This window comes from Anomaloglossus baeobatrachus, chromosome 10, assembly GCF_048569485.1.
Source record: "Anomaloglossus baeobatrachus isolate aAnoBae1 chromosome 10, aAnoBae1.hap1, whole genome shotgun sequence".
In the NCBI taxonomy this organism is placed as follows: domain Eukaryota; kingdom Metazoa; phylum Chordata; class Amphibia; order Anura; family Aromobatidae; genus Anomaloglossus; species Anomaloglossus baeobatrachus.
In genome coordinates this window covers 11059890-11175644 of record NC_134362.1, presented here as the reverse complement: position 1 = coordinate 11175644, position 115755 = coordinate 11059890, and the positions used below count along the sequence as shown (strand labels likewise).

At 54.2% G+C, this 115755-nt stretch overlaps 3 protein-coding genes across 4 annotated transcripts; 2 read left to right on the top strand and 1 right to left on the bottom strand.

Annotated features, from left to right (window-relative positions):
• Positions 1–3883: 3883 nt before the first annotated feature.
• AGBL2 (AGBL carboxypeptidase 2) lies at positions 3884–24691 on the top strand. Its single transcript, XM_075327002.1, has 21 exons — positions 3884–3904; positions 4006–4069; positions 4733–4852; positions 5829–6017; positions 8145–8252; positions 8758–8905; positions 10360–11142; positions 11843–12005; positions 13178–13304; positions 14690–14790; positions 14908–15038; positions 15167–15233; positions 17166–17264; positions 18185–18271; positions 21326–21392; positions 21464–21550; positions 21650–21859; positions 22496–22550; positions 22658–22788; positions 23455–23579; positions 24047–24691. Exons 2-21 carry the CDS (start codon positions 4033–4035, stop codon positions 24068–24070), a joined length of 2859 nt encoding a protein of 952 aa, XP_075183117.1. The 5' UTR covers positions 3884–3904; positions 4006–4032; the 3' UTR covers positions 24071–24691.
• A 34979-nt stretch (positions 24692–59670) lies between these two features.
• LOC142255073 (uncharacterized) lies at positions 59671–89240 on the top strand. The gene is made up of 3 exons (XM_075326516.1): positions 59671–59732; positions 63309–65783; positions 89154–89240. The coding sequence occupies exons 1-3, from the start codon at positions 59703–59705 to the stop codon at positions 89238–89240; spliced, it is 2592 nt and encodes an 863-aa protein (XP_075182631.1). The 5' UTR covers positions 59671–59702.
• A 913-nt stretch (positions 89241–90153) lies between these two features.
• Positions 90154–110097, bottom strand: FNBP4 (formin binding protein 4). 2 transcript variants are annotated; one of them, XM_075326418.1, is made up of 17 exons: positions 109932–110097; positions 108951–109037; positions 108732–108868; positions 105085–105271; positions 104605–104752; positions 104395–104527; positions 102522–102848; positions 102004–102193; positions 101814–101923; positions 100592–100696; positions 100365–100498; positions 99378–99559; positions 94829–95103; positions 94596–94716; positions 94248–94507; positions 93307–93464; positions 90154–91975 (listed from the first exon to the last, which is right to left on the bottom strand). In XM_075326418.1, the coding sequence occupies exons 1-17, from the start codon at positions 110038–110040 to the stop codon at positions 91879–91881; spliced, it is 2760 nt and encodes a 919-aa protein (XP_075182533.1). In that variant the 5' UTR covers positions 110041–110097; the 3' UTR covers positions 90154–91878. The 2 variants fall into 2 exon arrangements, with proteins under 2 accessions (XP_075182533.1, XP_075182534.1); XM_075326419.1 differs by having other exon boundaries at positions 108951–109034.
• Between the last annotated feature and the right edge of the window lie 5658 nt (positions 110098–115755).

The window sequence follows — 115755 nt, the reverse complement described above, 5'->3', positions numbered from 1 at the left end:
CTGCCGTCGCCCCGGGTCACTCTCTTACCTTCGGTGCTGCCGTCGCCCCGGGTCACTCTCTTACATTCGGTGCTGCCGTCGCCCCGGGTCACTCTCTTACATTCGGTGCTGCCGTCGCCCCGGGTCACTCTCTTACATTCGGTGCTGCCGTCGCCCCGGGTCACTCTCTTACATTTGGTGCTGCCGTCACCCCGGGTCACTCTCTTACATTCGGTCCTGCCGTCGCCCCGGGTCACTCTCTTACATTCGGTCCTGCCGTCGCCCCGGGTCACTCTCTTACATTCGGTGCTGCCGTCGCCCCGGGTCACTCTCTTACCTTCGGTGCTGCCGTCGCCCCGGGTCACTCTCTTACATTCGGTGCTGCCGTCGCCCCGGGTCACTCTCTTACATTCGGTGCTGCCGTCGCCCCGGGTCACTCTCTTACCTTCGGTGCTGCCGTCGCCCCGGATCACTCTCTTACATTCGGTGCTGCCGTCGCCCCGGGTCACTCTCTTACATTCGGTGCTGCCGTCGCCCCGGGTCACTCTCTTACATTCGGTGCTGCCGTCGCCCCGGGTCACTCTCTTACATTCGGTGCTGCCGTCGCCCCGGGTCACTCTCTTACCTTCGGTGCCGCGGTCGCGGTGATGTCCCTGTCTATAGATGATGTGACCTGAATGTGGCGGCTCTTTTTTACATAGGACCGCGCAATAATAATGAGCCCAGTGCACCAACCCAGTGCCACTTCCTGGCCACCGTTTTCTCTCCGTGGCCGCGTTTTGCACCTGTCCCACGAGTCGTGTGGAGATTTTGTGTTTTGTGTCGTCTATCATTGATGGATCACTGACCCCCCCCCCCCCCCCATATTACATCCCTCCAGCTCCTCGCCCCCCTCTGGTGACCAAATCCACCCACCAGAGAGGGCCGGCCGGGTGTCGCTGTCGCCAGTGGTCTGACTGACCTCCATAACTGATTTGGACAAAGCTATAGCGGGGTCTACCCTGCAGCTTGTACCCCCAACCGGCAGCCAGACCACCACCACTTCCCACTGTGTCCCCTGCACTCACAGGCCTCTTCTCGTGCTCGGCCTTTACGCTCGTCTACAATGTATCACCATCTATTAATTTTCCCACCAAAGATTTAAAGAAGAAATCATTTCCCTGCCCCCTCCTGACTTCAGTGGACGGGGGTCCACAAACCTTTTTTTTTCCAGAAAAGGACCCCCTTGCTCCGGTTTCGCCCTCCAGACACGACCCCCCCCCCCCCTCAGTCAGTCCAGGCTGAATGATTCATCCGTGAGATGACGGACCCCAAGTCCTGAGCGGATCCTCGATCCCGGTGATCACTGCTTTGTATAATTTCTATGAGTGACCTATGAGATCCGCTCCTGTTTGAAGCCCCCAGTGATTATTTATTTTTCACTTGGGTAATCGGCCGATCACTTGATTACAATGAATGAGGGACCATCCTCCCTCCGGAGCAGGAGTCGCCGTCACTGGGGGTCCTGCACCCAGTACGACCCATGTACCCAGCTTTCTGCGAGTCTATGCCATTGTCCTGCACCTCGTACACACAGGCTCCAGACAACACTCCTCACCACAGAGCTCCACGGTCTCCGCCACCGAGGCCAAACATTGTCCTGGCAGAAGACTCAGGGGCCGAGCCCAAAGCTGTGGAGGAGACTGTGAGTCACTGTATCCAAGGGGAAAGGTGCAGAAAGCCTTCACTGCAGGTTACTGTGGGAACAAGAGCTTACAATCTAATGTAGAATCGTCCTCTCAGACATAGGAGATGGATCGGGCATATTGAAGACACTACAAGGAATGCTGGGAGATTCCAGCTGTGCAGCACAGACTGTACCTTAAGGAAGCCATATGCATGAGAGCTGTCACATGAACACTTGGCTCCAGGCTCCTCTGCCTCCCCTTATCCTAGCTCAGGGATCCGCCACTCCTCCCCCCTTACTCGCTCTGGGCTCCTTCGTCCCCCTACCCCCCCCCCACAATACGCGCTCTGGGCTCCCCCGTCCCTCATCCTTGCTCTGGGTCCTTCAGTCTCTCCCATCCTCATTCCGGGTTCCTCCGGCCCACCCCCCCCCAGCCTCACACCGAGCTTCTCCGCGCCCCCCGCATCTTCGCTCTGGGCTCCTTTGCCCACCCCTCATCTTTGTCCTGGGCTCCTCCATTCCCCTTATGTCTACCCTTGCTCTAGGCTCCTCCACCCACCTCTTTATCCTCGCTCCAGGCTGCACCTACCTCATTCTCTCTCCAGACTCTGTTGCTCCCCCCCTCCCCCCATCCTCGCTTCGGGCTACTCCCCAACCCATTCTTGCTCCAGACTTCTCTCTCCCTCCCTCCTCACTCCGGGCTCCTCTGTTCTCTCCCCCCCCCCCATCCTTGCTCCAAACTCCTCCTGTTTCCTCCCCTTCATTCTCGTTTGGGACTCCTCCGTCTCCCCCATTCTCACTCCAGACTCCTTTGTACCACCCCCATTCATCCTCACTCCAGACTTCTCTCTCCCCCCTCCATCCTCACTCTGTACTTCTCTGTCCCCTCCTCCATCCTCACTCTGTACTTCTCTGTCCCCTCCTCCATCCTCACTCTGTACTTCTCTGTCCCCTCCTCCATCCTCACTCTGTACTTCTGTGTCCCCCCTCCATCCTCACTCTGTACTTCTCTGTCCCCCCCTTCATCCTCACTCCGTACTTCTGTGTCCCCTCCTCCATCCTCACTCTGTACTTCTCTGTCCCCTCCTTCATCCTCACTCCGTACTTCTGTGTCCCCCCTCCATCCTCACTCTGTACTTCTGTCCCCCTCTCCATCCTCACTCTGTACTTCTGTCCCCCCTCCATCCTCACTCTGTACTTCTGTCCCCCCTCCATCCTCACTCTGTACTTCTCTGTCCCCTCCTCCATCCTCACTCTGTACTTCTCTGTCCCCTCCTCCATCCTCACTCCGTACTTCTCTGTCCCCCTCTCCATCCTCACTCCGTACTTCTCTGTCCCCCTCTCCATCCTCACTCTGTACTTCTCTGTCCCCTCCTTCATCCTCACTCTGTACTTCTCTGTCCCCTCCTCCATCCTCACTTTGTACTTCTCTGTCCCCCTCCTCCATCCTCACTTTGTACTTCTCTGTCCCCCCTCCATCCTCACTTTGTACTCCTCTGTTGTCGTCCCTCTCCATCCTCACTCCGTACTTCTCTGTTGTCGTCCCTCTCCATCCTCACTCTGTACTTCTCTGTCCCCTCCTCCATCCTCACTCCGTACTTCTCTGTCCCCCTCCTCCATCCTCACTTTGTACTTCTCCGTCCCCCCTCCATCCTCACTTTGTACTCCTCTGTTGTCGTCCCTTTCCATCCTCACTCCGTACTTCTCTGTCCCCCTCCTCCATCCTCACTTTGTACTTCTCTGTCCCCCCTCCATCCTCACTTTGTACTTCTCTGTCCCCCTCCTCCATCCTCACTTTGTACTTCTCTGTCCCCTCCTCCATCCTCACTCTGTACTTCTCTGTCCCCCCCCTCCATCCTCACTCCGTACTTCTCTGTCCCCCTCTCCATCCTCACTTTGTACTTCTCTGTCCCCCTCTCCATCCTCACTTTGTACTTCTCTGTCCCCCTCCTCCATCCTCACTTTGTACTTCTCTGTCCCCCCTCCATCCTCACTTTGTACTCCTCTGTTGTCGTCCCTTTCCATCCTCACTCCGTACTTCTCTGTTGTCGTCCCTCTCCATCCTCACTCCGTACTTCTGTGTCCCCCTCCTCGCCCCGGGTTCTTCTCATCCTCCAGACACTTCTGGCTGTGGGTTATCACCTGGGAGATGTTTATCCTCCAGGAATCATTAGAGACCAGGTTCCCTGGACCCCTTATTGCCTGGTGGGGAGGGTGGGGTGGTGAAGAGTTGGCGGTCGATCACGTGTGCCTTGTGTTGTAAGTACAGAGCATCGCAGCCCATTGTAGTGATTGAGGCTCATGTGGAGGAGTCGTCAGTGATGTGTGCGGGGTATAATCTGATGTCGCGTCTTTTCCAGCTCCCGTCAGACCCGTACGACCGCTTCATGCGACGTCACCTGAGATATTACGGCTATTTTAAAGGTAAGGAGACAATCAGGAGCGAATCTGCCCAAACAGCCGAGAGGCGGGGGGATCCTGGGAAAAGAACTGGCATTCTGGGCATTGTGGGGGGCCAGGACCTGCAGCCTGAGGAGACCCTAAATGTTCCATATAAAGAGATAGATGAATAATATAAATGACATTATAGTGGGGAAATTTATTTCCAATTTTTGCCATGGGAGTCACGTCATGAGGTTCAGGCCGCCCCTCAGCCTTCAGCAGCCCCTCAGCCATCAGGTCGCCCCTCAGCCATCAGGTCGCCCCTCAGCCATCAGGTCGCCCCTCAGCCATCAGGTCGCCCCTCAGCCATCAGGTCGCCCCTCAGCCATCAGGTCGCCCCTCAGCCATCAGGTCGCCCCTCAGCCATCAGGTCGCCCCTCAGCCATCAGGTCGCCCCTCAGCCATCAGGTCGCCCCTCAGCCTTCAGGTCGCCCCTCAGCCTTCAGGTCGCCCCTCAGCCTTCAGGTCGCCCCTCAGCCTTCAGGTCGCCCCTCAGCCTTCAGGTCGCCCCTCAGCCTTCAGGTCGCCCCTCAGCCATCAGCAGCCCCTCAGCCATCAGCAGCCCCTCAGCCTTCAGCAGCCCCTCAGCCTTCAGCAGCCCCTCAGCCATCAGCAGCCATGTGTTATATACATTTCTTTTCTCAGAAAATAACGCAAAAGAAAAAGAGATTTTACTGCGGCCAGCGCCGAGGAACCGAAGAAAAGAGGAGACAGACAGCGAATCCGACAGGCGGTCCTCCCCGGATGAGCAGAAGAAGCTGATCTGTATGTGTGCGGCATAGTGCTGCTGAGGAACGATGGCGGGTCGGTGCATAGCGCGGGGACGGGTCGGTGTATAGCGCGGGGACGGGTCGGTGCATAGCGCGGGTCACTGCCTTGCGTGGGTCAGTGCATGGTAGCGGGTCAGTGCCTTGCGTGGGTGGGTATGTGGGGCAGGACATTGCTTAGCGTGGTGACGGGTCAGTGCCTTGCGTGGGGGGGTATGTGAGGCAGGTCAGTGTGTATTGTGGTGGTGGATCAGTGCCTTGCGTGGGGGGGTATGTGGGGCAGGACATTGCTTAGCATCGTGGAGGGTTGGTGCATAATGTGGGGCAGGACAGTGTGTAATGCTCCCTGTCCCCTGTGGAGGCACTGCAGAGGAATAAATCGCCCCACAAATTAGAGCCAGTTGCTGGGGGTCTCGGGTCGGGGTGTAAGTTCTGTTCGGCTAATTTGTTTCATTTCCATAGCGTGGGTCAGTGGGTAATGGCAGGTCAGTGCATAGCGTGGGTCAGTGCATAGCGTGGGTCAGTGCATAGCGTGGGTCAGTGCATAGTGTGGGTCAGTGGGTGATGGCGGGTGAGTGCGTGGTGACGGGTCAGAGCCTTGCGTGGCTGGGTATGTGGGGCAGGTCAGTGTGTATTGTGGTGGTGGGTTGGTGCATAGCGTGGGTCAGTGGGTGATGGCGGGTCAGTGCATGGTAGCGGGTCAGTGCCTTGCGTGGGTGGGTATGTGGGGCAGGACATTGCTTAGCTTGGTGACGGGTCAGTGCCTTGCGTGGGTGGGTATGTGGGGCAGGACATTGCTTAGCGTGGTGGAGGGTCGGTGCATAATGTGGGGCAGGACAGTGTGTAATTCTCCATGTCACCTGTGGAGGCGCTGCAGAGGAATGAATCGCCCCACATATTAGAGCCAGTTGCTGGGGGTCTCGGGTCGGGGCGTACGTTCTGTTCGGCTTATTTGTTTCATTTCCCCCCTTGAGACTCGTTGTTGCTGGAGAGCGCCGTGTTCAAGAGTCGTCAGATTGTGTTTGATGGTCAGGAAGGACAGGTCGTCCCGCGCCTCAGCGAACCCAGAGATTTGTTTTCTACCTCCAAGAAGAATGGGCTCCTAAAATCTCCGCGCTGGCCCTCCGAGTGTGAGGTGATCCCCGAGGCCATCACTCATATTGGTGAGTGTGGAGGGAGTTATGGACGAGCTATCGACACTTCCCCTCGTTTGCAGATATTGGGGGTGGAATCGTCTTCTGTCCGCTCCTGTATAAGATGGTGAAGTATCTGGTGCTGTTATATGCAGAGACGTCAGCGCCAGGTATGGGGTGTCACTTGGGGGCCACGGGTGACTTATCCCCTGTCTACACATTGGTGGGAATACATTACCCCCAACATTCGCTGCAGAGGGCAGAAAACTGCTCCAACGAGACCCCTCTGTACACCGAGGAGCCTCGGGACTAGCTCTGTGCACCGAGGAGCCTCGGGACTAGCTCTGTGCACCGAGGAGCCTCGGGACTAGCTCTGTACACCGAGGAGCCTCGGGACTAGCTCTGTGCACCGAGGAGCCTCGGGACAAGCTGTGTACACCGAGGAGCCTCGGGACTAGCTCTGTGCACCGAGGAGCCTCGGGACTAGCTCTGTGCACCGCGGAGCCTCGGGACTAGCTCTGTGCACCGAGGAGTCTCGGGACTAGCTCTGTACACCAAGGAGCCTCGGGACTAGCTCTGTACACCGAGGAGCCTCGGGACTAGCTCTGTACACCGAGGAGCCTCGGGACTAGCTCTGTACACCGAGGAGCCTCGGGACTAGCTCTGTACACAGAGGAGCCTCGGGACTAGCTCTGTACACCGAGGAGCCTCGGGACAAGCTCTGTACACCGAGGAGCCTCGGGACAAGCTCTGTGCACCGAGGAGCCTCGGGACAAGCTCTGTGCACCGAGGAGCCTCGGGACAAGCTCTGTGCACCGAGGAGCCTCGGGACAAGCTCTGTGCACCGAGGAGCCTCGGGACAAGCTCTGTGCACCGAGGAGCCTCGGGACTAGCTCTGTGCACCGAGGAGCCTCGGGACTAGCTCTGTGCACCGAGGAGCCTCGGGACTAGCTCTGTGCACCGAGGAGCCTCGGGACTAGCTCTGTGCACCGAGGAGCCTCGGGACTAGCTCTGTGCACCGAGGAGCCTCGGGACTAGCTCTGTGCACCGAGGAGCCTCGGGACTAGCTCTGTGCACCGAGGAGCCTCGGGACTAGCTCTGTGCACCGAGGAGCCTCGGGACTAGCTCTGTGCACCGAGGAGCCTCGGGACTAGCTCTGTGCACCGAGGAGCCTCGGGACTAGCTCTGTGCACCGAGGAGCCTCGGGACTAGCTCTGTGCACCGAGGAGCCTCGGGACTAGCTCTGTGCACCGAGGAGCCTCGGGACTAGCTCTGTGCACCGAGGAGCCTCGGGACTAGCTCTGTGCACCGAGGAGCCTCGGGACTAGCTCTGTGCACCGAGGAGCCTCGGGACTAGCTCTGTGCACCGAGGAGCCTCGGGACTAGCTCTGTGCACCGAGGAGCCTCGGGACTAGCTCTGTGCACCGAGGAGCCTCGGGACTAGCTCTGTGCACCGAGGAGCCTCGGGACAAGCTCTGTGCACCGAGGAGCCTCGGGACTAGCTCTGTGCACCGAGGAGCCTCGGGACTAGCTCTGTGCACCGAGGAGCCTCGGGACAAGCTCTGTGCACCGAGGAGCCTCGGGACAAGCTCTGTGCACCGAGGAGCCTCGGGACAAGCTCTGTGCACCGAGGAGCCTCGGGACAAGCTCTGTGCACCGAGGAGCCTCGGGACAAGCTCTGTGCACCGAGGAGCCTCGGGACAAGCTCTGTGCACCGAGGAGCCTCGGGACAAGCTCTGTGCACCGAGGAGCCTCGGGACTAGCTCTGTGCACCGAGGAGCCTCGGGACTAGCTCTGTGCACCGAGGAGCCTCGGGACTAGCTCTGTGCACCGAGGAGCCTCGGGACTAGCTCTGTGCACCGAGGAGCCTCGGGACTAGCTCTGTGCACCGAGGAGCCTCGGGACTAGCTCTGTGCACCGAGGAGCCTCGGGACTAGCTCTGTGCACCGAGGAGCCTCGGGACTAGCTCTGTGCACCGAGGAGCCTCGGGACTAGCTCTGTGCACCGAGGAGCCTCGGGACCAGTGAAGAGCGCGGCCTGGGGGCTATTCCTCTTCCGCTGTCAATTTATGCCATGGATAAGAGATTTCTAACCATTCACCCGGGGCAATGAATGTCTGATCACCCAGAAAACCAACATTGTGCTTTATACCTGCAGAATGGGAGCCCCCAAATCCAGAGCCGATCTACAGACATACGGGAAAGGAAGCGACGCCGAGCATATCCCCCGAAGGGGAAGGCAAATTGGTGTATGAAATCAGCCAAGGTACTGCTCACCCAGTGATAGGTAACACGGTGTAAGACGCCGGCCTGCGAGGGACACTGTCATGTGCGCTTTATAGGGTGACACCTAATGATGAGCAGCGCCAAACCCCAACCCACCCCCGGGGGAAACTGTCCATGTAATGCTTCATTCTCCCTGCGGGGGGCGCTGCAGGGAAAGTGAACATTTCTACTTTCATTCCCCGATGGATCACAGTTATTTGGGTCCCAGCAGCAGGACCCCTGTGACCTGTATGGAACAATCGCACAACGTCAGTGTCCTCAACATTATGTGTCTTGGCAGTGAGTGTGTGTGTGTGTATGTGTAGATATACATTTTTTATATATATTATGTATGTGTGTGTGTGTGTGTGTGTGTGTGTGTGTGTGTGTATATATACAGATATATAGATTTAGATATAATATATATATATATATATATAAAATGTATATATGATCTCATATAGGAGAATTGGGAACACCTCTGACTGGTAATGCTCTGCTTGCAGCTTACAAGGGCTCCTTCTTCACCGGCTCTCGTTCCGGTGGACGCCGTTGTGCCACTAATGTGCCGGCAAATATAGATGGGAAGAACAACAACGATTTGCAGTTTGAATCCCGATTTGAGAGTGGAAATCTCCAGAAAGCTGTGAAAGTGTGAGTGACCGACGGCCGGAAACAGCCGCGAGTGATAATAATACAGTTCCAGGTTCGCCAGCTCATAGGCGGCCTCCCATCTGCGACACTTGTGGCCTTTAAATGTCTGACAAGATGCAAGAACACCTGTGACTGGCGTCTGTGTTGTGGACGGGGCCCCGTCTGCAGCATCGGACCAATCACCTTTATAATATCCCCCATATTTCTGAGTAAATCAGCATTTTAATTGCTCAGAGTCTTTGCTCATTCGATTATTCAAATCATTTTTGCAGAATTTTTGGTAGCGCATTAATGTTACGTCATTTTTATGTTAATGCTTTTATACTATCTGGAGAGCTCACAAAACACTCAATCATGCGACTGGTTCTCACATCTTACTTTTTAAAAGGTGTTTTGGATCCTCGAGGTGGGGCTATAGCTGTAGCTCTTTTTGGATCCTCAGGGCAGGGCTATAGCTACAGCTCTTTTTGGATCCTCTGACAGCGCTATAGCTCTTTTTGAATCCTCGGGGGCAGGGCTATAGCGGCAGCTCTTTTTGAATCCTCGGGGCAGCGCTATAGGTGTAGCTCTTTTTGGATCCTTGGGGCAGGGCTATAGCTGCAGCTCTTTTTGAATCCTCGGGGGCAGGGCTATAGCTGCAGCTCTTTTTGAATCCTCGGGGCAGGGCTATAGGTGTAGCTCTTTTTGGATCCTCGGGGGCAGGGCTATAGCGGCAGCTCTTTTTGAATCCTCGGGGGCAGGGCTATAGCGGCAGCTCTTTTTGAATCCTCGGGGGCAGGGCTATAGGTGTAGCTCTTTTTGGATCCTTGGGGCAGGGCTATAGCTGCAGCTCTTTTTGGATCCTTGGGGACGGGGCTATAGCTGCAGCTCTTTTTGGATCCTTGGGGCAGGGCTATAGCTCTTCTTGGATCCTTGGGGGCAGGGCTATAGCTGTAGCTCTCTTTGGATCCTCGGGGGCAGGGCTATAGCTGTAGCTCTCTTTGGATCCTCGGGGGCAGGGCTATAGCGGCAGCTCTTTTTGAATCCTCGGGGCAGGGCTATAGCTGTAGCTCTTTTTGGATCCTCGGGGGCAGGGCTATAGCTGTAGCTTTTGGATCCTCGGGGGCAGGGCTATAGCTGAAGGGTTTTTTTGTCATGTTTTTACATGAATGCAGTTTGTAAGGCCTTTTACTGAGCACAATGACATCTTCTAAATGGGGGTCAGTAACCTGCAGCCCCTCAGTTTTGGAACTACAACTCCCAGCCGGCGAGCTGTCAGCATGCTGGGAGTAGTCTCACCACGGCCGGAGTGCCGCAGGTTCCTGCCCTTTGCTGCCATTTTTACGACCTATTTAAAGGTTTCCTTTGTGGGATTTACCTTCCACTTTAATACAGCACATTTCTGTATACCGTTGTGAGTTAGGGGATGGCGTAGCCCCCGTACGTCACCGGCATCTCCTTTCTTTTCCCCGCAGGGGGCCATACGAGTATGAACTGACGCTCCGCACCGACCTATACACCAGCAAGCACACGCAGTGGTTCTACTTCCGGGTGCAGAACACCAGGCGCGGCGTCTGGTATCGATTCACCATCACTAACCTGATGAAGAGGAATAGTCTTTATAACGCCGGGATGAAGCCCCTGATGTACTCGGAGCTTGATGCTGCGCTGCGGGGGGACGGCTGGAGACGGGACGGCGCAGATATAACATACTATAGAAGTTCTCGGTGTCAGGAGGGGGCGGCTTTCTACTGCTTGACCTGGACCTTCCAGTTCCCCCACGATGGCGACACGTGCTACTTTGCTCATTGCTATCCGTACACATACTCTGATCTGAACAGGGATCTTCAGAGGTGGACGAGTGATCCCGATCGATCCCAGTATTGCAAGCTCCGGGCCTTGTGTAGGAGTCTGGCCGGTAACACCGTCTACATACTGACCGTCACATCCCCCTCTATAAACCCTGCACTGGCGGTCAGTAAGAAAGCCGTGGTGGTGACGGCGAGGGTGCACCCCGGAGAGACCAACGGCTCCTGGATGATGAGGGGCTTCCTGGACTTCATCCTCAGCGACTCCCCCGACGCTCAGCTGCTCAGGGACACATTCATCTTCAAGGTGATTCCCATGCTGAACCCCGATGGAGTAATTGTTGGGAATTACCGCTGCTCTCTGTCCGGGAGGGACCTGAACAGGAACTACAGGAGTGTGCTGAAAGATTCCTTCCCCTGCATATGGTACGCTCGGGCGATGGTGAAACGGTGAGTAGATGGCGGGCACATGTGGCACGTAAACCCAGTGTTACCCCATGATGAGGGTGAGCCTGCGGAGAAGGGCCGGTCACTTACACACCTGGCTTATTCTTAGAGGGATTGTCCAGACTCGGACATTTATATCAGACCCACAGGATTTGGAATAAATGTCTGCAGAATGCAGGTCCCTCTGCGGGATACAAATCACATGAGTGACGTATCTCATTAGTGGGAATGTGTCAGCACAGAAGTGCTCGGTGCCCCCTTGGCCCGGCCGCGCAGGTCACTGCAGCTTCCCACCTCTTTGTTTTCCCCTCATCTTCACCCTCCTCTACATTGATTGACAGCTCTGGTTTTCCAGGAGCCAGTGGAGGGCTGATATAGATGGAAAATGTGCGACCATGCACTGACCTGCTCAGCCAGGTGACATCTGTACCGAGCGCCTGCACCGAGCGCCTGCATTTTCATGGGGTAGTAGAAATCTGGGACGTTCTGCTGCCTGTATGTGCACATGTCGGATGTGTTCACCGTCTGTGCAGAAAGGGGACAGTTCTAGGGATATAATCGTGTGGAGATCATCACATCCATGGTACATACAGCGGTGCAGCCGGGGCCGTTCCTGGCACAGCGCGGGCGCGATATAGAGGCCGTTCTCCTATACCCAGGACTCGGTGACGGATGCATTCACCCTTTGTTTCCTTCCCTCCAGGCTTCTTGCGGAGAGGGAGGTTCTTCTTTACTGCGACTTTCATGGACACAGTCGTAAGAGCAACGTCTTCATGTACGGCTGCAACAACAACAAGGGTCTCTCGGAGTCAAAGCTGCACGAGAGAGTCTTCCCTCTGATGCTGAGCAAGAATGCCCCCGACAAGGTGCGGCCGAAGTCTGGGAAGTAACGTACAGCTCCTGTCACCGGGGGCGCACCCGTCCTGTCACCGGGGGCGCACCCGTCCTGTCACCGGGGGCGCACCCGTCCTGTCACCGGGGGCGCACCCGTCCTGTCACCGGGGGCGCACCCGTCCTGTCACCGGGGGCGCACCCGTCCTGTCACCGGGGGCGCACCCGTCCTGTCACCGGGGGCGCACCCGTCCTGTCACCGGGGGCGCACCCGTCCTGTCTCCATTGCTATCAGCCAGGCTTCTGCTTGTTTTCCCATTATTCCCATTACACACTCTGAAGCCCAGCGCAGCGGGGCACAGCCGGTCTTTCCCCCGGGGTATGGGAGCAGATAAGTCTCCTGCACTCCTCAGTGGAGAGGTGACCAGAGACCCAGCTGACGGCCATCGCAGGGAATGACTCCAATGCTTTATATATAAGGAGATTTGAATGAACACTGATCATTAATTATATCCCCCTCTCCTCTCTCTGGTCATTATTTGCCCCTCTCCCCTCTCTGATCATTATTTGCCCCTCTCTCTGATCATTATTTGCCCCTCTCCTCTCTCTGATCATTATTTGCCCCTCTCTCTGATCATTATTTGCCCCTCTCCTCTCTCTGATCATTATTTGCTCCTCTCCTCTCTCTGATTATTTGCCCCTCTCCTCTCTCTGATCATTATTTGCTCCTCTCCTCTCTCTGATCATTATTTGCTCCTCTCCTCTCTCTGATCATTATTTGCCCCTCTCCTCTCTCTGGTCATTATTTGCCCCTCTCCTCTCTCTGATTATTATTTGCCCCTCTCCTCTCTCTGGTCATTATTTGCCCCTCTCCTCTCCTCTCTCTGGTCATTATTTGCCCCTCTCCTCCTCTCTCTGGTCATTATTTGCCCCTCTCCTCTCTCTGATCATTATTTGCTCCTCTCCTCTCTCTGATCATTATTTGCTCCTCTCCTCTCTCTGATCATTATTTGCCCCTCTCCTCTCTCTGGTCATTATTTGCCCCTCTCCTCTCTCTGATTATTATTTGCCCCTCTCCTCTCTCTGGTCATTATTTGCCCCTCTCCTCTCTCTGGTCATTATTTGCCCCTCTCCTCCTCTCTCTGGTCATTATTTGCCCCTCTCCTCCTCTCTCTGGTCATTATTTGCCCCTCTCCTCTCTCTGCAGTTCTTTTTTAAGGGCTGTAAGTTCAAAGTGCAGAAAAGCAAAGAAGGAACGGGCCGGATAGTGATGTGGAGACTCGGCATCCGAAACAGCTACACCATGGAGTCCACGTTCTGCGGCTCCACGCTCGGTCAGTATCCGTTACCTGCAGCCGTGCCTCGGGCCGGGGCTCCACGCTCGGTCAGTATCCGTTACCTGCAGCCGTGCCTCGGGCCGGGGCTCCACGCTCGGTCAGTATCCGTTACCTGCAGCCGTGCCTCGGGCCGGGGCTCCACGCTCGGTCAGTATCCGTTACCTGCAGCAGTGCCTCGGGCCGGGGCTCCACGCTCGGTCAGTATCCGTTACCTGCAGCCGTGCCTCGGGCCGGGGCTCCATGCTCGGTCAGTATCCGTTACCTGCAGCCGTGCCTCGGGCCGGGGCTCCACGCTCGGTCAGTATTTTTTTACCTGCAGCCGTGCCTCGGGCCGTGGCTCCACGCTCGGTGAGTAACCGTTACCTGCAGCCGTGCCTCGGGCCGGGGCTCCACGCTCGGTCAGTATCCGTTACCTGCAGCCGTGCCTCGGGCCTGGGCTCCACGCTCGGTCAGTAACCGTTACCTGCAGCCGTGCCTCGGGCCGGGGCTCCACGCTCGGTCAGTATCCGTTACCTGCAGCCGTGCCTCGGGCCGGGGCTCCACGCTCGGTCAGTATCCGTTACCTGCAGCCGTGCCTCGGGCCGGGGCTCCACGCTCGGTCAGTATCCGTTACCTGCAGCCGTGCCTCGGGCCGGGGCTCCACGCTCGGTCAGTATCCGTTACCTGCAGCCGTGCCTCGGTCAGTATCCGTTACCTGCAGCCGTGCCTCGGGCCGGGGCTCCACGCTCGGTCAGTATCCGTTACCTGCAGCCGTGCCTCGGGCCGGGGCTCCACGGTCGGTCAGTATCAGTTACCTGCAGCCGTGCCTCGGGCCGGGGCTCCACGCTCGGTCAGTATCCGTTACCTGCAGCCGTGCCTCGGGCTGGGGCTCCACGCTCGGTCAGTATCCGTTACCTGCAGCCGTGCCTCGGGCCGGGGCTCCACGCTCGATCAGTATCCGTTACCTGCAGCCGTGCCTCGGGCCGGGGCTCCACGCTCGGTCAGTATCCGTTACCTGCAGCCGTGTTGTGCCATGATCCGCACTGACCACAGAACAATCAGCACAAAAATCATTTCCTTTTGCAAGCGACGTGCGACTGTGTTTTGTAGACGTCTGTGCAAGTCTCATGCGACTGCAACTCAGATGTGATTTGGCTAAAATGGTCTCATCAGGTGACCTGCCCATATTTAGTCTGAGAATCACCGTCCCCCTCGGGTATCGCCGTGCCCCCCCCGCCTCATGGGCTGCAGCACCGCGAGGGTCCGCTCTCAGGAGACAGTAAGTGCTGCACAGTAGACTTCTGCTATCACTATGGCGGAGGGTAACGCAGGCGCCTCACGCGCAGCGACCACGGACGCTTCATTGTTTTGGATTAATTTATGTCTGACTATTAACCCTACAGGGGACAGGAAGGGCACTCAGTTTACACCGGGGGACCTCAAATCTATGGGTTACCACTTCTGTGACACTGTGCTGGACTACTGCGATCCGGACAACATGAAGGTAAGAGCGCAGGAAAGCGGGGCAGAGCTGCCGGACAGCCACCATAAGCCACGCCGATGTCTGTGGTGACTGTAATGCTGCGCCACGTCCCCACGTTTAGTATTTTCTCTCCTCCAGTTCCAGGTTTGCCTGTCTGAGCTCCATGCGTCTGTCCAGGAGGAGATCAAAGAGAAGCTGAAACGTCTCGGGCGAGACCTCGATTCAGACGTGAATCTGAGCGACATCTCGTTATCAGACATCGAGTCCAGGTGAGAGCGCGACTCTCCAGACTGGTGCGTTATATATATGTATATATATGTATATGTGACGTGTGAGCCCGGCATCACTGCATCGTACACGAGTCTCTGGTGACATTAATCTGTCCTTATTACATCAGCACCAGCGGATCCAACAGCTCCGAGTCTGACGGGCTCCCCGCACATCTGCTGCACATGGCCAGTAAGGTGAGCACCAGATTTTAGGGGGGGGTACATGGTCGTTCACATGATTCTGTAAGACACGTCGCAGCAGGTAACTGTCATGGGATGGGAATCGCTGCTCCGCCCACAGCGGTATTCTCTGCTCCGCCCACAGCGGTATTCTCTGCTCTGGCTGCAGTGGTATTCTCTGCTTTGGCTGCAGTGGTATTCTCTGCTCTGGCTGCAGTGGTATTCTCTGCTCCGGCCGCAGCGGTATTCTCTGTTCCGGCTGCAGTGGTATTCTCTGCTCTGGCTGCAGTGGTATTCTCTGCTCCGGCTGCAGTGGTATTCTCTGTTCCGGCTGCAGTGGTATTCTCTGCTCTGGCTGCAGTGGTATTCTCTGCTCCGGCTGCAGTGGTATTCTCTGCTCCGGCTGCAGTGGTATTCTCTGCTCCGGCTGCAGTGGTATTCTCTGCTCCGGCTGCAGTGGTATTCTCTGCTCCGGCTGCAGTGGTATTCTCTGCTCTGGCTGCAGTGCTATTCTCTGCTCCGGCTGCAGCGGTATTCTCTGCTCCGGCTGCAGCGGTATTCTCTGCTCCGGCTGCAGCGGTATTCTCTGCTCCGGCTGCAGTGGTATTCTCTGCTCCGGCTGCAGTGGTATTCTCTGCTCCGGCTGCAGTGGTATTCTCTGCTCCGGCTGCAGTGGTATTCTCTGCTCCGGCTGCAGTGGTATTCTCTGCTCCGGCTGCAGTGGTATTCTCTGCTCCGGCTGCAGTGGTATTCTCTGCTCCGGCTGCAGTGGTATTCTCTGCTCCGGCTGCAGCGGTATTCTCTGCTCCGGCCGCAGCGGTATTCTCTGCTCCGGCCGCAGCGGTATTCTCTGCTCCGGCCGCAGCGGTATTCTCTGCTCCGGCCGCAGCGGTATTCTCTGCTCCGCCCGCAGCGGTATTCTCTGCTCTGGCTGCAGCGGTATTCTCTGCTCCGGCTGCAGCGGTATTCTCTGCTCTGGCTGCAGCGGTATTCTCTGCTCCGGCTGCAGCGGTATTCTCTGCTCCGGCTGCAGCGGTATTCTCTGCTCCGGCTGCAGCGGTATTCTCTGCTCCGGCTGCAGCGGTATTCTTCTCCGGCTGCAGTGGTATTCTCTGCTCCGGCTGCAGTGGTATTCTCTGCTCCGGCTGCAGCGGTATTCTCTGCTCCGGCTGCAGCGGTATTCTCTGCTCCGGCTGCAGCGGTATTCTCTGCTCCGGCTGCAGCGGTATTCTCTGCTCCGGCCGCAGCGGTATTCTCTGCTCCGGCTGCAGTGGTATTCTCTGCTCCGGCCGGTATTCTCTGCTCCGGCTGCAGCGGTATTCTCTGCTCCGGCTGCAGTGGTATTCTCTGCTCCGGCTGCAGTGGTATTCTCTGCTCCGGCTGCAGCGGTATTCTCTGCTCCGGCTGCAGCGGTATTCTCTGCTCCGGCCACAGTAATATTTGCTGCTCCGGCCGCAGCGGTATTCTCTGATATCTTATTAGGATGTATAATCGGTCTCCTTTCACCTACCCCTTACATTTTGGCCATCCTCCCTGACGCCCGGAGCACAGAGGTGTCAGCCATGTCTGTGATCTTCTGTGGTGCAGTGGCTTTCCATGCAGAGACTTTGTGGTGATGGACCTGTAATTTATATACATCAGCCAATCAGAAGAAGCAAAACTGCAGGAGAGGGACTAGAGGCAGCAGTCTCAGCCAATGGAGAGACAGGAGGCGTGTCTCAGACTATCGCAGACTCTGGAGGTGCTGTAATGAGAAATCACAGCTCTGTCCATGGAGCTCTGCAGCGGCCACGTTCCTCCTGTCCTCAGAAGATGGCTATTTCGTGCCTCCTGTATGAGGACCGCTGAATTATTATCCTGGGGCTTGCTGATATCTGTAGTGCATAGCCATTGACCTACGCACTTTATATCCATTGAGAGTGACCGTCTGAATTTTCCTCTTTTCAGTTTTACCAGAAGAGAAAACGCCTGCGCTCGCGGAAGGAGAGGAACCACATGTACCAGAAGCGCAGCTCCAAACACAAGCCAAAGTCACGTGACAACACGGTGCGAGGCCCAAAACTCCTGCGTGCCGGGTGCAGGAGCCTCCGGGGGATTCATGTCAGGGGTCCAGTGTCCTCGCCTCTACTCATTACGACAGGGGGCGGCGAGGCTCCTGCGCTGGGTCTGCGGGGGGGGGGGGGAGATGATTTGTCTTGATTTGCAGAATTTACTGCAGTTTTTAATTTTTGCCCCGAAACGCTGTAATATCCTGATTGGGGGGTGTGGGACTTTGTATGGATCGCCTCTTTGTTCTGATCACCCGGGGGCTGGGTATTATATCCCGATTATTGACGGCCTTTCCTACAAAGGATTGTCTTAAGTGGTTAAATATGCAAAGTGCTTGTTACAAACAAGAAACATCGAAATCTCCCCCTCATCAGAAGCCTCTTCCTCCTTAAAGGGAACCCGTCACCAGTGTTTTCCGTATTGGACCTATAGTCTCGCCTTCTGCAGCTCCCGGGCCGCTTTCTATGAAGGTGCCCCTTGTGCCTGGACTCCCCCTGCAGACCCCACAAATGCCTTTTATAAAATCTGCCGCCACATATGTAAATGAGCCGTTGTGGTCGGATGGGCGTGCTTTTCTTCGGCTCCTGTCCCTCTTTCTGCCGTTGTTCGCCGTCCCCTTTCGTGATTGATGTGTGTGACGCCTCCGTCATCATCCAAGTTGCTCCGCAAAATCTCGCGCCTGCGCAGAGCCACTCCCGGCTCGCGCATGCAATCTGTGCTCTGAGGTTTCATCTTGAAACTACCCCTTTAAAGGTAGGAGATTAAACGTCCCAGACATTCCCTTTACTTACCCGATGGCTGATCCTATATTGCATCTGCCCAAATAGAGCCTTCAGCCCCTAAAATGAGCTCCCGGAAGCCGCAGATTGCCAGACGCCATATTACCAGGTGTTCATCGTCTCGTTCTATTCCCACAGGACGTTCCGGAGCCGTGTAACCAAGCGGCCAAATCCTCCCCCTCCAAGAGGTCTGGTAAAGCGGATGTAGAGAAAGGGGCACGGAAGGTGAGTGCTGGGGCGGCTCTGTACCCCGGGCCCGCCGGTGCACGCTCCACATTGTCACGGTCTCTGTGAGGTGTAGAAGACGGGGTCTAGTACCTTCCGCAGAAACCACATCCCCCCGTGCACAGGCTGCGTCTGCTGTTACAGCGTCTCACTGTCATGGTGTGGAGGGGTGATACAGTTTTGGGGTGGATGCAGTGATGACGGCCGTGGTTTGGACATTTTATTTATAGTATAAAAAAGTCACATTGTGGTGCACGTTATTTATATCCAAAATGTTCCTCTCTCCGGGGCGAGCGCGGCCCACGGTGCAAGAGACGCACGTAATTCATGGAAACAAGTGGCATCAGTTACACAAATCAACATCCGCAGCTGAAGGAAGCGGCTGCGGTGTCGGTGCTCTGTGGCTGCAGGACTAGCGCACTGTGAACCTCCTCCCTGCCGGCGGCCTCGCCGGACGGGTGTGCTCCCCGATATCATGCTGCTGTATAAGGATGTCGGGGGTCCTACTACTAATACAGGAGAGACGCCAGCAGAGAGGAGGGGGACGCAGGACGGGTCATACAGGAGAGACGCCGGCAGAGAGGAGGGGGACGCAGGACAGGTCATACAGGAGAGACGCCGGCAGAGAGGAGGGGGACGCAGGACAGGTCATACAGGAGAGACCCCGGCAGAGAGGAGGGGGACACAGGACAGGTCATACAGGAGAGACCCCGGCAGAGAGGAGGGGGGACGCAGGACAGGTCATACAGGAGAGACCCCGGCAGAGAGGAGGGGGACGCAGGACGGGTCATACAGGAGAGACCCCGGCAGAGAGGAGGGGGACGCAGGACGGGTCATACAGGAGAGACCCCGGCAGAGAGGAGGGGGACGCAGGACGGGTCATACAGGAGAGACGCCAGCAGAGAGGACGGGGACGCAGGACGGGTCATACAGGAGAGACGCCGGCAGAGAGGATCGGGGGGACGCAGGACAGGTCATACAGGAGAGACCCCGGCAGAGAGGAGGGGGACGCAGGACGGGTCATACAGGAGAGACCCCGGCAGAGAGGAGGGGGACGCAGGACGGGTCATACAGGAGAGACCCCGGCAGAGAGGAGGGGGACGCAGGACGGGTCATACAGGAGAGACCCCGGCAGAGAGGAGGGGGACGCAGGACGGGTCATACAGGAGAGACCCCGGCAGAGAGGAGGGGGACGCAGGACGGGTCATACAGGAGAGACGCCAGCAGAGAGGACGGGGACGCAGGACGGGTCATACAGGAGAGACGCCGGCAGAGAGGAGGGGGACGCAGGACGGGTCATACAGGAGAGACGCCGGCAGAGAGGAGGGGGACGCAGGACGGGTCATACAGGAGAGACGCCGGCAGAGAGGAGGGGGACGCAGGACGGGTCATACAGGAGAGACCCCGGCAGAGAGGAGGGGGACGCAGGACGGGTCATACAGGAGAGACGCCAGCAGAGAGGACGGGGACGCAGGACGGGTCATACAGGAGAGACGCCGGCAGAGAGGAGGGGGACGCAGGACGGGTCATACAGGAGAGACGCCGGCAGAGAGGAGGGGGACGCAGGACGGGTCATACAGGAGAGACGCCGGCAGAGAGGAGGGGGACGCAGGACGGGTCATACAGGAGAGACGCCGGCAGAGAGGAGGGGGACGCAGGACGGGTCATACAGGAGAGACCCCGGCAGAGAGGAGGGGGACGCAGGACGGGTCATACAGGAGAGACCCCGGCAGAGAGGAGGGGGACGCAGGACGGGTCATACAGGAGAGACGCCGGCAGAGAGGATCGGGGGGACGCAGGACAGGTCATACAGGAGAGACCCCGGCAGAGAGGAGGGGGACGCAGGACGGCCGCCATGTCTGATGGACAATTCAATCTTGCAACAGCCGGAGACGCAGGATATTTATTAAGGGGTGTAAATGACTCCACACCCCGGGGTGAACGTGAAGCATTACTATCCGTTGTTGTAGACCCTGGCGTTGTGTGCACGGGGAGTTTTGCCCCGGGGCTCGCACTAATCCGCTCTCTCTCAGAGGAACAGTCTCCAGTGTCGCCCGATAACTGCCCTGTATGCCAGCGTCCAACTAATAATAATAATAATAATATTATATTTATTAATTTATATAGCGCTATTAATTCCACAGCACTTTATACACATTGGCAACTCTGTCCCCATTGGGGCTCACAATCTAGAGTCCCTGTCTGTATGTTTTTGAAGTGTGGGAGTAAACCCAGGCAAACACGGGGAGAACATACAAACTCCCTGCAGATGGTGTCCTTGGTGGGAATTGAACCCAGGACCCAGTGCTGCAAGACTGCAGTGCTAACCACTGAGCCACCGCAAGACTGCAGTGCTAACCACTGAGCCACCGCAAGACTGCAGTGCTAACCACTGAGCCACCGCAAGACTGCAGTGCTAACCACTGAGCCACCGCAAGACTGCAGTGCTAACCACTGAGCCACCGCAAGACTGCAGTGCTAACCACTGAGCCACCGCAAGACTGCAGTGCTAACCACTGAGCCACCGCAAGACTGCAGTGCTAACCACTGAGCCACCGCAAGACTGCAGTGCTAACCACTGAGCCACCGCAAGACTGCAGTGCTAACCACTGAGCCACCGCAAGACTGCAGTGCTAACCACTGAGCCACCGCAAGACTGCAGTGCTAACCACTGAGCCACCGCAAGACTGCAGTGCTAACCACTGAGCCACCGCAAGACTGCAGTGCTAACTACTGAGCCACCGCAAGACTGCAGTGCTAACCACTGACCCACCGTGCTGCCCGACTGTTTATTGAATTGTGTAACGTGACCCAGAGCAGCGGCCATCACAGAGACCCATCTACAGACAGACGTATCAGGGTGTGTGCCCCTCATCAGAGCACTGCAGGGGCTGAGTGAGACCCCCCCGATGCAGTTTTGGGGGGACGAGATGGTTTATTGTGTACAGTCTGGCTATGCTCCATGGGAAGGAGACATGACCGGATGAGTGCGACTCACTGGCCGCCCGGTGTCTGCATTTTCTTGTGTAATACTTTATCATTTCCACTTCTCAGATAAAGTCCCATGAAAGTCCCTCCTCTCAGCCGGACGTGGTGCCGACCTCTGCAGCGCAGGCGGCAGGTAACAGAGAACAGCAGCGGCTCCTCCTGAATTCCTCCTCAGACATCAGAGCTGTCTATTTCTATCTCCAGAGAGGCCCGTCTTGTCCTACGCCCGTAAACCAGAGTCCGTCTCTGTGAAGACCCAGCTCATCCACCGGCTCCCGGCCTCCTTTGTGGGTGAGTCCGATGCCCATGTGTGCGCCAGGTCTCGTGCCGCCACCTAAATCTGGGGTACAGGAGAGAATGGACAGAAATGCCCAAATTCTTGTCCTTCAGGCGACTTCTCCTCCATTGACCATGTCTGTCCCCATCATGCGGCTAAGTCCCGGGAACCCACTGGTGGAAACCGTCTTCCTCTCATTATCACCGTCATCCAGAGGGCCAGCGCCAAGAACCCCTCCGCTATCAGACAGCACCCGCCACCTTTCCACGCCATGCTGAATTATAACATGCGGAGCCACGTCTCCGATCACGTTCTGAAACGAGGTAGGAACGACCGCTCATCAAGAGCATCTGACAAGATGGGAGGTGACGGAGCCGGAGCCACGCGACCAGGACACGAGCCTCACTCCATACTGCCCCTAATTGCTGGGCCAGCCCCCTCCATATCTGCGAATAGCTGTAATTCTGAAGGGCACCGGCCCAGCCATTAGCATTGTCGTCCGCTTCCTTTATACGTGTCCCCTGGAAAATAAAGGGGAGGAAGTGTCCTCCACTGTAAAAGCATTGGATTGTTCACAGATTCACTGTCCAAAGCTTGAGCGTGTGATTGCCGGGACCGGAGCCTGCACCCGGCCTGTCCCTATCCTCCACCGGCGCTTGCTCCGTCACGGTCGTAGAGCTTAGGCACTTGATGCTGCGGCCGCATCCGGTCACCTGTAGGTCCTAGTAAAATCCTGGACTTACCGTGATCCAGTCCCCAAACGTCCGTCCATTGCAGACAGTAGCTGGCCGGGTCTCGCTCTCCGCAGTGTCCGTGCGCGGCCGTCGTGGCCATCTGGGTGCACTGAGGTTGTGCATAATAATAAGTGACCACGAGTCGCCCGAAGCCTCAGACTACAACAAAGAACGTGGTGTAAAGCCGGCACCGCTCTAATGTCTCCTCCATCTTCTCTTGTTTAGAAAAGTCCTTCACGTCCCGGCCTCTGGCACCGGCTGCGGGAACGAAGCCCTACAGGTGAGACGCCGCCGACATCAATAAGGAGGAGACCACGCGCCCGTAGCAGAGCACCGGGGCCCGTGACCTCCGCCCACTGAACGCTTCACCTCTTCCCACATTTATAGCTTTGCCTCTCATCTGGGGAGACAGAAGCCCGTGGAAGCGTCACCCGTGGATCTGCAGCTGAGCCTGAGCCCCACGGTGCGGAGGAACGGCCACGTCCGGCAGGAATCACTCATCGCGCTGGTGACCTCGGGTAAATGTCCGCTCTCCACACTCGGGGCCGGCGTCTCGCAGAGTCCGGACGCTTCAGCCCCTTCTCACAGAAGGATGGGATTGTTGTCTACAAATCCATCCCCCTGTGGCTTCCGCGCTGCGGCTCCATCGGTCCCATCCATAGTCAGTGACTACTGAAGCCACAGGCGACTGATGGATGAGGCATCATCCCGCCAAATCCCAATACAACCCGTCCATCAGGCTGCAAGTGTGAACAGAGCCGGAGGGGTTTCCCACAGCCATGCTGTATGGGCCTATGTGCGGCCATGGCTGTAGGAAGGCCACCATCCATGTGTCCTACAGGGGTCTGTGCGCGATCCCCCCTTCCCCATGCGGGACCCGACGCTCCCCCCATGCGGGACCCGACGCTCCCCCCATGCGGGACCCGACGCTCCCCCCATGCGGGACCCGACGCCCCCCCCCCCCATGCGGGACCTGACCCCCCACCCTCTGGGACCTGACCCCCTCCTCCTCTGGGACCTGACCCCCTCCTCCTCTGGGACCTGACTCCCTCCTCCTCCGGGACCTGACCCCCTCCTCCTCCGGGACCTGACCCCCTCCTCCTCCGGGACCTGACCCCCTCCTCCTCCGGGACCTGACCTCCTCCTCCTCCGGGACCTGACCTTTCCTTTCTCCATCGTTGCAGACTATCTGAATAACTTTCTGGCAAAACCAAAGAAGGAAACGTCAGACCCCGTCCAATCATTGCCAAATGTACGGAAATCGGAGTCCTTCCTCACAACGGTCCCCGCAGACGCCGCACTTTCCAAGGTAATAGGAGCCATGCAGGATTCTCTGTGTCCCCGTATATGCAGCACATCTCACTAGACTTACAGACCGGAGCGCTGCAGTCAGTCAGTGACTGGTCCCAGCGGTGGCCCTGTGCACAGGTCAGCCATCAAATGGAAAAGGGATTGTCCAGGATTAAGAAAACATTGCTGCTCTTTCAGATACAGCGCCACCCCTGGCTTGTGTCTGGTATTACAGTCCCATTGAAGTGAATAGAGCCGAGCTGCTGAACATATACTCAGGAGCGGCCGTGGTTCTGAAAGAGCGGCCATGTGTGTCTGATCCTGGACCTCCCCTTTAAGGGAAAAGAACTAAGAGGGTGAATTTCCGGAACAAATTGCTGCATGTACAATCTTTACAGTAACAGTGACTTCAGAGGATATCCTGGCGTGGATGAGCCGGATATTACCGCGGCCTTCATCCATTTACCGGGACTATTTGTGTTTCAGCTTCCTCCGGCTTCACACCGGTGACCTCTATATAAACTCCTGATCCAGAAAACGTCAGGACAGACAGATCGTGGCAAGAAGCAACCACCGAGCTGCAACCACCGAGCTGCGGCCTTCAGCACAATCGGCTCCGTATCCTGCGGTATCCAGTATAAATCATGGCCCCGACCAGTGCTGCGCTGCACAGAATATCCTGTAATAACCGGTATCCAGTATAAATCATGGCCCCGACCAGTGCTGCGCTGCACAGAATATCCTGTAATAACCGGTATCCAGTATAAATCATGGCCCCGACCAGTGCTGCGCTGCACAGAATATCCTGTAATAACCGGTATCCAGTATAAATCATGGCCCTGACCAGTGCTGCGCTGCACAGAATATCCTGCAGTAACCAGTACCCAGTATAAATCATGGCCCCGACCAGTGCTGCGCTGCACAGATTATCCTGCAATAACCGGTATCCAGTATAAATTATGGCCCTAACCAGTGCTGCGCTGCACAGAATATCCTGCAATAACCAGTATAAATCATGGCCCCGACCAGTGCTGCGATGCACAGAATATCCTGCAATAACCGGTATCCAGTATAAATCATGGCCCTGATCAGTGCTGCGCTGCACAGAATATCCTGCAAATAAACGCCATCCTGACATAAGATGCAGCTCATTGTGTTGTGTAACATCTAATAATCTAATATATAAAGCTGAATGTGTGTGTGTGTGTGTGTGTGTAGGTCTGGGATTAGCATCCGCACCGTCGCAGCTACAGCCACAATTTCTTTATCGTTCCGTATTGGGAGACCCAGACCATGGGTATATAGCTTCTGCCTCCGGAGGACACACAAAGTACTACACTAAAAGTGTAGCTCCTCCCTTTGAGCTTATACACCCCCTGGATAACGAGATCTAGCCAGTTTATTGCTTTGTGTCAGGAGGCACACATCCACACATGCATTCTCATCTGATTGTTTGACTTTTGGAAAGAGTTTGAAGAAAAGCGGGTCCATATCTGGACCCCCGGCATGTCCCTTCTCACCCCACTGTGTCGGCGGTGTTGTTAAGGTTGATTTACAAGGCTGCAGCCTTACAGGCCGCGCTCCTTCACCATCCCTTCTGGGCTCTGGCTTGAAGTGGGAGCCAGCACGGTCTCCATGCCTGGCAGGAGTCCGGTCTCCATCCACAGCCCCTTGAGGATTCTGTTGGACCGGAGCACTCATCCCCAGGGACATGGCCCTGCGTCTCAGCAGCTAAGTACCTGAGACGTTTATGTTGGGGGTCCCGGTTCTTTATTGTAAGGGGAGAGTATGCTGTATGTGATTGTTTTAACTTTTCCGGCGGGTTCTCTAGCTTTTGCCTGAGAACCGCGCCGATGGTGCCTGCTTGTCGGCCTCGCCGCTTAAATTTAGGCCCCGGCTTCGCCAGAGGCCTAGTTTCATTTTCCTGCCCTCACATGTCACTCATGCAGAGGGACAGGTTCGGCTCCTCCCGGCGGCCGTTCTACACAGGGGAGGGACACTCCCCACTGCTGGGGCGTCCCTCCTTCCCGGCAGGTCTCTATAGCCATCCAGTTCCCGCTCTCCTATAGGAACACCCTCTTCTCAGGCAGAGTTCACTCTGCTCTGGGACATCCTGCATTCTGCATCTCTGCTGAGGTGCTGCGACTGGGGGACCGGGCTTCGGGATCTGGAGGGCACACAACACCGCGCTCAGCGGTCTGGTAAGCCACAGCCGGTCTCCGGTTGTGGACCTCTGTATATTCTCCCTGGGGTTCATTCTCTGCGTGGTCTCTCAGGCTGCTGCTGCACCTGTGACTGAACCCCCGGCCTGGGTAGAGTCCTTTTCTAGGTCCATATCCCAGTCATTTGCTGAGTCCATGGGGCTTTTGTCCAGGACTTTGATGAATATGCATCAGCCTCCCTCACAGGGTGCCTCTAATACTCTTGACAGAGGACTCCTATCCTCTGACCTCCGTCCATCGGAGCTCACGGAGGATTCATCATCTGATCCCAGACCCCGTCCTTCTAAGAGAAGGCGCAGGGTTTCCTCCCCCTCCCCATCCCACGGCTCTGTCTCAAGAGCTGACTCGCAAGATGAGGAGGATGCCCTCACTGGAGGCTCGGAGGCTATGTATCCCTTCGATTTCTCTGAGGGTGACTCGGACCTTAGTGATTTGATTGCGACCATTAATTCTGTGCTGGATCTCAATCCGCCAGTGTCAGAGGAGCAACCCTCTCTGGCAGAAAAGCATCAGTTTACCTCGCCTAAGAGAACAAGGAGTGTGTTCTTTAACCACTCCAGTTTTCAGACCGCTGTGACCAAGCCCAGGGCCTGTCCTGACAAACGCTTCCCAAAGCGTGGTTCTGATGACCGTTTTCCCTTTCCACCTGAGGTGGTCAAGGAGTGGTCTCACTCCCCAAAGGTAGACCCCCCGGTGTCTAGGCTCTCAGCCCGGACCGTTGTGTCGGTGGCTGACGGCACCTCACTTAAGGATTCCACTGACCGTCAGATTGACCTTCTGGCCAATCTGTGTATGAAGCTGCGGGAGCCGCGTTTTCCCCAACTTTTGCAGCAGTGTGGGCTCTCAAAGCCATCTCTGCTTCTCTAGAGGGGATGCATTCCCTCACCAAGGAATCTATGCCTGAGATGGTTACCTTAACTGCTCAGGCTTCAGCTTTTTCATCCTATGCCATGTCTGCCATGCTAGAGGCTGCTCACCGCACTGCGGTGGCTTCGGCTAATTCCCTCGCTATCCGCAGGATACTGTGGCTTCGAGAGTGGAAGGCAGATGCTTCGTCCAAGAAGTTTCTTGCTGGGCTCCCTTTTGCTGGTTCACGGCTGTTTGGTGAACAGCTGGATGAAATCATTAAAGAAGCTACTGGCGGGAAGAGTACTTCCATGCCACAAACCAAGACCAGGAAACCCGCCCAGGGTAGGAATCAATCGAGGTTTCGTTCCTTTTGTTCCTCCAACTGGTCGTCCTCTAAGCCTTCCGCCTCGTCCGCTAACTCAGCCAAGGATCAGAAATCCAACTGGCGCCCAAAAGCGCGTCCGCAGAGACCGCAGGAGGTTCTGCCACTAAGGCAGCTTCCTCATGACTCTCGGCCCACTCCAGCCACGTCCTTAGTCGGTGGCAGGCTCTCCCACTTTGGCGACGCTTGGTTAAAGCAAGTCTCCGATCAGTGGGTGAGAGACATCATATCTCACGGCTACAGGACAGAATTCTCTTCCAGCCCGCCAAACAGATTTTCTTTGTCGCTCCATTGGGAGACCCAGACAATTGGGTGTATAGCTTCTGCCTCCGGAGGCCACACAAAGTATTACACTTAAAAGTGTAAAGCCCCTCCCCTTCTGCCTATACACCCTCCCGTGCATCACGGGCTCCTCAGTTTTTATGCTTTGTGCGAAGGAGGCACACATACACGCATAGCTCCACAATTTAGTCAGCAGCAGCTGCTGACTATATCGGATGGAAGAAAAGAAGGCCCATACAGGGCCCCCAGCATGCTCCCTTCTCACCCCACTCTGGTCGGCGGTGTTGTTAAGGTTGAGGTACCCATTGCGGGTACATAGGCAGGAGCCACATGCTGTTTCTTCGGCGCTCCATTGGGAGACCCAGACGATTGGGTGTATAGCACTGCCTCCGGAGGCCACACAAAGCAATTACACTAAAAAGTGTAAGGCCCCTCCCCTTCTGGCTATACACCCCCAGTGGGATCACTGGCTCACCAGTTTTCTGCTTTGTGCGAAGGAGGTCAGACATCCATGCATAAGCTCCACTGTTCAGTCAGCAGTAGCTGCTGACTATATCGGATGGAAGAAAAGAGGGCCCATACTAGGGCCCCCAGCATGCTCCCTTCTCACCCCACTTGTGGTTTGTAAGGTTGAGGTACCTATTGCTGGTACGGAGGCTGGAGCCCACATGCTGTTTTCCTTCCCCATCCCCCTGAGGGGCTCTGAGGAAGTGGGATCTTTCCGGCCACCAAGCCCTGAGGCCGGGCTCCATCCACAGACCCATAGAACCTGCTGGATGTGGAGCGGGAGTGCCGTTCAGGGACAAGGCCCTGCAACTTTCAGGTACTCTGTGTCCCCGTATGGCAGGCCACGCACACTCCAGGCTTGCTGGGTGTGCTAGTGCGCCGGGGACTGTAGCGCTGTGCGCTGGGCTTATAGTCCCTGCAGATTACTGGGGGACTTTACGTGTGGGGACCGCCGCGCCGACCGCCCCTGGAGCGGCGGCGCAGCTGCGACTTGTAGTGCGCCGGGGACGCGCCGACCGCGCTTTTACGGCGGCGGCGCTTCTAACTTTAGTCCCCGGCTTTTGCGGCCTAGCGCCGCTTCGTTCCCGCCCCCACCCTGTCACTCAGGGACAGGGAGAGACGCTGTTCTATAGCAGCGCCGAGGGCTGGAGCCTTATTTGCATTCTCCAGCCCCCTTTACTAGACACAGTGGGCGCCGGGTTCCCGCTCTTGTCTCGGGCACGCCCTCGGCCCGCCCCTCTCCTCTGGACGCCGGCAGCCATTCCGGCACGCAGAGCGGGAAAACGGAGACACTGAGCTACCAGCACAGGATTCCGGCGCCACACACCCGCTTTTGTGCGGGCGGTAAGAGGCAACTAAAGTGCTGACCCACTAATGCCGAAGTGTCCTGTTGTACTTTTGTACGGTCGCTATTCAGGATGCAGACCTAGAAACAGCAGCAAAAGATCAGGGGTGCTAAAGCACAGACTCTATATGCTGCTTGTCTTGCATGTGCTGCAGTGTCATGTGTCCTTTATGCTTGTATGCTTTACATTGCACTGTAAGGGCTATTCTTGGCTGTCTACCCGCCTAGATGGCTAGACAGCGGCAGCAAACAGCAATGGTGCTAAGGCACAAGCTTTCAATGCTGCTTGGATTGCATGTACTGCAGAGTTTATTTTCATGCTTGTACATTCACTGCATGTCGCTATTCTTGGCTAATGCTCCTTGATGACTAGACAACAGCAGCAGAAAAGCAAGGGTGCTAAGGCACAAGCTTTCAATGCTGCTTGGATTGCATGTGCTGCAGTGGTTATTTTCATGCTTGTATGCTATACATTCACTGTATGTCGCTTTTCCTGGCTAATGCTCCTGAATAACTAGACAACGGCAGCAGAAAAGCAAAGGTGCCAAGGCACAGGCTTTCTATGCTCCTTGTACTGCATGTGCTGAAGTGTTTATTGTACTTCATGCTTGTCTGCTATACATTGCACTGTACGGTCGCTATTCTTGGCTAATGCTCCTAGATGGCTAGACAGCAACAGCAAAAAAAAAAAAAAAAGCATGGGTGCCAAGGCACAGGCTTTCTATGCTGCTTGTACTGCATGCGACTGTTCCAGGACCCCCAGTGTGTGCAATTACTCAACGGGGTCTCTGCTACAGGTGGCCAAAAGAACCACCTGTGATCCCTGTCCAGGGACAGGGACGGAGTTGCAGTTTCCGCTGATATATTGTCTGTGGCTATGACTAACATCTTACAGACTTTGCAGTCCAGACAGACCTTGGGCAATGTTGATTCAATGCCCCTGGCCACCCTGATTTCGAAACAAATCATGGCTCCAGGAGGGTCCCATGCATCCCAGGGTGCAGGCTCTGACACGGACGACAGTCCCAGACGGCCTAAGAGAGCTCCCTAAGAACGGCCCTCGACTTCATCACAGTACTCTCTGTATGACGAGGCAGACGTAGCTGTTCAGGACTCTGATCCTGAGACCGCTCTCAATCCGGATACACCGGATGGTGACGCTATAGTGAATAATCTTATAGCGTCCGTCAATGGAAGGTTGGGTATTTCTCCCTCAACTCCTCCAGTGGAGGGGTCAGCTTCACAGCAGAAGAAATCCCTATTTCGGTATCTCAAGCGTATATTGAGTACTTTTCTGGTCACTCTGACTCCAGAGAAGCAGTCCAGGAATACCACGCTTATCCCGATAAGCGTTTCTCCAACCGTATTGAAGATACGCGTTGTCTCTTCCCCCCTGACGTGCTCAAGCGCTCCAAGGGTGGATCCCCCAATCTCCAGGCTTGCGGCTAGATCTATAGTTGCAGTGGAAGATGGGACTTCACTTAAAGATGCCATTGACAGACAGATAGCCCTATCGGCGGGTCGGTTGCCCCGGCATTCGCAGCCATAGAGGCACTCCAAGCTATTTCAGCTAGTATTGCGCAGAGGGACGCGGTCATATGTACATCTTGGCCGCAGTAGCGTCCTTCACCTCGCAATGTCGGCATTGCGACTCAAGCTGTTTATGCTGTCCTGGACTCTACGAGCCGTACGTCAGTGGCGTCCGCCAACTCCGTGTTGTTACGCTCCTAGTGTTAAGGGATTGGAGCAGATGCTGCTTCCACAAAAGTGCTTAACCAGATTGCCTTTATCTGGTGACAGACTGTTTCGTGAGCGGTTGGATTAAATCATTCAACTGTCCAAGGGTACGGATTCTTCCTTACCCCAGCTATCAAACAAGACCCATCAGGAGAAGGGACAGTCGAGGTTTCGGTCCTTCCCAGGCTCGGGCACGTCCCAATTGCCCTCGTCCAACAGGACTCAAAAGGCTCAGAGGGGCGCAGGTTCCTGGCGGGCTCAATCACGCCCGGAGAAGGCAGCCGGAGGAACCGCTACCAAGGCGGTTTCCTCACGACTTTCAGCCCTCTCTCTCCGCGTCCGCGGTCGGTGGCAGACTCCCCCGCTTTAGCGACATTTAACTGCCACAGGTCAATGGCCGGTGGGTGAGAGACAGTTTGTCGCAAAAACTTCCTCACCGGCCGAGCCGAGGCTCTGCTGCAGGCAGTAGGAGTCGTAATCCCGGTTCCTCCTAAGGAACAAGAGACACTTTTTACTCCGATCTGGTCGGGGTGACAAAATAGGACGACTCCTTCCGTTCCGTTCTGGACCTTAAACTGCTCAACAAGCACGTGAAAACCAGGCGGTTCCGGATGGAATCCCTCCGCTCCGTCATTGCCTCAATGTCTCAAGGAGATTTCCTAGCATCAATAGACATCAGGATGCTTATCTCCACGTGCCGATTGCTCCAGAGCACCGGCGTTTGCTACGATTCGTTATTGAAGACGAAGACCATCTACTTGTCAAGGCACTCTTTTAAGAGGCATGCCAACACAGCCTGAACATGGCGCTGGAGACTTCCCAGAGTTTCGGGTGGGTCCTCAACTTTTCAAAGTTAAACCCAATCGCTGGCATATCTTAGCTTGGGGTTTCACACTCTCTCAGCGATGGTGAAGCTTCCACTGGACAAACAGCGGTCACTACAGACGGGGGTGCAGTCTCTCCTTCAAGGAGACACCTCATCCAGAGGCAGTCCCTTTCACGCAGTTTCATCTGCGTCCACTTCAATAGAACATTCTTCGCTAATGGGAGGGGAAGTCGATGTCCCTACACAGGAACGTCCCCCTTTCTCAGACGATCAAGGACTCTCTTCAGAGGAGTCCACTCTTCAGATCAATTGTCTGGAGCTCTGGGCAGTGCATATGGCACTGCAAGACTTCCTGCAGTGGCTGGAAGGCAAACAGATCCGAATTCAGTCGGACAATCCACAGCGGTGGCATACATCAACCACCAAGGCGGACTACGCAGTCGGCGAGCCTCCCAGGAAGTCCGCCGGATTCGGCTAGGGGTGGAAGACAGAGCATACACCATATCCGCAGTTCACATCCCGGGCGTAGAAAACTGGGAAGCAGACTTCCTCAGTCACCAGGGAGTGGACGCAGGAGAATGGTCTCTGCATCCGGACGGGTTTCACGAATCGGCACAACAGCAAGGTCCCGGTTTTCATGACGATCAAAGAGCTCTGGCGACAGGCATCTCACGGTCGGTCAACCGTGGGCACTACCAGACCGGCCAGACTTACTGTCCCAAGGGCCGTTTTTCCATCTGAATTCTACGGCCCTGAACCTACTGTGTGGCCATTGCGTCCTAGATCCTAGTGTCCTCAGGATTATCCCACGGGGTCGTTGCCACCATGAGACAGGCTATGAAGCCCACGTCTGCTAAGATCTACCACGGAAGTGGAAGATTTTCTTTTACTGGTGCTCTGTACAAGGAGTGTCCCCCTGGCCATTGGCATTGCCTACTTTTCTTTCCTTCCTGCAATCTGGGTTGGAAAAGGGCTTGTCGCTCGGCTCCCTTAAAGGGCAAGTCTCGGCGCTATTGGTGTTTTTTTCAGAAGCGTCTAGCACGACGTCCGCAGGTACGCACGTTCCTGCAGGGGGTTTGGTCATATCGTCCCCCCGTACGAGCGGCCGTTAGATCCATGGGATCTGAACAGGGTACTAGTTGCTCTCCAGAAGCCGCCTTTCGAGTCTCTGACGGATGTTTCACTCTCTCGACTATCACGGAAAGTGGCCTTTCTGGTAGCGATCACGTCTCTTCGGAGAGTGTCTGAGCTAGCAGCGCTGTCATCCAAGGCTCCGTTCCTGGTGGTCCACCAGGACAAGGTAGTGCTGCGCCCCATTCAGGAGTTTCTCCCTAAGGTAGTATCCTCGTTTCATATTAATCAGGATATCTCCTTACCTTCTTTTTGTCCTCATCCGGTTCACCGGTATGAAAAGGATTTACATTTGTTAGATCTGGTGAGAGCACTCGGAATCTACATTTCCCGCACGGCGCCCCTGCGCCGCTCTGATGCACTCTTTGTCCTTGTCGCTGGCCAGCGCAAGGGGTCGCAGGCTTCCAAAGCCACCCTGGCTCGATGGATCAAAGAACCAATTCTTGAAGCCTACCGTTCTGCTGGGCTTCCGGTTCCATCAGGGCTGAAGGCCCATTCTACCAGAGCCGTGGGTGCGTCCTGGGCATTACGACACCAGGCTACGGCTCAACAGGTGTGCCAGGCAGCTACCTGGTCGAGTCTGCACACTTTCACCAAACATTATCAGGTGCATACCTATGCTTCGGCGGACGCCAGCCTAGGTAGAAGAGTCCTGCAGGCGGCAGTTGCCTCCCCGTAGGGGAGGGCTGTCTTTGCAGCTCTAACATGAGGTATTTCTTTACCCACCCAGGGACAGCTTTTGGACGTCCCAATCGTCTGGGTCTCCCAATGGAGCGCCGAAGAAGAAGGGAATTTTGTTACTTACCGTAAATTCCTTTTCTTCTAGCTCCTATTGGGAGACCCAGCACCCGCCCTGTTGTCCTTCGGGATTTTTGGTGGTTTTTCGGGTACACATGTTGTTCATGTTGAATGGTTTTTCAGTTCTCCGACGTTACTTCGGAGTGAATTTGTTTAAACCAGTTATTGGCTTTCCTCCTTCTTGCTTTTGCACTAAAACTGGTGAGCCAGTGATCCCACTGGGGGTGTATAGCCAGAAGGGGAGGGGCCTTACACTTTTTAGTGTAATTGCTTTGTGTGGCCTCCGGAGGCAGTGCTATACACCCAATCGTCTGGGTCTCCCAATAGGAGCTAGAAGAAAAGGAATTTACGGTAAGTAACAAAATTCCCTTCTTTCCTTCCCCATCCCTTAAGGGCTCTGGGTGAAGTGGGATCCTAATCGGTCTCCAGGCACTGGGACCGTGCTCCCTCCGCAGCCCCTGGGGAATCTGCTGGACAGGAACCGGGTATCGTCAGGGACAAGGCCCTGCTACTGTGAGGTACTCTGTGTCCCCTTGGGGACCGCGCATGGAGCGCTTGTGCCATACACACTGCAGCACTGCTGGGTGTGTTAGTGTGCCGGGGACTACCGCGCTGACCGCGCTTATTTGCCGGCCGCGCTTATAACTTTAGTCCCTGGCTTTTGCGGCCTAGTATCGCATATTCCCGCCCACAGGCCTGCCAGTCAGGGGGATGGGCGGGACGCTGCACAGGACGTCAGCGCTGAGGGCTGGAGCATACTTTGTATCCTCCTCCCCCCTCACTGAGCATTGTGGGGCACCAGATTCCCGCACTTTCTAGGGCACGCCCACGGCTCCCTCCTCCTCACAGAACGCCGGCAGCCATTCCTGTCAGCACTTCTGACGCTGGAGAGGAGAGACAACACGGCTCTGGGAGGCCCAGGCAGGGAATCTGGTGATCACACAACCGCTTTGAGCGGTCGGTAAGCAGCACCTGAGGTGCTGGCCCCACTGAGTGCCGAAGTGTACATATATATATATATATGCTTATATGCTATACATTTACACTGTACGGTCGCACTGTTGATTTTTGGCTATATACCCTCCTGGATTGTACTCAGAGGAGACAACAGCATGTCGTCCGCAAAAAGCAAGGGTGCCAAAGCACAGGCGTACTTTGCAACCTGTACCTCATGTGCGGCTATACTACCGGCAGGTTCCACCGACCCTCATTGTGTGCAATGCTCGGCCCCTGTGGCACTTACTCAGCCGGAGCCTCTGCTACTGGTGGCCCAAGTGGAACCACCTGCTACCACTGTCCAGGTGACAGGGACGGAGTTTGCAGTATTTGCTGACAAACTTTCTGAGAGTATGGATAAATGGTCTGCTAAGATACTAGAAGCTTTGCAGTCCAGACCGGTGACTCAGGCCCCGGGCACTGTTGAATCATTGACCCCAGGCCCCCCTCGGTTGGAGCAGCAAAGTGCTCCTGGGGTGACTCATAGGTCCCAGGATGAGGTCTCTGACACGGACCGCAGTCCCAGGCCGCCTAAGCGGGCTCGCTGGGAAATTCCCTCCACTTCATCACACTGCTCAGGGTCTCAGCAGGAGGACTCTCTAGAGGATGAAGCGGAGGTGGCAGATCAGGATTCTGATCCTGAGGCCGCTCTCAACCTAGATACACCTGAAGGGGACGCCATAGTGAATGACCTTATAGCGTCCATCAATCAGGTGTTGGATCTTTCTCCCCCAGCTCCTCCAATTGAGGAGTCAGCTTCTCAGCAGGAGAAATTCCGTTTCAGGTTTCCCAAGCGTACAAAGAGTATGTTTCTGGATCACTCTGACTTCAGAGAGGCAGTCCAGAAACACCGAGCTTGTCCAGATAAGCGTTTTTCCAAGCGCCTTAAGGACACACGTTATCCCTTCCCCCCTGACGTTGTCAAGGGCTGGGCTCAGTGTCCCAAGGTGGATCCTCCAGTCTCCAGACTGGCGGCTAGATCCATAGTTGCAGTGGAAGATGGGGCTTCACTCAAAGATGCCACTGACAGACAGATGGAGCTCTGGTTGAAATCCATCTATGAAGCTATCGGCGCGTCCTTTGCTCCGGCATTCGCAGCCGTATGGGCACTCCAAGCTATCTCAGCTTGTCACTCGCAGATTAATGCAGTCACACGTGCCTCTACTCCGCAGGTTGTGTCCTTAACCTCTCAGGCGTCGGCGTTTGCGTCCTACGCCATTAATGCTGTCCTGGACTCTGCGAGCCGTACGGCGGTAGCATCCGCCAATTCGGTGGCAGTACGCAGGGCCATGTGGCTACGTGAATGGAAGGCAGACTCTGCTTCCAAAAAGTTCTTAACCGGTTTGCCATTTTCTGGCGACCGCCTGTTTGGTGAGCGATTGGATGAAATCATTAAACAATCCAAGGGAAAGGATTCATCCTTACCCCAGTCCAAACCAAACAGACCTCAACAACGGAAGGTACAATCGAGGTTTCGGTCCTTTCGGTCCGCGGGCAGGTCTCAATTCTCCTCGTCCAAAAGGCCTCAGAAGGATCAGAGGAACTCCGATTCATGGCGGTCTAAGTCACGTCCTAAAAAGACCGCCGGAGGAACCGCTCCCAAAGCGGCCTCCTCATGACTTTCGGCCTCCTCACACCGCATCCTCGGTCGGTGGCAGGCTCTCCCGCTTTTGCGACGCCTGGCTGCCACAGGTAAAAGACCGTTGGGTGAGAGACATTCTGTCTCACGGTTACAGGATAGAGTTCAGCTCTCGTCCTCCGACTCGATTCTTCAGAACATCTCCGCCCCCCGAATGAGCCGATGCTCTTCGTCAGGCGGTGTGCACTCTGAAGGCAGAAGGAGTGGTGATCCCTGTTCCTTTTCAGCAACAGGGTCACGGTTTTTACTCCAACTTGTTTGTGGTGCCAAAAGAAGGGAATTTTGTTTACTTACCGTAAATTCCTTTTCTTCTAGCTCCAATTGGGAGACCCAGACAAATGGGTGTATAGGCTATGCCTCCGGAGGCCGCACAAAGTATTACACTAAAAGTGTAAAGCCCCTCCCCTTCTGCCTATACACCCCCCGTGCTCCCACGGGCTCCTCAGTTTTGGTGCAAAAGCAAGAAGGAGGAAAAAATTATAAACTGGTTTAAAGTAAATTCAATCCGAAGGAATATCAGAGAACTGAAACCATTCAACATGAACAACATGTGTACACAAAAAAACAGGGGCGGGTGCTGGGTCTCCCAATTGGAGCTAGAAGAAAAGGAATTTACGGTAAGTAAACAAAATTCCCTTCTTCTTTGTCGCTCCATTGGGAGACCCAGACAAATGGGACGTCCAAAAGCAGTCCCTGGGTGGGTAAAATAATACCTCGTAATAGAGCCGTAAAACGGCCCCTTCCTACAGGTGGGCAACCGCCGCCTGAAGGACTCGTCTACCTAGGCTGGCATCCGCCGAAGCATAGGTATGCACCTGATAGTGTTTCGTGAAAGTGTGCAGGCTCGACCAGGTAGCCGCCTGACACACCTGCTGAGCCGTAGCCTGGTGCCTCAAAGCCCAGGACGCACCCACGGCTCTGGTAGAATGGGCCATCAGCCCTGAGGGAACCGGAAGCCCAGCAGAACGGTAAGCTTCGAGAATTGGTTCCTTGATCCACCGAGCCAGGGTTGATTTGGAAGCCTGTGACCCTTTACGCTGGCCAGCGACAAGGACAAAGAGTGCATCCGAGCGGCGCAGGGGCGCCGTACGAGAAATGTAGAGTCTGAGTGCTCTCACCAGATCTAACAAGTGCAAATCCTTTTCACATTGGTGAACCGGATGAGGACAAAAAGAGGGTAAGGAGATATCCTGATTGAGATGAAAGGGGGATACCACCTTAGGGAGGAATTCCGGAACCGGACGCAGAACCACCTTGTCCTGGTGAAACACCAGGAAAGGGGCTTTGCACGACAACGCTGCTAGCTCAGACACTCTCCGAAGTGAAGTGACTGCTACTAGGAAAACCACTTTCTGCGAAAGGCGTGAGAGAGAAATATCTCTCATTGGCTCGAATGGTGGTTTCTGAAGAACCATCAGCACCCTGTTCAGATCCCAGGGTTCTAACGGACGCTTGTAAGGAGGGACGATGTGACAAACCCCCTGCAGGAACGTGCGTACCTGTAGAAGTCTGGCTAGGCGCTTCTGGAAAAACACAGAGCGCTGAGACTTGTCCCTTAAGGGAGCCGAGCGACAAACCCTTTTCCAGTCCAGATTGAAGGAAGGACAGAAAAGTGGGCAAGGCAAATGGCCAGGGAGAAAAACCCTGAGCAGAGCACCACGACAGGAAAATTTTCCACGTCCTGTGGTAGATCTTGGCGGACGTTGGTTTCCTAGCCTGTCTCATAGTCTTGACGTCTTGAGATAATCCTGAAGACGCTAGGATCCAGGACTCAATGGCCACACAGTCAGGTTGAGGGCCGCAGAATTCAGATGGAAAAACGGCCCTTGAGACAGCAAGTCTGGTCGGTCTGGTAGTGCCCACGGTTGGCCGACCGTGAGATGCCACAGATCCGGGTACCACGACCTCCTCGGCCAGTCTGGAGCGACGAGGATGACGCGGCGGCAGTCGGCCCTGATCTTGCGTAACACTCTGGGCAACAGTGCCAGCGGAGGAAACACATAAGGGAGCTGAAACTGCGACCAATCCTGAACTAAGGCGTCTGCCGCCAGAGCTCTGGGATCTTGAGACCGTGCCATGAACGTCGGTACCTTGTTGTTGTGCCGGGACGCCATTAGGTCGACGTCCGGCATGCCCCAACGGCAACATATCTCCTGAAACACGTCCGGGTGAAGGGACCATTCCCCTGCGTCCATGCCCTGGCGACTGAGAAAGTCTGCTTCCCAGTTTTCTACGCCCGGGATGTGAACTGCGGATATGGTGGAGGCTGTGGCTTCCACCCACAGTAGAATCCGCCGGACTTCCTGGAAGGCTTGACGGCTGCGTGTCCCGCCTTGGTGGTTGATGTATGCCACCGCTGTGGAGTTGTCCGACTGAATTCGGATCTGCTTGCCTTCCAGCCACTGCTGGAACGCTTTTAGGGCCAGATACACTGCCCTGATCTCCAGAACATTGATCTGAAGCGAGGACTCTTGCTGAGTCCACGTACCCTGAGCCCTGTGGTGGAGAAAAACTGCTCCCCACCCTGACAGACTCGCGTCCGTCGTGACCACCGCCCAGGATGGGGGTAGGAAGGATTTCCCCTTCGATAAAGAAGTGGGAAGAAGCCACCACCGAAGGGAAGCTTTGGTTGCCTGAGAGAGGGAGACGTTCCTGTCGAGGGACGTCGGTTTCCTGTCCCATTTGCGTAGGATGTCCCATTGAAGAGGACGCAGGTGAAACTGCGCGAAAGGGACTGCCTCCATTGCTGCCACCATCTTCCCCAGGAAGTGCATGAGGCGCCTCAAGGGGTGTGACTGACCTTGAAGGAGAGATTGCACCCCCGTCTGTAGTGAACGCTGCTTGTTCAGCGGAAGCTTCACTATCGCTGAGAGGGTATGAAACTCCATGCCAAGATATGTCAGCGATTGGGCCGGTGTCAGATTTGACTTTGGAAAATTGATGATCCACCCGAAACTCTGGAGAGTCTCCAGAGTAGCGTCGAGGCTGTGCTGGCATGCCTCTTGGGAGGGAGCCTTGACCAGCAGATCGTCTAAGTAAGGGATCACCGAGTGACCCTGGCCGTGGAGGACCGCGACTACTGTAGCCATGACCTTGGTGAAAACCCGGGGGGCTGTCGCCAGGCCGAACGGCAGTGCCACGAACTGGAGATGTTCGTCTCCTATGGCGAAGCGCAGGAAGCGCTGATGCTCTGGAGCAATCGGAACGTGAAGATAAGCATCTTTGATATCGATCGATGCAAGGAAATCTCCTTGGGACATTGAGGCGATGACGGAGCGGAGGGATTCCATCCGGAACCGCCTGGTCTTTACGTGTTTGTTGAGCAGTTTTAGGTCCAGGACAGGACGGAAAGACCCGTCCTTCTTTGGAACCACAAACAGGTTGGAGTAAAAACCGTGACCCTGTTGCTGAAGAGGCACAGGGATCACCACTCCTTCTACCTTCAGAGTGTCCAACGCCTGCAGAAGAGCATCGGCTCGCTCGGGAGGCGGAGATGTTCTGAAGAATCGAGTTGGAGGACGAGAGCTGAACTCTATCCTGTAACCGTGAGACAGAATGTCTCTCACCCATCGGTCTTTTACCTGTGGCAGCCAGGTGTCGCAAAAGCGGGAGAGCCTGCCACCGACCGAGGATGCGGTGTGAGGAGGCCGAAAGTCATGAGGAAGCCGCCTTGGTAGCGGCACCTCCGGCGGTCTTTTTAGGGCGTGACTTAGACCGCCATGAATCGGAGTTCCTCTGATCCTTCTGAGGCCCTTTGGACGAGGAGAATTGGGCTCTGCCCGTACCCCGAAAGGACCGAAACCTCGACTGTCCCCTCCTCTGTTGGGGTAATTTTGGTTTGGCCTGGGGTAAGGAAGTTTCCTTTCCCTTGGATTGTTTTATGATTTCATCCAATCTCTCACCAAACAAACGGTCGCCAGAAAATGGCAAACCGATTAAGCACTTTTTGGCAATCGAATCTGCCTTCCATTCCCGTAGCCACAAGGCCCTGCGGATTGCCACCGAATTGTCGGCTGCAACCGCCGTACGGCTCGCAGAGTCCAGGATAGCATTAATAGCGTAGGACGCAAATGCCGACGTTTGAGAGGTTATGGAAGCCACTTGCGGCGCAGACGTACGTGTGAGTGCGTCAATTTGGGCTTGACCCGCTGAGATAGCTTGGAGTACCCATACTGCTGCGAATGCTGGAGCGAAAGACGCGCCGATAGCCTCATAGATGGATTTCAACCAGAGCTCCATCTGTCTGGCAGTGGCATCCTTGAGTGAAGCCCCATCTTCAACTGCAACTATGGATCTAGCCGCCAGTCTGGAGATTGGAGGATCCACCTTGGGACACTGAGTCCAGCCCTTGACCACGTCAGGGGGGAAGGGATAACGTGTATCCTTAAGGCGCTTGGAAAAACGCTTATCTGGACAAACTCGGTGTTTCTGGACTGCGTCTCTGAAGTCGGAGTGATCCAGAAACATACTCGCTGTACGCTTGGGGAACCTGAAACGGAACTTCTCCTGCTGAGAAGCTGACTCCTCTGCTGGAGGAGCTGAGGGAGAAATATCCAACATCTTATTTATGGACGCAATAAGATCATTCACTATGGCGTCCCCATCAGGAGTATCAAGGTTGAGAGCGGCCTCAGGATCAGAATCCTGATAAGCTACCTCCGCTTCATCATACAGAGAGTCATCCCTCTGAGACCCTGAACAATGTGATGAGGTCGAGGGGATTTTCAAGCGAGCTCGCTTAGGCGGTCTGGGACTGCGGTCCGTGTCAGAGACCTCACCCTGGGATCTATGAGACACCCCGGGGAGACATTGTTGTTCCAACTGAGGGGGACTAGGGGGCAGTGATTCCACAGTTCCCATGGTCTGAGATACCGGTCTGGACTGCAAAGCTTCTAGTATTTTAGCCATAGTCTCAGAAAGTCTGTCAGTAAAAACTGCAAACTCCGTCCCTGTCACCTGGACAGTGTTAGCTGGTTGTTCCCCCTGGGCCCCCCTTAGCAGAGGCTCCGGCTGAGTAAGTGCCACAGGGGCCGAACAGTGCATACAATGAGGGTCAGTGGAACCTGCCGGTAGCGAGGTTGTACATGCGGCGCAGGCAGCATAGTAAGCCTGTGTTTTGGCACCCCTGCTTCTTGTGGGCGCCATATTGTTGTCTCCTTTGAGCAACACAACAGGGTATATAGCCAGAAATCAACTGTGCCCATACAGTGTAAAGTATAGCCTGTAAACATATAAACTATAATCACACTTCTGCACAAGTGGGGCCAGCACCTGAGGTGCTGCTTACCGCCCGCTTAAAGCGGTTGTGTGGCCACCAGAATCCCTGCCTGGGTCCCCCAGAGTTTGTCTCCCCTCTGCAGCGTCCTAGGAGCTGACAGGAATGGCTGCCGGCGTCCTGAGGAGAGGAGGGAGCCGTGGGCGTGACCCAGAAAGTGCGGGAGCTGGTGCCTCACTGTGCACAGTGAGGGGGGTGGAGTATGTAAAACATGCTCCAGCCCTCAGTGCTGCCGTGCTGTACAGCGTCCCGCCCTTCCCCTGACTGGCAGGGCTGGGGGCGGGAAGAGAAAGAGACTAGGCCCAAAAGCCGGGGACTCGAGTTATAAGCGCGGCCGCCGTAAAAGCGCGGCCGGCGCAGAGTCCCCGGCGCACTAACAGTCCCAGCCGCGCCTCAGTAAAAACAATGGCAGCGGCGGTCAGCGCGGTAGTCCCCATACACAAACACACTCAGCGACGCTGCAGTGTATAATGGCACAAAAACGCGGTCAGCGCCGCGGTCCCCAGTGCACTAGCACACCCAGCAATGCTGGAGTGTTGCTGTGCGCGGTCCCCACGGGGACACAGAGTACCTTAAAGTAGCAGGGCCATGTCCCTGAACGATACCCGGCTCCTATCCAGCAGGCTCCTCAGGAGTTGTGGATGAAGCACGGTCTCAGTGCCTGGAGACCGATAGGATCCCACTTCACCCAGAGCCCTAAGGGGGATGGGGAAGGAAAACAGCATGTGGGCTCCAGCCTCCGTACCCGCAATGGATACCTCAACCTTAACAACACCGCCGACAAGAGTGGGGTGAGAAGGGAGCATGCTGGGGGCCCTATATGGGCCCACTTTTCTTCCATCCGACATAGTCAGCAGCTGCTGCTGACCAATCTGTGGAGCTGTGCGTGCATGTCTGCCTCCTTCGCACAAAGCAAAAAAACTGAGGAGCCCGTGGGAGCACGGGGGGGGTGTATAGGCAGAAGGGGAGGGGCTTTACACTTTTAGTGTAATACTTTGTGCGTCCTCCGGAGGCATAGCCTATACACCCATTTGTCTGGGTCTCCCAATGGAGCGATAAAGAAAAGGACGGATCTTTCCGTCCTGTTCTGGACCTAAAACTGCTCAACAAAGACGTAAAAACCAGGCGGTTCCGGATGGAATCCCTCCGCTCCGTCATCACCTCAATGTCCCAAGGAGATTTCCTAGCATCAATCGACATCAAAGATGCTTATCTCCACGTACCGATTGCACCAGAGCATCAGCGCTTCCTGCGTTTCGCCATAGGGGACGAACACCTTCAGTTCGTGGCACTGCCTTTCGGCCTGGCGACAGCCCCACGGGTCTTCACCAAGGTCATGGCAACAGTAGTAGCAGTTCTGCACTCTCAGGGACACTCGGTGATCCCTTACTTAGACGATCTGCTTGTCAAGGCACCCTCTCAAGGGGCATGCCAACACAGCCTGAACATTGCTCTGGAGACTCTCCAGAGATTCGGGTGGATCATCAATTTTCCAAAGTCAAATCTGACACCGGCCCAATCACTGACATATCTCGGCATGGAGTTTCATACCCTCTCAGCGATAGTGAAGCTTCCGCTGGACAAACAGCGTTCACTACAGACAGGGGTGCAATCTCTCCTTCAAGGTCAGTCACACCCCTTGAGGCGCCTCATGCACTTCCTAGGGAAGATGGTAGCAGCAGTGGAGGCAGTCCCTTTTGCGCAGTTTCATCTGCGTCCACTTCAATGGGACATTCTCCGCAAATGGGACAGGAAGTCGACGTCCCTCGACAGGAACGTCTCCCTTTCTCAGGCAGCCAAAACTTCCCTTCGGTGGTGACTTCTTCCCACTTCATTGTCTAAGGGGAAATCCTTCCTACCCCCATCCTGGGCGGTGGTCACGACGGACGCGAGTCTGTCAGGGTGGGGAGCGGTCTTTCTCCACCACGGGGCTCAGGGTACTTGGACTCAGCCAGAGTCCTCCATTCAGATCAATGTTCTGGAGATAAGGGCAGTGTATCTTGCCCTAAAGGCGTTCCAGCCGTGGCTGGAAGGCAAACAGATCCGAATTCAGTCGGACAACTCCACAGCGGTGGCATACATCAACCACCAAGGCGGAACACGCTGTCGGCAAGCCTTCCAGGAAGTCCGGCGGATTCTGCTATGGGTGGAAGCCACAGCCTCCACCATATCCGCAGTTCACATCCCGGGCGTAGAAAACTGGGAAGCAGACTTTCTCAGTCGCCAGGGCATGGACGCAGGAGAATGGTCCCTTCACCCGGACGTGTTTCAAGAGATCTGTTGCCGCTGGGGGATGCCGGACGTCAACCTAATGGCGTCCCGGCACAACAACAAGGTCCCGACATTCATGGCACGGTCTCAAGATCACAGAGCTCTGGCGGCAGACGCCTTAGTTCAGGATTGGTCGCAGTTTCAACTCCCTTATGTGTTTCCTCCTCTGGCACTGTTGCCCAGAGTGTTACGCAAGATCAGGTCCGACTGCCGCCGCGCCATCCTCGTCGCTCCAGACTGGCCGAGGAGGTCGTGGTACCCGGATCTGTGGCATCTCACGGTGGGCCAACCGTGGGCACTACCAGACCGACCAGACTTGCTGTCTCAAGGGCCGTTTTTCCATCTGAATTCTGCGGCCCTCAACCTGACTGTGTGGCCATTGAGTCCTGGATCCTAGCGTCTTCAGGATTATCTCAAGAGGTCATTGCCACTATGAGACAGGCTAGGAAACCAACGTCCGCCAAGATCTACCACAGGACGTGGAGGATATTCTTATCTTGGTGCTCTGATCAGGGTTTTTCTCCCTGGCCATTTGCCTTGCCCACTTTTCTTTCCTTCCTTCAATCCGGATTGGAAAAAGGTTTGTCGCTCGGCTCCCTTAAGGGACAAGTCTCAGCGCTCTCTGTGTTTTTTCAGAAGCGCCTAGCCAGACTTCCACAGGTACGCACATTCCTGCAGGGGGTTTGTCACATCGTACCTCCTTACAAGCTGCCGTTAGAACCCTGGGATCTGAACAGGGTGCTGATGGCTCTTCAGAAACCACCTTTCGAGCCAATGAAGGATATTTCTCTCTCACGCCTTTCGCAGAAAGTGGTCTTCCTAGTAGCAGTCACATCACTTCGGAGAGTGTCTGAGCTAGCAGCGCTGTCATGCAAAGCCCCTTTCCTGGTGTTTCACCAGGACAAGGTGGTTCTGCGTCCGGTTCCGGAATTTCTCCCTAAGGTGGTATCCCCCTTTCATCTCAATCAGGATATCTCCTTACCCTCTTTTTGTCCTCATCCAGTTCACCAATGTGAAAGGGATTTGCACTTGTTAGATCTGGTGAGAGCACTCAGACTCTACATTTCTCGTACGGCGCCCCTGCGCCGCTCGGATGCGCTCTTTGTCCTTGTCGCTGGCCAGCGTAAAGGGTCACAGGCTTCCAAATCAACCTTGGCTCGGTGGATCAAGGAACCAATTCTCGAAGCTTACCGATCTTCTGGGCTTCCGGTTCCCTCAGGGCTGAAGGCCCATTCTACCAGAGCCGTGGGTGCGTCCTGGGCTTTGCAGCACCAGGCTACGGCTCAGCAGGTGTGTCAGGCAGCTACCTGGTCGAGCCTGCACACTTTCACGAAACACTATCAGGTGCATACCTATGCTTCGGCAGATGCCAGCCTAGGTAGGAGAGTCCTTCAGGCGGCGGTTGCCCACCTGTAGGAAGGGGACGTTTTACGGCTCTATTACGAGTGTCACAAACCACCGGGGGGGTCACTCAGAAATCCCCCGCGCTGGCTACCAGTACGTCACAATCGGGGGGTAACAAGCAGGAGTCAACCCTCCTTTATACCTCCCGACCGACAGACAGAGCACGTGACGCGCTCTCTAGCGCCCCTCTTATAGTCAGGCCAATTATGGAATTGCCCGACAATAAGCAAGGAGGCCGCTATACTACTTATGCCGATTATTGAAGGGTCCCCGGTGAGAGTAGGGTATATATTCCCCCGACCTCCGCGGGCGGAATATATAATATCTTCCCGGATCTCACTGGCCTCCCCACAATAATCCTTGGCACAACTCGCTGCCACCAACCGATTTACGGTAACTATTAGCCGAACACACGGACGTGGGATTCAAGATCGAGATAACAGAACAGCCCAAGATTAATTATATAATTTAATCGCCTAAAGCACACTAGAACTACAATATATACAATAGGGAATCTACAGAATATACATATGTCAGAGTACAGTTACAGATAAAGCATGGTTTACAACAGGTATGCAATTCAATCAGTTACCTTGTGCGTCTGGCCACAGGGGGGCGCTGTAGACCAGGTTTCCAGGAACTCTCTCACAGGTCTGTCCCAACCAGGCCCCCGAGCAGAAGAACGCTGGAAAATGGCCGAAGTAGGGTTATCAACCTGGCCAAATCCAGGTCCCCTCCTACCTTAGTGACCTCACAGGGAGCACTGCCACTCCCCCTGCATGGATCAGAATTATCCAGCAAAGGGGATATTGGCCATAACTTTGCCTGGGAGCGTCGTAGGCGGACGCCAATGCTCTCATTGTGACAGTTATGAATTTAGCTACAGAACGAGGGGACTCATGACCTGTCTGCCAGTTCCCATATGGCTGATATCACGCCTGGGGCATTTCCCAAGCTCCCCCTTCCATAAAAAAGGTGTGCCAGCATCGTCCGCCTGCGCAAACACCATTTTTATGGTTGCCATATTTATCGGAGATATGGCTTGCGAGATATGAACCATTTTTTACTGGAGTCGTTCTGTCTGGCTACTTCCAAGCCTTGCTAATGAGATACAACTCTTGTTACAGGGTGACGGCAGGGAGCCATCCTGTGTCCATTGTCCGCACAACATCTCATCTCCATATCAGAGGAGATGGCTGTTGGAGGTGTAAGTGGGATGTGACACCTTCACAGATGCTGGACATTTGAGCACAAGAAGGGAGGGGGCACTGCCAGGGAGTGATGAGAGCAATTATGACTTCTAGTCATAATTCCTCTTCATATCCCAGGATTTACCTCACACCTCCCCCCTTTTGAGGGCGCTAGGGGGCAGCACACTCCGGTGTTCCCCCGTGCGCCCGTCCGCGACCTCTCCTTGTCGGGACAGCCCGTCTGCGTTACCGTGGTCACGGCCCCTTTTGTGGCGAATGGTGAAGTCGTATTGCTGGAGCGCAAGGCTCCATCGCAACAATCGCCCATTCGTCCCAGAGACGGTGTGCAACCAGCTGAGGGGATTGTGGTCCGTCTCCACGATGAAGTGGCGCCCGTATAGATAGGGTTGCAGACGCTGCAGGGCCCACACTATGGCCAGGCACTCCTTCTCCATCGTGGAATAGGCAACTTCCCTTGGTAACAGCTTCCTGCTCAGGTACAAGACTGGGTGCTCTTGGCTCGCAGAGTCCACCTGGCTGAGCACCGCACCGAGGCCGAAGTCACTGGCGTCGGTCTGTACTACAAACGGCCGCGTGAAGTCGGCTGCCTGTAGCACGGGCGGGCTGGACAGGGCGTCCTTTAGGGCCCGGAAGGCTGTCTCGCAGTCCATTGTCCAATCGACTGCAGAGGGCAGCTTCTTCTTGGTGAGGTCCGTCAAGGGCTTTGCCAGGCTACTATAGCATGGAACAAACCTCCTATAGTACCCAGCGGTCCCCAAGAAGGACATCACCTGCTTCTTGGTCCTGGGGGTGGGCCAGGATGCGATGGCCTCCACTTTCTCAGGCTCGGGCTTCAGTGTTCTCCCACCTACCCGGTGACCGAGGTACTGGACCTCGCTCATGGCCAGCTGACACTTTCCCGGCTTGATGGTCAAACCTGCCCGGTGGATCCGCCTGAGCACCTGTGCTAGATGCTCTAGGTGGTCCTCCCAGGTGGGACTGAAGACGGCAATGTCATCCAGGTACGCGGCCGCGTACCCTTCAAGTCCCTTGAGCAGGGTGTTGACCATCCGCTGGAAAGTGGCAGGGGCATTCCTCATCCCGAATGGCATCACCGTGGACTCGTACAGTCCAAATGGGGTAATGAAGGCAGAGCGTTCCCTGGCCTTGCGAGTCAGGGGGATCTGCCAATATCCCCGGCTCAGGTCCATGATGGTCAGGTACTGAGCCCCGGCCAACTGATCGAGCAGGTCATCGATGCGTGGCATTGGGTACGCATCGGCGACCGTGACAGCATTGAGCCCCCTGTAGTCCACGCAGAACCGAGTGGTTCGGTCCTTCTTAGGGACGAGGACTACAGGCGAGGCCCAAGCGCTGTTGGATGCCTGGATCACCCCCAGCTCCAGCATCTCGTCAATCTCCTGGCGCATGTGTTGCTGCACCTCCAGGGAGACCCGATATGCTGAACGCCGGATCGGGGGATGATCCCCAGTGTCCACGTGATGGACAGCCAAGTCAGTCCTTCCGGGCTGGTTGGTAAACAACCCCCGGAAGGGGAGGAGGGTGGCCCACAGCTGGGACCGTTGGTCCTCCAAGAGCTGGTGGCCAACCTCCACATCCTCAATGGATCCGCCTGCCCTAACCTGGGCTAGCATATCCAAGAGGGTTTCCGCTTCTCCCTCCTCGGGCAGGTTGCACACGGGGAGCGCACATGCCTCCCGCTCATGATGTGCCTCCATCATGTTCACATGGAAGGGCTTCCGCCTTCCACGGGCAGGGTCCAGGGTGACCAGGTACGTCACAGGGTTGAGCTGCTGGTACACGAGGTATGGGCCTTCCCAGGCTGCCTGAAGCTTGTCCTGTGGTACGGGGACCAGTACCCACACCTTTTGACCCACTTGGTAGGTCCTCTCACAAGCGTTCTGGTCGTACCAACGCTTCTGATCGGCCTGGGCTTGAGCCATATTGTCGTGTACCAGTTGCGTCAAGGCCTGCATTTTGTCCCGGAAGCGCATGACATACTCGATGACCGACACTCCAGGGGTGGCCAAATCCCCTTCCCAAGCCTCTTTCACCAGAGCCAGGGGGCCCCGCACACGTCGCCCGTACAGGAGCTCAAACGGTGAGAATCCTGTTGAGGCCTGTGGAACCTCCCGGTAAGCAAATAACAGGTGTGGGAGATACCGCTCCCAGTCACGCCCATGGGAGTCGACCAACATCTTAAGCATCTGCTTTAAGGTGCCATTGAACCGCTCGCACAGGCCATTAGTATGTGGATGGTACGGGCTGGCCACCAGATGTCGCACCTGGACTTGCTTACAGAGGGCCTCCATCAGCTGGGACATGAATTGGGTCCCCCGGTCAGTGAGCATTTCCTGGGGAAAACCCACTCGGGAGAAAATCTCCAGCAATGCGGTGGCCACCTTGTCAGCCCGAATGGACGACAAGGCCACTGCTTCTGGGTACCGGGTGGCATAGTCCACTACCGTCAGTATGAAGCGTTTCCCGGAGCTGCTGGGGATGGCCAGCGGGCCGACCAGATCCACAGCCACCCTCCTGAAAGGCTCATCGATGATTGGCAGAGATACTAGTGGGGCTTTGGGGTGTGGCCCCGCCTTCCCCACTCTCTGACAGGTTTCACACGAACGGCAGTAGGCAGCCACATCGGCCCCCATTTTTGGCCAGTAGAAATGCTGGTTTAACCTGGCCTTGGTCTTAGCGATCCCTAGGTGTCCGGCCATCGGAATCTCATGTGCGATCCGCAACAACTCCGTCCGGAACGGATAGGGTACCACCAACTGTCGGTCCCTGGGCCACGCCTCCGGTGAACCCTGCTGGACTGTGGCCCGGTACAGCCGTCCTTGGTCCCAGACCACTCGCTCCGGGTCCGAGTCCGAGGGAGGCTGTGCCGCCTGCTCCTTTAGAGCTTTCAGGCTGTCGTCAGCTTCTAACGCTGCCTGAAACCCCTGACTAGATGTGGCCAGAATCGACGAGACTGTCACATCTTCGGTCAGTACCCCGGGACCTGTGTCCTGGCCTCCACCTGACTCGGCTGCCACTTGGTCAGAAGGGGAAGAGCTATCGGACCTCCGGGAGGCCCCTTGGCTTCCAGCACTCCCACTGCGGGTGACAGCGGCCACAGCCGCTGCGACCGTGGGTCGTGCCTGCTCCTCCTCCGTTCCTGACCAAGTCGCCGGTTCAGGCAGACCTACCTGGCTTCCTGACACCCCGGTTGTGGGGGAACCATGCACCGAGATCTTACCTGGGAGCACTTCCGCTCCTGGACCGGCCCCAATCTCACCTGCCTGTTCCCCTCCTGCAGCAACAGAACCCCGCTGTGAAATCTCTGGGGACCCCACATTTGCTGTGGTAGCCCCCACCCCACACACTGGTCCTCCCCCTGCAGCACCCTGCTCTCTGCTTATCCCTGCAGAGGGCAACAGATCCCAGCTCACAGGCTGATTACTTGTAGAGGCATTGTCACACCTTTCTCTGACCCCCTCCCCTCCTGTCACAGCTGCAGCTGCGTGTGTGTCTATGGTGTCTGTGCAAGCAGAAATATCAGAGTTCACTCCCTCCTCCCTTACATCATTCATAGATAACACATTAACATTGTCAGGAGTCATGTCAGCACTGGCTGAAGGTTCAGCCTTTGGGGCGGGGCCAAACTGGGAGGTTATTTGCCCCAAATCTGTCCCAAGTAGCACGTTTGCAGGGATCCGATCAGTTACCCCCACCTCCCTCACCCCTCGCCCTGCGCCCCAGTCCACATAAATGTCAGCAACAGGCAGCGCCGGGTCAATGCCTCCAATCCCGGAGACAGCGAGGGTTTTTCCAGGGATCAAGTCTTGGGGGGACACCATCTCAGGCCGCACCAGAGTCACCTCCGAGGCGCTGTCTCGCAGTCCTATGGTCACAGACTGGCCGACGGTGACAGGTTGGAAGCTGTCCAGGGACCTACCACCACCCCCACCCACACAATACACCTTGGGCGGCCCTTGGGACGGGGACGGAGCCGGGGCCTTGGGACGCTGAGGGCACATGGCCTTGAAGTGTCCAGGTAGGTTGCATTGGTGGCACCGTCTTGGTTCCGCCACGGGCCTGGAGAGGGGAGTTGAGGGGGACACCCCCTGCAGTCTAGGGGCAGGTGGGGCAGTCGCAGAATTCATCTTACCCCCTCTCCAGGTGCTGCTGGTGGCCGCTCTCCTGGCCTCAGGGGCCCGGTTGTTGGTGTAGTCATCGGCAAGGGCAGCTGTAGCCGTGGACCCCTTTGGCTTCTGGTCTCGGATGAACTGGCGGAGATCCTCAGGGCAGTTCCACAAGAGTTGCTCCGTGATGAACAAGTCCAGGATCTCCGGTCCGGTGGAAAGCTGCAGGCCTTGGGTCCAGTGGTCGGCAGCTCGGGCAAGTGCCCGCCTGTGGTCAGCCCAGGAGTCCTTTGGTCCCTTCTGTAGGCTCCGGAACTTCTTGCGGTAGGACTCTGGAGTGAGGTTGTACTGTTGGATCAGGGCCCGCTTGATGGTGTCGTAGCCCTGATCTGCTTCAGCAGGCAAGTCCCCAAGGACATCCAGGGCCTTACCCCTTAAACGGGGGGTCAGGTATTTGGCCCACTGGTCCTTGTTCAGATGATGCTGCAAGCAAGTCCGTTCAAAAGCAGTCAAGAAAGAGTCCAAGTCTCCATCCTTCTCCAGCACTGGGAAGTCCTCAACACGGACCTTTGGAAGTTTGGTGTCTTGAAGGTCACGTGTGGCTGATGAGGGCCGGAGCTGGGCTAGCTGCAGCTGGTAGTTACGCTCTGCCTGGCGCTCTTCACGCGCTGCTTGCCGCTCACGCTCGGCCATGAGTTCCTTGTAGCCCTCCCGGTCTCCAGCCTGGCGTAGGGCCATAGCCATTTGAAGAAGGCTATCCGAGCCTCCCAGGCTCGGTGGAATGGCACGTGGTGATCTGCGGCCCGCTGCGGAGCCTGGTGATTCACTGTCCATTGCAGAGCGGAGGGCTGGCATCTGGCTCGTTGAGGACCCTTGGGCGAGCTGCTCCTCATCTTGTCCAGCAGTGCCCGGTTGTGCAATGTCCTCTGCAGAGCTGTTTTCTGGCGTCGAGCTCCTGGAGGACTCGTGGACAACCTCCTCATCGTCTCTGGCCTGAGCATCGGCCATTCCTTTGGCTTTGCTCCTGGTGCTCTCAGCCATTCTTGCAGACTTTTGGTCACTGACACAGAACTGACACCTGATGCCTCCACACACCTTACAGTATCTGCACTCTGACACTCTAGTGTTGAGCTAGTCTGAAGACCCCAGCAGCCACAGCTGCTGCAGGCAGTCTTTAGTGTCTGGGAGTATGGGTCTCACACTCACACACACTATTATCTCGATCCCACCGCTTGCCACCAATATGTCACAAACCACCGGGGGGGTCACTCAGAAATCCCCCGCGCTGGCTACCAGTACGTCACAATCGGGGGGTAACAAGCAGGAGTCAACCCTCCTTTATACCTCCCGACCGACAGACAGAGCACGTGACGCGCTCTCTAGCGCCCCTCTTATAGTCAGGCCAATTATGGAATTGCCCGACAATAAGCAAGGAGGCCGCTATACTACTTATGCCGATTATTGAAGGGTCCCCGGTGAGAGTAGGGTATATATTCCCCCGACCTCCGCGGGCGGAATATATAATATCTTCCCGGATCTCACTGGCCTCCCCACAATAATCCTTGGCACAACTCGCTGCCACCAACCGATTTACGGTAACTATTAGCCGAACACACGGACGTGGGATTCAAGATCGAGATAACAGAACAGCCCAAGATTAATTATATAATTTAATCGCCTAAAGCACACTAGAACTACAATATATACAATAGGGAATCTACAGAATATACATATGTCAGAGTACAGTTACAGATAAAGCATGGTTTACAACAGGTATGCAATTCAATCAGTTACCTTGTGCGTCTGGCCACAGGGGGGCGCTGTAGACCAGGTTTCCAGGAACTCTCTCACAGGTCTGTCCCAACCAGGCCCCCGAGCAGAAGAACGCTGGAAAATGGCCGAAGTAGGGTTATCAACCTGGCCAAATCCAGGTCCCCTCCTACCTTAGTGACCTCACAGGGAGCACTGCCACTCCCCCTGCATGGATCAGAATTATCCAGCAAAGGGGATATTGGCCATAACTTTGCCTGGGAGCGTCGTAGGCGGACGCCAATGCTCTCATTGTGACAGTTATGAATTTAGCTACAGAACGAGGGGACTCATGACCTGTCTGCCAGTTCCCATATGGCTGATATCACGCCTGGGGCATTTCCCAAGCTCCCCCTTCCATAAAAAAGGTGTGCCAGCATCGTCCGCCTGCGCAAACACCATTTTTATGGTTGCCATATTTATCGGAGATATGGCTTGCGAGATATGAACCATTTTTTACTGGAGTCGTTCTGTCTGGCTACTTCCAAGCCTTGCTAATGAGATACAACTCTTGTTACAGGGTGACGGCAGGGAGCCATCCTGTGTCCATTGTCCGCACAACATCTCATCTCCATATCAGAGGAGATGGCTGTTGGAGGTGTAAGTGGGATGTGACACCTTCACAGATGCTGGACATTTGAGCACAAGAAGGGAGGGGGCACTGCCAGGGAGTGATGAGAGCAATTATGACTTCTAGTCATAATTCCTCTTCATATCCCAGGATTTACCTCACAACGAGGTTTTATTTTACCCACCCAGGGACTGCTTTTGGACGTCCCAATTGTCTGGGTCTCCCAATGGAGCGACAAAGAAGAAGGGAATTTTGTTTACTTACCGTAAATTCCTTTTCTTCTAGCTCCAATTGGGAGACCCAGCACCCGCCCCTGTTCCCTTCGGGCTGTTCTTTGTGTACACATGTTGTTCATGTTGAATGGTTTTCAGTTCTCCGAACTTCCTTCGGATTGAATTTACTTTAGACCAATTTATAAGTTTCCTCCTTCCTGCTTTTGCACCAAAACTGAGGAGCCCGTGATGCATGGGGGGGTGTATAGGCAGAAGGGGAGGGGCTTTACACTTTTAAGTGTAATACTTTGTGTGGCCTCCGGAGGCAGAAGCTATACACCCAATTGTCTGGGTCTCCCAATTGGAGCTAGAAGAAAAGGAATTTACGGTAAGTAAACAAAATTCCCTTCTTTTCTCTCAACTCCCCCCTGCTCCAAGGCCGCCGCCTTCTCGCAGGTCGTGGCGTCCTTGCAGGCAAACGGAGTGATTGTCCCAGTTCCCGCTCAGGAACGGTTCAGGTTTTTACTCAAATCTCTTCCTAGTTCCGAAAAAGGATGGTACCTTCCGGCCCATCCTGGATCTCAAGCTTCTCAACAAGCATGTCCGGGTGTGGCATTTTCGCATGGAGTCTCTGCGATCAGTCATTGCCTCAATGACCCAAGGGGAGTTCCTGGCGTCCATCGACATCAGAGATGCCTATCTACATGTGCCAATCGCAGTGTCACATCAGCGTTGGTTACGTTTTGCGATAGGAGAGGATCATTTCCAATTCGTGGCTCTCCCCTTCGGGTTAGCCACGGCCCCTCGGGTATTCACCAAGGTCATGGCGGCAGTGATTGCGGTCCTGCACCTCCAGGGGTTAGCAGTGCTTCCTTATCTCGATGACCTTCTGGTCAAGGGTACATCCAGCGCAGACTGTCACCGGAGTGTTTCGCTCACTCTCGCCACCCTAGCCCAATTCGGGGGGATTGTCAATCTTCCCAAATCCACTCTGACTCCGACCCAGAGTCTCACGTACCTAGGGATGCAGTTCAAGACTTTGCCGGCACTTGTGAAGTTGCCCTTAGACAAACAGCTGTCACTCCGGTTGGCGGTGCGCTCTCTCCTGAGGCCCCACCGTTATTCCCTCAGGCGTCTGATGCAGGTGCTGGGTCAAACGGTGGCTTCCATGGAGGCGGTTCCCTTTGCCCAGTTCCATCTGCGTCCTCTGCAGCTGGACATTCTCCGCTGTTGGGACAAGCGGCCTTCCTCCTTACAGAGGTTAGTGGCTCTGTCGCCACGGACCAGGAGCTCTCTTCAGTGGTGGCTTCGACCCCTCTCCCTGTCCCAAGGGCGCTCCTTCCTGACTCCGTCCTGGGTGATTCTCACCACGGATGCCAGCCTATCCGGCTGGGGAGCGGTATGTCTCCACCACCGAGCGCAGGGCACTTGGACTCCGTCCGAGTCAGCCCTTTCAATCAATGTGCTGGAAACCAGAGCCGTGCTTCTAGCTCTCCTAGCTTTTCACCACCTGTTGGCGGGCAGGCACATTCGAGTCCAGTCAGACAACGCGACAGCGGTTACCTACATCAATCACCAAGGCGGGACACGCAGCCGCCTGGCAATGTTGGAGGTCCAACGCATTCTTCAATGGGCGGAGGACTCCAAGTCCACCATATCCGCAGTCCACATCCCTGGCGTAGAAAACTGGGAGGCAGATTATCTCAGCCGTCAATCCGTGGACGGTGGCGAGTGGTCCCTGCACCCGGCAGTTTTTCAGTCAATCTGCCGCAAGTGGGGCACTCCGGACGTGGACCTAATGGCATCCCGTCACATCAACAAGGTTCCGGTTTACGTGGCTCGCTCCCACGATCCTCAGGCCTTTGCCGCGGACGCTCTGGTTCAAGACTGGTCCCAGTTTCGTCTGTCCTACGTGTTTCCCCCTCTAGCTCTCTTGCCCAGAGTCCTGCGCAAGATCAGAATGGAGGGTCGTCGTGTCATCCTCATTGCACCGGACTGGCCCAGGCGAGCTTGGTATCCGGACCTGCTCCAACTGTCCGTGGAGATGCCGTGGCATCTTCCGGACCGTCCAGACCTGCTCTCGCAAGGTCAGTTTTTCCGCCCGAATTCTGCGGCACTCAAAATTGACGGCGTGGCTCTTGAGTCCTGGATTTTGACGGCTTCTGGTATTCCTCCTGAAGTCATCTCCACTATGACTAGGGCCCGTAAGTCTTCCTCCGTCAAGATCTATCACAGGACTTGGAAAATTTTCCTGTCCTGGTGTCGCTCTTCCGGCCATTCTCCTTGGCCATTCTCGTTGCCGACCCTTCTGTCTTTTTTACAGTCCGGTCTGCAGCTAGGACTGTCCCTCAACTCTCTCAAGGAACAAGTCTCAGCTCTATCAGTGCTGTTCCAGCGGTGTCTCGCCCGGCTGGCTCAGGTCCGCACCTTCATGCAAGGTGCGTCTCACATCATTCCGCCTTATCGGCGGCCCTTGGATCCCTGGGACCTTAACTTGGTCCTCACGGTATTGCAGAAACCCCCTTTCGAGCCCCTTAGGGAGGTTTCTTTGTATCGTCTTTCTCAACAGGTGGCCTTTCTAGTTGCCATAACTTCTCTCAGGAGAGTCTCTGATTTGGCTGCGCTCTCCTCGGAGTCACCTTTTTTGGTTTTTCACCAAGACAAGGTAAGTTCTCCGTCCGACCCCGGACTTTCTTCTTAAGGTGGTCTCTCCCTTCCACCTTAACCAGGATATTTCCTTGCCTTCCTTCTGTCCGGCCCCTGTTCATCGCTTTGAGAAAGCGCTGCATACTCTAGATCTGGTGCGTGCTCTCCGGATCTATGTGTCTTGCACCGCTGCTCTTAGGCGGTGTACTTATTTTTGTGCTAACCACAGGGCGGCGCAAGGATCTCTCTGCTTCTAAGCCGACCTTGGGCTGTTGGATTAGATCGACCATTTCGGACGCCTACCAGAGTAGAGTACTCAGGTGCCTCTCCCGCCGGGGATCAAAGCACACTCGACCAGAGCTGTCGGTGCCTCTTGGGCTTTCAGGCATCAGGCTACGGCTCAGCAGGTCTGTCAGGCTGCCACTTGGACTAGCCTGCATACCTTTTCGAAGCACTACCAAGTGCATGCTCATGCTTCGGCAGATGCGAGCTTGGGCAGACGCATCCTTCAGGCGGCTGTCGCCCACTTGTGAAGTTAGGCTCTGCCTACTTAGTTTTTCTGTTTATTCCCATACAAGGGACAGCTTTGGAACGTCCCATGGTCTGGGTCTCCCATAAGAAACGATAAAGAAAAAGAGAATTTTGTTACTTACCGTAAATTCTTTTTCTTATAGTTCCGTATTGGGAGACCCAGCTCCCTCCCTGTTGCCTGTTGGCAATTTCTTGTTCCGCGTGTTATCACCGGCTGTTGTCGTGGACAGAGTCTCCGGTTGTTCCGGTTCTTACTCGGTTCTACTTGTGGGTGGCTATTCTCCTTCAGCTTTTGCACTAAACTGGCTAGGACTGGCTACCAGGGGGTGTATAAGCTCAGAGGGAGGAGCTACACTTTTAAGTGTAGTACTTTGTGTGTCCTCCGGAGGCAGAAGCTATACACCCAATGTCTGGGTCTCCCAATACGGAACTATAAGAAAAAGAATTTACGGTAAGTAACAAAATTCTCTTTATTTTGCACACTCACACTTCTGGACCCAGAGAGTGTCATAGGCTATGTTTTGAGGGGAAATTTTAACCCCGCTCTTTACAGTTATTCACCAAAAAACCTGCCTCCATTAAAGCGAATGGAGCTGGGAGCCACAGTGCAGCCAGAACTTCAGAAGAATGCAAAGCCACGCCCTTATATGGAATGTTGGCGTGTCACAATGCAGCCAGGGAAAGAGACAGACATAGACAGGGTAAGAGACAGACAGGGAAAGAGAAATAGGCTAAGAGAAATAGGTTGGGAAAGAGACAGACAGGGAAAGTGACAGAGATAGATAGACAAGGAAAGAGATTGAGACAGACTGAGAAAGAGACAGACAGGGAAAGAGAGAGAGAGAGACAGGGAAAGATAGAGACACAGAGAGATATATACAGAGAGGGAGACAGACAGAGAATGGGAGAGAAACCGAGAGACAGTTACTATCCCGGGCGTTAATACATTCTATTTTGTTAACAATAGTTATTAACCCGAGCGAAGCCGGCTAGTACAGCTAGTCTAATATATAAAGCTGTATGTGTGTATGTCCGGGATTGGCATCCGCACCGTCTGTAAAATAGTGAGTTTATGGAGATTGATTCATAGACTGGATTACATATATTCATAAATATATGTATATTATCGCCCATCCCTTTAAGGAAAGTCTGTGTGTTGGAAAATGCTAAACCAAGAGTTTGAGATGGTAAGAACCAAACTCATCTGTTAGTCGTCCATCAAAGCCATCTGACATTGTTTGTCAAAGTTGTCAAAGTAGTGCTATATATTGTTTAGAATGTTGGGCTAAGAGCTGAAATAGCTATGAGAAACGTTTTACTGTAAGTTACTGTTACACTGAGGTCAAAGCTCAGCGAGCTTCAAAGGTTTATAAATATAAGACTGAAGTAGGTCTTGTTACAGGTCTCTAGTGCGCAAGTACACTTATTTCGCGGGTAAAATGTACCACGTGACATGATGTAATGCTCAAACTAAAATAAGGATAGTTAGTTTTTGTGTTACCATGTAAAGAGATAAGGACAATCAGGAGGAGGGGTTTTGGGTTATAAAAGAAGCCCACACTTCAAAGGTAGTGGAGAAGGAGGGAGGAGAAAGACGGACTCACCAACCCGACCAGACGATCTACAGACAGAGAGACGGCTTACTACATCACAGCTATGTAAGGCATATGAACTGTTATTTTTTTCTATCTGTCTCCATCTATTAACTCAAGCCAAGACAGTTATTTTTCTCTAATGACTGTAACCCTCCAATTCTTATCTGAATAAATCCATAATATGTTTTTGACCTATCTTCGCTCCAATCATTATATACTGGCTATGCAGTTGTCGCCGTAAACCCATTATTTAACATTTGGCGAGCACCAGCCTGAATGATTGTGAACCACAGCTGTTTTCTGTGAAAGGTGATTTTTTTCACGCTGCCTATTATTGCAGAAGGACTCTTTTTTTTTTTTTTTTTTTTCTCTTTCTCACGTCATTCCCTGCCCTTTGTTTAAGAAGGGGGGTCTGTGAGTTTGGGAGTAATCTTTCTGTCCAAAGTGCTGCAGGCAAAGACGATACACTGTGTCCACATCACGAGCCTAAGAGAGGGTTAACGTGACAAGCTGCAAGGAGGTCGTATGTGTCAAGCCTTGACGGTTGGAGCCATTCTCAGGACCATCCATCCAGTCGGTTGAAGCCATCTGAAGCCATTCCATCCAACAGACGGTTGAAGCCATTCCAGGACAAGCATCACATATTGGTGAGAAATGGAGTTTATTCATGATTATTTTAGTAACTGTCATGTAGAGTATTTATTTGATCATACACATAGTGACGCACAGTTATGGTCAAATCTGTACCGGCAATGTGAACTTGAGAATCTTAAGCTAGATAAAAAGTTTTTTACTATAAATCGGTTACAGAAAAAGATACAGAATGTATTGGGTATGGTATACACTTACAACTCCATGGTGGGTGGGGCACAGCCATATGCACGCACTATCTGTATGGTGACTGACACACCCATAACAACAGGCACGTCCAATCCAACAGACACACACGTCACAGATTCAGAAACAACAGATTGTCCAAATTGTTCGATATTAGCAGAACATATCGAACATCTGGAGGATCAGTTAGAAACAAGAGCAGATTTAATATCAAAACTACGGAAAGATATTAAATATGTATCTGTTAATACGAGACAGAACAAGACAGAAGCTTCAGGTTCAGACATCCCGGACAGGCTGGATACGGCCGAGGACGAGAGTCTGAATGAGGGGGAACTTCGGAAAAAGAAGTTACATGATAAGGCCGCCCGTCTTAACATTAAAATCCATGACCAATTAATGAAAATCATTAAGGACATACCGAAATATGATGATAAAATGGACGCCTTCCATAATGCGGACATTTTTGAGTCACATTCCGATAAATATAATCTGACAAATGAACAGAGAAACAAGATTTATAGGGTATGGCTTCCCTCCCACATGGCAAAAAGGTTACAAGCAACACCTAGGACAGACGAACACAATGACCTGATCCATGACACAAAGGAAGATAGGCTGAGACAGTTGATTCTCTTTACCACAGGAGAGTCTACCCCAACAGTCGAATTGTTAGAAAACCTTAAGACACACATACAGGAGGATCCGTTTGTCTTCCTCGTGAAATTCGAGCAAGGATATCGTTTGATAATGGAAATCGGATCTGATCAAGAACCGCCTTCCATGATCAAGGCCTTTGTTAAAAAGTTTAAATATTTGGACCCTGCTTCATTCGAAATAGCTTCTAGGATGGAAAGTCTACAAGAGGTCACGTCATTTATTGATAGAATACGTAGACGAATGAAGCAAAATCAGGTAAAATCAAAAATAGCCATGATAGAAGGGAACACTGACACATTAGTATCCCAGGAAAAACAGATCAAAAACAACAAAAGACCGGTGTTGAATTCTAAAAACAAGAATTCAGGGGGGGGTAACAGGAAAAGCACAATTCATTGCTTTTTCTGCGGCCTACCCGGACACCTGAAGTGGGAATGCAAGAAATTCCTGAGGGCGGGAGTTGAGGAAAGGCTGGGTAAGGAGAATGGACTGATGCCAAACACATCCAGTGCCCCTCCCCCATCTTCAGCACCTCCACCTTCATACACGCCCACTCGTACTGACAACAGAAATAACCAATCACCATACACGCCCACTCATACTGACAACAGAAATAACCAATCACCATATGCACCTCTGACCAGACAGATAAGGGAAATGACCATACAGGGATTGGATGGAAGGGGCAAGACATCTGTTGCTCTTCTCCCTTCTCCATCATCCTGACTGGCAAAGCCGGTCCCCAGGCTCCATCCACTGGAATTCGTCACTCGAGTTTCAATGGATAGCTGTGGTCGACCATTTTTAAAGGTAAATCTTGAAGGTCAGGAAGTAACATTTCTCCTTGATACAGGTGCGCAATTGAGTGTCACAAATGTTGATTTACATTTAAAGCCAGATTCCCCTGTATGCACAATTGTTGGTTTCAGTGGTAAAAATGGAACAAAGGTGACTTTAGCGCAGGATGTTTCTTTGGAAATACCTGGTTTTTTGAAAACGAAAATGGATATTTGGTGTTGTCAGGATACTGAGAATATAATTGGCACTGATTTTATGGAAAAGCATGGCTGGATTATTGATTTGGGTAACAAAACAGTATGGAAAGATTCTAACGGTTGTAAGGCGGTAGTTATTGATCCAGATGAATATAGTCATGTCGGGACCATTTGTTTGACCGATGTAGTGTCAGCAGATCATTTGTGGCCTGAAACTGGTGGTGATGAAGTATTGACTGAGTTAGTACAGCGGTTTCCTTCTTTATGGGCTCAGTACAGGAATGAGGTTGGAACAATGAAGGATGTAATTGTCAAAATTGAAGGCCGAGACCCACCTCCTCAGCGTCAGTATAAGTTGCCTCCGGAGTCAGTTGCTCCGATGTCGAAGATTATACAGGAATTGTTGGCTCAAGGTGTCATACGAAAGGCAAATTCGGTTTGTAACAATCCATTGTGGTGTGTTCTGAAAAGCGATGGTAGCTATAGGATGTTGTTGGACTTGAGGATGTTCAATAAGTGTACTCCCAATGTAGCACCGATTGTAGCTGATACACATGACATGATGTCGAGATTGGATGCTAAGGCAAGGTATTTCTCAGTGTTGGATATCAGTAATGGTTTTTTCAGTATACCAATTGAGCAAAGTTGCCAATATCGATTTGCATTCAACCACCTCGATCAGCAATATGTATGCTGTAGGCTTCCTCAGGGGGCTAGTATGTCGCCAAGCATTTTTCATCAGGCGCTAGCGAACGTTTTGTCGAAATTTTCTCGTCCGGAATGTTTATTGCAATATGTGGACGATATCTTGTTGAGTACGGAGGATGAGAATTTGCATATTTCTCTACTGGCAGAATTGTTTGAGCTGCTGCATGATGCAGGTTTAAAACTGAATACCAAAAAGGTCAAGCTGATGCAGACTGAGGTCAGGTTTTTAGGAGTTCTGCTAAGTCCAGGTACACGGCGACCCCTACAGGACAGAATAGAGGCAATTGCATCTCTTCCAATTCCAACATCACACAAGGCACTAAGACATTTTTTAGGACTTGTAAATTACTCAAGGGATTTCATTGAAAATTTTGCTGACAAAGCCAGACCTTTGTATGATCTTTTAAAAGGTGACAATGATGATTATTTTGGTCCCTGGAGTGTCGAACAGGAAAAAGCCTTCACAGAATTGAAACATGATCTACAACACGCACCTGCGTTAAGTATGGTGGAAAAGAACGCACCTTTTGCGCTTCAAGCACACACTTCAGAGACAAGTATCTCTGTGGTTTTGCTGCAGCTGCAAGGGGGGGAATGGAGAATCTTGGGGTACTTCTCTAAGCTTCTCTCACCTGTTGAGAGGGGGTTTGAGGTGTGCGCAAGACACCTGGTGGAAGTGTATTTTGCAATAAAAATCACTCAACACATCATCGGGTTCCAAAAGGTTATTCTCCAAACGCCACATTCCACACTGAAACTTCTCTTTGAGAAAAACATCCCAGGTGTGTCAAATCAGAGATTTGCCCATTGGTTGCTCTCATTGTCTCCAAATCAAATTGAGGTAGATTATAAGGCCAAGTATGTTCTTCCTCAATTGATGCAGTATGAAGGACAAACCCATGATTGCATAGAAACGTTCCATGAACCAAGTCCATCTCTCTTCAGACGACAGTCGGAAGACGCAGATGAACCTGTGTTTGTAGACGGTTCTAGATTTTTTCTGGAAGGACACTATCACACAGGATATGGAATTTTCTATTCCAAGCGAGGACAAGTGGTAAAACACAAGTTACCGAGTCATTTCTCAGCTCAAAGGGCAGAGATAGAAGCGGTAAGAATGGTCCTACAGCTGAATGAAGCTGATGATCAAACTCCAATGGTAATCTACAGTGATAGCTCCTATGTTGTCAGATCCCTAACCGATTACCTGCCTGTTTGGGAAAGGAGAGGCTATGTGGACTCGTCCAACAAAGCCTTGCTGCACCGCGAAACTCTAGAATCAATTTTTGAGATGGCATCTAGGGCCCCAAATAGATTTGCTATAGTGAAAGTCGCTGCACATCAAAGATCTGATGATGAGTTATCTGTAGGAAATGCAACCGCAGATGCTCTAGCCAAAGAAGCTGCCCTGACAGGAGAGGAAGTGTTTGACTCTGAACCTTCTGAGAATTCAGCGGTTCAGAGAGCAGACACGTACATACCTTCATTTGCAGAAGAACAGAGAAAAGATCCTTCTCTTGTTATTTTTCTGGATGATCCAAAACCTCCTTTCATCTGTGAAAATGGGGTTTTGTGTCACAATTCAAATGAAGAATTGCGTCCAGTTGTACCAAAACATCTACAGGTAGAATTCACTCGATACAACCATGAGAGTTTAGGTCACTTGGGACAACAGAAATTGTTAGTCATTCTCAAGGAGAAATTTTATTGGGAAAAAATGGACGAAACAGTTCAAAGTGTTGTACTATCATGTCTCATTTGTGCCCAAATAAATCCAAGACCTAAAGGACAGAAGCCACCACTTCTACGGATCGCACCTGCAGATGGTCCATGGTCTACACTGCAGATAGACTATATTGGTCCTTTACCCTCAGGTAAACATGGTCTCAGGTATGCATTGATTGTGGTAGATGTGTTCTCAAAATGGGTAGAAATATTACCTGTTAGGGAAGATGATGCTTTGTCCACAGCAAGGGAATTGGTACAACATGTCTTTTGTACTTGGGGGATCCCAAGGATGATTACCTCCGATCGAGGTAGCCACTTCACAGGTAAAATCATGCAAACTGCTTGTGCTATTCTAGGGGCGCGACAGCAATTTCATGTCCCCTATCATCCACAATCTGCGGGAATTGTGGAAAGAATGAATAGGACAATCAAGTCCAGAATTGCAAAGATGCTTTTGGACAAAGGTAACACTTGGGTTGACAAGGTTCCTTTCATACTGATGAGTATAAGAGGTTCAATCTCTTCTACAACTCAATTCACTCCGTTTGAGTTGATGACGGGAAGAAAAATGCCATTGTGGTTTCCACATGAGCCATTTTTATCCACTCCACAAAAAGATGCTATCTCAAGGTCCCAATGGTTGAGATCGCTACAGGAGAACCTGAAAGCGATTCTGCCATATGCGGCATCGAGAATGCAGAAAAAGGAGCCACCCTATGAGTCCAAATTCAAGAAAGGTGCTCTAGTGATGATCAAAACCTTTCGCAAGAGTGGACCATGGGAGTGTAATTGGGAAGGTCCTTTTGAAGTCCTTGAGACTATGGGACAAGTCATGATTCTTGTGCACCGAGTGTCAAATGTGGTAAAAAAGACCCGGAAAACACAAAAAGTGTGGGTTCACGTTGACCAGTGCAAAATATTTGTGACAAAATAATGATACTGCATTTCTTTCCAGGAAGAAATGGATTCCTATACGAACTGGAATAAAGAACCCAAAGACTTTGAAGGAAAGATGACATCAAGCCTTCTAGAGAAAGAACATCTTCCCAAGCTCAAGACAAGCTTCTACGTGATGGGATCTACGTTCCTGCTGCTTTGCTTTATTTTCGTCATTGTTTACATGTTACATCAAGGAACAATCGCCAATGATGTGAATGAACAGACTAGAGAGATTCAACATTCTCGAAGACCAAGAGGATCAGATACACGGAACTTACTGACAGAGGACATCACGGACAATTCTGTGGAGATAACAGGAAATATCTGCATGGGATATGGAACAAAATGTTGCATTGAATTACATTTCATACACGACACAGACATAATATTACATGCGATTGCAGGACCTAAAACTAGATTCACACAATTACAAGGAGAATATGTACACAATAATAAAACTGGTACATGGGAATGTTCTCCTACAGATGTACTATACTGGAACATAGAGATCAGAGGTGATGAACCTGCTGTATGGTCCGGTGATATTACAAATGACATGATTGCAAAGGGAAAGTTTGGAAGATCCAAAACAGAAATTTTGTTAAAAACTCAGGTTTTTGGGAAAATTCTGGATCCTTCTTTACTCTCCATCACAGAAGGAGATAAAGATTGGGTCAAAACATGGAATTTCCAGATAACACGGGAACCTGTGCAAGTTCAGGTATCTGTAGTGTTTACCGCTACTAACACTATAGTTCCGGAAATAAGGGTTTCACCACAGACAGTACATAATAAAGTAAATACATTACCCATAATGTTAAAATGTGACACAAGGTTGAAATTGCCTTCTGAGTCTTTGTTGACATGGACCAAAAATTCATCATTTTTGGGAAGTTTTTTAAACAGTCCAACTAATGTCATTCACAGAGGTCAGATTGGTAATATCAGGTGGATGGATGATACGTTCATTTTTTCCATAGAGAATCCATCTTCCAGGGACTCTGGAATTTACCAGTGTTGCGTTGAAACAAAGACACATTACAGACATTGTAAAGACGTTAGTGTGAATATTTGGTCAGCAGCAGATAGTGCATGCACAGACACGAGGTTCATGCCGTCTTCTCCTTTCCAAATTAATCAATTTCAGTCCAAGTCCTTATTAAGGGATGGAGAATTTATGACAATGGTGTGGATTTTCAATATGTCTCATTGGAAGATCTCTACCAGGTTTCCTCAGTGTCAATCACATCTCATAAACATGGAGATGGGGATAGAACAGTGGTTTGGGAAAAGAACAACTCAGACTAGGAGTAAGAGAGGAGTGTTAGAAGGAATTCTGGGAGGAATTGGGACAGTGGGAAGTCTGACTAATGCCATGAATATACAGACACTTAAGTCAGATTTGGATAATATTGGTTTTATTGGAGGAAAAGGTGTAAAGGTTCAGAAGAGTCTGAATCAACTTCTGGAAAAGATGGTAATGAATACAGCTGCTGTACTAGGCTCTTCCGTGTCACATCTACAGGATGCTACATTAGCTCTCGTGGAAAGCACACACGAAACACAAGTAGCTAAAGCGTGCCTGGAGATACAGGTAGAGTACTCTTCTAATTTGAAGCTGATTGCACAAGCTTTACAGAGTGGAATTACTCCACTGGGAATACTGCGAAATTTACCTGTAGAGTATGATTTTGCATTGAATCATACGGATTTGTGGGTAAATAAGTGGTTAGGATGTGAACGAAACATTTGTGTTGGCACATCGCTAATCCCGGTGATTGGAAGAGAGGGGACTATTGTTCCTGTTACAGTTTTGGGTATACCTGTGAGCAACACACAACAAGTGTTCTATCAACTGCAGTACACAGATTTTGCATTTGATGGAGTGAACACTGAACAAGTAGATATTTCTTCATGTTTGCATTTTGTTTCTAAGGTGATGTGTTTACCTGGACAGGATAAGGTGATTTATCATTCATGTTTTCATAATCATTCTTCTTGTCATGCGAGAATAGAGACTGTACAGACATTACATGATCTGGTGACTCCAGTAAGTCCAACTAAGATATGTTTTCAGGTCATGTCTGAGACAGAGAAGGTTTCTGTTTACTATTCTACTTGTGTACATAAGGAAAACCTACCTATGGGTTTGTATTGTATAGAAGGAAATGTGAGATCTCTTTCAAAGAAGGAAGGAAGTTTTAATATCACTTCTATAGGAAAGAGAAACTTAACGGCATTTCCGATACAATTCAATTTATCACAGATAAATGATTTTCCTTGGGATATGTGGACAAGTGAAATAAAGAAAGACAAGGGTTTGTTAGATTTATTAACGAAACAGTTAAAGGAAGCAGAAATTATATTCAGACATGAACAAGGTGAATTAAGTGATATTGAACACGAATGGAATGGAATGTCAGGTAGAACTTGGTGGAAGAGTTTTAGTAAATCTGTACATTCCTGGTCTCAGTCATCTTTTCAGTCAGCGGTTGGTAATGTTTTATTTAATCCCATCATAATCATATTTTTATTAGTTTTGATGTGTATTATATATCAAGTTTTTGTGATGTGTAGAATTCAGAAGATATATAGGAACATAAAAATAGAAATGAAAAAGGAAGATAACATTCTTAGAGGAATGTTAAATCGCAAGATGACTTTTTGACAGAAAGTTGCAGATTGGTTTATCAAGTCAAATATTGGTCTAGAATTTCCAACAAGAATGTATGTGATACGAATGATGACACGATTGAGTTAGGGTTTCCCGGGGTTCATCAAACTTCCATATAAGGGGGGACTGTAAAATAGTGAGTTTATGGAGATTGATTCATAGACTGGATTACATATATTCATAAATATATGTATATTATCGCCCATCCCTTTAAGGAAAGTCTGTGTGTTGGAAAATGCTAAACCAAGAGTTTGAGATGGTAAGAACCAAACTCATCTGTTAGTCGTCCATCAAAGCCATCTGACATTGTTTGTCAAAGTTGTCAAAGTAGTGCTATATATTGTTTAGAATGTTGGGCTAAGAGCTGAAATAGCTATGAGAAACGTTTTACTGTAAGTTACTGTTACACTGAGGTCAAAGCTCAGCGAGCTTCAAAGGTTTATAAATATAAGACTGAAGTAGGTCTTGTTACAGGTCTCTAGTGCGCAAGTACACTTATTTCGCGGGTAAAATGTACCACGTGACATGATGTAATGCTCAAACTAAAATAAGGATAGTTAGTTTTTGTGTTACCATGTAAAGAGATAAGGACAATCAGGAGGAGGGGTTTTGGGTTATAAAAGAAGCCCACACTTCAAAGGTAGTGGAGAAGGAGGGAGGAGAAAGACGGACTCACCAACCCGACCAGACGATCTACAGACAGAGAGACGGCTTACTACATCACAGCTATGTAAGGCATATGAACTGTTATTTTTTTCTATCTGTCTCCATCTATTAACTCAAGCCAAGACAGTTATTTTTCTCTAATGACTGTAACCCTCCAATTCTTATCTGAATAAATCCATAATATGTTTTTGACCTATCTTCGCTCCAATCATTATATACTGGCTATGCAGTTGTCGCCGTAAACCCATTATTTAACACCGTCGCAGCTACAGCCACAAAATTTTGCACACTCACACGTCTGGACCCAGAGAACGTCATAGGCTATGTTTTGAGGGGAAATTTTAACTCCGCTCTTTAGTTATTCACTAAAAAACCTGCCTCCATTAAAGCGAATGGAGCTGGGAGCCACAGTGCAGCCAGAACTTCAGAAGAATGCAAAGCCACGCCCTTATATGGAATGTTGGCGTGTCACAATGCAGCCAGGGAAAGAGGAAGACAGACAGGGAAAGAGACAGACAGGGAAAGAGAGAGAGACAGGTTAAGAGACAGATACAGACAGGTAAAGACAAAAAGACAGACAGGGAAAGAGAGGGAAAGAGACAGACAGGGAAAGTGATAGAAAGACAGGGAAGTAGACAGTCAGAGACAGACAGGGAAAGATACAGACAGACAAAGATAGAGATATATATACAGAGGGAGAGACAGACAGAGAATGGGAGAGAAACAGAGAGACAGTTACTATCCCAGGCAGCGTCGGGTGTTATTTTGTGAGGCAAAATTTTAACCCCGCGCGTTCCAATTTACCAATCAATTTTGCCCCTATCTACATAATAAGGAAAAAGTGAAACGAAAAGTGTTGTGGGCAAATTGACAGCTCCAGATGTGAACAAGGAGGACTTAAAGAATGAGAGCGATGGCGCCAAAGAGTATATACCGTACAGTTGCTAAGGTGGGGGCCCGACATGGGATACTCACCACACTCTGGGATATGAACACACAATGCGCCTCAGCACACATCTCACCACACATACACCAACCTCACCACATAATCACCCTAAACACACACAAGTCTGGTACATATACCACCCTCAGCACACATCTCACCACACATACACCAACCTCACCACATAATCACCCTAAACACACACAAGTCTGGTACATATACCACCCTCAGCACACATCTCACCACACACACACCAACCTCACCACATAATCACCCTAAACACACACAAGTCTGGTACATATACCACCCTCAGCACACATCTCACCACACACACACCAACCTCGCCACATAATCACCCTAAACACACACAAGTCTGGTACATATACCACCCTCAGCACACATCTCACCACACACACACCAACCTCGCCACATAATCACCCTAAACACACACAAGTCTGGTACATATACCACCCTCAGCACACATCTCACCACACACACACCAACCTCACCACATAATCACCCTAAACACACACAAGTCTGGTACATATACCACCCTCAGCACACATCTCACCACACACACACCAACCTCGCCACATAATCACCCTAAACACACACAAGTCTGGTACATATACCACCCTCAGCACACATCTCACCACACACACACCAACCTCGCCACATAATCACCCTAAACACACACAAGTCTGGTACATATACCACCCTCAGCACACATCTCACCACACACACACCAACCTCACCACATAATCACCCTAAACACACACAAGTCTGGTACATATACCACCCTCAGCACACATCTCACCACACACACACCAACCTCGCCACATAATCACCCTAAACACACACAGGTCTGGTACATATACCACCCTCAGCATACATCTCACCACACACACACCAACCTCGCCACATAATCGCCGTAAACACACACAAGTCTGGTACATATACCACCCTCAGCACACATCTCACCACACATACACCAACCTCACCACATAATCACCCTAAACACACACAAGTCTGGTACATATACCACCCTCAGCACACATCTCACCACACACACACCAACCTCACCACATAATCACCCTAAAACACACACAAGTCTGCGATTATCCTTCAAAAATAAAAATCTGATTAATAAGCAGCCAAACTACAAGAACAACAAATGTACCACATAGGAAATACGGCAGCTGTCAGTCACATGACCTGTCTATATGTGTATGTGTGAGCTAATATATACTGTCAGGGGGAGGGCTTTCTGTTGCCTGGAGATTTATCAGGCTGCCAATAGCAACCAATCACAGCTTAGCTTCTATTTTGCTACAGTTAATCTGAGCTCTGATTGGTTAATATAGGCAACAATTTAATAATTACATTTCTATTTGTTTTGTGGTGTTTGTGCAGAATACATTTTTGTTAATACATTCTATTTTGTTAACAGCGGTTATTAATCCGGGCGAAGACGAAAAGAGACAGCGACAGGAAAAGAGACAGCGACAGGAAAAGAGACAGCGACAGGAAAAGAGACAGCGACAGGAAAAGAGACAGCGACAGGAAAAGAGACAGCGACAGGAAAAGAGACAGCGACAGGAAAAGAGACAGCGACAGGAAAAGAGACAGCGACAGGAAAAGAGACAGCGACAGGAAAAGAGACAGCGACAGGAAAAGAGACAGCGACAGGAAAAGAGACAGCGACAGGAAAAGAGACAGCGACAGGAAAAGAGACAGCGACAGGAAAAGAGACAGCGACAGGAAAAGAGACAGCGACAGGAAAAGAGACAGCGACAGGAAAAGAGACAGCGACAGGAAAAGAGACAGCGACAGGAAAAGAGACAGCGACAGGAAAAGAGACAGCGACAGGAAAAGAGACAGCGACAGGAAAAGAGACAGCGACAGGAAAAGAGACAGCGACAGGAAAGAAGGGAATTTTGTTACTTACCGTAAATTCCTTTTCTTCTAGCTCTTATTGGGAGACCCAGACGATTGGGGTATAGCTACTGCCCTCTGGAGGCCACACAAAGCACTACACTAAAAGTGCAAGGCCCCTCCCTCTCTGGCTATACCCCCCCGTGGTATCACGGGTACTCCAGTTTTAGTGCCAAAGCAAGAAGGAGGAAGCCAACAACTGGTTTAAACAAATTAACTCCGAGTAACATCGGAGAACTGAAAAACCGTTCAACATGAACAACATGTGTACCCGCAAACAGCAAAAAACAATCCCGAAGGACAACAGGGCGGGTGCTGGGTCTCCCAATAAGAGCTAGAAGAAAAGGAATTTACGGTAAGTAACAAAATTCCCTTCTTCTTCAGCGCTCTATTGGGAGACCCAGACGATTGGGACGTCCAAAAGCTGTCCCTGGGTGGGTAAAGAAATACCTCATGTTAGAGCTGCAAAACAGCCCCCCCCTACGGGGATGTCACTGCCGCCTGCAGGACTCTTCTACCTAAGCTGGCATCCGCCGAAGCATAGGTATGCACCTGATAATGCTTGGTGAACGTGTGCAGACTCGACCAGGTAGCTGCCTGGCACACCTGTTGAGCCGAAGCCTGGTGCCGTAATGCCCAGGACGCACCTACGGCTCTGGTTGAGTGGGCTTTTAGCCCTGAAGGAACCGGAAGCCCAGCAGAACGGTAGGCCTCTATAATTGGTTCTTTGATCCATCGAGCCAAGGTGGCTTTAGAAGCCTGCAACCCCTTGCGCGGACCGGCGACAAGGACAAAAAGTGCATCGGAACGGCGCATGGGCGCCGTGCGGGAAATGTAGATCCTGAGTGCTCTCACCAGATCTAGCAAACGCAAGTCCCTTTCATACCGGTGAACCGGATGAGGATAAAAGGAAGGCAATGATATATCCTGATTAAGATGAAACGAGGATACGACCTTAGGGAGAAACTCCGGAATGGGGCGCAGCACAACCTTGTCCTGGTGGAACACCAAGAAGGGAGCCTTGGATGACAGAGCAGCCAGCTCAGACACTCGCCGAAGCGATGTGATCGCAACAAGAAACGCCACTTTCTGTGACAGGCGAGAAAAAGAAACTTCTTTGAGAGGCTCGAAGGGCGGCTTCTGGAGAGCCACTAGTACCCTGTTCAGATCCCATGGATCCAACGGCCGCTTGTACGGGGGCACAATATGACAGACCCCCTGCAGGAACGTGCGCACCTTAGGAAGACGTGCTAGACGCTTCTGAAAAAACACGGATAGTGCCGAGACTTGCCCTTTAAGGGAGCCGAGCGACAAGCCCTTTTCCAACCCTGATTGCAGGAAAGATAGAAAAGTGGGCAATGCAAATGGCCAGGGAGACACTCCCTGAGCAGAGCACCAGGTTAAGAAAATCTTCCACGTTCTGTGGTAGATCTTAGCAGAAGTTGACTTCCTAGCTTGTCTCATTGTGGCTACCACTCCCTGGGATAATCCTGTTGACGATAGGATCCAGGACTCAATGGCCACACAGTCAGGTTCAGGGCCGCAGAATTCTGATGGAAAAACGGCCCTTGAGACAGCAGGTCTGGACGGTCTGGAAGCGACCACGGTCGGCCGACCGTGAGATGCCACAGATCCGGATACCACGATCTCCTCGGCCAGTCTGGGGCGACGAGTATGATGCGGCTGCAATCGGATCTGATCTTGCGTAGTACTCTGGGCAAGAGTGCCAGAGGCGGGAATACATATGGGAGGCGGAAGTGCGACCAATCTTGCACCAAGGCGTCTGCCGCCAGCGCTCTTTGATCTCGCGACCGCGCCATGAATGCCGGGACCTTGTTGTTGTGCCGAGACGCCATTAGGTCGACGTCCGGCACTCCCCATCGGCGACAGATTTCCTGAAACACGTCCGGGTGAAGGGACCATTCCCCTGCGTCCATGCCCTGGCGACTGAGGAAGTCTGCTTCCCAGTTTTCTACGCCCGGGATGTGAACCGCGGATATGGTGGATGCTGTGTCCTCCACCCAATTCAGAATGCGCCGGACTTCCTGAAAGGCTTGCCGGCTGCGCGTCCCTCCTTGGTGGTTGATGTATGCCACCGCTGTGGAGTTGTCCGATTGGATTCGGATCTGCTTTCCTTCCAGCCACTGTTGGAAGGCCAGTAGGGCAAGATACACTGCCCTGATTTCCAGAACATTGATCTGAAGGGTGGACTCCTGCTGAGTCCACGTCCCCTGAGCCCTGTGGTGTAGAAACACTGCTCCCCACCCCGACAGACTCGCATCTGTCGTGACTACTGCCCAGGATGGGGGCAGGAAGGATCTTCCCTGAGACAATGAGGTGGGAAGGAGCCACCATTGCAGAGAGTCCTTGGCCGTCTGGGAAAGAGAGACTTTCCTGTCTAGGGAAGTCGTCTTCCCGTCCCATTGGCGGAGAATGTCCCATTGAAGTGGACGCAGATGAAACTGCGCAAAGGGAACTGCTTCCATGGCTGCCACCATCTTCCCTAGGAAGTGCATGAGGCGCCGTAAGGGGTGCGACTGGCCCTGAAGGAGCGATTGCACCCCTGTCTGTAGGGACCGCTGCTTGTTTAGCGGAAGCTTCACTCTCGCTGCTCGAGTATGAAACTCCATGCCAAGATACGTTAGTGACTGTGTCGGTGACAGATTTGACTTTGGAAAGTTGATGATCCATCCAAAAGTCTGGAGAGTCTCCAGCGTAGCCTGTAGACTGAGTTGGCATGCCTCTTGAGAGGGTGCCTTGACAAGTAGATCGTCTAGGTAAGGGATCACCGAGTGTCCCTGAGAGTGCAAGACTGCTACCACCGCCGCCATGACCTTGGTGAAGACCCGTGGGGCTGTCGCCAGACCAAATGGCAGAGCTACGAACTGAAAATGGTCGTCTCCTATCACAAAACGTAGAAAACGTTGATGTTCTGTAGCAATTGGCACGTGGAGATAAGCATCCTTGATGTCTATTGAGGCAAGGAAGTCTCCTTGAGACATTGAGGCAATGACAGAACGGAGGGTTTCCATCCGGAACCTCCTGGCGTGCACATGTTTGTTGAGCAGTTTTAGGTCCAGAACAGGACGGAATGAGCCGTCCTTTTTTGGCACCACAAAGAGATTGGAGTAAAACCCTCTCCCTTGTTCCTGAAACGGTACAGGAACCACTACTCCCTCCGCTCTTAGGGAGTCCACCGCCTGCCGCAGGACATCTACACGGTCTGGGTGTGGGGAGGTTCTGAAGAACCGAGCTGGAGGACGAGAACTGAACTCGATTCTGTACCCGCGCGACAAAATGTCCGTCACCCACCGGTCTTTGACCTGTGACATCCAAGTGTCGTAAAAGCGGGAGAGCCTGCCCCCGACCGGAGATGCGGAGGGAGGGGACTGGAAGTCATGAGGTAGCCGCTTTGGAAGCGGTTCCTCCATTTGCTTTCTTGGGGCGTGAATGAGCCCTCCAGGAATCTGAGTTTCTTTGCGTCCTCTGAGTCCCTTTGGACGAGGAGAATTGTGTTTTGCCCGAACCTCGAAAGGACTGAAACTTCTGCTGCCACTTTCTCTGCTGAGGTTTGCTTGATCTGGGCTGGGGTAAAGAGGAGTCTTTACCCTTGGACTGTTTAATGATGTCAGCCAATGGCTCGCCAAACAGTCTTTCTCTAGACAAAGGCAAGCTGGTTAAACATTTTTTGGAACCAGCATCTGCTTTCCAGTCCTTTAACCACAATGCCCTGCGCAAAACTACCGAATTGGCAGACGCCATTGAGGTGCGGCTGGTAGATTCTAGGACCGCATTGATAGCGTAAGACGCAAACGCGGACATCTGCGAGGTAAGGGACGCCACTTGCGGCACCGCTGGATGTAAGATAGCATCCACTTTCGCTAAACCAGCTGAAATAGCTTGTAGCGCCCATACGGCTGCGAATGCTGGAGCAAACGACGCGCCGATAGCTTCATAGACAGATTTTAACCAAAGGTCCATCTGTCTGTCATTGGCATCCTTAAGTGAAGCGCCATCCTCCACTGCAACTATGGATCTAGCTGCAAGTTTGGAAATCGGGGGGTCCACCTTTGGACACTGGGTCCAGCGCTTGACCACATCAGGGGGGAAAGGATAACGTGTATCCTTAGAACGTTTAGAGAAACGCTTTTCTGGATGAGCATCGTGTTTCTGGATTGATTCTCTGAAGTCAGAGTGATCCAACAGAGCACTTAATTTACGCTTGGGATAGAGGAAACGAAATTTCTCCTGCTCTGCCGCTGCCTCTTCTGCTGAAGGGGTTGGGGGAGAAATATCTAACAGCCTATTGATGGCTGAGATAAGATCGTTTACCATGGCGTCCCCATCCGGGGTATCCAGATTGAGAGGGGTTCCAGGATTCGACTCCTGATCACTCTCTTCAGACACATCACAGGGAGACTGATTGCGCTGAGACCCTGAGCAGTGTGATGACGTTGAGGGTCTTTCCCAGCGAGCCCGCTTGGGGTGGCTGGGGCAATCATCTGAGTCATCATACTCATCCTGAGAGGCCGGGGACCCCCTTGCAGTCTGGATTAAATCCAACTGCGGAGGGTTAGAGGACATAGACCTCGCCGTGTCCATAGACTGAGCCCCAGGCATGGATTGCAAAGTTTCCAGGATTTTTGCCATAGTCACCGACATATTAACCGCAAAAACTGCAAAGTCTGACCCTGACACCGGGGCAGGACTTACAGGCGTCTCAGCCTGGGTCACTATCTCTCCTGACTCCGGCTGGCGAAGCAGCACCGGATCTGAGCATTGCACACAATGGGGGTCATTGGAACCTGCTGGTAGAGCAGTCCCACAAGCAGCACACACAGTGCACACAGCCCTAGCCTTGGCAGCTTTGCGTCTTGTGGATGACATGTTGCTGCCTCCTCAGAGCGATCTGGGGTATTCAGCCAGGAAGCGACCTCACAGTGCAAGAAATCAATAAATCTCTATGTCCAGTGACACAATACACTAACAAACACTGAGGCACTAGAGGGGCCAGCTGAAAAGCCGCTTACCGCCCGCTAAAGAGCGGGTGTGTGGTCTTCCAAAGCCCCTCAGTCTAGGTCTCCCAGAGCCTTGCGTCCTTCTTCCAGCCAGCCATGCATGTAATGGCTGCCGGCGTCCTGAGGGAAGAAGGGGGGCGGGCCCTGGGCGTTCCTGACCAAGAGCGGGAAGCCTGCTCCCTCTGTGCCTAGTGTGAGGGCTGGAGCATGTAAATCAGGCTCCAGCCCTCCTCGCTGCCGTGAAACAGCGTCTCTCCCCTACCCTGATTGACAGGGTGGGGGCGGGAACGATCGGAGCTGCCGGCGTCCTAGGCCCAAAAGCCGGGGACTAGAGTTATAAACGCCGCCGCCGTAAAAGCGCGGTCGGCGTATCCCCGGCGCACCACAAGTCACAGCAGCGCCGCCCGGTCCAGTGAGGGTCGGCGCTGCGTTCCCAGAACACAAAGTCCCCCAGATGACTGTAGGAACACCAGCTCAGTGTACGGTCCCCGGCGCACTACAACACCCAGCCAGCCCGGAGTGTGTCTGTGCCTGCCGGGGACACAGAGTACCTGTAAGATGCAGGGCCCGGTCCCTGATGGTACTCCTGCTCCGTATCCATCAGGTTCTGATGGGTCTGTGGATGGAGCCCGGCGACAGAGCTTTGAGGCCGGCAGGATCCCACTTCCACAGAGCCCCCAAGGGGATGTGGAAGGAAAACAGCATGTCAGGCTCCAGCCCTGTACCAGCAATAGGTACCTCAACCTTACAACACCATCCAGGGGTGAGAAGGGAGCATGCTGGGAACACTATATGTGTCCTCTTTTCTTCCATCCGAACTAGTCAGCAGCTACTGCTGACTATACAATGTGGAGCTATGCGTGGATGTATGACCTCCTTCGCACACAAAGCTAAAAACTGGAGTACCCGTGATACCACGGGGGGGTATAGCCAGAGAGGGAGGGGCCTTGCACTTTTAGTGTAGTGCTTTGTGTGGCCTCCAGAGGGCAGTAGCTATACCCCAATCGTCTGGGTCTCCCAATAGAGCGCTGAAGAAAGAGACAGCGACAGGAAAAGAGACAGCGACAGGAAAAGAGACAGCGACAGGAAAAGAGACAGCGACAGGAAAAGAGACAGCGACAGGAAAAGAGACAGCGACAGGAAAAGAGACAGCGACAGGAAAAGAGACAGCGACAGGAAAAGAGACAGCGACAGGAAAAGAGACAGCGACAGGAAAAGAGACAGCGACAGGAAAAGAGACAGCGACAGGAAAAGAGACAGCGACAGGAAAAGAGACAGCGACAGGAAAAGAGACAGCGACAGGAAAAGAGACAGCGACAGGAAAAGAGACAGCGACAGGAAAAGAGACAGCGACAGGAAAAGAGACAGCGACAGGAAAAGAGACAGCGACAGGAAAAGAGACAGCGACAGGAAAAGAGACAGCGACAGGAAAAGAGACAGCGACAGGAAAAGAGACAGCGACAGGAAAAGAGACAGCGACAGGAAAAGAGACAGCGACAGGAAAAGAGACAGCGACAGGAAAAGAGACAGCGACAGGAAAAGAGACAGCGACAGGAAAAGAGACAGCGACAGGAAAAGAGACAGCGACAGGAAAAGAGACAGCGACAGGAAAAGAGACAGCGACAGGAAAAGAGACAGCGACAGGAAAAGAGACAGCGACAGGAAAAGAGACAGCGACAGGAAAAGAGACAGCGACAGGAAAAGAGACAGCGACAGGAAAAGAGACAGCGACAGGAAAAGAGACAGCGACAGGAAAAGAGACAGCGACAGGAAAAGAGACAGCGACAGGAAAAGAGACAGCGACAGGAAAAGAGACAGCGACAGGAAAAGAGACAGCGACAGGAAAAGAGACAGCGACAGGAAAAGAGACAGCGACAGGAAAAGAGACAGCGACAGGAAAAGAGACAGCGACAGGAAAAGAGACAGCGACAGGAAAAGAGACAGCGACAGGAAAAGAGACAGCGACAGGAAAAGAGACAGCGACAGGAAAAGAGACAGCGACAGGAAAAGAGACAGCGACAGGAAAAGAGACAGCGACAGGAAAAGAGACAGCGACAGGAAAAGAGACAGCGACAGGAAAAGAGACAGCGACAGGAAAAGAGACAGCGACAGGAAAAGAGACAGCGACAGGAAAAGAGACAGCGACAGGAAAAGAGACAGCGACAGGAAAAGAGACAGCGACAGGAAAAGAGACAGCGACAGGAAAAGAGACAGCGACAGGAAAAGAGACAGCGACAGGAAAAGAGACAGCGACAGGAAAAGAGACAGCGACAGGAAAAGAGACAGCGACAGGAAAAGAGACAGCGACAGGAAAAGAGACAGCGACAGGAAAAGAGACAGCGACAGGAAAAGAGACAGCGACAGGAAAAGAGACAGCGACAGGAAAAGAGACAGCGACAGGAAAAGAGACAGCGACAGGAAAAGAGACAGCGACAGGAAAAGAGACAGCGACAGGAAAAGAGACAGCGACAGGAAAAGAGACAGCGACAGGAAAAGAGACAGCGACAGGAAAAGAGACAGCGACAGGAAAAGAGACAGCGACAGGAAAAGAGACAGCGACAGGAAAAGAGACAGCGACAGGAAAAGAGACAGCGACAGGAAAAGAGACAGCGACAGGAAAAGAGACAGCGACAGGAAAAGAGACAGCGACAGGAAAAGAGACAGCGACAGGAAAAGAGACAGCGACAGGAAAAGAGACAGCGACAGGAAAAGAGACAGCGACAGGAAAAGAGACAGCGACAGGAAAAGAGACAGCGACAGGAAAAGAGACAGCGACAGGAAAAGAGACAGCGACAGGAAAAGAGACAGCGACAGGAAAAGAGACAGCGACAGGAAAAGAGACAGCGACAGGAAAAGAGACAGCGACAGGAAAAGAGACAGCGACAGGAAAAGAGACAGCGACAGGAAAAGAGACAGCGACAGGAAAAGAGACAGCGACAGGAAAAGAGACAGCGACAGGAAAAGAGACAGCGACAGGAAAAGAGACAGCGACAGGAAAAGAGACAGCGACAGGAAAAGAGACAGCGACAGGAAAAGAGACAGCGACAGGAAAAGAGACAGCGACAGGAAAAGAGACAGCGACAGGAAAAGAGACAGCGACAGGAAAAGAGACAGCGACAGGAAAAGAGACAGCGACAGGAAAAGAGACAGCGACAGGAAAAGAGACAGCGACAGGAAAAGAGACAGCGACAGGAAAAGAGACAGCGACAGGAAAAGAGACAGCGACAGGAAAAGAGACAGCGACAGGAAAAGAGACAGCGACAGGAAAAGAGACAGCGACAGGAAAAGAGACAGCGACAGGAAAAGAGACAGCGACAGGAAAAGAGACAGCGACAGGAAAAGAGACAGCGACAGGAAAAGAGACAGCGACAGGAAAAGAGACAGCGACAGGAAAAGAGACAGCGACAGGAAAAGAGACAGCGACAGGAAAAGAGACAGCGACAGGAAAAGAGACAGCGACAGGAAAAGAGACAGCGACAGGAAAAGAGACAGCGACAGGAAAAGAGACAGCGACAGGAAAAGAGACAGCGACAGGAAAAGAGACAGCGACAGGAAAAGAGACAGCGACAGGAAAAGAGACAGCGACAGGAAAAGAGACAGCGACAGGAAAAGAGACAGCGACAGGAAAAGAGACAGCGACAGGAAAAGAGACAGCGACAGGAAAAGAGACAGCGACAGGAAAAGAGACAGCGACAGGAAAAGAGACAGCGACAGGAAAAGAGACAGCGACAGGAAAAGAGACAGCGACAGGAAAAGAGACAGCGACAGGAAAAGAGACAGCGACAGGAAAAGAGACAGCGACAGGAAAAGAGACAGCGACAGGAAAAGAGACAGCGACAGGAAAAGAGACAGCGACAGGAAAAGAGACAGCGACAGGAAAAGAGACAGCGACAGGAAAAGAGACAGCGACAGGAAAAGAGACAGCGACAGGAAAAGAGACAGCGACAGGAAAAGAGACAGCGACAGGAAAAGAGACAGCGACAGGAAAAGAGACAGCGACAGGAAAAGAGACAGCGACAGGAAAAGAGACAGCGACAGGAAAAGAGACAGCGACAGGAAAAGAGACAGCGACAGGAAAAGAGACAGCGACAGGAAAAGAGACAGCGACAGGAAAAGAGACAGCGACAGGAAAAGAGACAGCGACAGGAAAAGAGACAGCGACAGGAAAAGAGACAGCGACAGGAAAAGAGACAGCGACAGGAAAAGAGACAGCGACAGGAAAAGAGACAGCGACAGGAAAAGAGACAGCGACAGGAAAAGAGACAGCGACAGGAAAAGAGACAGCGACAGGAAAAGAGACAGCGACAGGAAAAGAGACAGCGACAGGAAAAGAGACAGCGACAGGAAAAGAGACAGCGACAGGAAAAGAGACAGCGACAGGAAAAGAGACAGCGACAGGAAAAGAGACAGCGACAGGAAAAGAGACAGCGACAGGAAAAGAGACAGCGACAGGAAAAGAGACAGCGACAGGAAAAGAGACAGCGACAGGAAAAGAGACAGCGACAGGAAAAGAGACAGCGACAGGAAAAGAGACAGCGACAGGAAAAGAGACAGCGACAGGAAAAGAGACAGCGACAGGAAAAGAGACAGCGACAGGAAAAGAGACAGCGACAGGAAAAGAGACAGCGACAGGAAAAGAGACAGCGACAGGAAAAGAGACAGCGACAGGAAAAGAGACAGCGACAGGAAAAGAGACAGCGACAGGAAAAGAGACAGCGACAGGAAAAGAGACAGCGACAGGAAAAGAGACAGCGACAGGAAAAGAGACAGCGACAGGAAAAGAGACAGCGACAGGAAAAGAGACAGCGACAGGAAAAGAGACAGCGACAGGAAAAGAGACAGCGACAGGAAAAGAGACAGCGACAGGAAAAGAGACAGCGACAGGAAAAGAGACAGCGACAGGAAAAGAGACAGCGACAGGAAAAGAGACAGCGACAGGAAAAGAGACAGCGACAGGAAAAGAGACAGCGACAGGAAAAGAGACAGCGACAGGAAAAGAGACAGCGACAGGAAAAGAGACAGCGACAGGAAAAGAGACAGCGACAGGAAAAGAGACAGCGACAGGAAAAGAGACAGCGACAGGAAAAGAGACAGCGACAGGAAAAGAGACAGCGACAGGAAAAGAGACAGCGACAGGAAAAGAGACAGCGACAGGAAAAGAGACAGCGACAGGAAAAGAGACAGCGACAGGAAAAGAGACAGCGACAGGAAAAGAGACAGCGACAGGAAAAGAGACAGCGACAGGAAAAGAGACAGCGACAGGAAAAGAGACAGCGACAGGAAAAGAGACAGCGACAGGAAAAGAGACAGCGACAGGAAAAGAGACAGCGACAGGAAAAGAGACAGCGACAGGAAAAGAGACAGCGACAGGAAAAGAGACAGCGACAGGAAAAGAGACAGCGACAGGAAAAGAGACAGCGACAGGAAAAGAGACAGCGACAGGAAAAGAGACAGCGACAGGAAAAGAGACAGCGACAGGAAAAGAGACAGCGACAGGAAAAGAGACAGCGACAGGAAAAGAGACAGCGACAGGAAAAGAGACAGCGACAGGAAAAGAGACAGCGACAGGAAAAGAGACAGCGACAGGAAAAGAGACAGCGACAGGAAAAGAGACAGCGACAGGAAAAGAGACAGCGACAGGAAAAGAGACCGCGACAGGAAAAGAGACCGCGACAGGAAAAGAGACCGCGACAGGAAAAGAGACCGCGACAGGAAAAGAGACCGCGACAGGAAAAGAGACCGCGACAGGAAAAGAGACCGCGACAGGAAAAGAGACCGCGACAGGAAAAGAGACCGCGACAGGAAAGAAGGGAATTTTGTACTTACCGTAAATTCCTTTTCTTCTAGCTCTTATTGGGAGACCCAGACAATTGGGTGTATAGCTACTGCCTCCGGAGGTCACACAAAGTATTACACTAAAAAGTGTAAGGCCCCTCCCCTTCTGGCTATACACCCCCCGTGGGATCACGGGCTTACTCAGTTTTAGTGCCAAAGCAAGAAGGAGGAAAGCCAATAACTGGTTTAAACAAATTCACTCCGAATAACATCGGAGAACTGCAAACCGTTCAACATGAATAACATGTGTACCCGCAACAAACCAAGAATCCCGAAGGACAACAGGGCGGGTGCTGGGTCTCCCAATAAGAGCTAGAAGAAAAGGAATTTACGGTAAGTACAAAATTCCCTTCTTCAGCGCTCTATTGGGAGACCCAGACAATTGGGACGTTCAAAAGCTGTCCCTGGGTGGGTAAATAAATACCTCTTGATAGGGCTGCAAGACAGCGCTCCCCTACGGGGAGGCCACTGCCGCCTGCAGTACTCTTCTACCTAGGCCGGCATCCGCCGAAGCATAGGTATGCACCTGATAATGTTTGGTGAAAATGTGCAGACTCGACCAGGTAGCTGCCTGGCACACCTGTTGAGCCGTAGCCTGGTGGCGTAATGCCCAGGACACACCCACGGCTCTGGTTGAATGGGCCTTCAGCCCTGATGGAACCGGAAGCTCAGCAGAACGGTAGGCTTCAAGAATTGGTTCTTTGAGCCATCGAGCCATGTTGGCTTTAGACGCCTGCAATCCCTTGCGCGTACCAGCGACAAGGACAAACAGTGCATCAGATCGGCGCATAGGCGCCGTGCGGGAAAAGTAGATTCTGAGTCCTCTGACCAGATCTAACAAATGTAAACCCGTTTCAAACCGGTGAGTCGGATGAGGACAAAATGAAGGTAATGATATATCCTGATTAAGCTGAAACGCGGATACTACCTTAGGGAGAAACTCCTGAATGGAGCGCAACACTACCTAGTCCTGGTGAAACACCAGGAAGGGAGCCTGATATGACAGAGCTGCCAGCTCATACACTCGCCGAAGAAACGTGATCGCCCTAGAAAAGCCACTTTCTGTGACAGGCGAGAAAGGGGAAACTCCCATCAGAGGCTCGAAAGGCGGCTTCTGGAGAGCAACGAGTACCTCGTTCAGATCCCATGGATCTAACGGCCGCTCGTACGGGGGCACAATATGACACTCCCTGTAGCAACGTGCGCACCTTAGGAAGACGTGCTAGACGCTTCTGAAACAACACGGATAGTGCCGAGACTTGCCCTTAAAGGGAGCCGAGCGACCAACCGTTTTCCCGACCAGAGTGCAGGAGGGCAGGCAAAGTAGGCAAAGCCGATGGCCAGGGATACACTCCCTGAGCAAAACACCAAGATAAGAATATCTTCCACGAGTTGTGGAATATCTTGGCAAACCGCGGCTGGCGAGCCCGTCTCATTGTGACCCTGACGTAATGCTCACAGTCGACTGACGGTGAGATGCCACAGATCTCGGTACCACAACCTCCTCGGCCAGTCTGGGGCGACGAGAATAGTGCGGCAGCAATCGGAAGCTGGAACTGCGACCAATCTTGAGCCAAGGCGCCTGTCGCCAGAGCTCCCGCCATGAAAATCGAGACCTTGTAGTTGCCGAGACGCCATGATGTCGACGTCCGTCCTCATCCCGCGGCTACCGATTTCTTGAAGCCAAACGGGAGCAGGTCCCATTCCCCTGCGTCCACGTCCTCGCGACTGAGGAAGACTTGCTTCCTAGTGTTGTACGTCCGGAATGTGTACGCCACCGCTGTGGATAGTCCGACTGAATTCGGTTCTGATTGCATTCCAGCCACTGCAGGAAAGCTTGCAGTGCAAGATACACTGCCCAGAGCTCTAGACCACTGAGTTGAAGAGTGGACTCCTCTGAAGACGGTCTTTGACCGTCTGTGAAAGGGGGACGTTACTGTGTAGGAACATCGACTTCCTTCCCCTTAGCGAAGAATCTTCTAATGATGCGGACGCAGATGAAACTGCGTGAAAAGGCTCGCCTCTGGATGAGGCGCCTCCTTGAAGGAGAGACTGCACCCTCGTCTGTAGTGAACGCTGTTTGTCCAGCGGAATTCACTATCACTGAGAGAGTGTGAAAACTCTATGCCAAGATATGCCAGCGATTGGGTTCAACTTAGAAGAAGTCAAAGACCTCCCCGAAACTCTGGGAAGGGTCCAGCGCCATGTTCAGGTTGTGTTGGCATGCTTCTAAAAGAGAGTGCCTTGACAAGTAGATTGTCCAAGAAAGGGATCACAGAGTGACCGTAAGAGCGCGGGACTGCTCCCACTGCTGCCATGAACTTGGTGAAAAACCCGTGGGGCTGTCGCCAGCCGAAGGGTAGGGCTACAAAACGAAATATGCCCGTAGCCAACGCCGGTGCCTTGGAGCAATCGGCACGTGGAGATAAGCATCCTAATGTCTATGGATGTTAGGAAAAACTCTTTGAGACAGTGAGGCAATGACGGAGCGGAGTGATTCCCTCCGGAACCGCCTGGTTGTCACGTGCTTGTTAAGCAGTTTAAATTCCAGAACGGGACGGAAGGAGCCGTCCTATCTTGGCACCACGACCAGGTCGAAGCAAAAGGCGTAACTGGTTCCTGAAGAGGAACAGGGATTACCACTCGTCCTGCCTGCAGAAGAGCCTCGGCTCGGTCGGAGAGGTAGTTTGAGACAAACTGACTCTCTCTCACCGGCCTTTGACCTGTGGTAGGTAAATGTCGCTAAAGCGGGGGAGTCTGCTCCCCGCGGTTGCGGAGTGAGAAGGCTGAAAATTATGAGAAAAAAACGCTTTGGTAGCGATTCCTCCGGCTGCCTTCCCCGGGCGTACTTGAGCCTGCTAGGAATCTATGCCCTTCTGGGCCTTTTGAGTCGTTTTGGACAGTTGAATGAATTCATTCAACCCTTACCAACAGACTATCACTAGATAAAGGCAACCTGGTTAAGCACTTTGTTGGAAGAAGCATCTGATCCAATCTGTTAACCACTAGGCTCTGCGTAAAAAATACGGAGATGGCCGATGCCACCGCCGTCCGGCTCGTAGAGTCTCGGACAGCCTTAACAGCATGGTTCGCCATGCGGCGATTGCGAGATTACAGACGCTGCTGAGACCGAGATGTACCGGTGACAGCGTCCCTCTGCGCAACACTATCTGAAATAGCTTGGAGTGCCTTCACGGCTGCGACTGCCGGAGCAACCGACCTGCCGATAGCTTCATAGACAGATTGCGGCCAGAACCTATCTATCTGTCAATGGCATTTTGACGTGAAGCCCCATCCACCACTACAACTATAGATCCAGCTGCAAGCCTGGAGATCGGGAGATCCACATTTGGACCTGGGCTAGCGCTTGTCCAATCAGGGAGGAGAGTGCCTCATTAATACGGTCGGAGAACGCTTATCGTGAAAAGCGTTGCGTTTCTGGACTGCATCTCTAGGATCAGAGGGCCAGACGAGTACGCAATTGCTTGCGATATTAGAAAAGAGATCTCCCCTGCTGTGAAGCTGACTCTTTCACTGATGGAGTCGAGGGCTATTCCCAGCGAGCCTGCTTAGGCCCTCTTGAACTGACGTCCGTGTCGGAGCCTGCCCCCTGGGACGCGTGAAAACCACCCTGGAGCCTTGAGCTGCTCCTCAAATCATGGTGGCCAGGGGCATTGCAACTATATTGCCCAAGGTCTGCGTGGGCTGCCAGACTGTAAGATGTCAGCCATAGTCACAGCCAATATAACAGCGGAAAGAAACTGCAATTTCGTCCCTGTCTCTGGACAGGAAGCACAGGTGGTTCTTTTAACCACATATAGCCGAAAACCCCGGTCAAGCAATTGCCCGCACTGGGGTCCTAGACTCGTATTACATGCAGTACAAGCAACATATAAAGTCCTCATTGGCCTTTTCTTTTTCTGCTGTTGTTGTCTAGCTATCTAAGTGCATAGCCTAGGATAGCGACCGTACAGTAAATAATCATACAAGCATGAAGTACAAATAAACACTTCAGCTCATGTAGTACACGCAGCATTGAAAACTTGTGGCTTGGCACATTAGCTCTTCTGCTGCTGTTGTCTATTTATCCAGGAGCTTGAGACAAGGATAGCGACATACAGTGAATGTATAGCATTCAAGCACGAAGTACAAGTAAACACTTCAGCACCTGTAGTACCCGCAGCATTGAAAACTTGTGGCTTGGCACATTAGCTCTTCTGCTGCTATTGTCTATATATCTAGGAGTATGAGACAAGGATAGCGACATACAGTGAATGTATAGCATTCAAGCACGAAGTACAAGTAAACACTTCAGCACCTGTGGTACCCGCAGCATTGAAAACTTGTGGCTTGGCACATTAGCTCTTCTGCTGCTGTTGTCTATTTATCCAGGAGCTTGAGACAAGGATAGCGACATACAGTGAATGTATAGCATACAAGCCTGAAGTACAAGTAAACACTTCAGCACATGTAGTACACGCAGCATTGAAACTTGTGGCTTAGCACATTAGGCCTTCTGCTGCTATTGTCTATATATCTAGGAGTATGAGACAAGGATAGCGACATACAGTGAATGTATCGCATACAAACATGACAGTAAACACTGCAGCCCATGCAAATGCAGCAGCCTTGCAAGCTGGTGCCTTGGCACCACTGCTCTACTGCTGCTGTTGTCTAGTTAACTAGGAGCATGAGGCAAGGATAGCGACATACAGGAAATGTATAGCAGACAAGCATGACAGAAAAACACTGCAGTACAAGCAAATCAAGCAGCATTGAGAGCCCGTGCCTTGGCAGCCTTGCCTTACTGCTGCTATTGTCTGTTTAACTAGGTGCATTAGCCAAGAAAAACGACATATAGTGCATGTATAGCATGACAATAAACCCAATTGCAGCACCTGCAAACGAAGCGGCAATGAAAGCTTGTGCCTTGGCACTTTGCTGTTGCCAAATCTGCCAACAAACACTGCAGACTAATCATTGAACACTTGTCTAGCCATCTAGGAGAGTATGCCCAGAATAGCGACAGTACAGTGCTGCATCGCATATCCGCACACAGTTCAAAAGCCCACTTCAGTATTAGTGGGACCAGTACTGCCTATCGCCCGCCCAGCGCGAGTATGAGGTCGCTCAAAAACCTGTGCCTGGTTCCGTTCTCCCAGAGTGGAAACCATAATGGCTGCCGGCTTCTCTTCCACGTCCTGTGCAGAGGGGCGGGCCGTGGGCGAGCCCCAGCCAAGAGCGGGAACCCGGCATCTCACTGTGTTCAGTGAGAGGGGGCTGGAGAATGCAAAGCAGACTCCAGCTCCCTGCGCTGAGATCTGTACAGCGTCCCGCCCCTCCTCTGACTGGCAGGGCTGGGGGCGGGAACGAAGCGGTGCCAGGCCTCAGAAGCCGGGGACTAAAGTTACAGGCGCCCCCGCCGTAAAAGCGCGGTCGGCGCCAAGTCCCCGGCGCACTACAAGTCACATCAGCGCCGCCGCCGTATGAGCGGTCGGCGCAAGTTCCTAAACATGACCCGTCGCTCAGCCATGGCTGCAGCAACATAAGCCCATCACTAATGTCCCCGGCGCACTATAACGCCCAGCAAGCCCGGAGCGTGCTGTGCTTGCCGGAGACACCGAGTACCTGACCGATGCAGGGCCTTGTCCCTGATAGTACTCGTGCTCCACATCCATCAGGTTCTTCTGGGTCTGTGGATGGAGCCCGGCCTCAGGGCTTGGAGGCCGACAGATCCCACTTCCACAGGGCCCTCCAAGGGGATGTGGAAGGAAAACAGCATGTGGGGCTCCGGCCTCTGTACCAGCAATAGGTACCTCAACCTTGCAACACCATCTGGTGAGAAGGGAGCATGCTGGGGACACTATATGTGTCCTCTTTTCTTCCATCCGAGATAGTCAGCAGCTACTGCTGACTATACAATGTGGAGCTATGCGTGGATGTATGACCTCCTTCGCACACAAAGCTAAAACTGGGTAAGCCCGTGATCCCACGGGGGGTGTATAGCCAGAAGGGGAGGGGCCTTACACTTTTTAGTGTAATACTTTGTGTGACCTCCGGAGGCAGTAGCTATACACCCAATTGTCTGGGTCTCCCAATAGAGCGCTGAAGAAAGAGACCGCGACAGGAAAAGAGACCGCGACAGGAAAAGAGACCGCGACAGGAAAAGAGACCGCGACAGGAAAAGAGACCGCGACAGGAAAAGAGACCGCGACAGGAAAAGAGACCGCGACAGGAAAAGAGACCGCGACAGGAAAAGAGACCGCGACAGGAAAAGAGACCGCGACAGGAAAAGAGACCGCGACAGGAAAAGAGACCGCGACAGGAAAAGAGACCGCGACAGGAAAAGAGACCGCGACAGGAAAAGAGACCGCGACAGGAAAAGAGACCGCGACAGGAAAAGAGACCGCGACAGGAAAAGAGACCGCGACAGGAAAAGAGACCGCGACAGGAAAAGAGACCGCGACAGGAAAAGAGACCGCGACAGGAAAAGAGACCGCGACAGGAAAAGAGACCGCGACAGGAAAAGAGACCGCGACAGGAAAAGAGACCGCGACAGGAAAAGAGACCGCGACAGGAAAAGAGACCGCGACAGGAAAAGAGACCGCGACAGGAAAAGAGACCGCGACAGGAAAAGAGACCGCGACAGGAAAAGAGACCGCGACAGGAAAAGAGACCGCGACAGGAAAAGAGACCGCGACAGGAAAAGAGACCGCGACAGGAAAAGAGACCGCGACAGGAAAAGAGACCGCGACAGGAAAAGAGACCGCGACAGGAAAAGAGACCGCGACAGGAAAAGAGACCGCGACAGGAAAAGAGACCGCGACAGGAAAAGAGACCGCGACAGGAAAAGAGACCGCGACAGGAAAAGAGACCGCGACAGGAAAAGAGACCGCGACAGGAAAAGAGACCGCGACAGGAAAAGAGACCGCGACAGGAAAAGAGACCGCGACAGGAAAAGAGACCGCGACAGGAAAAGAGACCGCGACAGGAAAAGAGACCGCGACAGGAAAAGAGACCGCGACAGGAAAAGAGACCGCGACAGGAAAAGAGACCGCGACAGGAAAAGAGACCGCGACAGGAAAAGAGACCGCGACAGGAAAAGAGACCGCGACAGGAAAAGAGACCGCGACAGGAAAAGAGACCGCGACAGGAAAAGAGACCGCGACAGGAAAAGAGACCGCGACAGGAAAAGAGACCGCGACAGGAAAAGAGACCGCGACAGGAAAAGAGACCGCGACAGGAAAAGAGACCGCGACAGGAAAAGAGACCGCGACAGGAAAAGAGACCGCGACAGGAAAAGAGACCGCGACAGGAAAAGAGACCGCGACAGGAAAAGAGACCGCGACAGGAAAAGAGACCGCGACAGGAAAAGAGACCGCGACAGGAAAAGAGACCGCGACAGGAAAAGAGACCGCGACAGGAAAAGAGACCGCGACAGGAAAAGAGACCGCGACAGGAAAAGAGACCGCGACAGGAAAAGAGACAGCGACAGGAAAAGAGACAGCGACAGGAAAAGAGACAGCGACAGGAAAAGAGACAGCGACAGGAAAAGAGACAGCGACAGGAAAAGAGACAGCGACAGGAAAAGAGACAGCGACAGGAAAAGAGACAGCGACAGGAAAAGAGACAGCGACAGGAAAAGAGACAGCGACAGGAAAAGAGACAGCGACAGGAAAAGAGACAGCGACAGGAAAAGAGACAGCGACAGGAAAAGAGACAGACAGAGATATATACAGAGGGGGAGACAGACAGAGAATGGGAGAGAAACAGAGACAGTTACTATCGTCGCAGCTACAGCCACAATATTTTGCACACTCACACGTCTGGACCCCGAGAGCGTCATAGGCTAGGTTTTGAGGGGAAAGTTTAACCCCGCTCTTTACAGTTATTCACCAAAAAACCTGCCTCCATTAAAGCGAATGGAGCTGGGAGCCACAGTGCAGCCCACGCCCTTATATGGAATGTTGGCGTGTCACAATGCAGCCAGGGAAAGAGACTGACAAGGAAAGAGGCAGACACAGACAGGGTAAGAAACAGACAGACAGGGTGAGAGACACACGAAGAGACAGACTAAGAGAGACTGACAGGGAAAGAGGAAAAGAGAGAGACAGACACAGGGAAACAGACAGGGAAAGAGAGGGAAAGAGACAGACAAAGACAGGTAAAGGGACAGAAAGACAGACATAGGGAAAGAGAGAAAAAGAGAGAGAGGGAAAGAGACAGACAGGGAAAGTGACAGAGATAAACTATTTTGTTAACAGCAGTTATTAACCCGGGCGAAGCCGGGTAGTACAGCTAGTTATAGAATAAAAATCCACAGCAAGGATCAGACACAACCCGACACCAAAGGGTGAAGCAGAGGACGAAGTGCGCCTCCTCTTTTATCTTTGCAGTGTATTGCGTAAGGCTATGTGCACACACTGCAGCTTTATTTCCTCCGTGAAAAATACACCTTTCTGGCAGAAAAACAAAACAAGCACGCGTATTTGCCGCATTTTTCGGTGCGTTTGTTCGCACGCGTTTCACTATATTTAATGGAATAATGCAGGTCAAACACAGAAGGAACGGACATGCTGCTTTTTCCTGCAAACAAAACTAAGGAAAAAAGCAGCAATGTGCGCAGCCTTTCTGATTCTCATAGACTCTGCTGGGGAAGCAAGCCACCAAAAACTGCACCGTGCGCACAGGGCCTTACTGTGGCGTTCGGTGCCGGTGGAGGGGTGCCGTGATCCTGGTTACTTGCAATCTCTTTGTAGTTTTTGCACATCTCATTAAATATCCGCACAGATCTTCAGGAGGTTCCCCTCATCAAGACGACAGAATATGGACCCCAAGAAGCTGCGACAGCCGAGCGCTGTTCACACAGGGAAGTGACTAATCTGTGTGGTTTCTGCAGTCACGGCTTCCGTTATGAAAACTGCAGGAACTACAAGTACCAGAATGGATCACAGACCAGTCACTCCGGATCCCCGGCGGGTGCTGAGGAAGTCACTGCTTTATTTCTTTTCATTTCCCTCCTGACTTCTCCTTTCTCAGACAAGCTACATGATATAAGTTGCCGGCGTCGTCCAGTGACCCGGGACCTGTGCAGGGAACGCATTGAGCCGTGGGGTTTACGCCGTCGTCCGCACTTGTCTTTCTGACCAATACCCTGCGGATATTCACAGATTATTACTAATGATATGGTGCACGGCTGCTGCAGCTTTTAGGAAGCGCGCCTCTAACTCCTGAGACCCCGTCTATATGGGGGTGATGTGGTGCCGCTCACTGGCATATTACAATAGAGCGACGCCGATAACGTTACAACCCCCCCACACCGGGCAAGAGGCGCACAACCCACCGGTGTCCGGGAGAAGAGAGTCACCGAAATATCGGCAGAGGTGAGCAAAATTCATCAGCGCTGCTCACTTCCAATAGAAAATGCCAGAACCTGTTCCCCTGCGCCGCTCTCGCTCTGCAGACTTGTGAGTCCTCGCACTGCGCGGAGTCTCCACGGTCGGGAGCAGCGGTCACGTGACTGCGAGTATCCGATATACAGACTGCCGGCCTGACAATACATCTGCATCGAGGCTGCGCCCATCTATTCGGATTGTAGCCGGAGTCTGCATATGGCATACTCGCAGTCACATGACCGCCGCACCCGGCTGACACCAGAGAATCCTCAGTGCGTGCAATCTCAGGATTCACATACTGGCACACAGAGGGGCTGCAGACGTCTCGTTTTACACCGGACATCCCCTTTAAGTTGTGGTTCAAAAGGTTAAATCTGGAGGAGACAGAGCCGAGCTTTTCAGGTAAAAATGCACTTTATTAATATTTACAGCATTTACAGAAGGGAAAAATATCTGAAGACTGTAAAATCCAGGTCATCCATCCCGACCAATGTACATGTATATACAGCCCATGTATGAGACCGTGCGCCGAACAGAAACCGAAAACCTTCATAAATACCTCCCCGGTGGGGACCCGCACTGCCGCAGCACAGCCATAGCACTGCCACCTGCACAGCCGCAGCACTGCCACCTGCACAGCCGCAGCACTGCCACCTGCACAGCCGCAGCACTGCCACCTGCACAGCCGCAGCACTGCCACCTGCACAGCCGCAGCACAGCCACCTGCACAGCCGCAGCACAGCCACCTGCACAGCCGCAGCACAGCCACCTGCACAGCCGCAGCACAGCCACCTGCACAGCCGCAGCACAGCCACCTGCACAGCCGCAGCACAGCCACCTGCACAGCCGCAGCACAGCCACCTGCACAGCCGCAGCACAGCCACCTGCACAGCCGCAGCACAGCCACCTGCACAGCCGCAGCACAGCCACCTGCACAGCCGCAGCACAGCCACCTGCACAGCCGCAGCACAGCCACCTGCACAGCCGCAGCACAGCCACCTGCACAGCCGCAGCACAGCCACCTGCACAGCCGCAGCACAGCCACCTGCACAGCCGCAGCACAGCCACCTGCACAGCCGCAGCACCTCATCTGCAGAGCGGCGGGATCCTGGGCCAATCATGTGAGCAGCGCATCTGGAGTGTCGCCCCTTGGATGTCGCTTCTGCCTGCTGTCACCTGCACAGAGCGGATGGGGCCTGGAGCGATCGTGTGAGCAGCACTTCTTCTTGCGCTTCGCCCCTTGGATGTCACTTCTGCCTGCAGTCACCTGCAGAGCGGATGGGGCCTGGGGCGATCGTGTGAGCAGCACTTCTTCTGGGGCTTCACCCCTTGGATGTCGCTTCTGCCTGCAGTCACCTGCACAGAGCGGATGGGGCCTGGGGCGATCGTGTGTGAGCAGCGCTTCTTCTTGAGCTTCGCCCCTTGGATGTCGCTTCTGCCTGCAGTCACCTGCACAGAGCGGATGGGGCCTGGGGCGATCATGTGAGCAGCACTTCTTCTGGGGCTTCGCCCCTTGGATGCCGCTGCTGTCACCGCAGTGATGCTTCGTGTGCACAGTGGTGACTCTCACTCCACCTCACACCCTGCTGGTGCTCTCCCTCTGCAGGGCCTGATCTCTGCTTACCCTGCACTGTATACTGCGTGCCATCTTCATCCTGTGCTTCTTTCACATTTGCAAAACTATGCATCGCAAAGTGTCCCGTCCTGACATCTGGAGGGCATGCTGGGATTTGTAGTTTTGCATATTTGAAGTAAGCATAGGATGAAAAGGTTAGAAAATAAGCTGCTCGCACAGATTTCCACAGAATGCAGATTTGGGAAGAAAATGAAGGAATGTAAAAATCAGCAAAGGGAGGAGGAAGAACAGAGACAAGTCCTGGACAAGACGTAAAAGGCAGCGGAGCTCGTGAGAATCAGAGCCCGGATCCGAGGGAACGGCCGAAACCAACAGTCCTAGAAGTGCAGCGCGGAGAGAAACCAACAGTCCTAGAAGTGCAGCGCAGCACGGCGAGAAACCAACAGTCCTAGAAGTGCAGCGCGGTGAGAAACCAACAGTCCTAGAAGTGCAGCGCGGAGAAGGAGAGACGGGGATTTTATATATACACAGTATCAGGTTGTGGTCAGGTGGTGGTGCTGGACGCCATTTTCCTCCTCTTTAATCTCGCCCGCCAGTCTTCAGGAAGGGCTTCAAAGTTGGCATTCTTCTCCGCCATGCCACTAAAGAGACAATACATGGTAAATGGAAGATCCGTGTGATCAGAAAGGATTACAGAGTCATTCTAGGAGTCTCACCACCATGCAATGCAAGGAAAGCAGGGCTGCGTGTGATGGTGCAGGCGCAAGCGGCCAGGAGGGGGTCGCAGGCGCAAGCGGCCAAGAGGTGGGGGGGGGGTTTGGTCGCAGAGCCAAGCGGCCAGGAGGTGGAGGGGGTCGCAGAGCCAAGCGGCCGACGGCCAGGAGGGGGGGGGGGGGTCGCAGAGCCAAGCGGCCGACGGCCAGGAGGGGGTCGCAGAGCCAAGCGGCCGACGGCCAGGAGGGGGTCGCAGAGCCAAGCGGCCGACGGCCAGGAGGGGGTCGCAGAGCCAAGCGGCCGACGGCCAGGAGGGGGTCGCAGAGCCAAGCGGCCGACGGCCAGGAGGGGGTCGCAGAGCCAAGCGGCCGACGGCCAGGAGGGGGTCGCAGAGCCAAGCGGCCGACGGCCAGGAGGGGGTCGCAGAGCCAAGCGGCCCACGGCCAGGAGGGGGTCGCAGAGCCAAGCGGCCCACGGCCAGGAGGGGGTCGCAGAGCCAAGCGGCCGACGGCCAGGAGGGGGTCGCAGAGCCAAGCGGCCGACGGCCAGGAGGGGGTCGCAGAGCCAAGCGGCCGACGGCCAGGAGGGGGTCGCAGAGCCAAGCGGCCGACGGCCAGGAGGGGGGTCGCAGAGCCAAGCGGCCGACGGCCAGGAGGGGGTCGCAGAGCCAAGCGGCCGACGGCCAGGAGGGGGTCGCAGAGCCAAGCGGCCGACGGCCAGGAGGGGGTCGCAGAGCCAAGCGGCCGACGGCCAGGAGGGGGTCGCAGAGCCAAGCGGCCGACGGCCAGGAGGGAGGGGGGGGTCGCAGAGCCAAGCGGCCGACGGCCAGGAGGGGGGGGTCGCAGAGCCAAGCGGCCGACGGCCAGGAGGGGGGGGGGGGGTCGCAGAGCCAAGCGGCCGACGGCCAGGAGGGGGGGGGGTCGCAGAGCCAAGCGGCCGACGGCCAGGAGGGGGGGGGGGGTCGCAGAGCCAAGCGGCCGACGGCCAGGAGGGGGGGGGGGGTCGCAGAGCCAAGCGGCCGACGGCCAGGAGGGGGGGGGGGGGTCGCAGAGCCAAGCGGCCGACGGCCAGGAGGGGGGGGGGGTCGCAGAGCCAAGCGGCCGACGGCCCTGATGGCTGCTGCATTTTGAAAGGAATGGTCCAATAGTTTTATTCCCACAACGCCTGATCATGGTACTCTGCTGTCGTGATGATCCGTGTGCACTGACCACATCGGGACACTGGGCGCAGTCCGTTCTCCGGAGCAGCGCTCACATACCTGGACAGCTGCTGCATCTTCCACTCGTCGATGCGTTTCTGGTTCAGGACGCTGCGATCTTCGTCGCTGGAGCTGGAGTTCTCCTCCTCGTCCAGCTCCTTCTGAATGTTCTGCCACTTCTGCACCAGCGACGGCATCTTCACCTTACTCTTCTTCACCTGCGAAGAGCGACAGCTCAGATCAGATCTGCAGACGACAACTTGCAATGCTCGCTGCCATTGCCACAAACTTAAGAAATTATTGGTACCAAATAGAAGAAACTCTCCTGCTCCAAAAACTAAACTCAGACTATTACAGCAGCCTAGTGACGACAACAGGGGAGAGAATCGAGTGTGAACACACGTCTACACTGCTCAGCATTGCTGTATAAGCTTAGGACTGCTGTATGTTTTCTAGTAAGTGTTTTATCTCTTCCCAGAGCTGGATTCACAGCTACACTGCTCAGTGTGTAATGTCCCCCATGCTGCTGTGTAATGTCCCCCATGCTGCTGTGTAATGTCCCCCATGCTGCTGTGTAATGTCCCCCATGCTGCTGCTACTGCTTCTGACAATAGACAAGACAGCAGTAATCCCTCATGTCTGTGTGCGCTGTGTATGGGAGACATCATACCAGCTAATCTATACCCACTAGCTCAGAGACAACTGAAAATCAGTAATAGATCCTGCAGAATACGCTATATAGTCATACAATGGCCAAAAGCAGAGCTATTCCTCATACACACGACCAATTATTCTGAACAGACCCCTGCCACGATGGGGATAGTTTCACGTAAACCCAGTCCTTGGCCCCAATGAGGGGTAATGTTATGTAGATGAAAGGCCCAAATGCACAGTGCAGCCCTCGGTGCGGCTAGCCCAATCATGTCCGTCAGTGCCACTACATCTCCGCTGCGGACAGACGGCGCTTACCAATCTGCCCTTTATGTGATAATAAGATTTACCTTTATTTTTTTGCTCTTTTTTGGCTTCTCGGGGGGCGGCGGGGGTTTGCTTGCAGGGCTTTGGATCTGCACTATTGAAACCTGCGGCTCTGGAGCGGTGGGCACGGGCACAGACGTATGTGGCAATGTATGCGGCACGGTGGGCATTATAGTGGCGCTCGGCATAGTGTACTCTATGGTGCTCATCATAACCGGAGACGGGACCTGTAGTGGAAGTCCCATGTAACTAGAGGGGACGCTCAGAGCAGCCATAACAGGAGCTGGAAAGACGGGAAAATTAAAAAGGTTAAAATAGGATATTGGATGGTAGAAGATGGTTGTGGTAATGGACATCATCAGTCATCGGACCTGCGGAGAGGGCCTGCTGCGTGTACAGAACCGGACAGCTTCCAATAGTCGCAGACTGCTCCCCGAAAACCTCAGCCGGGGCTTTCCGCTTGGAGCCTTTCACAGACGATTCTGCTTTTGCCTGAAATACAGACATACGATAATACAAGCACTGGACCTGCAATACCAGACACAGCCACAGACTGGGGTGGCGCTGTGTATGGGGGACCCCTTTATACTACGCGCCCTCTCACCTTCGCTGACGGGTCCTCAGAATTCACAGATTTCACAAGCATGGCTTCCGTTCCTGGGACAGGAGGTTCCTCCGAGTCGTCATCTTCCATTTCCACCTCTTGTATCTCGCCATCCTCCATTGGGGGAGTAGGGGGCGGTGAGGAAGGGGGAGGTGGGGGAGGAGGAGGAGGGGGCGAGTCGGGAGGCGGCGGCGGCGGTGGCAGAGGTGCTTCTGGGGGGAGAGGCGGCGGCGGCACAAACTCCCAGTAATGAGAAACTGGCACATTAGCTGCAACTGGGAAGAGACCGGAGGAATGAAAACTAATGGCCGCCACGGGGACAGACACAGGACACAGGCACGGGGGGGGGGGGGACACAGGACACAGGCACGGGGGGGGGGGGGGACACAGGACACAGGCACGGGGGGGGGGGGGAGACACAGGACACAGGCACGGGGGGGGGGGGGGGGGGAGGGACACAGGACACAGGCACGGGGGGGGGGGGGAGGGGGGGAGACACAGGACACAGGCACGGGGGGGGGAAGACACAGGACACAGGCACGGGGGGGGGAAGACACAGGACACAGGCACGGGGGGGGAAGACACAGGACACAGGCACGGGGGGGGAAGACACAGGACACAGGCACGGGGGGGGGGGAGACACAGGACACAGGCACGGGGGGGGGGGGGGGGAAGACACAGGACACAGGCACGGGGGGGGGGGGGGGGGGGGGAAGACAGGACACAGGCACGGGGGGGGGGAAGACACAGGACACAGGCACGGGGGGGGGGGGGGAAGACACAGGACACAGGCACGGGGGGGGGGGGGGGGGAAGACACAGGACACAGGCACGGGGAGGGGGGGGGAAGACACAGGACACAGGCACGGGGGGGGACACAGACACAGGCACGGGGGGGGACAGACACAGGCACGGGGGGGGGGACAGACACAGGCACGGGGGGGGGACAGACACAGGCACGGGGGGGGGACAGACACAGGCACGGGGGGGGGACAGACACAGGCACGGGGGGGGACAGACACAGGCACGGGGGGGGACAGACAGGCACGGGGGGGGGACAGACACAGGCACGGGGGAAGACAGACACAGGCACGGGGGGGGGGGGGGGGGGGAAGACACAAGACACAGGACACAGGCACGGGGGGGGGGGGGGGGGAAGACAGGACACAGGCACGGGGGGGGGGGGGGAAGACACAGGACACAGGCACGGGGGGGGGGGGGGGAAGACAGGACACAGGCACGGGGGGGGGGGGGGGGAAGACACAGGACACAGGCACGGGGGGGGGACAGACACAGGCACGGGGGGGGGGACAGACACAGGCACGGGGGGGGGACAGACACAGGCACGGGGGGGGGACAGACAGGCACGGGGGGGGGACAGACACAGGCACGGGGGGGGGGGGGGGGGGGAAGACACAGGACACAGGCACGGGGGGGGGGGGGAAGACACAGGACACAGGCACGGGGGGGGGGGGAAGACACAGGACACAGGCACGGGGGGGGACACAGACACAGGCACGGGGGGGGACACAGACACAGGCACGGGGGGGACACAGACACAGGCACGGGGGGGGGACAGACACAGGCACGGGGGGGGGGACAGACACAGGCACGGGGGGGGGACAGACACAGGCACGGGGGGGGGACAGACACAGGCACGGGGGGGGGGACAGACACAGGCACGGGGGGGGACAGACACAGGCACGGGGGGGGACAGACACAGGCACGGGGGGGGGGACAGACACAGGCACGGGGGGGGGACAGACACAGGCACGGGGGGGGGACAGACACAGGCACGGGGGGGGGACAGACACAGGCACGGGGGGGGGGACAGACACAGGCACGGGGGAAGACAGACACAGGCACGGGGGAAGACAGACACAGGCACGGGGGAAGACAGACACAGGCACGGGGGAAGACAGACACAGGCACGGGGGAAGACAGACACAGGCACGGGGGAAGACAGACACAGGCACGGGGGAAGACAGACACAGGCACGGGGGAAGACAGACACAGGCACGGGGGAAGACAGACACAGGCACGGGGGGGGGGGGGAAGACACAGGACACAGGCACGGGGGGGGGGGGGAAGACAGGACACAGGCACGGGGGGGGGGGGGGGGAAGACACAGGACACAGGCACGGGGGGGGGGGGGAAAGACACAGGACACAGGCACGGGGGGGGGGGGGGAAAGACACAGGACACAGGCACGGGGGGGGGGGGGGGAAAGACACAGGACACAGGCACGGGGGGGGGAAGACAGGACACAGGCACGGGGGGGGGGGGGGGGGAGGACAGGACACAGGCACGGGGGGGGGGGGGGGAAGACACAGGACACAGGCACGGGGGGGGGGGGGAGGACAGGACACAGGCACGGGGGGGGGGGGGGGGGGAGGACAGGACACAGGCAGGGGGGGGGGGGGGGGGAAGACACAGGACACAGGCACGGGGGGGGGGGGGGGGGGGGAAGACACAGGACACAGGCACGGGGGGGGGACAGACACAGGCACGGGGGGGGGGGGGACAGACACAGGCACGGGGGGGGGGGACAGACACAGGCACGGGGGGACAGACACAGGCACGGGGGGGGGGACAGACACAGGCACGGGGGGGGGGACAGACACAGGCACGGGGGGGGGGACAGACACAGGCACGGGGGGGGGACAGACACAGGCACGGGGGGGGGGACAGACACAGGCACGGGGGGGGGGACAGACACAGGCACGGGGGGGGGGACAGACACAGGCACGGGGGGGGGGACAGACACAGGCACGGGGGGGGGGACAGACACAGGCACGGGGGGGGGGGACAGACACAGGCACGGGGGGGGGACAGACACAGGCACGGGGGGGGGGACAGACACAGGCACGGGGGGGGGACAGACACAGGCACGGGGGGGGGGACAGACACAGGCACGGGGGGGGGGACAGACACAGGCACGGGGGGGGGGACAGACACAGGCACGGGGGGACAGACACAGGCACGGGGGGACAGACACAGGCACGGGGGGACAGACACAGGCACGGGGGGACAGACACAGGCACGGGGGGACAGACACAGGCACGGGGGGACAGACACAGGCACGGGGGGACAGACACAGGCACGGGGGGACAGACACAGGCACGGGGGGACAGACACAGGCACGGGGGGACAGACACAGGCACGGGGGGACAGACACAGGCACGGGGGGACAGACACAGGCACGGGGGGACAGACACAGGCACGGGGGGACAGACACAGGCACGGGGGGACAGACACAGGCACGGGGGGACAGACACAGGCACGGGGGGACAGACACAGGCACGGGGGGACAGACACAGGCACGGGGGGACAGACACAGGCACGGGGGGACAGACACAGGCACGGGGGGACAGACACAGGCACGGGGGGACAGACACAGGCACGGGGGGACAGACACAGGCACGGGGGGACAGACACAGGCACGGGGGGACAGACACAGGCACGGGGGGACAGACACAGGCACGGGGGGACAGACACAGGCACGGGGGGACAGACACAGGCACGGGGGGACAGACACAGGCACGGGGGGACAGACACAGGCACGGGGGGACAGACACAGGCACGGGGGGACAGACACAGGCACGGGGGGACAGACACAGGCACGGGGGGGACAGACACAGGCACGGGGGGGACAGACACAGGCACGGGGGGACAGACACAGGCACGGGGGGACAGACACAGGCACGGGGGGACAGACACAGGCACGGGGGGACAGACACAGGCACGGGGGGACAGACACAGGCACGGGGGGACAGACACAGGCACGGGGGGACAGACAGGCACGGGGGGGGGACAGACACAGGCACGGGGGGGGGACAGACACAGGCACGGGGGGGGGACAGACACAGGCACGGGGGGGACAGACACAGGCACGGGGGGGACAGACACAGGCACGGGGGGGACAGACACAGGCACGGGGGGGACAGACACAGGCACGGGGGGGGACAGACACAGGCACGGGGGGGGGGACAGACACAGGCACGGGGGGGGGGACAGACACAGGCACGGGGGGGGGGGACAGACACAGGCACGGGGGGGGGGACAGACACAGGCACGGGGGGGGGACAGACACAGGCACGGGGGGGGGGGACAGACACAGGCACGGGGGGGGGACAGACACAGGCACGGGGGGGGGGGACAGACACAGGCACGGGGGGGGGGGACAGACAGGCACGGGGGGGGGGACAGACAGGCACGGGGGGGGGACAGACAGGCACGGGGGGGGGACAGACAGGCACGGGGGGGGGGACAGACAGGCACGGGGGGGGGGACAGACAGGCACGGGGGGGGGGGACAGACAGGCACGGGGTGACAGACACAGGCACGGGGGGACAGACACAGGCACGGGGGGACAGACACAGGCATGGGGGGACAGACACAGGCATGGGGGGACAGACACAGGCATGGGGGGACAGACACAGGCATAAGGGGACAGACACAGGCATGGGGGGACAGACACAGGCATGGGGGGACAGACACAGGCACTGGGGGACAGACACAGGCGCAAGAGACTTCCTAATAGACGTTACCTGGTGCGGATGCTGGCGGCTCCGGAGGAAGAGCGGGGGCACCAGGGATCTTGTCCCTTTCAGCCAGTTTAGCGGCTGCTTCAGATTTATTTTTGGGTGCCGTCTCCTCCTCTTCCACATCGGGAAACTCCCACTGCGACTCTCCTGAGATTTCATTTACATAGAAATAACGTCTATGATCCCTGAATCACAAAAACAGAAAAACATTTTAAGTTTCCGCGCCCCGTGCATTCAGGTCCTTCATTAGGTCCCGTCCCCCTGTGGCTGCATCCAGCGGACAGGGGTGGGGAACCCAACATGTAAAAATAAAAAAAAAAGAGGGGGGATAAACGCCATCCTGCTACGAGCGAGGACGGCAGGGAACAAGCTCTGCAATAAAAGGGCGTCAATCATGTCCAGAGTGCGGCGGCGGTGGGAGGGGGGGTTAGAGGCCGCACTCTGGGAATGTCACGCTCGTACATGACATCCGCACTCACACAAAATACGTAATTGAGTTTTATGTTCTTAGAGCTGAAAGATAAAGAGTAAAAGATCTTCAATAAAGCAGAGGACACAAAAAAAACGTAAAAGAAAACAAATAATAAAAGACAAATGTAAAGAAATTCTGTGTCTGACCTGCGTGAGGAGACAGAATCCTGATCTTCGCGGACACTTGGCATCATGAAGCTTGTGGAAACTTCACCGATGTTACGCAGACAAACAAAGGCTTCCAAATCCTGTAAGGGTCACAGAGCTGTCGCATGCGCTTCCCCCCATCGCCCTCCCTCAGCACTCGGCACCTCCGTCCGATCGGGAACCTCCTTATTACACTATACACCGCTACCACACAAGTTTCTCCGCAGGCCCAAGCGCTCACTTTTGCCCCAGCAACTACATTTCCGCCGCCGCCGCGTTCAGTCTCCAGACAGATGAGGTCACGAGGTCAGGTGGTGATGTCACAAAGTCATGTTTGAGATGTGAAAGGTGAAAATTGGGGAAGATTCGTACCTGTCCCAGTGGCAGGACCAGCCTTTAGGGGTGGCGTTAATTTCATACAGTTTTATTTGTTCTGAGGCGTCTTGAAGTTTACGTTTCAAGTAGCTTCCGCTGAGGGCGCCCTCCCGCCAGTCTGAGATTCGGGTCTGAAAAACAAGGAACGCGCCAAAGATTACTATCAGGAGACCGGACGATGAAAGGGGGGGGGCTGCAAAAATATACCCCCAAAATACACTCACCTCAGTCTGAAAGAGCAGGACGTGGAAGTTGGACACGTTCTGTCGGTTGATGCCCAAAAATTCCAATTTGCTGATCAGGTTGTTGGCAAGTTCTCCGATCTGAAACTGAAGAGAGGGAAGAAAACAGAAAAAGATGGAAACCGGGCGACGCTCGTTACCGCAGACAGCACCGCGGCATTAGGCTATATGCCCACAGAAGATCGCACCTACGGATATGTCCACAGGTACGGCCGCAGGTTTCCCGCAGCTGATCCCCGGAATCTGCAGCTATACATAGCTGCGGGATTGCAGCGAAATATCTTGCGTAAACCTGCGGACATTCATGCGGCTCACCTGCGGACATTCATGCGGCTCACCTGCGGACATTCATGCGGCTCACCTGCGGACATTCATGCGGCTCACCTGCGGACATTCATGCGGCTCACCTGCGGACATTCATGCGGCTCACCTGCGGACATTCATGCGGCTCACCTGCGGACGTCCCGGCCTTTGTGTCCACAGAGGAGGAGCGGGAATTTCCGCAGGAATAATTGACATGCAGTTATGTGCAGCTGCGGGACATCCGCACATACCACAGCCGCATATACTGCAGCATGGACACCGCACTCCATGTCCCATAGGATAACATGGAGAGTGTTTGTACTTGCTAAAACCTGCGGATTTATCTAGAAAATGCAGAAAATCCACGGATTTTCCACAGCAAAATCCGCGGGTACGTTGTCTCGTGCGCACATAGCCTTACAGCGTATGCGGGGTGGAGTGAAGACCCTCATTCAGGACCCCCGTGTGAAGAGCAGCAAACAGCAATGCACCTTCACACCCGGCCCATTGACCGTATCTGACCGTGTGATGGACGCAGGTCGCTGGGTGTGCAAAGAATCGCAGCTTTCCCACAATGACCTGGCGGCTTCTTCAGGCAGCGATTGCTGGGAGCAGCGACAGATTACACGACAGACTCGTATAGAAGAATCGGCAGCAGCTCTGCGCTTATAAAGGGGACCCCTGCCTCATTTATTCCACACACTCCCAACAAGACATAAGGAGGGGGATCCATAATGTGCAAAACCATGGCGGCTTTCTTCTTCAGTGACCTCTGCAGTCTGAGCTGCGATCCCCCCAAAGCCTGTAGATTGGGGGCCATTTTTCTAACACCACCACCAGGTTTTCTAATCCTGGATAAACCCTATAACGTCGCTGAGGCTTTCCACCAGGATGTCGTTACCTTCAGGTCCTCTTCTTCAGGCGCAGGTTTCGGCGATGGTTTCGTCTTCACACTTTCACTCTCTGGCTCCTTTGGAGGGGGCGGACATTCTGCGGCTTCGGCCCCCATTTCTGGAAATAAAAATGACCATATATTAGTTTTACAGCAGCAGTAAAGCAAGCAGTGGGTGATCTGGTTCCCGCGCACTCACCGGTCTCGGGGGTGTCGCGCCCGGTTTTGCTGGAGCTGCGGCTCGAGCTCGGGCTGGCCACGGGCACAAACACTTTCCATTTGCTGACGGGAGGTTTTGCTTTCTGGGCTTCGTCGGTCTGACTGAAGTCTGAGCGTGGACTGGACCCGGACACGCTCACGTCGCCCTCCTCAAGGGCCCGCAGCTCGGCCTGGGGTGAGAAATAAAGAGTCATTACATTATAATATGATGGGCACCGGCAACGGCAGCTATATAGGTTGTATGCAGCCAGAGGGGGGGGGCAAGAGTCTAATGCTAAATTACCAGGGCGGACCGCTTCCCGACACTGTCCACAAATGTGGGACTATCCGCACTATATGGCACTAATATTTCCGCCGTGTATTAGTATCTTCAGGTCTCATATCCTGGGCTCCAATATAAGCACATATTAACTAGAAGCTTCCATATTGTGAAAACTATTTACAGCCGATTATTAAGCACCACGAGTGCAATAATCCGGGCACAGAGAGAATCCGCACCTTCCTCCTCTCCAGCACGCGCTCCAGCTCCAGGGTGTCCGGCTCCTCTGCCTCCTCCTCCTCGCTCTCTCCGGACTGCACCGTGCTGCAGAGCTCATCCTGGGCCTGCTCGTCGGCAGCGGCTTCTCCGTCCGTACAGACGGTGGCCATGTCCTCCTCGTCCTCAGAAGCGGCTGCCACCAAATCTTCCTTACAGATGACCTTCTTCCTCCAGCGCTCCTCCTCCTCCTTCACGTCATCTGGCAGGAGCGGGGCCAGCAGCGACGCCGCCACCCCAAGCTTCTCCTCCTCTTTATTGGACAGAGCCTGAACGGCCTCATTCACTTCCTACAAGACGGAGACGAGATGTAAGAAAACACGAGATAAAACCAGCGATTCTCTAAATGGGGAAGGGAGGACAGGCGGCGGGATATGGGGGGGTTCAGGGGCCTACAGGAATATGACCTTCTTATAGTCTTCATTGGAAGAGGTTTCCTGGGTCCCCGATATAAAGGCTAAGATTTATGTTTCTTTTCTAGACCGGTCCTCCTTGTAAGACGCCCACACATTATAAGGAACGGGCCCACTCTCCTCATCAGTCAGGGGATGTGCAGCCCCCCACTCTCCTCATCGGTCAGGGGATGTGCAGCCCCCCACTCTCCTCATCGGTCAGGGGATGTGCAGCCCCCCACTCTCCTCATCGGTCAGGGGATGTGCAGCCCCCCACTCTCCTCATCGGTCAGGGGATGTGCAGCCCCCCACTCTCCTCATCGGTCAGGGGATGTGCAGCCCCCCACTCTCCTCATCGGTCAGGGGATGTGCAGCCCCCCACTCTCCTCATCGGTCAGGGGATGTGCAGCCCCCCACTCTCCTCATCGGTCAGGGGATGTGCAGCCCCCCACTCTCCTCATCGGTCAGGGGATGTGCAGCCCCCCACTCTCCTCATCGGTCAGGGGATGTGCAGCCCCCCACTCTCCTCATCGGTCAGGGGATGTGCAGCCCCCCACTCTCCTCATCGGTCAGGGGATGTGCAGCCCCCCACTCTCCTCATCGGTCAGGGGATGTGCAGCCCCCCACTCTCCTCATCGGTCAGGGGATGTGCAGCCCCCCACTCTCCTCATCGGTCAGGGGATGTGCAGCCCCCCACTCTCCTCATCGGTCAGGGGATGTGCAGCCCCCCACTCTCCTCATCGGTCAGGGGATGTGCAGCCCCCCACTCTCCTCATCGGTCAGGGGATGTGCAGCCCCCCACTCTCCTCATCGGTCAGGGGATGTGCAGCCCCCCACTCTCCTCATCGGTCAGGGGATGTGCAGCCCCCCACTCTCCTCATCGGTCAGGGGATGTGCAGCCCCCCACTCTCCTCATCGGTCAGGGGATGTGCAGCCCCCCACTCTCCTCATCGGTCAGGGGATGTGCAGCCCCCCACTCTCCTCATCGGTCAGGGGATGTGCAGCCCCCCACTCTCCTCATCGGTCAGGGGATGTGCAGCCCCCCACTCTCCTCATCGGTCAGGGGATGTGCAGCCCCCCACTCTCCTCATCGGTCAGGGGATGTGCAGCCCCCCACTCTCCTCATCGGTCAGGGGATGTGCAGCCCCCCACTCTCCTCATCGGTCAGGGGATGTGCAGCCCCCCACTCTCCTCATCGGTCAGGGGATGTGCAGCCCCCCACTCTCCTCATCGGTCAGGGGATGTGCAGCCCCCCACTCTCCTCATCGGTCAGGGGATGTGCAGCCCCCCACTCTCCTCATCGGTCAGGGGATGTGCAGCCCCCCACTCTCCTCATCGGTCAGGGGATGTGCAGCCCCCCACTCTCCTCATCGGTCAGGGGATGTGCAGCCCCCCACTCTCCTCATCGGTCAGACTCCCCACGACTTCTTTCTTGGTAGCCCACCTTCTTAGCCTCTCTCTTCACCAGCACCGGAGCGCTGACACTGCAGACCCCCGCCGGCCCCACTGCAGCCTCGTCCTTTGCTTCTGGCAGAGAATCTGTTGTTCCTGCAGTCGATGTCGCTGGAGCCTCGATGCTGTGAATCAATGATGCTCCATTATGACCCTGCCGTCCAGCAGTAGGAGCAGGAGGAAGGTTATCAGCGCTCCTTACCTGCTGCCGTGTCCTTGCGCCCCTTGCACCTGAGAGGCGAGGCTCGGAGGCAGCTCCCAGGTCACCTCGTTGCTCTCCGTGCTCCAGTAATAGAAGCACCCGGTGTTCTCGTCCCACACCTCCTGCCAATCGCCCATGTCAACACCGGCTGAAAGAAGAATGGACGACTCATTGATCAGAATTAGGGGCCTGGGAGGATCACACGTAAAGGGGAACCCCCCCCCGGCTTATACACGGAAGGTCAGTCCACAGGACACCCCATTACTGCAGTCACAGCCTCCACTGGTGGGATCTGCGCGGTCTCTACATTTATAGCGGATCCTGTGGTTATCCCAGAAATGTAACATGGGAGTACCCCATTAACCCCTTGTGCTGACGGCTTTCTACACCTCATGTCCGACCAGATAATGTGCAGAGGAAGTCCGGAAGAATAGGTGCTGGCTGAGTGACCTCCTTCATGAAGTGTGAGCGCTCACTCACCTCCCGCTAGAGAGCACTGCGTGTCGTAATGCCAATTATCCCCGGACGCATTTGGATGTGAACCATTGTGGGTGGCAGAGGTGGCGCCGTGGGAATCTTTCGGGTCTGGTTTTGGAGGAGTCGGTGGAGGAACAGTAGAGGGCGACACGGCAATTCCATCAGCGGGGGCAGTAATCGCATCAATTTCCTGAGGAAGAAATAACCAGACATTAGCACTGCACCCGTCACAGCCCGCCCTGCGCCCGTCACCGCCTTCACCCGTCACTGCCCACACTGCGCCCCTCACCCACACTGCGCCCCTCACCCACACTGCGCCCCTCACCCACACTGCGCCCCTCACCCACACTGCGCCCCTCACCCACACTGCGCCCCTCACCCACACTGCGCCCCTCACCGCCATCGCCCGCACTGCGCCCGTCACCTGCACTGCGCCCATTGCCGCCATCGCCCGCACTGCGCCCGTCACCACCATTGCCCACACTGCGCCCGTCACCGCCATCGCTTGCACCACCTGGCCCATTACCGCCATCGCACGTCACCGCCCGCACTGCGCCCATCACCTGTAGTGTGCCAGTCACCGCCATTGCCCGCACTGCGCCCATCACCTGTACTGTGCCCGTCACCGCCATTGCTTGCACCACCTGGCCCCACTACCGCCATTGCACGTCACCACCATCGCCCGCACTGCGCCCATCACCTGTAGTGTGCCAGTCACCGCCATTGCCCGCACTGCGCCCATCACCTGTACTGTGCCCGTCACCGCCATTGCTTGCACCACCTGGCTCCACTACCGCCATTGCACGTCACCACCATCGCCCGCACTGCGCCCATCACCTGTACTGTGCCACTCACTGCCATTGCCCGCACTGCGCCCGTCACCGCCATCGCTTGCACCACCTGGCCCATTATTGCCATTGCACGTTACCGCCATCGCCCACACTGTGCCCATCACTGTCATTGCCCGCAGCAGGAAGATTAATGTTATCACCATATTATTTCAACACAATTTAAGATTTAATTATTCATTTTTTCAAGATGTCTGCTTGCTGTCACTACACGGAAACATTCAGCTGAGAGCGTCTGGTCCACGGCATGATGGACACCACTGGTGGTAACAGACCCCGATAACTGATACTGGGGGGCAGTCAGGCTTCGCTGCAGTTTTGCCATTTGGAGGGGAAGAAAAGCGCTACATGTGAGATTCATCCCGCCATAGCTGCTGAGTTTCCATAGCCGCGGACGCTCTGAGCGGAGGACAACGCGGCGCACAGCGGAGGTTTCCACACTGTGCCTATGGGGCTGGTCCAGGCTTAGAGCTCCTGCACTGATACATTGCAGCAAATCTGCTACGGATGTGTTTTCTACAGAGAATTACAGCTGCAGGGATCTCAGAGCAGGAGACGCAAAAACATGGAAAATAGTGAACTAAAAGGCCGCGTTATAGTCTATGCAGTGGATAAGCCACAAACCTGACGCTAATCCGCAGTGTATGTGTGGTCTGGCAGAGGACTGGGCATGCTGGCTCTCAATATGCCTAACCCTTAAAGGTGCTTTACACGCTGCGACATTGCTAGCGATCTCATTAGTGATGGGACACGCCACATTGCAGATGCGATCTGCCGAGATCGCACATAGGTCATATTTTTTTTTTATAGCGCCGGTCGCATCTGCAATCTGGCGTGTCACATCGCTAATGAGATCGCTAGCGATGTCGCAGCGTGTAAAGCACCCTTTTGTCTCTGCAGGCGCTCGCAGAACTTTGCTCCCTTCTCTACAGTAATCTACTCATGGGCAGGTCGGATGTGCAGCTATACTATGCGCAGCTATACTATGCGCAGCTATACTATGCGCAGCTATACTATGCGCAGCTATACTATGCGCAGCTATACTATGCGCAGCTATACTATGCGCAGCTATACTATGCGCAGGGCGGATGTGCGGCTATACTATGCGCGGCTATACTATGCGCAGGGCGGATATGCGGCTATACTATGCGCGGCTATACCATGCGCAGCTATACTATGCGCAGGGCGGATGTGCGGCTATACTATGCGCGGCTATACCATGCGCAGCTATACTATGCGCAGGGCGGATGTGCGGCTATACTATGCGCGGCTATACCATGCGCAGCTATACTATGCGCAGGGCGGATGTGCGGCTATACTATGCGCAGCTATACTATGCGCAGCTATACTATGCGCAGCTATACTATGCGCAGCTACACTATGCGCAGCTATACTATGCGCAGCTACACTATGCGCAGCTACACTATGCGCAGCTATACTATGCGCAGGGCGGATGTGCGGCTATACTATGCGCGGCTATACTATGCGCGGCTATACTATGCGCGGCTATACTATGCGCGGCTATACTATGCGCGGCTATACTATGCGCAGCTATACTATGCGCAGCTATACTATGCGCAGCTATACTATGCGCAGCTATACTATGCGCAGCTATACTATGCGCAGCTATACTATGCGCAGCTATACTATGCGCAGCTATACTATGCGCAGCTATACTATGCGCAGCTATACTATGCGCAGCTATACTATGCGCAGCTATACTATGCGCAGCTATACTATGCGCAGCTATACTATGCGCAGCTATACTATGCGCAGCTATACTATGCGCAGCTATACTATGCGCAGCTATACTATGCGCAGCTATACTATGCGCAGCTATACTATGCGCAGCTATACTATGCGCAGCTATACTATGCGCAGCTATACTATGCGCAGCTATACTATGCGCAGCTATACTATGCGCAGCTATACTATGCGCAGCTATACTATGCGCAGCTATACTATGCGCAGCTATACTATGCGCAGCTATACTATGCGCAGCTATACTATGCGCAGCTATACTATGCGCAGCTATACTATGCGCAGCTATACTATGCGCAGCTATACTATGCGCAGCTATACTATGCGCAGCTATACTATGCGCAGCTATACTATGCGCAGCTATACTATGCGCAGCTATACTATGCGCAGCTATACTATGCGCAGCTATACTATGCGCAGCTATACTATGCGCAGCTATACTATGCGCAGCTATACTATGCGCAGCTATACTATGCGCAGCTATACTATGCGCAGCTATACTATGCGCAGCTATACTATGCGCAGGGCGGATGTACGGCTATACTATGCGCAGCTATACTATGCGCAGGGCGGATGTGCGGCTATACTATGCGCGGCTATACTATGCGCGGCTATACTATGCGCGGCTATACTATGCGCGGCTATACTATGCGCGGCTATACTATGCGCGGCTATACTATGCGCGGCTATACTATGCGCGGCTATACTATGCGCGGCTATACTATGCGCGGCTATACTATGCGCGGCTATACTATGCGCGGCTATACTATGCGCGGCTATACTATGCGCGGCTATACTATGCGCGGCTATACTATGCGCGGCTATACTATGCGCGGCTATACTATGCGCGGCTATACTATGCGCGGCTATACTATGCGCGGCTATACTATGCGCAGCTATACTATGCGCAGCTATACTATGCGCAGGGCGGATGTGCGGCTATACTATGCGCGGCTATACTATGCGCAGCTATACTGGGGGGGCTCGGGGAGTCTCTTAAGGCTACATCCGCTAATAGTTATTACTCCGGTTGCTCCTCACCGCCATGAAATTGGCCAAAGTGCTGTCAATATCGGCAGAAGTGTTTCCTTTAGTGCCGGGTATAGACACGGGTTTGTCTGTGGCGTCTCCGTCCTCGTCGTCACTGTCGGTGTACGCTCCGAGCAGACATAATCCACCTGTGGAGGAAGGAGAGAGACGGCTCATAGCTCACAGTCACCAGGGGCCGACAGGGGCGGGGACCGGGTCCTCACATCTTACCCGTAGGCTTCACCACCGTGGCCGGTGCTTCTGTCACCATCCCTGCGGCAGCAGGAACGAGGCCTTTGTGAGGGTCCACGTCTTCTGCTGGGGAAAGGGCACAAGAATCAGGTAAGGGGGTGAGAGAGCAGACACAAGAATCAGGGGGGGGAGAGGGGCCGCACAAGAATCAGGGGGGGGGAGAGGGGGGCCGCACAAGAATCAGGGGGAGGGGAGAGGGGGCCGCACAAGAATCAGGGGGAGGGGAGAGGGGGGCCGCACAAGAATCAGGGGGAGGGGAGAGGGGGGCCGCACAAGAATCAGGGGGAGGGGAGAGGGGGGCCGCACAAGAATCAGGGGGAGGGGAGAGGGGGGCCGCACAAGAATCAGGGGGAGGGGAGAGGGGGGCCGCACAAGAATCAGGGGGAGGGGAGAGGGGGGCCGCACAAGAATCAGGGGGAGGGGAGAGGGGGGCCACACAAGAATCAGGGGGAGGGGAGAGGGGGGCCACACAAGAATCAGGGGGAGGGGAGAGGGGGGCCACACAAGAATCAGGGGGAGGGGAGAGGGGGGCCACACAAGAATCAGGGGGAGGGGAGAGGGGGGCCACACAAGAATCAGGGGGAGGGGAGAGGGGGGCCACACAAGAATCAGGGGGAGGGGAGAGGGGGGCCACACAAGAATCAGGGGGAGGGGAGAGGGGGGCCGCACAAGAATCAGGGGGACGGGACACAACGTCTGCCTGATCCCACGAGCCCAAGCAGAGGAGCAGCCCAGTACAGCCCATTCATTGCCCTCCTAATTCTGAGCACTGGTCGCCTGCAGATCTCTAGACAGAACCAAAGCCATTACTTCAGAGCAGCACCCGGGTGTCCAAAATACGTCATGCTTAACATTCTGGGCACCAGGGTCCCCGGTATCCGGGTCTGCCGCACTGACGTGACCGGGGGCGCCCTGCGGCCTCTGCCGCCTCCCTCCTCACAATGCAGCCCCGGGCCTCACCGTCTGAGCCGGAGCCGGTCCCCTCCCGCACGGCGGCTGCTCGGGGCCCCGGCGGTGACAGCTGTAGGATGGGTCTCCGGCCTGAGGCCGCCCGCGTCTTCTTCCCCATCAGAGCGCAGACGAGGGGCGGTCTCCGGCGCCGGGATATGACGTCACTTCCCTTCCTTGACACAAAGGAAAGACGTTCTCGACGTAACACGTGACGGATCTGCGCAGTGACGCACAGTCACGTGATAGGCAACGCCTCCTCCCACCCGACCACTGAGACTGCAGCGCGTCCAGCGCAGTAGGCGGAGAGGAGGGGCCGCGGGAGAGGAGGGGGCGAGAGGAGGGGCCGCGGGAGAGGAGGGGGCGAGAGGAGGAGCCGTGGGAGAGGAGGGGGCGAGAGGAGGGGCCGCGGGAGAGGAGGGGGCGAGAGGAGGAGCCGTGGGAGAGGAGGGGGCGAGAGGAGGGGCCGCGGGGCGGGGAGAGGAAGGGACGCGGGGAGAGGAGGGGGCGCGGGGAGAAGAGGGGGCGCGGGGAGAGGAGGGGGCGCAGGTAGGGGAGACAAGGGGGCACGGGAGAGGAGGGGACGTGGGAGAGGAGGGGGCGCAGGGCGGGGAGAGGAGGGGGCGCAGGGCGGGGAGAGGAGGGGGCGCGGGGAGAGGAGGGGGCGCGGGGAGAGGAGGAGGCGCGGGAGACGAAGGGGCGCAGGGAGAGGAGAAGACGCGGGAGGAGGGGGCGCAGGGCGGGGAGAGGAGAGGATGCGGGAGAGGAGGGGGCGCAGGGCGGGGAGAGAAGGGGACGCGGGAGACGAGAGGGCACAGGGCGGGGAGAGGAGGGGACGCGGGAGAAGAGAGGGCGCAGGGCGGGGAGAGGAGGGGACGCGGGAGAACAGGGGGCGCGGGGAGAGGAGAGGATGCGGGAGAGGAGGGGGCGCAGGGCGAGGAGAGGAGCGGACGCAAGAGAGATGGGGGGGCGGGAGAGGAGGGGGCGCGGGAGACGAGGGGGCGCAGGGCTGGGAGAGGAGGGGGCGCTGAACAGGAGGCGCAGGGCGGGGACAGGAGGGGGCTCAAGAAGAGGAGTGGGTGGGGAGAGGAGAGCAGGGAATGGGGACAGGAGAAGAGGGGGGAGCCCGGGACGGGGAGAGCGGGGGGTGGTGGAAAAGAGAGGGGGAGTGGGGGGCACGAGGTGAGCCGGGGGGAGAAGAGCAGAGGGCGGGGGGGGGGGAAGCAGAGGGCACTGGGGGGGAGCAAAGGCCACTAGGGGAGGGGAAGAGCAGGGGGCGCTGGGGGAGGAGAAGAGCAGAGGGTGCTGAGGGGGGAGAAGAGCAGGGGGCAAAGCATAGAGAGAGGAGGGGAGGGTGAAGAAAAGTGGGCGCGGAGAAAAGGAAGTGTGGGGCGGAGCATGGAGGGGGTTTGGATCAGGTGTGTGGCGGGGAGAGGATGGGGTGTGGGGAGGAGGGGTCGCAGGGTGGAGAGACGAGGGGGTGCGGGGAGGAGAGAGAAGGAGGCTGTGAAAAGGAAGCGTGGAAAAAAAAGGGGGCGTTGTGAGGAGAGGCGGGGGGCGGAGAGGCGGGGGCATTGGGAGAGGAGGGGGTGGAGACAAGGGGGGTGGGGAGGCGGGGGCACGGAGAGTTATAATAATAATAATCTTTATTTCTATAGCGCCAAGATATTCCGCAGCGCTTTACAATTCAGGAGGATCATATACAAACAAGTAACAGTTATAGAAATACAATATTTAGAGGAAAAAACACAACCCTGCTGGTGAGAGCTTCCAATCTACAATGAGATGGGGGAGGGGCAAGGTACAAGTGCTTATTTACAATGACAATCCAGCCATCTCACGGAAATGGGGGATAGATAGTGGTTTCCTGGACCAGTGGGCCCGAGCCTTGAGATGCATTTGGGTGCCATGGAGTTTGATGTGGAGTTATGTTGTGAGAGGTTGTAGAGGGACTATGTGAATCGAATCTGATTAGGGAGTGTGATAGGCCGCCCTAAAAAGATGCGTATTTAGGGTGCGCCTGAAGCTGAGTAAGTTGTGATTTGTCCTAACTTCTTGGGGTAGAGTGTTCCAGAGGGTTGGTGCAGCTCGGAAGAAGTCTTGGATCCGGGAGTGGGAGGTTCGCATTAGTGTGGATGTTAATCGAAAGTCGCTTGCAGAGCGTAGAGAACAGGTGGGGTGATAGACAGAGAGGAGGGTGGAGATGTAGGGGGTGCCGCACTGTGGAGAGCTTTGTGGGTTTGCTTTTGACAAACGCAATCCATGGACCAAGTCATTCAGTTCTGTGTTATAAGAGGTGGCTCAACAGATGAACACTGACAAGCAAAAGGGTAACAATGATTGCGCTTCTGACTTTCAGGCTCCATCTCGCTTCATCCTCTACAGCTTTGCAGTGAGACGACCTTCACTTTATAGACAATCATCTCGGCTTCTCATACATAAATGTGACTGCAGATATTTAGCAGATGATTAGTTGTGCAGATTCTTGTCATGTCGCTGCATTGTTACTGTTTTGCTCTTTTTCTTCCTGTATACTACAAATTACAACCTGTTCTCACATTCCCTAATAGCTCAGTGTGTTATTAGGCTGATTCCCAAGCGGAAAATCACTGGTTTAAATCAAGGAGCCGCCATGAATATTTCCCAAGAAAAGAGAAGCAGCAGCATCCATCTCATCGATAGCGGTCTCTCAGCCAAGAAAATTGCCAAACTGCATCATGTGAGGTCATAACAGGAGGAATAAGAAATGACGTCCGTCCTTCCATTCAGAAGCCAAGAGGTGACGTCCTGGCAAAATATTGGAGTCAAAAAGTCAAAGATGTTTCCGCCTCTGCCGGCAGCGTCCAGGTGCTGTGTAACAATTCCACTGAAGTTTTGCAACCTCAATGAAACACAAGGATTTCATGCCTTTGTTTGCCTATAAATTACATAGCAGCACATGCAGCTCTGGCAAAAATGAAGAGACCAGTGCCCAGTTATAGAATAGTCATCTCCTCTACACGTCCACCTCATTCTACTTAATGTGCTTCTGATTAGGGGATCACCTAAACCAAATCTTATGTAATGAGGGAAAGTATAAGAAACACTGCTGTGGTCTCCACAATCCTCCTGCTACAGGACAGGCTGGAGGCAAAACAAGTGCTAGTAATATCCCATAGGTAATAGGAAGGAAAAAATAACTTGTGCCCATGCCGAAGGAGGAAAAGAAAAGTCCTGAGTGAGGAAAAGAAGGGCTCAAATCTGGCGTTACTAGCAGAGGGGTACAGGGAGCGGCATGTCGCCTCCATCCTTAAAATTTCTAATACGGCAGTCCATTACAACAAGGTCAAGCAGCAGACATTGGTGACCCCAAAGCTACTGACCGGCAGACGGCGAAATCGACTCTCCACTGACCGAGATGTCAGTCATCTTATTCCAATGTCACTCAGAAACCGCACAATGACATCAAGTGACCTACAAAAGGAATGGCAAATGGCGGCTGCAGTGAAGTGCACAGCAAGAACAGTTCGTAACAGGCTCCTAAAGGCAGGGCTCAAGTCATGTAAAGCTAGAAAAAAAGCCTTTCATCAATGAGAAGCAAAAGAGAGCCAGGCTGAAGATTGCCAAAGACCATAAGGACTGGACCATAGAGGACTGGAGTAAGGTAATCTTCTCTGATGAGTCTAATTTTTAGCTTTGCCCAACACTTGGTCGTCTGATGGTTAGACAGAGACCTGGAGAGGTGTACAAGCCAAGTTTGTTGGCTTGTGACTATCCATCTTCCAATTGATTACGTTCCAGAGGTTTTCAATGGGGTTCAGGTCTGGAGATTGGGCTATGGGGAGATAAGGTATGCACACCAGTGACTATGTAAGGGGAATACATGAAATAGCAGAAACTGCTGTGTGAATACTGACTTGAAAAATCCAATAGCTATATACAAGAGTGAAAATGTGAAAAATGGAATCTGCATTACTGCCATGAACATATGAATCAAGAGAAATTTAGCTACTGAATTGATCAATGCAATAGACCCCAACACTACGCCAAAGTATTTCTCTACGTGGGGGTCCCTAGCTTGTGTGTGTCCTCTCATGCAGTTAAAAAACTTACCGTGTATGGGAAGCTGAGACCCAGGCTATTTATGCGTATGATATGGATTGGCAATAGGTGTGTGTGAGGCAAATCCCGGGATATGAAGGTGAATTATGACTCCAGTCATAATCCCTCATCACTCCCTGGCAGTGCCCCCTCCCTTCTTGTTCTCAGTGTTCCACTTACACCTCCATGGCCATGTCCTGTGATATGGAGATGAGGTGGTGTGGGAACAAAGGACACAGGATGACTCCCTGCCGTCACCCTGTAACAAGAGTTGTATCTCATTACAAGGCTATGGAAATAGCCAGACAGAACGACTCCAGTAAAAAATGGTTCATATCTCGCAAGCCATATTTCCGATAAATATGGCAACCATAAAAATGGTGTCTCTGCATGCGGACGATGCCGGCACACCCTTTTTATGGGAGCAGGACATTGGGAAATGCCCCAGGCGTGATATCAGCCAATGGGGAACTGGCAGACAGGTCATGAGTCCCCTCGTTCTGTGGCTAAATTCATAGCTGTCACAATGAGAGCATTGGCGTCCGCCTACGACGCTCCCAGGCAAAGTTATGGCCCATATTCCATGTTGGGATATTGTCCATAACTCAAGCCAGGGGTGGAGCAGTGCTCCCTGTGAGGTCACGAAGGTAGGAGGGGACCTGGATTTGGCCAGGTTGATAACCCTACTTCGGCCATTTTCCGGGGTCTTTTCGCTGGGGGCACGTGTAGGAAACATCTGTGGGAAGGATCCTAGAAACCTGGGTACAGCGCCCCCCTGTGGCCAGACGCACAAGGTAACTGATTGACTTGCATACCTGTTTGTAAACCATGCTTTATCTGTAACTGTACTCTGACATATGTATATTCTGTAGATTCCCTATTGTATATATTGTAGTTTCTAGTGTGCTTTAGGCTGATTAAATTATATAATTAATCTTGGGCTGTTCTGTTATCTCGATCTTGAATCCCACGTCTGTGTGTTCGGCTAATAGTTACCGTAAATCGGTTGGTGGCAGCGAGTTGTGCCAAGGATTATTGTGGGGAGGCCAGTGAGATTCGGGAAGATATTATATATTCCGCCCGCGGAGGTCGGGGGAATATATACCCTACTCTCACCGGGGACCCTTCAATAATCGGCATAAGTAGTATAGCGGCCTCCTTGCTTATTGTCGGGCAATTCCATAATTGGCCTGACTATAAGAGGGGCGCTAGAGAGCGCGTCACGTGCTCTGTCTGTCGGTCGGGAGGTATAAAGGAGGGGTGACCCCCACTTGTTACCCCCCGATTGTGACGTACTGGTAGCCAGCGCGGGGGATTTCTGAGTGACCCCCCCGGTGGTTTGTGACATATTGGTGGCATAGCGGTGGGATCGAGATAATAGTGTGTGTGAGTGTGAGACCCATACTCCCAGACACTAAAGACTGCCTGCAGCAGCTGTGGCTGCTGGGGTCTTCAGACTAGCTCAACACTAGAGTGTCAGAGTGCAGATACTGTAAGGTGTGTGGAGGCATCAGGTGTCAGTTCTGTGTCAGTGACCAAAAGTCTGCAAGAATGGCTGATGGCACCAGGAGCAGAGCTATGCAACTGGCCAATGCTAAGGCAGGAGCCGAAGAGAGGGAGGACGGTGCTGTGGACAGCAATGAGGAGGTTGCCCACGAGTCCTCCAGGAGCTCGACGCCAGAAAACCGTTCTGCCGAGGACATTGCGCAACCTGGCACTGCTGGACAAGATGAGGAGGAGCTCACCCAAGGTTCCT

Bases quoted from the DNA above. Each gene is read 5' to 3' on its own strand.
- AGBL2 (XM_075327002.1), top strand. From the start codon at position 4,033: ATGCGACGTCACCTGAGATATTACGGCTATTTTAAAG. The intron at 4,853-5,828 runs GTATGTGTGCGG...TCCCCCCTTGAG, and splicing joins TGAGCAGAAGAAGCTGATCT to ACTCGTTGTTGCTGGAGAGC. The intron at 21,393-21,463 runs GTAACAGAGAAC...TTCTATCTCCAG, and splicing joins CTCTGCAGCGCAGGCGGCAG to AGAGGCCCGTCTTGTCCTAC.
- LOC142255073 (XM_075326516.1), top strand. From the start codon at position 59,703: ATGGATAGCTGTGGTCGACCATTTTTAAAG. The intron at 59,733-63,308 runs GTAAATCTTGAA...ATTTCTTTCCAG, and splicing joins GTGGTCGACCATTTTTAAAG to GAAGAAATGGATTCCTATAC. The intron at 65,784-89,153 runs GTTGGTAATGTT...ATATCCGCACAG, and splicing joins AGTCATCTTTTCAGTCAGCG to ATCTTCAGGAGGTTCCCCTC.
- FNBP4 (XM_075326418.1), bottom strand. From the start codon at position 110,040: ATGGGGAAGAAGACGCGGGCGGCCTCAGGCCGGAGACCCATCCTACAG. The intron at 104,753-105,084 runs GTGAGTGAGCGC...TTCTTCTTTCAG, and splicing joins GCAGTGCTCTCTAGCGGGAG to CCGGTGTTGACATGGGCGAT. The intron at 94,717-94,828 runs GTGAGAGGGCGC...TCTGTATTTCAG, and splicing joins CTGAGGACCCGTCAGCGAAG to GCAAAAGCAGAATCGTCTGT.